This window comes from Helianthus annuus, chromosome 16 (assembly GCF_002127325.2).
Source record: "Helianthus annuus cultivar XRQ/B chromosome 16, HanXRQr2.0-SUNRISE, whole genome shotgun sequence".
NCBI lineage: Eukaryota > Viridiplantae > Streptophyta > Magnoliopsida > Asterales > Asteraceae > Helianthus > Helianthus annuus.
In genome coordinates, this window is record NC_035448.2 from 180,253,399 (window position 1) to 180,397,577 (window position 144,179).

Consider the following 144,179-nt stretch of genomic DNA (forward strand, 5'->3'; position numbering starts at 1 on the left):
AAGCTACTTTGTGAATTATTATTATCTCGAACAGCACTCTTTGACCTGACACGTTGATCTCGGATATCACCTCACACGTGATTGTTTCAATATGAAACTCATCAATGTTGTCATGGTCCGCACCGCTTACCGACATGCCAACTCACTTTTCCAAAATTTGTTAAATCTTTTCTGATAAAACTTAATTTTGGTAAACGGCATTAAGGTCAAGCATGAGTTAAACCAACATCGGAAAATCATTCTTGTAAATACCTTTGTGTTTTTAATTTATCTTAGTTTATTGATTTTAGGGGGAGCAAATCCAAAATCTGAAAATTCAAAAACATCGAAAAATTTCAAAAACACAAAAACAATAGAAAAACAAAAATGAGTTTCTTGGCGAGCAAAAGAGAAAATGATAGTACATCAGTGGTTTATCCAAACCTCTTTAAACCTTAAATGAAAAACGATAAGCAGCTCTATATAAGATGTATCGGTAGGCTCACAATCATTTTAAAGTGTGCAGGGTGATATAAATCTTAATCGACTGAAGACCAGGTGGGAACCATTCATTGGCATATGGTCTTAGTACCGAAATTTCGTTTGATAGATTGCCGAGGTTCTGAGATATTCGGTCTTTATGCTGCTTATCATCTGGGTATCATGGTTGTATCTTTTACCGAAAAATAACGGGGACGCAAGTCTAGATCTTCCATGATACTATACATACGTGTACATATTGCACACTGCATTCAACCTCAATAAGTGATAAACAATCACATGTCCAAATCAAATAAGTGATAAAATATCACATTTATCCGGGTGTCAAGTTCGTCTCTCTGCTGTACGAAAGTACTGACCTGTTCACGGACTTGCACCTGTGCCCTCATGCATACGAAAATCAAGTTCCTCATCAATAAGTGAGTATATCACATAGGGCTTGTTTTCAAATCAAAATAAGTGAGTATCTCACAATTTATACGGTCAAACAGATGATAATCGGTATACTCACCGGTAAGATGAACTCTCGTGCATACCTTGATACGGGAATGTGTCGTGATGTGGATGAACACCGGTCGGTAAGTATAAATCATACCTTAACGTATCCCCTCGCCATGATTACATCTGATAAGTTGAGCTTAAGTGGACAACAATACCGATAATTGTTATAGGATGCTTATTTTAATGTTAACTAACTGAACAACAAGAGTGTTTTGGCATGACCGTACACTGATATGATTCTCTTACCCTCGACACTCGCAAAAAGAATGTCTGTATATATTTATTTACTGCTTAACTTTTATTGTTTTTCTTTTAAACAGTTTCGTCGTTTGGTGCATATCAGCACGACATTAGCGGTGATGTCGTTTGATAACACTCAAAGGATTTTAAATTGTTGTCTTTCTTAATATTAAAACACACCTAAAATCTGTTTTAATATAAACTTTATAAAAGCCAAAAAGATTTTATTTCTGCTTTATTTTCGATCGTACGATGTTGGAGCTCAAGTCTTCGTTACCTGAAACCTGACTGAAAACCGAAATGACTAAATCTTCATAAACGGTCAAAATTTGCAGATTTTGAAAGTTAGAACTTAAAATTGATAAATTTATTAAACTTTCAAACTGTCGGACGGTGTTTGATTTTGACATGGTCACTCGTGTGTCATTTGTTTATACTATTCCAAGCAGTTGTTCTCATTACGCGTTTAGATTTCTTGCATGTGCAGATTCTAAAGGCTAGGAGAACATGGTCGATGACAAGCATTGGAATGAAGACACGACGAGAAGGCGCTCAAAAGATGAAGATGATCGAGTTGCCGCTGGCCATCATCAACACCACAAGGATCTCACTTCATAAAGTTAAAGTAATTCACGAGCATAACTCAAGGGGAAGCTTATGCCAAGGGGGAGTTTGTCAACACACTTCCTACATGATACGGGTAGTTTGTTGATACACTCTCTGCTTTCAATACGTGAAGACTTTGAAGATCCTCCGACATTGAAGACTTGAAAGGACATCAGAGTTTTGGGAACTCGAAGACCAAAGACCGTCGAAGTTCGAGACGAGTCTACAACTATAGAAGATAAAGACAAAGCTACAGCCAAGGGGGAGTTTGTTGGTGCACTTGTGTCTGTACTTTGTCTGTATTCGGTCTGTATATAAACGATGTTCTAAGTCTGTAAGTTGACCAAGTCAACCATCCTCCGGATTGACTTGGTCAAACAGTTAGAAAGTAGTTGTCTGTCTCGAAGGATAGCTCCTCGAAGGATACTGTTGATCCTTCGAGGTACTCGAAAGATATGCTTCGATTGTTAGACCTCGAAGGATCATCCTTCGAGGTCATTGCTGATCATTCGAACATCATGTCATCGATAGATGATCCTTCGGACCATCTATCGGATCCTTCGGACCGGACCTACTGTGTATGGGTATAAATACCCATGCATTGTGTTGAGTTCATTAGACTTGTTAGAGACACACAGACAGAAAGATACCGAGAGATAGAGAGTTTCTTGAGAGCATTCTGTCCGGAACTCACACACACTTTGAGAGTTTACATGTTAGATTTGTAAACATTGTGCTTGTAACCGAAACCTTCATTTGCATTAATACAAGTTGTGTTAATCGGTGAACCCGTGTGTGTTTGTTCTTTTTACTTGCTTAATTCCGGTTTGCTCGCTAGCTTGGATTCCGCACTCGCTAGTGGGTTAGTATAACAAGGTTTGAGGTTCGTCATCCTCCGACAAAAGGGACCTACAGTATTTAATAAATTCGTCGGTAAAATACCTTCGCTACCTAGCGACGATATTCCGAACGAAAATCTTGAACGCGAGTTCAAGTATCCAGCGAAATTAATAAATTCGCCGGTTTAGTTGGTTACTTAATAACCGTTCCGGGACAGCGTTAAAAAAAAGAAAAAGAAAGAAAAAAATGGAGATCAATCACGTAAAAAACAATTCATGGATATTCGATTCTGGTGCCACCGACACCATGACGTTTGAACCACTGGACATATGTTCGATGACTCAACCTAGAAAAACTCAGATCCACACAGCAAACAACGGGATGATGCAAGTGAAAGGAGGAGGAGTAATTGAAATTTCACCAACTATGAAATTACCGAATTGTCTCTATGTTCCGTCATTATCACACAAATTACTCTCAATTAGTCATATTACCAAAGAATTGAATTGCACGGTACTAATGCACCCTACTTTCTGCATCCTACAGGATATCAGGACGGGTGTGATTATTGGACGTGGTACTGAGCGCCAAGGATTGTACTACGTGGATGAAGTGGCTCAACAGGGTACTGTGATGTTGGCACATGGAACTGAAAATCGGGAAGCCTGGCTATGGCATAGACGTTTGGGGCACCCATCCGCTGGTTATTCACATCTTTTGTTTCCAAAACTCTTTCCCTCAAATGGTAAAATAGATTGTGAAACCTGTTTTCGTGCCAAAAGCCACCGACAATCATTTAAACCGAGCAACACGAAAGTTGCTTCACCGTTCTCCTTAATCCATTCTGATGTGTGGGGTCCTGCTCCTGTTATGGGGGGGCAGGGTCTTCGGTACTTTCTATTATTCGTGGATGATTGCACTCGCATGACATGGGTATATTTTTTAAAACACAAAGCCGAAGTTTACGAGAAATTCATCGCGTTTTATGATATGATTCAAACTCAATTCCAAACTCAAATCCAAATCCTTCGATCTGACAATGGGGGGGAATTTGTCAATACATCCATGAAACAATTCTTTAAGACAAAAGGATTAATTCATCAAACTTCTTGTGCTCATACCCCCGAACAAAACGATGTTTCCGAACGGAAAAACCACATTATTCTTGAAATGACACGAGCTCTCTTAATTGAATCTCAGGTACCTAAATTTTTCTGGCCGGAGGCAGTTGCAACCTCTGTGTATCTCCTAAATCGGCTCCCTACAAAAGCTCTCAAATTTAAGACTCCCTTAGATTGTCTATCTAAGTCTGCCAGTATTGCCCATCCTCTTACTCTTGAACCTCGGATCTTCGGGTGTACAGCTTTTGTTCACATACCCAAAACCAACCGAAACAAGCTCGGCCCATGTGCTGAGAAATATGTATTTGTCGGCTATGGGATCGATCAAATAGGTTACCGGTGTCATAATCCAAAAACTCGTCAAATGTTCACCACAATGAATGTTGACTTTCTTGAAACAAAATACTTTTATAACACCCAACTTAGTGGTCAGGGGGAGAATGAGTGTATAGACACTCTGAGTTGGCTAACCCGATTTCCCTCATCTGAAGAAGTAACAATGGAAAGTCATCATAGTACTGCGAGTCCCTCAAACATAGTCACACAATCTGCGGAGCACAGTACCACTGAAGAAAGTCCATCCAACGTGATACCTGAGGTAAGAAATACCGAGGATCCTGAGTTTTATAATCATGGGACAACAAGGGAGCATATAGAACCGACAACAACGGAACCTACTCCACGTGTTGAACCAGATGTGGAACAGGTTAAACCAGATTTGGAAGAAGTCGAACCAGCCGTTGAACGTGTGGAACCCGTTGTGGTGGAGACAACCGGAAAATACCCTCTCCCTCCTAGAGCCAATAGAGGGGTCCCTCCAAAACGGTACTCGCCAGAGAGGGAAACCAGAAATTCAAGGTATCATGTAGCTAATATGGTCAACGGGAACTTATCTAACAGTGCGAAAGCGTTTGTTACATCTCTATACTCTGAACAAATACCTAATTCCGTAAAGGAAGCTCAAGGTAAGAAGGACTGGGAAGAAGCAATGGAAGTGGAGATGCGTGCTCATATGAAATACAATACATGGGAGAAGTGCATTCTTCCTGAAGGAAAGAAAACAGTTGGATGTCGGTGGGTGTATTCAATCAAATATAAACCAGATGGTTCCATTGGGCGATACAAAGCTCGTCTTGTAGCCAAGGGGTACATTCAGACGTATGGGATCGATTGCTCTGAGACGTTTTCTCCAGTTGCAAAAATGGATACCATTAGAGTTCTTTTCTCCGTAGCAGCCAATAAGGAGTGGCCTCTTCACCAGTTTGATGTTACAAACGCCTTTCGCCATGGAGACCTAACAGAAGAAGTCTACATGGAAGCACCTCCAGGTTTTTCAGGGGGTTTTAAAGAAGGGGAAGTTTGTCGATTGAAAAAGTCCCTTTATGAGCTAAAACAGTCTCCTCGGGCATGGTTTGGAAAGTTCATTTTGGCCATGAAAGAGTATGGGTATCACCAAAGTAACGCTGATCATACTCTGTTCCTCAAGAGAAGAAACGGCCTGGTAACTTGCTTAATCATATATGTAGACGACATGATTATTACCGGAGATGATACAGAAGAAATAGCACGGCTGAGAAGAAATCTATTTTCAAAGTTTGAAATGAAAGACCTTGGGAATCTCAAGTATTTCCTCGGAATAGAAGTTCTCAGGTCTAAACGGGGAATTTTCATCTGCCAAAAGAAGTACGTCCTTGATCTCCTTGCAGAAACTGGATTGATTGATTGTAAACCAGCAGATACTCCAATGGTGGTGAATCACAATCTTCACATGGAACTCAATGGAGATCTTGCAGACAAAGAAAGGTATCAACGGCTGGTGGGCAAGTTAATTTATCTCTCTCACACTCGCCTAGATATAGCTTATGCTATTGGAGTGGTGAGTCAGTTCATGCATCAACCTCAAGTTGCCCACATGGAAGCTGCTCAGAGAATTTTAAGATATCTCAAGGGAACTGCAGGCCATGGAGTGTTGTTCAAAACAAATGGACATTTAAATGTTGAGCTCTACACTGACGCAGACTAGGCAGGGGATAAGGGAAACCGAAGATCAACATCAGGATATTTTTCCTTGGTTGGCGGAAACCTCGTTACCTGGAGGAGTAAAAAACAGAAAGTAGTCGCTCTGTCGAGTGCAGAAGCGTAATTTAGAGGTATAGCTCGAGGGTTAAGCGAAGTCCTTTGGATCAGGAAGCTGCTAGAAGACATTGGTTTTTCCCAAAAGGCTCCCAGTAAAGTTATGTGTGACAATACAGCTGCAATACAAATCTCAGAAAATCCAGTTCAACATGATCGAACAAAACACGTGGAGGTAGATCGACATTTTATAAAAGAAAAGTTGGAAGAAAGAATCATAGAACTCCCGTATGTTTCGTCAAAGGATCAACTCGCAGATATCCTCACAAAAGCCGTCAACGGGAACGTCTTTAGTAGCTGTTTGCGCAAGTTAAGTATTGGTGATCCCACTACTCGATCAACTTGAGGGGAGGTGTCAGAAAGTTAACAAGGAGTCGTAGTGTAGGGGCTAAATGTATAAAATGGTGTCCTATATAAACACGGTTCTTGTATCCCTAATTCTTTTGAAAAATACAATTCAATATAAGTCCAAACCCAAATCGGTTCATTCTCTATACCAAACAACAGGGACCGGACGGTAGCCTGCACGGTGTAACCACAGTCAAGCAAGAGCTTAACAAGCGATGACGCAATGTAGCCCGAAGCCCCTGTAACGCAGACCACCTTCCCTTCTCCACTCATCTGTTTAAAACTTGGGAGCTAGCTAGTAGATAAGTTGATCGAAATATATAATGTTTCACCATTAGGCTATAATTTTATACATAACTTTTAAAGGATAAATTAATACACGCTAAGCATGCAGACAACCATGTGATGTTATATACATAGAGACAGAAATTAGATAAAATATAATAAGATTTTTAGATGCAATTGAAGCGATGACGTCACTATTTCAATATTTAAGACTGGAGTTGTTGCAAGATTTTAAAAAAAAAAAAGATATATCCAAACTTTGTATAAATTATAGTTTAATATTCCGCGTTCTTTATGGCTAACACATTATTTTTAAAAATTCCATTCAACATACAATCAACATGCCATATTATTTCAAACCTCCACTTTTTCCTTAAATAATAAATCACTCCAAACCTCCTTTGTATCCCACTTATCACTTTTACTTTTCATTTTATTTGAATTATACCTAATTTATATAATCTATTTTTATTATTTTTAACTAACACTAGTTGATTTTTCGTCCGCGTGTTGCGGCGGGGACCCAATGACTGCAAAACGCGTGTCAGCAACGGCAAGGAGATACCGAATATCAAAACATAAATAAAAATGACGTGGTAAGGATAGTCACTCCGTCCTAAAAAACGATTTTAAATAACATAATATATAATAATAGGACCCACACGTCCTACATGTTGGAAATTCGGTTGTTTTCAGTTCAGTTATTACGGTGTTAACACGTTAAAATATGGATGAGCTCGGTAATAGTAACGGCACTGAAAGTACCGATCCGGAAAATTTCGAAATTAGGTACCGGCCCGAAAATACTCGGTACAATACGGTATGGTATTTGAAGGTAAAAATCAATAAATACAGGTATGGTGCTAGACCACTCTCGAACCGAAAGTGACGATTCTGAAAACGCCAAAAAGTGGGTACCAAATTGGTACCGAAAATGATTTGGTATAGTAAATTTGGTACCGATACGATACCGGTTTGATTACAGGATTTGATACGATTTGCGCATCAATAATCTAAATATCCAAGTAAATTTTGCATGCTACAATTCATTAATTACAGAAAAAGACAAAAAAGAAAGCAAAATAAGTTGTTGTGTATATAAAAACTCATTCAAACGAAATACATTTTACTTACTGTGTGTATGAAAAGTAATCTAAACGGTGCAATTATTTGCATTGCTACGTTGCTACATGATTTGGTGAGCTCGGTACCAACCGGTACCGAAAATACCATTACCGAAATCCCCAAAAGTGGGTACAGATACCGAATATACCAGTTACGGTACGGTTCGGTACCGGTCGGTACTGGTACGACACCGGTATTTGAGGGTAAACCGGCGAATACCGGTAACGAAAATACACTCAGTTTGATAAATTTGATACCGGTACCAGTACCCGATACTATTTACTCATCACTTAGTGATGTTACTATTAATTCATTTCTATTTTTAATATACAAGTGGTTACTGTTCATTTCTTTCTATTTTTAATATATAGGGTAATGTATAAATATTTTATTACTGAATAAATTAATATAAAAAAACTCATTATTTAATAAAAATTCAAATTAAAATAGTTGAAAAGAATATTTAATTTTTAATTATCTGGTGTGTGTAGATTTAATTATCTCATCGTTTAGGTTTAATTATCCTGTCTTGTTTAGGTTTATTATCTAGTGTGTTTAGGTTTAATTATGTGGTTTGTCTAATATTTTTAATTTAAATAAATTTGTTTTTTTAGTTTGTATTAATTTTATTTTTTATAGTATTTCTTTGTAAACATAAAATTCTTTTTTTAAACATAAGGAGTTTTTTTAATTTAATCAAAACCCCACTCAAAGAGGCCCGTCTTTCTCCTCCGGACCAGTCCGCTTGAGCGGACATCATCTCCTCCAAACCGTTCCATCTCATCATCTCCAACGGTGTCTCAAGTCCGTAAAGAGGTTTGCTGTGCCAAACCACTCTAACAAACCATTGTTAGAGGTGCTCTAACTAACTTCCGTCAAATTTTCTGTGAAGTTTTTGTAAAGAGTGAATTACTTATTAGACTACGTTTTATTAATCTATTGAAGTTGTTGGCTTTTATTAGACTTACTCTTTATTAGTTAATAGGTAAAAACATTGTTTAGCATATAGGGTCAAGATATAGTGAGTTTAAACAGGAACTAATATGGTTGAAATCAAAAACCATTTTTTACTACATCTTTTTAGAGCTTTTACCATTGGTAATGGATTAACACCCCTGCCACTATGGCATGGTTTTATAACAATCCTCCTAGAACCTTTGAACGTAACCACTAAACATTCCTTATATACCCCGTATACGAAAAACAGACCCAGAATACACTTATATTTATAAAAATCAAATAAAAACATGTATACAAGGGTCTCGTGGGCTGCGACCCCGACCCTTGTGGCTTTCGCGGGGCGCGAGCCAGTTGACTTGCTCGACACTGCATAGCGCTACGTGGCTGGTGACTCGGCAAGGCTAGGCCAATGACTGGCCAAAGCTATAGTCAACACGCGTCTCCTCGCGGGCCGCAAAGGCCGAAGCCTACCCTTACGCGGGCCGCGACTCGCTGCCGGATCAGCCCTATAAATAGGGGCTTCAGGCCTCATTTCAAATCGTTCAAATTCTGAAATCTCTCTCAAATTTTCTAATAGTAAAAATTATACTTGGGCATTATACCCCTATAAAGCGAAGCTCTGCCTCGTTGTAAGCATTATAACCATGTTGTTACCCTACACGATCGATCTAGGGCTCTGTAACGCATGTCAAGACTTTGCCTGACTCAGTCGTTGGAGTTATGTCTCGTGTTACACCCGATTGATCTAGGACTCCGTAATGCATGTCAAGGCTCTGCCTGACTCGGTCATTGGGGTTCTGTCTCGAGTTGTATGGTTAATGTAATTTGGGTTATTTTACTAACACGTGTGCATTATTTAATTTTACTAGATAATAACCAAGGGAATCACTAGGAAGCTATAGTAATATCACCTAAGTCAACAATGTGAGTACATTTTCTTTTATAAACACTTTTTGTAAGTCAACTTGTTTTACCAAAACCTCAAATGTTTTCAAAGACAATTACGGTGATTAAGTCTTTGTAATTCTACAATTACTGCCGGTATGTTGGGGTTTTGTATACAAAATGTGAAAGACGTTACCATTGGACAAACAGTTAGCCAATGAGTAATATGACCCATAAGTCAGGTGTTGATAGTAATGAATGAGTAATTGTGTAGATATAAACATTGTAATCGTCCTTCATACTGTAATGTGTAACAATTGATGCTTTACAAAAGTGGAATGTACTTGCCAGTATTTCTTGCTGATAAAAAATCTTTTTAAAACGCGTTTCAGGTAACAAAATGTGAAAGCCAATAGAAGCCAGCTAGAGAACACTGAAGGCTTGGAAAAGTAGCTATAAAAGTTACCTAAATAAAAAAGAGTTTTTGTTTTCAATAATTAGGGTTTATCCCTACAAATGTATTGTCAAATTAACTTGGGTTTTATCCCAACGATTTATTATTATAAAAAGTTTAGTGTTTAACTCTAATAAAAATATTTCCTAATTTCGGTCCTGATGTATTCCTCTGCCAAATTAATAAACACCGATACCACTAGCTCTAAGCGCTCTCGTGGCACCCGCCTCCCGGGGCAAGGGGTCAGGAGCTGCGACAGTTTTAGGCTTGACCGGGCTTTATAGTGGCGTGAAGGGTTCTCTGTGAGTGTGGCCATGAGCGTGAAGGGGGTGATGTGTGGATATGTGCATGGAGTTTTTTTCGGCCAATGAAAACCCTCCATTTGGATGTAAAACGTTGAACCACACACAGACGTTGCACCATTGTGTCATGTTAATGTGCAAAAAATAGACTGAGACGGAAAACATATAAAAGAATAACTAAATCGATCTAGAACCCCTACGTTGCAACGGGGCCGTTAAATGGGAAAAAATAGACGTAAAAACGTAAATAACACACATACGTTGTACTGTGTAAACTCGCAAAATTTAAACGGAAATGTAAAACGAAAACTTTGTAAAAGATGAACAATATAAGGTACCAAAGTTTAAAGTGAAAATAAGGGTCAAAAGTAAAAAAATAAAGAAAATTGGTACAACAAATGAAACCAAAGATACAACCCTCATTGCATAAATGGACTCAAATAACTAAATTTAACAAAAGAAGTATTTGTAATTTTAGCCGAAATAAAGATAGATTTATAATTGATAAATAAATTGATTAAAATAGGCATATTGAGCAAAGATGAATTAATATATAAACTGAAATAGCTAAATTTAGGATGACAAACGAACTCAGATCTAAACCCAACGGTTAAACACAAAACAGAAACATTTGACACATATTTTGATATGAGATTAGTTTTAAATTTTCTATAGATATGCAACGGGCAGGGGCGGACCTTATGTTGTCCGAGTCGTAGCACGGGCTACGGCTCAACTTTTTATCGGTAGTATAAAAAAAATTATGAAACATACAAACTCGATTACCCGAACCTCACCCATACCCATAAACATCTTTTTCTTCTTCTTCTTCTTATTTTTTTGTCCTTGGTAATAGAATAATCTACTAATTCACAATTTTTAGGTTTTTTATATATAATTTGCTAATATACTTATAGGAAAAATATAACAGTAAGAAATATATATTTGGGAATCCCACCGGAAATTTTTAACAAACTGGTATTCCCATTGCAGCTCTATACCAAATTTGGGAAAAACAGCATCTCTTAACAGAAATAAAGAGGGGACTTTTCAAGATTGTTAAAAGAATAAGTATAAAATTCATTCAAATATTTCATATATGTTACGTTTTATTGTACTAACATGTTCTAATCTTTTTTGTTAAGTTGTTATTCTGTTATAACAGGTTGCAACTAATAGAGGGGTCTGATTGTAACTTTGGCTCGTTTTCATGTTTACGAAGATAGTATGAGGGGCTTAGTGTAACATGGAGATATTTTTGGTATATAAGAGAAGCTCATCTTCTAGGGTTCTAGTTCTCCTCTTCGCAGACTTCACCCACACATCTGTTCTCTCTGGTCTTATATCAATTTGAACAGTCTCTTCATCTGGCTCTCGTGTATTCTCCCTGGAAGTCTGTTAGTGTGCTGCTGATTTGTTGATCTGCTGAAGATTTTGAGAAGATCTTTAACAAATATCGTCTTGTTCTCTTTTGTATTTTTGTTTAGATCAGCGATTTGTCTAGTTTTGTTTGAATCATTCGGACTAATCAACTAATTATCATCAGGTGATTACATCTTCGTTGTATTGTTCTATAGATCTTACAGTTTGTAAGATCAAGGGTGGTTCGGGTGTTTTTCGGTTTGGGTAAATAATAAAATTTTATGTCACGTTTTGTCGCTCCTTTTGTGTTTGGTGTTGTTATTTGTGGTCTGTATAGAACTGTCATACTGTTTTTTGACATGGTATCAGAGCTGCGGCTCTCGATTCTTCATCTTCCGCTTACTTAAGTTTGGGTATTCTTGTTCTGTGTTGTTCTTGTGGTTATGCCTGGTTTTTGGTTACCGTTTAGTGTCTGTTTTGTTTTTATCTTTTGTTTGAAGAGTGTGCAGGTCTGATCTGGTGAGTTCTGTTTGATTCTGGTGTGGCACAAACCCTAAGAAGGGCTTGTTGACAGTTGGAAGGAGAGTGCATGTCCTCTTTTTTTTTTTTTTTTTTTTGAAGACCTGTGTTAGTCTCTGAAACCCTAGAAGATTCAGGGCAAACTAACCAGGTGTGTTTGATTGTGTCTTGATCAGATTGTGTGGTTTTTGAAAACTACAAATTTGATCTCTCTTGGAGTTAAATGCACCCTCTGTAAGGTCTTTCCATTTTTGTCTTGTTTTATTTTTTTGTTGTTGATTGAGTTAGTTGAAGTCGGGGTAGTGAGGACCGACACCTACTTGTATATCTGTGTTCTTTTTGCTTTTAGTGTCTACTGTTGTTTTTTGTCATTTATTAAGTTGTGGCTCCTGAGTAAAGGCATGTCCAGGCACCTTAGAGTGATGAACCTGGAATCTTGTCCCTGACTCAGCTTCGCCTTAGAGTTGGTTGCTTCTGTGAGTAGTTTTTTTTTGTTTGATTTCATGTGGTTTTCTTGCTTGTTTTCTGTTTGTATTGTGTTTGTTTATCTGCTTCTCTTGTCGGATTGTTCCATGTAATTTCTGTCTGTTCAGGTACTTTCTTGAGTATGATTGTGTGTTTGTAGGCTAGTATATTAAACATCTTATTATACTTAATCATGAAGGTTTCTGAAATGTAAAAATCTGTCATTACTTGCAAATTGAGCATATTCTCTTGTATCGTTTGTTAGGTTGTTCTAACAAGTTTTTTTAAAGGAATTTTTTAACTTCAAGAGTATTGTATAGTTAAACTTGAAGTATTTCTTTAGTGATTGTTGCAAAACTGAATGTTAGATCTTTCTTATTCTTAACAGTAGTAAGTTGCAAGGTTCAAGTGGTTTTGTTGTATGTTTAGTCTGTAACATAGCTTGTAGTGTGAGTGAAAAATAATCGTTGGAACTATTTTTTCAGGTTTTTGGGAGATTTTTTTTACTACTGTTTTATAATGAACGACTATTATAATTAGCAAAATTACATATGAGGAGGAATGTGCTATGTTCAGAATTATATCATACAATCTCTACTTCAAGTCGCTAAAAAATATAAAAAAAAATCAACTAAACAGAAATTGGGTTATAAGACCGTGTCTACTTTGGTTTGTATGTTTGGTAACTTGTTTCTTATGTTAGAGGAAGCTTATCTTCAGTTTGTTGAACCAAGTGGTTCAGAGTATTGATTCTAGATTGGTTCTTGGATGGTTTTAAAACCGTGTGTGTAAGATATTAAATCATGTGATTTTGTATTCCATTATTTGTTTAGGCTGTAGTTGCTGTTTGGTATAGAAGTGTGTACTTCTTGTTATTTTAGATATTGTTTCTCTCTACAACTTGTCTGCTTTACATGTACTCATCATAAATTTAGAATTCTTAGTTAGAATTCTGTTAAATATGAGTAGTGTTGTATTATGTGAGAGATTCGTAAGATTTTTTTTCTTTGTAACTCTCGGACTGTTTGTTCCCAAAGTATCTACAGTTTCTTACATTTGCTTGTTTCTTGTAGTTTTTGTATAGGTTGTCGTGTGGTTATCTGTAAAGTTGTCTTATGGGAGTTTCATGTTGTATTGAGTATCGTTTCTTGCTTCTTCAAGTTTAAAGTTTGTTATTGTTGTTTGATGCTCGTGTTTACAAATCTTGTCTTGCCTTAAAAGTCGTGTGACTTTATGTTTATCGGATGCGTGTCTGATAGTGTTATGTATTTGTATGCTTTTGTGATAATAAATATTTGGTCATTGAATCTTGTGATTCTGTATTCTGGTTGAGTTGTTCAGAAAAAATGTATCTTTGTATATGTATTGTCTTGTTATCAAGGTTTTAAATTTAAAAATATTGTCTTTGTTTGTATGAGAAATGCTATATGTCAAGAGTAGTTCGAGCTTCAAATTTTTGAAATGTTCAATAAATTTGTACATGTTTTCTTGGGTTGTTGAATCTCATATCTCTATGTCTTGATAATAGTATCTTATATTTTGTTGATGCTGGATTTTTTTTTTTTTTTGTATTTCAAATATAACCAGGTGTATTTGTGTATTCAAGGTTGTTCTTGATGTTGTGTCAGCCTATATTTGGAGTCTATATGTTGAGGATATTTGTCTTTTGTTTGCAGTCTTTATGTCTGCTTGTCTATGATCCTGTTTGTATGGTTAGTTGAGCTGTGTGGTTCATGTTTAACCGATAGTATTGTCAGGATTATTTGTATATGTGACAGCCTTGTATGTTTTCTCGTGTGGAGAAATATTGTTCTGGTTACAAATTGTGTAATTTTGTGTTTAATCAAGATTTGTTTGGCTGTGTCTTATTGTCTTGGTTCTTGAATGTATGTGATGTTAGTGTTGTATGTTCTCTTGTGTAAGAGATGTGTTTCTGGTTGTGTATTTGGCCAGAACCGTGTAGGCTATCATCGTTGTCTGGTGTTCTTAGTCATAACAGTTTATCTGTTTTATTGACTATCTGTAGTTGAGAGTTCTTTGATTTGTTGTTGGTATTTGTGTTTTCTTCAAAGAATCTCATGTCTTGTCTCATCATGTAACTTGTCTGAATTCTTGTAGCTTGTCCGAGTTAGGATTTTGCTATATATCGCTCTATTTACAAGTGGATAGGGTTGTAATTTGCATTGTGTTTCTTTTGATACATACTTGATGATAAATGCAGCTTGTTGTTAAAGCTAGTAAAAATATCATATCTGTTTCTTTGTGTCTTGTGTTTCATGGGAGTCTTAATATGTTTGACGTTCCTGTTAAAACTGTTACAATTTGTAAAATTGCTGGAGGTTGGGTTGTGAGGCGTTTATTGTCATGTAAATTGTTTTGGACTTAATTGTAACCTTCTATGATACAGAATATATTAGGGCTCTCTGTTAGATTGCAATATGATCTCATGTGTGGTAAATTGAGTATTATTATTAATGTGTATAGTATATGATTCATATACTACACTTTTGATATATTGGGCTGGTTGTTAACTATTGCATGTATTGTTTAAGTTGCTAACGAGGCTGTTAACTGGTTTTCATATTTGAATGAAGGGGGATTGTTAAAAGATTAAGTATAAAATTCATTCAAATATTTCATATATGTTACATTTTATTGTACTAACTTGTTCTAATCTTTTTTGTTAAGTTGTTATTCTGTTATAACAGGTTGCAACTAATAGAGGGGTCTGATTGTAACTTTGGCTCATTTTCATGTTTACGAAGATAGTATGAGGGGCTTAGTGTAACATGGAGATATTTTTGGTATATAAGAGAAGCTCATCTTCTAGGGTTCTAGTTCTCCTCTTCGCAGACTTCACCCACACATCTGTTCTCTCTGGTCTTATATCAATCTGAACAGTCTCTTCATCTGGCTCTCGTGTATTCTCCCAGGAAGTCTGTTAGTGTGCTGCTGATTTGTTGATCTGCTAAAGATTTTGAGAAGATCTTTAACAGATATCGTCTTGTTCTCTTTTGTATTTTTTTTAGATCAGTGATTTGTCTAGTTTTGTTTGAATAATTCGGACTAATCAACTTATTACCATCAGTTGATTACATCTTCGTTGTATTGTTCTATAGATCTTACAGTTTGTAAGATCAAGGGTGGTTCGGGTGTTTTTCGGTTTGGGTAAATAATAAAATTTTATGTCACGTTTTGTTATTATATCAATCTGAACAGTCTCTTCATCTGGCTCTCGTGTATTCTCCCTGGAAGTCTATTAGTGTGCTGCTGATTTGTTGATCTGCTGAAGATTTTGAGAAGATCTTTAACATATATCGTCTTGTTCTCTTTTGTATTTTTGTTTAGATCAGCGATTTGTCTAGTTTTGTTTGAATCATTCGGACTAATCAACTGATTATCATCAGTTGATTACGTCTTCGTTGTATTGTTTTATAGATCTTACAGTTTGTAAGATCAAGGGTGGTTCGGGTGTTTTTCGGTTCGGGTAAATAATAAAATTTTATGTCACGTTTTGTCGCTCCTTTTGTGTTTGGTGTTGTTATTTGTGGTCTGTATAGAACTTTCATACCGTTTTTTTTTTTTTTGACAAAGATAACAAATCCGGTATGAATGCATGGATTTTTTTCATACATTCCCACCAAAAAGCATAAATAGAAACAAACTTTAAAAAGAACCCCAAAAGCACTGATCTAAAGGTAATTTCACACAGGTGTTCATGAGTAAGTGACTGATGAAAAACTGAAGACCAACAAATGAGTAAACCCAACATGGTCTTGAACCAAATGCATACATGCACATCATCTGGTGTTCTAGAAGCTTAACAAGTTCTTCTTCTTGAAGCTTTCAACAGTATCCTTGATGCTTACCTCCATTGGTGTAAAATTAACACCTAGACTTTCCGCTTTTGCTCTTGATACACTGTAAGGTGTAGGTTCAACACACTCGCCATCTTTACACCTACAACATTTAAAGTAATCCAGATTTTGAGCCATCCGGAACAACGGAATCTAGCTTCCAAAGAAGCCGAAATGGATTAAGTGAAACTTAGGTTGTTTATGTTGGGTATAATCTTGATGTTACGGGTCGGTTCGGGTCAAGTACGGGTCATAGTCGGGTCAACTTAAGTAGCAAACGAGCCATGGGTCAGCATCACTAAAGGGTCACATGTATCTCTCTCTTGTACTCTTATTTTTATTTAAGGAAGAATTAAAGTAGTAAACTTTGTTTGTTTGATCTTGGGCTGATAACCAACAGTTTATGTGATACCTTTCAGAATGGCCGAGACTCGGGTATAGTTTGTTTACAGTCTTCATGATCTCTAAAGACCGAACCACTTTGCCAACTATGCAACATCTACCATTGGCATCCGGGTTCTCAAAAGCTAAAACATGTGCAGTAGCAACATCTCTCACATCAACAAGTCTATAAATTCCGTCTGGAATTACATCTTTTCCTGTATGTATAAAAAATCAATAGCTTACCCAACATTAAATTTAATTCATGAATCATGGATATGCGTATGAACATTAGTAGTTATTCAACAAGTACCATTCTTGATCAGGCTCATAATGGCCTCAGAAGTATGGTTGAGAGTTGGCTGTAAGATGGGACCAATCACAAATCCAGGATTAATAGCCACCAAATCCAAACCATTATCTTTTGCAAACTTAACAGCAGCATCCTCAGCCAGGGTCTTTGAAAGTTGGTACCACAACTGAAATTTACAAAATCTTTGATTAGTTATAACATTTTGTATCTGATTTGAGATGAATTTATCATCTATACCTTCTTCTGCTGACAAAATAAAGGATCTGAAAACCAAGTTTCATCCACCACGTCACCAGACTCCGCGAGTCTTGGGCCAAACGTTACTGTAGACATGGAAGAAGTCAAGACCACTCTCTTAAGAGATTGAACTTTTGCAGCTGATTTGAGAACATTAAGTGTCCCCTTAACTGCAGGATCCAGCAGTTGTGCCTGATGAAAAATGAAAATGAATGTAAAATTTATCTTTCTGCAAATAATTCAAGATGTTATACCAATTTTGGAAAACTAAGAGAAAAAGAATGAAAAGTTGACCTGTGGGTTATCAACTGAAAATAGAACAGGAGATGCTGTGTGAAAGACACAAATGCAGCCATTAACCGCAGAATCAAAAGATCCTTCTGCAGTCAAGTTAGCTTCAAACAAGGACAGTCTTTCCTTAGCTCCATCGAGAGCAAGTAGATGCTCTGTCTTGTTTGGATCATCTGCAACATATTTTAAACGACATATTTAGAAGAAGTAAATCAAAAAGAAAAAGGAAGTGCATGAGTTAAATTGATCATATAGCTTACAATTTAGGCCTCTAACAACACACTGTAATTAAGGCTCATTCATCAATCAGAGCTGATTTGGGTCAAAGAACTTGTGTAGACTGTAGTGGCTTGGCGCCAATAGCCACATCACCCAAGGGGACGTCAAACGCAGTGCCTAAGGGGCGCCAAGGGCTTGGACTTTGAATGATATAACGGGCGTGAAGGGGAGAAGCATGGGGTGTGTGTGGATTTCTTTTGCAGTCAATGAAAACCAACATGAGGCCCCAAACACACACGACAACAATCGGTTTTGTGGAAACACCCTTCCTCTACTCATTTATATTTATCAATGAATGTACACAAATTACAATAACACTAGGGGCGGACCTAGAGTGATAGAAAGGGTAATCTCCGTGCTCCGATGACGCTCCGAAGGCAGTGTAAATTTTAGAAAAAGTTGACGTTTTTTCGATTTCGTTTCCCCTTTTTATTGAAACGTTACCCCTATGCGGATCTTCTGGATCCGCCACTGAATAACACTAACCATCTATTTATACTAAACTAAATCCAAATCTACATTGACTCAAACAAAAATTATATAACAATTAAAACCAACAAGATAGATCTATCTAATAAAACCCGATAATCACAACTAAATAGATCATCCATCTTTCTCTCGAACCCATTTGGAATCATCTTGAACCTGTTTGAATTTTGAACGCTGTTTTTTTTTTTTTTTTTTTTAATTTCAGAATTATTGACTTACATTAATGTCAACTTGAGTCCAATAAAATCGATACATTCTAACAACCCCATTTTGATCAGAACCGGTTTGACCCATAATCCAACCAGACTTTGAATTCAAAGTCGTCTCTTTTCAAGTCAACGCCGTTCTTGAACATTTCAAAAATATTAGCATCATAATCCTTCATGCATAACATTTCTTAATCTACCGTAATCATAAACTTTATAACAAACCCATATCAATCACATGTTAGGAATCAGTAGATATGACCTAAAACTAGAAATCTAAACAGATTGAAATAAAAAATAAGAAAGAGGAAGAGAGTGACCAATGGATCGGACGGTAGCATGAACGGTGTAGCCACGATCAAGCAAGAGTTTAACGAGCCATGAAGCAATGCAGCCAGAAGCACCTGTAACGCAAACCACCTTCCCTTCGGCACTCATTTGTCTGAAACTTGAGGGTTCGTTGTTGTAGTGGCGATAGCAGAAGTTTATTGGGTGGGGTCAAATTTAAATGGGGTTATATAATATTTGGCCATTTAGGTAAAGGTTAGACATAGGAATATTCTTAAACAATAATTGTTGCATACAAAAAGTTAACTTATCATTAAAGAACTGTTAAATTTAATTAAAATTAGAGTTAATTGCCAAAATCGTTCCTGAGGTTTGGGCACGTTTGCCATTTTCGTCCAAAATGACACTTTTGTACCAAATTGCCCCCAACGTTTCTAACTTTTTGCCATTTTCATCCAAACCACTAACTTAGTTTATTTTTTGAGTTAATAGCCAAAATGGTCCCTGAGGTTTGCTCACTTTTGCCACTTTAGTCCAAAATCCAAAATTTTTAAATCTGGGTCCCTAAGGTTTGCATTTTGTTGCCATTTTAGTCCAAATTTCAAAAACCCCTTTTTTTAAGTGTTGAAACCAGCCTATTTTGTCCTTTTGTGCAGGGGCATTTTGGTCATTTTTATGAGTTATTATACAAATCCAGATCAAGAACCCAACACAAATCATAAACAACTAAATCATCATCATCTTCACAATAATATTATACAAACCCAGATCAAGAACCCAACACAATCCATAAACAACTGAATCATCATCATCTTCACAATAATTTGAAAACCCCATATCTAAAAACCCTTAACCTCAAACAAAAAACTGAATCAACGCAAATCACCACCATCACCACCGTTCAACCCAGATCACCACCATCATCATCTTCACGGTTCACCATCACCATCACCACCATCCTCCACCGTTCACCATCACTACCCAAATCTGAAAACTCTAAATCCAAAAACCCTTAACCTCAAACAAAAAACCCAAAACAAGTTAACCCAGATCAACACTCTCTCTCGACATCTCCGCCCTGAACTACCTTCATCCCTTCTCAACCCTTCTTTCCCCTTCAACCCAAACATCGACCCACTCTGCAAAACCCACCACCGCCCTCAGCCCTCTTCCACACGACACAACCAACCTCCATCTCCTGCGCCACCATCGCCGATCACCGCCTTGCTCAGTCTCCATCGCCGGTCATCCAACCTGAACCACCACCGCCCTCAGCCTTCTTCACCATCTCCGACGACAAACGCCATCGTCTGGTATGTATTTGTCTCGTCATTCTTTTGTGCAGGGATATTTCGGTTATAGGTGAGAATATGTGTCGGTGCTGAGTGGAAAACACTGTGAAGGCTTTGGATAGGTGGAAACCTCCGATTTTGGTGGCTCTTGGTGGTGTTGTACAGGAGAGAGAGGGGGATGCCGGCGGGTTGGTGTGGTGTTCTTGAGAGAGAGGGAGAGAGGGGTCTAGTGGGCTGGTGGGTCGATTTAGGGTTTGAAGAAGAGGTATGAACCGCCATCAGATCAGAACGCAGAGAGGGGTCTGGTGGGCTGGTGGGTCGATTTAGGGTTTGAGAGAGATGATGGCAGTGGGATGGTGGTGTTGGCGGCAGTAGGATGGTGGTGGTGGGGATGATGCGGTGGTGGGGTTGGTGGTGGGGATGATGCGGTGGTGGGGATGGCTGTGTTTTAGTGAGAGAGAGAGAGAGAGAGAGAGAACTGAGAGAGAGAGAGACTTGAACAGGTGGTTTGTTGAAGAAGAAGGATTTTTATTCAAGAGAGAGGGGTAAAATGACTAAAATACCCCTGAGCATAAAGACAAAATAGCAGGGTTTTTTTTTGCAAATCTGACCTGATTTGATTTTTGGACCAAAATGGCAACAAAATGCAAACCTCAAGGACCCAGATTTAAAAATTTTGGCTTTTGCACTAAAGTGGCAAAAGTGAGCAAACCTCAGGGACCATTTTGGCTATTAACTCTTATTTTTCTGTTAAGTTTAGGATATTTGGATGAAACTGGCAAATATAAAACCACAGGGACGATTTTGACAATTTACTCAAACCCTTTTTAATTTCTTTTATTTAATTATTTTTGTTACATATATAATAAAAATGAATATACATGGAGTTTTTAGAAAAAAAAATTAATAGTTTTGTAACATAATTTTTATAAATTTTCATCCAAATCACTAACTAAGTTTATTTTTTCTGTTAAGGTGAATGATGTTTTAAATTTTATAAATTAAAACAGAAATTAATTTACAGCTTCTTTATATAAATCATTTTTATAAAGAGAAAACGTCATTACTGTGCAACACATAACAATCGATTACAACTTTAGTATTTATCTGTTGTAGAGATAGAAAAAAATTATAAAACGTTACATATTTTTTAAATGTGTTGAGCACCTAGGAAATATGTTGGTAGAAATAAAGTATTTATTTAATTAAGATTATGAGGGTAACTAACTAATACTTATTCTGAGTGGCTTGAGTAAAGAAACTTTTGGTTCATAGCACTATAATTACAATTTGGTGGGTAATTTTAAGGTTTGATAACGATACGTTGTTTGATTGGGGGGGGGGGGGGGCACTGGCTTCTCTTTTTCCTTATGAGCGAATTTAAAAGAGTAGAAGATGAATTAAAACGTGGTACATATGATAAGATTTTTTTATTTGACCTTTTTCAATAAGGTCACCCGCATTTTAGTTTTATAAAATTTAGTAAGTATATTTTATTTTTATAAAACTGATCTATACAAAAAAATTAGAAATTAATTTATGTCTTAGTTTATAAACATCATTCGTCTTAATAGAAAAATCAACTTAGTTAGTGGTTGGATGAAAATTTATAAAAATTACGTGACAAAGCTATTATTTTTTTCATATCAAAAATTGCAAGTATATTCTTTTTTTATTATATAAGTAACAAAATTAATTAAATAAAAGAAATTTAAAAGAGTTTGAGTAAATTGCAAAATCATCCCTGTGGTTTTATATTTGTCAGTTTCATCCAAATATCCTCAACTTAACATAAAAAATAAACTAAGTTAATGGTTTGGATGAAAATGGCAAAAAGTTACAAACGTTGGGGGCAATTTAGTACAAAAGTGTCATTTTGGACGAAAATGCAAACCTGCCCAAACCTCAGGGACGATTTTGGCAATTAACTCTTAAAATTATGTTTTAGTTTAATTTTTATAGCAAGAGAAATGTCCGAATAGTCCCTGTGATTTGTCTATTTTTCAACTTTAGTCCCTAACTTTCTAAAATTATAGCTATAGTCCCCAACTTTTACAATTTCGTTCCCGGATAGTCCCTAGCGTGAATGAGAGTTAGTTTTTGTTGTTAAGTAGGTGTGAAATTACTAAAATACCATTCAGTGTAAAACAAAATATATTAAATAATTATTAGTTAGGCCCCCACCCAATCAGCCTCCTCCAACCTTTACATATTATTAAAAAATAAAAGTGATAGGACCAGTCATCTCTTTAACTTCATCTTCATCCCTAAAAATCTACCACCACACCACTTGTTACCCACGAAGAGGAAATAGGATCAGAAAGAAATTAAGGCATAATGAATGCATCGACTAAAAGACCACTATGAAGAATGAAGAGAATAAATGATGCCATAGAGAGCCTGAGTTATGAAAAATGTATTAGTGAATTTGGTTTTCTTTTCCGAGTTCCCACCTCATACTCTGCTTTTCTTTTTCCCATCCAGATCTGAGTTTTCTTGCTTTCAATAAAGTTTTCGTTCCTAACTTGAATGTAATAAATTTGCATCATGAAACTAGTTTATAACAGCACCCTACCGATTAAATTTTGCATTTTTTCACCATAACCCCACTTCGGTGAAACTCCTTTGTTCGATTTTTGTACATGCTTTTGTTTAATTTTGAATAATTTATGAATAAATTGAAAAGGAGTTGTTAATGGCGTCGATTCCCGCAGGTGGTCACCAGAGTGGTGTGTAGACTGTGATGTCGGTCGGAGCTGTAAGTGAAATTGGGCCCCTTTTTCTTGTTGCTAAGCATCTACACAATTTAATTATAACACCATAAAAGTATGTGTATGTGAAACAATGGTTTCTTTATATGTATACGTTCTGTGAAGAAGATGAGGAGCAGGTTAGGGTTTTCAAGAACATGAAGTGGAATAAATGGGTTGGTGGTCGGAAGCGGTGGTGGCCGGAGGGTCACACAAAGAAGGTTGGAGGAGGCTTATTGGGTAGGACCCAAGTGAAAACTTGATTTATTAATATATTTGCTTTTTTACCGAATGGTATTTTAGTAATTTCACACCTACTTAACACCAAAAACTAACTCCTATTTACGTCAGAAACTATCTGGGAATGAAATTGCAAAAATTGGGGACTATACCCGTAATTTTAAAAAGTTAAGGACTAAAGGTAAAAAATTGACAAACCATAGAATCTATCCTGACACTTTTCTCTTATAGTAATTGAACCTAACTTTTTACCATTTTAAAAAGTTTAAATATAAACAAAAAAGTTAAACATAAACAAATAAGTTAAACATAAACAAATAAGTTGAGATAATAACTTACTCCTTTTAAAGATAATTTATATATACTCTAATTTTCAACAATTCTATGCAATGATGATTGTACATTCTGCTTATAGGTGTGTACTGTACTTTTTAGGTTTGGTATTCTTGTTGGATAGTTTGGGTATGCAACGTATCATCACTGAAAAGTGAAAACCTAATGTCATCACTGTTTTCATTTTACTCCCCACACACAAGGAGACTGATCGGTTGAAAGAGAATTAGGAGAGAGAGGAATCCGAACACACTTCGGCGGCCTCCCTTAGCGGCGATGGGTGGTGAACGGGAAGAAAGTGAGAAAGAGAAAGCTAATGGGGGTTGCGGCGACGCCATGGCGGCCCTACGGCGGTGTCACGCGTCTTCACCACACCATGATCTGGGTCGAGTTCAATTTTGAGGCACGCAAAATGTACATCAAAGTCATTTGATGGCGGTACGCGTGCACTTGAGAGGAGTAAACTTATTTCAAATGGAACCAATGCAACCCGATTTCCGACGGTTCGGATCCGGTCATTCTAGCGACGGACGTGAATCATTTCGGATATTTTCAGAGAGTCACCGTCCGTCAGTTCATTGTGTTCGTCGGTAGAACCGTCGCTAAACAAACGCCACCTGATCAACGCCACACCGTCCAACCCGAAGGTACGTCGTTTTCAAAACCGGATCCGGTTTGATTAAGCCTATATTGTTTCTTATCTGTTAATTGCATAATGTATTTTCATTTTTTGTGATATTGAAATAGTAAACCCTGATGAAAAAGCGAGTGGCTCCTCGGGAACCGAAACTGAAGATACCGTGCTTGGACTGTTGTATGATTTGCTTCAAAAAGAAGTGATTGCTTTGAGGAAAGCTGGTCACGAAAAGGATCAAAGCATTAAAGACAAAGATGACGCCATCGAGGTTAATTATTATCTTTATTATTTTGGGTTCTCATCAAAACCTGTTATTAAATTTGTAATATTGATTTCAGATGTTAGCAAAGAAAGGAGACACTTTAACCAAGGCTATGGAAGTTGAAGCTAAAAAGATGAGACGTGAGGTAGCTGCAATGGAGAAGGAGGTAGCTGCTAGCGTATCGACAAAGAACAGGATAATCGGGCTAAACGGTTTGCGAACGTCAAGAACACCTCTCAGCTTCCAGCCAGGTACGCAAAATAAATGTATCATATATATATTTAGGGGTGTTAAATGGACCGTGCTTGTGGGTTGGCGGGTTGAACCCGAAACAACACGAGCTTTTGTTGGTTGACTCCATTTAACTTGAATACTTTATAGTTATAGTTACTACTTAACTATGAACTATGATCCGGAGGTTAATTATAACTGGAATTTGTTGATCGACTACACGTTAACGTGTAGTCAATTTCGTTGCCCACGGCACAACGCGCGCGTGGCACTTTTCTAGTTCTAATCTAACTAGTTTTTTTACGTCACGCGTTGTGGCGAAACCAAACAAATTATAATGTAAAACAAACGTGATTTGAAAATAAAATATGTTGTTTAGAAAGTCAAACCATTAGAACGGTTTAGTTTATTATGGTTCAACTTCATTTTTAACAAAACTTATAACGGAAAGTCAAGGAAAAATCAAGCACAACTACGTACTTAAGTTTTTAGAAAAAGTTATAAATATAAATTATTAAAGAAGTATCAAATTAATTGATAAATTAATATATGTTCTCAAAAATATATTAAAAAGATGGTAAACGAAATATATGGCTTTAGAAAAAGAAAAAAAATTAAGAATATGTTATTAAAAGTAAATATAATAATAAACTTTTATATTATATTAAATAAAATAATAATAAGAGTTAATTTCCCGGATGCTCCCTGTGGTTTCACGTTATTTCATGTTTAGTCCCCATCTTTTGGAAATAGCATATATGTATGCTCCCCGTGTTTTGCTCGGTTGTTACTCAGATAGTCCCCTGACTAGATGGTGGTTAATTTTTCCAGTTAAGTTGATGATAAATGACTATATTACCCTCCCTCCCCACCCACTCTATTTTCCATCCATTTTCTTCTCCACCTCTGTTTGAGCATGTTTCAGACTTGTGTGCACCAACATCCTCCTTTTCAGTCAAAACCGAATCAGGTTCTTAAACAATGTTTTCTTGTGTGTGTATTTCCAATTCGGGTGCACCAAGATCCTCCTTTTCAGTCGAAACTAAATCAGGTTTTTTGACGACATGTTCGTTTGATTGTTTTTCCAAGTGGGGTCCACCAAGATCCTCCTTTTCAATCAAAACCATGTCGGGTTCCTTCACAGCTTCTTGAATATGTTCTTTTGAGCCTCCTTCCAATTTAGGTGTATAAATATCCTTTTCAGTCAAAACAGAACCGGTCTTTTCTACAAACTCATTGGTGTGCTTGTGTTCGATTGATTGTTTTCCAACTGGGGTCCACCAAGATCCTCTTTTTCAATCAAAACCGCAACGGGTTCGCTCACTTGTTCTTGAATCTGTTCACTTAAGATTTTTTATAATTCGGGTTCTTCAAGATCCTTTTTCACAGTTGGTACCGCAACAGGTTCGTTAATAACTTCTAGAATCTGTTCATTTGGTGCACCAAGATTGGGGGTACGAGCTTTGGATTTTTGAACGGGGGTGGATAAGAAAATGGATGGAGAAGAGAGTGGGTGGGTGGGGAGGGTAATATAGTCATTTCTCATCAACTTAACTCGATAAATTAACCACCATCTAGTTAGGGGACTATCCAAGTAACAACCAAGCAAACCACAAGGAGCATACATGCTATTTTCAAAAGATGGGGACTAAATGTAGAAAAAACATGAAACCACAGGGACCATCCGGGCAATTAACTCTAATAATAATAATAACTAGTATTAAACACACCCCGCGTTGCGGCGGGAGCGAACACTAATGCCACACTACTGTCAGCAACCACCGATACTGAAGTTGCGGTGTTAATGCGAAGAAATTAAACCGAAACGTAAAACATAGAATAAAATAACTAAGTAGATCTAGACTCGCGCGTTACGATGAACCCGCGTCTATTTTTTCCCGTTTGACAGATTCATCGTAATCTATGTATAATATATATCATTACCACTATACAAACCATAATGCATACGTTACAACAACCATTGCATCAATATGTTGCAAATTATATTAACACAAAATTTTGGATAAATTAATTAGATTATTATAAATAATAATAATTTACAAATAAAGCAACACAACTTTGAATGGATCAATCCGATTGAATATGGTAAGATAATGAAACCATTATTTGATTAGGGTACAACCACTTAAGCATAATTTACAACCATACATGCATACAAAACATATTGAATTTAGTAAGGTAATGAAACCATTATTATTTGATTAAGGTACAACCACTTAAGCACAACTTACAACCTATATTTGATTAAGGTACAAGTATTTAAACACAACTTACAACCAAAGATGCATACAAATGTTTCAAATTAATAGTATATAAATATTAATATTAATAGTATATAATATAATGTAACAATGGAAAATAATAGTACTAAACTTTAAGCAATTAGTACAACTACTAATGCAACAATATGTTGCAAAATAATAGTATATAAATAAGCGATATATTGTTAATATATTTTAATGGTGATGTAACTCGGTTTTATTATGTCCTTAAAAAGGTGTATATGATCAATAAAAAGGTATATGATCGTGTTCTCCATTAGTACGAATTTAATGGGCCAAAAATGATGGTAAACCGTCTAGTAACGAAAGAGAAAAGCTCGGGTCAGGTCTCATGGAACTCGGTTTCGCATTTCAGCTTCTTGTGGTTTGGGGAAGATGTGTTCCAGGGTTAGTTTAAGAATAAAACGAAACAAGAATCATCACAAAATATTTTTTTTTCAATTTTTAAATATGTGCTACTAACTACTTAATATTTCACTTATTCAATCTATGTGATACACAAATTCTAAAAATATTAAGTAGGCTTTTTAAGTCAATCAAACTACTACTTTTAAAATTTAATTATAATTTTTAAATGTATAACCCTTTTAATAACTGTATTCATAATTTTTTTATGAAATATTTTTTATTTGTAATAGTTTTGAACCATGAAACAATAACAAACAAAAGATTTTTTTACCTTTAATCATGTAACAGAAAGGGTAGTGGAGACTCATAGTATAGACATATAGGTATTTAATAGTTCGTGTTTGTTTTTCATCAGGGTGGAAGGGGTGCTCCTAGATGGAGCGTAGTAAATTCTTCACCTAATCAATTAACTCATCTTATATCAACTCTCATCTTCACTTTCCATTTTACACTCAAACATTAGAGGGTTCCTCATGTGAGGAGTCCATATTTTTTGTATTTCCATAAAATATACATTAATAAATAAAACATTTTTTAAACAAAATAAAATTACATTTAAATAAAAAAAGACATTACATTAAATTAAAATAAGTAAAATTACATTATAATGAAAATAAGACAACACGTTAAAATAAAATAAATAAAATAACAATAAAATAAAAAAACAAACTAAAACCAATTTAACTATTCGTCGGAATCCGCCAAAAGGTATTGTAAATCTTGTTCTCCAAGATGCTCCACGAGATCATATTTTATTCTCCAATGCGTATCTTCATCAATGAGCTCATTCAAAACAGGTTAGACAATCTGTATTTTGTATGTTGATGTTTTGATGTTTAATCCATCATTTTCTGCATGTATGATGTTTTGATGTTTAATCCCAGAAGTTTGACTAAGGTAAAAGGTCAAAATGACCATTTACAGAAGCTTAGACATTTGAAGCATGCCATTTTACATTGGAACAACGATTTGCAGCATGTTTAATGTTTTGATGTTTAATCCCATAAGTAGTGTTGTCCATAGGTTGGTGAATGTGCAATTAGGATTAGGTTTGGTTGTGCAGTTATGTTGTCCATAGGTTGTTGAATCTGTTGCAATTAGGATTAGGATTACAGTTATGTGCAGTTATAGGTTGTTGAATCTGTGCTGTTGAATGTGCAGTTAGGCTTAGGATTTGGATGTGCAGTAATAGGTTGTTGAATGAATCATGTGCAGTTAGGATTAGGATTTGGATGTGCAGTTATGTTGTCCATAGGTTGTTGAATGTGCAGTTAGATTCGGATTACAGTTCATGTGCTTGTGTAAGTTAATACTGGTTGAATTAGGATTCTTGTTGTTTTGGATTCTTGATTGTTTGAAGAATCACATGGTTTTGGAATTAGGATTAGGAAGTACGAACAGAAAGTGCAGGCTTAGGATTATGAAATAGGATTAGGATTAGGATTAGGATTAGGATTAGGATTAGGATTAGGATTAGAATCAACATTTGAAATCAATATGTGCAGGCTTTGACTTTACCTGGTCAAACAATTTAGGCGGGAAGGGAAACGTTTTCTGCAGGGGGTAAGGTTCATTATAGTTAAGAACGGGGGTAGTTAGAAAGGGTAGTATTGTCATTCCGCATGCCAACTAACAGAATGTTAAAGTCATTTGACAACAGGGGGTAAGATTGTAGCGTTTCGCATTCATTGGGGGGGTTAGACAACAACAATTTCGTGGTAGGGGTAAGGGTGCCAATGGGCTATATCTCCAGGGGGTAAAACTGCAGTTTATTCTTAGTTTTATCAGAAATCCTAAAAGTATATTGCATACTAGAAATTATAAAACATTTATATAATATTTTAGCAACTTATTCATTCAAAATTTATTTGTACATTTCTTTATGTAATATGAGAATTTAATGATAATTTACCGGCAAGGAGACTAAGCCAGATCCAGTAAAATAGGTACACATATACATACATAGTTTTTTTCACACAACCATTATTATTTTTCACGCATGTAATTTTTTTTCACACTAACATATGAACTTATAGCTTCATAAATTTCTTCTCTTTAAGGCTTTCAATGGTATCTCTGAGGCTTACCTCCAATGGAGTAAAATCAACACCTAGACTTTCCGCCTTCACCTTTGATATACTATATAGTTGCGCCTCGACACACTTGTCTTTATACCTATCCAAAGTTGAACAAAAGCGAAAGTAATTAACCCCATGTTCATCTTGGATAGTAATCACTAGTTACCATGAACAAGAAGAAAAGTATATAAAGTAGGTCAATTGTACTAATAAGTAATTACCGTTGAGAAAAGCCAAGATCAGGGTAGAGTTTGTCTAAGATCATCTTGATTTCAGATGATCGAACCACATCCCCGACTATGCAATATCTACCATTAGCTTCTGCTTTCTCAAATGCTAATATGTGCGCGATAGCGATATCTCTCACATCAACAAGCATGTATATTCCATCTGCAAAGACTTCCTTTCCTGCATATATGAATTCAAGAACTTCAATGCAGGATCTTATTGGTTGAAATGGACTTTAGCTATAATTGACAATTACCAGTTTCTATAAAGCTCATAAATGCCTCAGAAGTGAAGTTGAGAGTAGGTTGTAAGATAGGACCAATTACAAAGCCAGGATTTATGACCACCAAATCCAGACCATTCTCTTTTGAAAAATTCACAGCGGCAGTCTCAGCCAGAGTCTTTGAAAGATGATACCACAACTAAAAACAACACAAAATCATTCATTAGTTAGACCATGTGTAATGGGGAAGTGAAGTGGTGTGAAGAGCCCACATTCACACCCCATAATATGCCCAAACATCACCTCCCCCGACGTGACATGAAAAAAAAGAATGGCGTGAGCATAAAACGCCGGTGATCTTTGAATGTTCCAATAGGGTTCCCCCACTTCTTCCTCATCCATACCAAATAAATAATTGGGTAACCATTGCAATGGCATTATACCACTACCTCACTTTTGAACTTCAAGCCCCATAATGCCTCTTGCTGACTAGAACGTCACGTGTTGTATAACGCCCAAGGGAGGAGCTTGAAGTTCAAACCCCACTACACATGGTCTTACAGGAAAATCACCAAATCTATCATTTGGCCAATGCATTTTATTAAACTAGCAGTGACTTCTAAATTTATTAAAATATTACGCCAACTTAACAAGGAGACGTGTGCGGTTTAGGCTAAATGAACACAAGAATATGGATATCTTGTGCCACGTCAGCACAAGAATATGCCCATCTTGCATCAAAAAGTAAACTTTTTTTAATAATACTAGAAACCAAAAGTAGGCTCTTGGTCGGTGCCCAAGTAAATACAGATAATAGAAGGGCCCAAGTAAATACCGTTAATATTATTTAAAGTTAACGGGTTATATTTTCACTTTTAAGAATTTTTTTTAAAAGGGGGTGCATATTCACACATCTTAATCCCTATTTCCATACCTGTAACACCTCGAAAAATTACGTCCAATGATGCATTGACACGTGTCATAGACTTTGAATATGTGAAAACATACTTTAGAAGGACTAAAGTTGACAAAAAGTGAAAACTATGGAATATAAGGGTCCGAAGTGTCAACAATGGATAAATAGACTCTATAATAACCCTACATGGTGTTTATAACTCTAAATGGATAGATCATGGATCATACGAAGCGGAAAATGCACGAAAGTGAGGAATTACAAACTATAGGGACTAAAAGTGTCAACATGTTGAATTTATACCTCTGAGTGATCTTTTGGCAGCCCCGAAGCTTTGTAATGATAAAATATACTCACTAGAATATGTGGTAAAAATTTCATGAAGTTTCGTTATCGTATGAGAAAGTTATGGCCAAAACCGTACTTGAAGGGCTAAAAGCGTCAACGTCGAAGTTCATGACTTTTCGGGTGAGCGCAAAATTAACCAAGGACATTACCATGTTGGTAAATGTCCCAAGGTTCTTAAAAATCAGATTTGAGGGTCTAAGGGTCAAAATAAATGGCCAAAACCTCGTTTACGAAGACCAGGGACCAAAACTGCAACATTTAAACAACTTTTGGGCCTGCAGACCCCAGGCGGCCCGCCTGGGCAACCTTAAGCGGGCCGCGACCCTTGCCCAGTTGCAGAATTCGTGAACAGTGGCTGTTTAAGTCCGATTTTTGAGTTGAGGACAGCTTTCAGCACCTCCCAAATGCTCCAATCATATTACATGCAACATAGGACACCTGTAGCACTCTCCAAACATCTGAAACACCATTTAAATCAGATCAAAGCTTCACTTTTGAGGGTCTTGAGTAGTAACCAAGAACACATACAACTTTCAAAAATTCACAAGGCAACTTCTGGAGCTTCCTGGACGACAAGGCACCTTCATAGTGATAACTAAGCTTCATTAGGACTCTTGTAAGCATTCATAATCTTCTCTATTTCGTTCTAGCTTAGATTATTAGCCGAAAGTCAATCCGTCGCAACTATAGTTTGACTTCTCGATTAAACGAAAATGGCTCAGTCATTTCTCAAATTGAAAGTACCTACAAGTTGGTATTTATGTGGGAAACAAACCCTCAAAAGGGTATTCTCTGATTCCCACTCTAAGCATGATTATTGTCGAGTCAAAGTTGTTCTTAAAAAGTCAACAGAACTTGTTTTTGTAAAATCTAGCATAAATGGTAATGTAGATGACATGCAATCAGTTTGATCATCAAAAATAACTTGGTAATGAATGTAAGAATATGTTTTATTATGATCAACTCGACAATCTTTAGTATAAGCCCGGATTGGAACCGAAAGTCTTACAAAACGACTTTTTCCTTGACTCTCGATTCGGATTCGTGCATGCATGTTTGAGATCTGCATTAGAGCTTAATTTGAACCATTTTTATTTAAGTTTAACTCTCTGGAATTTTTACAACTTGATTCCATGATTAACCGATTCATATGCATGTTTCCGATTTAGGCTTAAAGTTGACTATTTTGCCCTTTTTGCTATAAAACGTGATTTTTGGAAAAGTGAAAGAGCAGAAACCTTTATTACTAATTTATAAACTTGCACCGAAAATTTGATATCAGTTGGAGGTCCAGATTTAGAGTTATGCTCGATATCGTAAAACTAAAGCTTTATGTTAAATAAACGGCGTAATTAGCGTATAACCTATTTAAGCCCACTTTTTGATATAAAACTTTTTACCCACTGATGTTATATAATATTTTGGGATTTTTGAAGATTTTTATTTAATTTTTGGCTGATCGTATCATAGGTCTCTAAATTTGATTCGGTTAATACCGGTTTTGACCTTTTAAGTCATAAAATGAGTTTTATAAATCCTTTTGACCCCAAACCTTTTTCTACTGATTTTGTTTGTTAAATAAATTATTTTGAGCATTCTGGAAATATAAAAATCTCAGCTTTCTTTTAAAAACCCGGAAACGGCTCTAAAATCGCCTTTCTAAGCGTTTTTAACGCATAGTATGTACTATAACCATATTAAGCATACAAGGACTATACCTACTGATGTATTTAGCATATTTTTATATAATAACAGTAAGTATAAGTTTTTGAACTCAGATTTCCAGTTTTGACATTTTTAGCCCTTGTGAAATTACCAAAATACCCCTAAGGTGCATAGTTTGGTTTTAAATGATAAGTTTTGTATATGGGTCATACCCTACTGTTATAATATATCAAATTAAGTATATTTACTGTATAAACCAGACCTGTAACTCAGATTTCCAATTTAACTCTTTTATAATCTTTTAAATGACCAAAATGCCCTTATAAGGCATGAATTGAGTTTAAATTCATTCGGGGCATAATAGAACATAACTTGCTGATATTATAACATAATTAAAGCATATTATCTCAGGAAACTTGCATATGACTCTTGTGGTTACCCGTAACGCTCTTTTTAGCGTTCGGTTCGGTTTTTGTAACTAGTTTGCATAAATTGACCGAAACGGGTTAAACGTTATCATTTTCGTCTCAAAATCCAGAATGTATTTAGCATACCCATATTATACAAGTATTCAAACTTGTCGGGTCTAAATCACATTTTATCCGGTCTTCGCTTAATCGTGCGCTTGAACCGTATCGTCCTTAAAACTAACCGGTCTAAGCTTAGGCTTAAATAAAGGCCCGTTAGGAATCTAATAGGTTATTATAAACTGTAACAACTATTATTAAAATCCATAATTAGAATGATAATTAGTCAATAAGAAAACCCTAATTGAGATACCCAAGTAATTCTGCACTAACCCTAAAATTTTCATAACAATCGGAATCAGGATCAGGGCCCCTAAAACTCAGGGGGGTTAAACCCTAGTGGATGATTATCATCTAAATTTGCTGTAGAATTGAAATTAATTCGTTCAAAATTACTCAGCAAAGCTACTGGACACGAAACAACCTAGGCTAGAAACTAGACCCGTCGCGCCACGCGACGGGTGCACCTATTTCTTTCGCGTGGCGCGAGGGAGAGCAAAATCCAGGTATAAATAGGGGGCAGTGGCACTTGAATTCTGCTGAAGATTCGACGTTAAAATTCGAATTATACACTGAGTTATAATAGAAATCGTTCACACACACACTAATATCGAATCGCTGCCGCAGAACAGGGTAATTACTCGATCGCTATTACGATTCAGTTTCCGGGATCAATATACCCAAAGAATGTCTAAGTGCCGCCCACATTGGGCTATGCTTTGTCGTTTGTCGGTAATCCGATAAATGAGTTGAAGCATTGTACTTTGTCGTTGTCGATAATTTGATAATGAGTTGAAGTACTATACTTTGTCGTTTGTCATTTTGATAAATGAGTTGAAGTATTGCACTTGGTCATTCATTGCGAGTATTTGATCTCGGGAAATTATCGTAACTGCTGTATTGATCACTAACTCTGTTTTGTGTGCATTATTGTGAAATTAGGTTAACAGGGATAAAATCATATTCTGTCAGTACTAAATCTGCAATGTGAGTCATTCTCTTTTTATTAACTGTTTTACAATACTCCAAATCATTTTTCAAAGTTATAATTACAGTGATTAAGTTTATGTAATCACCAAATTACAGCCGGTATGTGGGGTATTGTGCACAGTATTATTATTGTTTTAATCACATTAGGTGGGCGAGCCTAAAAGTAAGTGATATACGTCACTCATTGGGCCAGCCAATGGTGATATGACCACAGTCACAGAGCTGGTCTGTGACAAATACCTATTCTTGAAATGTTGGTTGATAATGAACATATGTAAAAACTCTTAATACTGTGAATTATAACAAATGTGTCATTTTCAGTAAAATGAATGATTCACTCAGTATTTCCCCGCTGACAAAATCTTTTTCAAACATGTTTCAGGTGATCTGCTGTAAATCAGGAAAAGTGCTGAGGAGCATTTCAAGCTTAAAATAGTGGCTCAATATAAAATGAATAAAGATGTTTTAAAATAAGAATTTATCACTAAACTTATGTATTGTAAATTATCGGGGTGTTATCCCGAATTGTGAAATAAAAATAATCGGGAAAAAATTTAGCTTTACAACGATCCTGATGTTCAAAATTTTCCGCTGCAAAACTCAATTAAACAAATATCACGGGGTTTCTGTCCCGCGGCTCCGGAAACGGGTCAAACCGGGTCAGGGGCCGTGACAGAAACAAGGTGGTATCAGAGCCACTGAGTTAAGCTAATTAAGTATTTAACCGATACTTAATTTTCCTGATTACTATTATGTGATTATGTGATTATGTGCTCTTAACTGATTATTTGTTAGTTACAGTATGGGTAAACAAAAGTTGCAAGATATCTATCTTAAATTAGATAGATCAATTTACGAGAAAGGAAGTTCGTCTAAAACTAAAATTTCAAGGCTCCCTACGATTCCTGAGGAAGGAATATTTGTGCAAAAAGCGAATTATGAAAATCCGCTTTCTCCTAGAAAAAGGAATATGATTATTAAGAAAAGTAAGGAGCAAATCAGAGAAAAGAAAATTAAAAAGGAAACCTTGGAGTTACTTAAGAAATCCCCTTGGGAAGATAAACTCGATGAAAAAATGGGCAAATTTATATATGTTAGCCACTGTGGCAGAACATGCAAATCTTTAAAGATGCCCTAAAATTTGCAAGCAGTACTTCCCAATAAGTAAATAAATAAAAGTGAAATAAATTTGAGTGTGTTTTCCTGTATTTTGTACAAATAGTGTGCAATAAAACTTCCATGTTATTTGTTAAACTTTGTTCCAAAGTTTTAACTTGATATTTTATGCATTTTGCATATATGCTACACAGCATGAACGAGATATCTGAAGCTTTTCAGAACCTCAATCTGTACCCAGTGAACATAGAAGTTTCTCATGAATTCACAGGATATCTTGCTGATGTGGACCAACCTGTAAAACTCCCTACTCCACCAGTGACCAAACCAAAAAGGAGACCAAAGAAAAATTATGTATGGGGAAGCCGTATACGTAAGAGAAAGTCAGTTACAAAAACCCCTAAAACTAGTAAACCTTTAGACAAAGGAAAAGCGATTGTAATCCAGGAAAACCCTAATCCGCAAGAACAAGAAACTGAAGCTAATAATGAGGTTAGGCAAATGGAGGAGCAGTTCGATCAGTATTCTCAGGAAATAGAAATAGAAATAGGGCAAGGTTCTAACCCAACCCAGGTAGAAGTTGGAGAAAGTTCTAATCAAACCAAAAGAGTTACTTTTCAGGATCAGATAGATATTTTACTAGAAAATGTGAGACTATGCAACCTGCCAGTCCGGGTATTTTTACTTATCCTATCGAAAACCCAATTCCTATGAATTTTGCACCAACCATCACTGAACCAATAGTCCATAACCAACCTGTAGAAATGGAAGAATGGTGGACCAACGATTGGCAATTTCAAAATATTGTCAATAACGCTTACTCATTTCTTCCACAGTTCGACCCAGAACCCCTACCCAATCCACCAATGAGCAATGAGAATTTGGCTGAACTTCGCCATTTCGGTGAAGAGTTGATGGATGCAGGGAATAGAATTAGGGAAATAGGGGGACAGATTGCCTGGAAATATGACGAGAGGGAATTACGTTTCTAGAATAACAACTAGGAGGATGGGAAAGTTATCTTTGTATAATAGTAAAAGTAAATAGTGAAACCAGTTGTAACATAACGAATAAAACGTTGTAAAATATCGGTGTGTATTGATGCATACTATACTGATATGAAATGCAATCGAGAAATCGATAATTTTGGATTTATGTGTTATAACTTGTTTAACGATTTGTATAAATTGTTAATTGCTTATTATTCATAATAACTTATCATCAGATGGCAAATAACGATAACGAACCAGTAAATGAAGTTAATCAATCGGAGCAACACCCAGAAGATCAATATATGACCAAACAAGATATTGAAAATATGGTTGCCCAAGAAACGAAAGGCTGCAACACCTGGTTGCACTTTCAAAGAATTTCTTGCTTGTAAACCCGCTGAATTTGCAGGCAACGAAGGAGCAACTGCAACACTGCGATGGTTAGAGAAAACCGAAGCAGTAATTGCAATAAGTAAATGTGCTGACGAAGATCAAGTCATGTATGCCTCAAATCTGTTTAAGGAAGGAGCACTAGAATGGTGGAACACAGTGCTACAAGCAAAAGGAAGACGAAAGGCTTATGCTATGACTTGGGAAGAATTTAAGAATCTTGTCGAAAGAAAATTCTGTCCTGAATATGAAAAGGAACAAATGGCAAATAAATTCCTAAATCATCGAATGACCGGAGTAGATTGTCGTGGTTATACTTCGACATTCTTCGAATATGCGAGAGTGGTACCTAACCTGGCTTCGCCAGAACCAGTACTCATTTCTCGATATATTTGGGGATTAATTAGTGAAATTCGCAATATCGTTAAAGCTGCGAGACCTCGCACTATTGACGATGCAGTGGAATTAGCTAATACCTTAACCGATGAACTAATCCGTACAAGAGATGAAGATAGGAAGAAAGAATTGGCTCAGAAAATTACCCAAGGATTTAGGGTAGGTAATAGTAGTAATTTCAAGAAAAGAGGAACAGGGCAATCTTCAAATGTGCCATTATGCAAATTTTGCAAAAAGAGACATTTTGGAAAATGTAATAGAATTTGCAATTTTTGCAAAACAACCGGACATCGGGAAGAAAACTGCAGAAAGAAAACCATAATTTGTTATAATTGTGGAGAAGCTGGACATATCAAACCAGAGTGTCCTAAGTTAATCAACCCAGCAAACAACAAACCCAAGGCAGCTGAAGGAACTACTAAGAAGAATGTTAGAGCATTTCAGCTGACTACTCAAGAAGCAGAACACATTCCGGATGTGATCGCCGGTACGTTTTTAGTCCACAACGTCTATGCAAAAGTATTATTCGACTCTGGTGCGAACCAAAGTTTTATAAATACTTCATTTTGTCAAGCTCTTAAGTTACCATTAACTACAGTTAGGCAGATCTTTACAGTCGAAACTGCAGATGGGAATTCCATAGAAATTAATCAGGTTTTGCAAAAAGTAGAAATAGAACTTTCAGGTCATAAGTTTGTTGCAAACCTATTGCCTATGAAATTAGCTGAGTTTGATGTTGTGTTAGGAATGGATTGGTTAATAGCCAACCATGCTCAAATCATATGTGATAGAAATTCTATAGAAATTCAAGCACCTACTGGAGAGGTAATTAAGATTTCAGGAGATAAACCTCGGAAACCATTGAAGTTCATATCAGTAATGAAAATTGCTAATTATGAACGGAACCAAGGAATAGTATATATGATTTCAGTAATCATTTGTACTAAAGGCAAAGAACTCAAGGAAATTCCTGTAGTCTCAGAATACCCAGATGTATTTCCAGAAGATTTACCTGGGTTACCACCAGACAGAGAAGTAGAATTTAGGATTCATCTAATCCCAGGAACTACACCAATAGCCAAGACACCATATCGATTAGCTCCTACCGAAATGCTAGAATTGAAAAAGCAATTAGATGAATTACTAAGTAAAGGATTTATACAACCTAGTTCATCCCCTTGGGGTGCACCAGTGTTGTTTGTGAAGAAGAAAGATGGATCAATGAGAATGTGTATTGATTATAGAGAGTTGAATAAGGTCACAATTAAGAATCGGTACCCATTACCTAGGATTGATGATCTTTTCGATCAATTACAAGGAGCTAGGTATTTCTCTAAGATAGATTTAAGATCCGGATATCATCAGTTGAAAGTTCAAGAAGAAGACATACCTAAAACTGCTTTCAGAACTAGGTATGGTCATTATGAGTTTACAGTCATGCCCTTCGGATTAACCAATGCCCCAGCTGCATTCATGGACATGATGAACAGAATCTGTAAACCATATTTGGATAAATTTGTGATCGTGTTTATTGACGATATACTTATTTATTCCAAAAGTCAAGCCGAGCATTGTCAGCATTTACATGCACTCTTAACTTTGTTAAGAAAAGAAAAGCTGTACGCTAAATTCTCAAAATGTGAATTTTGGTTACAAGAAGTACAATTCTTAGGCCACATGGTGAATCACGAAGGTATTCACGTAGATCCTGCTAAGATCGAAGCAATTACCAACTGGAAGGTTCCACAAACTGCAATGGAAATTAGAAGTTTTATAGGATTAGCTGGTTATTATAGACGGTTTATTAAGGATTTCTCCAAGATAGCTGTACCATTAACTAAGCTAACCTGTAAAGCCACTAAGTTTGAATGGGGGCCAAAGCAAGAAGAAGCCTTTAGAATCTTAAAGCAGAAATTAACCAATGCGCCAATCTTAGCCTTACCAGAAGGAACGGAAGATTTTGAAGTATACTGTGATGCTTCAAAATTAGGATACGGATGTGTGTTGATGCAACGCAAGAAGGTAACTGCGTATGCCTCTAGACAATTGAAAAAGCACGAAGAAAACTATACGACTCATGATTTAGAATTAGGAGCCATAGTTTTTGCCCTTAAGATTTGGAGACATTATCTGTATGGAAGTAAGTTTACTGTTTATACAGACCACAAGAGTTTAAGGTATATATTCGGACAAAAAGAGTTAAACATGAGGCAAAGAAGATGGATGGAAGTCCTGAGTGATTACGACTGTGATATTCAATATCACGAAGGAAAAGCCAACGTAGTAGCAGATGCCTTAAGTCGTAAGTATCATGAAAAACAAAGGCGAGTTCGTGCTCTTAGAATAAATCTACAAGTAGATTTACGGGAACAAGTGAAAGAAATCCAGAAAACGGCAATCAAGGACGATGCCGAAGGAATGAAAGGTTACCTAAAAGAATTAGAACAAGGAAATGATGGAATTTGGAAATTTCACCAAAGCAGAATTTGGGTACCTAAACAAGGAAATTTAAGATCGAAAATCTTAGAAGAAGCTCATAAATCTAGGTATACTGTACACCCAGGAAACAATAAGATGTATCAAGATTTAAGAAAGAACTTCTGGTGGATAGGAATGAAAAAGGATATAGCTGAATACGTATCTAAGTGTTTAACCTGTTCACAAGTTAAAGCCGAACACCAGAAACCCTCAGGTTTACTACAACAGTTAGAAATGCCTGTATGGAAATGGGAACTTATAACAATGGACTTTGTTACTAAGTTGCCCAAAACCAGAAAAGGTAATGATGCTATTTGGGTAATCGTGGACCGATTAACCAAATCCGCTCATTTTCTACCAATAAAAGAAACCTTTAGCATGGAAAGATTAGCCAAGCTGTATGTGGATGAGATAGTATCCTTACATGGAGTCCCGCTCTCCATTGTATCGGATAGAGATAGTCGTTTTACCTCCCGATTTTGGACAAGTTTCCAAGAATCAATGGGAACCCGACTTAATCTAAGTACCGCATATCATCCACAGACTGACGGACAAAGTGAAAGGACAATCCAAACTCTGGAAGACATGCTCCGAGCATGTGTAATTGACTTTGGAGGTAATTGGGATAACCATTTACCATTAATTGAATTCTCCTATAACAATAGTTATCATTCAAGTATCGAAGCTGCACCATTCGAAGCACTGTACGGACGTAAGTGCAGAACTCCAGTATGTTGGGCAGAAATCGGAGAAAGTCAATTATCAGGACCTGAGATTGTACAAGAAACTACTGACAAGATAACTCAGATCAAGGAAAGACTGAAAACAGCGAGAGATCGCCAGAAGAGTTATGCAGACAATCGTCGCAAACCGCTTGAATTCCAAATAGGAGACAAGGTACTTTTAAAAGTATCTCCTTGGAAAGGTGTTGTAAGATTCGGTAAGAAAGGGAAACTGAGTCCCCGATATGTTGGACCATTTCCAGTGATTCAACGAATCGGACCAGTTGCTTATCGCTTACAACTACCAGAAGAACTAGCTGGAGTACATGATGTATTTCATGTATCCAACCTTAAGAAATGTTTATCAGATTAATCTCTGGTAGTACCTCTTCAAGACATAGAGGTAAATGAAAAACTGAATTCATAGAAAAACCTTTACAAATAGAAGACCGGAAAGTCAAATTCCTCAAACACAAGCGACTGGTGTTGGTAAAAGTCAAATGGAATTCCAAGAGAGGACCGGAATACACTTGGGAATTAGAGTCAGAAATGAAGCGCAAGTATCCTCATCTATTCCAGTGAATCTCGAGGACGAGATTTTTCCTAAGGTGGGGAGGATGTAACAACTATTATTAAAATCCATAATTAGAATGATAATTAGTCAATAAGAAAACCCTAATTGAGATACCCAAGTAATTCTGCACTAACCCTAAAATTTTCATAACAATCGGAATCAGGATCAGGGCCCCTAAAACTCAGGGGGGTTAAACCCTAGTGGATGATTATCATCTAAATTTGCTGTAGAATTGAAATTAATTCGTTCAAAATTACTCAGCAAAGCTACTGGACACGAAACAACCTAGGCTAGAAACTAGACCCGTCGCGCCACGCGACGGGTGCACCTATTTCTTTCGCGTGGCGCGAGGGAGAGCAAAATCCAGGTATAAATAGGGGGCAGTAGCACTTGAATTCTGCTGAAGATTCGACGTTAAAATTCGAATTATACACTGAGTTATAATAGAAATCGTTCACACACACACTAATATCGAATCGCTGCCGCAGAACAGGGTAATTACTCGATCGCTATTACGATTCAGTTTCCGGGATCAATATACCCAAAGAATGTCTAAGTGCCGCCCACATTGGGCTATGCTTTGTCGTTTGTCGGTAATCCGATAAATGAGTTGAAGCATTGTACTTTGTCGTTGTCGATAATTCGATAATGAGTTGAAGTACTATACTTTGTCGTTTGTCATTTTGATAAATGAGTTGAAGTATTGCACTTGGTCATTCATTGCGAGTATTTGATCTCGGGAAATTATCGTAACTGCTGTATTGATCACTAACTCTGTTTTGTGTGCATTATTGTGAAATTAGGTTAACAGGGATAAAATCATATTCTGTCAGTACTAAATCTGCAATGTGAGTCATTCTCTTTTTATTAACTGTTTTACAATACTCCAAATCATTTTTCAAAGTTATAATTACAGTGATTAAGTTTATGTAATCACCAAATTACAGCCGGTATGTGGGGTATTGTGCACAGTATTATTATTGTTTTAATCACATTAGGTGGGCGAGCCTAAAAGTAAGTGATATACGTCACTCATTGGGCCAGCCAATGGTGATATGACCACAGTCACAGAGCTGGTCTGTGACAAATACCTATTCTTGAAATGTTGGTTGATAATGAACATATGTAAAAACTCTTAATACTGTGAATTATAACAAATGTGTCATTTTCAGTAAAATGAATGATTCACTCAGTATTTCCCCGCTGACAAAATCTTTTTCAAACATGTTTCAGGTGATCTGCTGTAAATCAGGAAAAGTGCTGAGGAGCATTTCAAGCTTAAAATAGTGGCTCAATATAAAATGAATAAAGATGTTTTAAAATAAGAATTTATCACTAAACTTATGTATTGTAAATTATCGGGGTGTTATCCCGAATTGTGAAATAAAAATAATCGGGAAAAAATTTAGCTTTACAACGATCCTGATGTTCAAAATTTTCCGCTGCAAAACTCAATTAAACAAATATCACGGGGTTTCTGTCCCGCGGCTCCGGAAACGGGTCAAACCGGGTCGGGGGCCGTGACATAAACCTTTGTTCCAGAATAGGAGGCCCAGTAAAAGCTACCCTCACTTGCCAATTGTGATTCATACTTACTAAGGTAAATACTTTTAACTTATTTTCCCTATACGGGCTTGGGTTACGGTATATAGAATACCGCTTGATCGAGCGTACAAATCTTGCACCCTTGGGTGTTCAATTGAATAATTTGATCGGCTCGTTTAAACAGTCTTGTTTTACTTTAAGCCTTTGGGGGGTTAATGACCATGTCCCGGATATCTTTGGCATCATCTTACGGGATGGCCACGACCAGAGCACGAGGTGTAGGCGTACACCTGTCAGTGTATAACTCTTTAATGTGGTGTGTCTATTGATCTTTAACCCGGACAAGATCCGGGCTACTGAACGCACAAGTAACATGTAATTCGTTCACAAGATTATATTGCATAATTATCCCAAGTTATAAAAATATTTTATGCCATGTGCATTTAAATCAATTTTCAATCATTTTCAAAATGAGTCAGTTAATTTGTATTTACCAGTGTAAACTGACGTATTTTCCCAAAAGGTTAAGTGCAGGTACTACACGTACTAGGCTGGCTGTCTTCTAGAGCGTCCACAATAAGTCTCGCAAGCTTGGACGACAATAAAACTGTTGAACAGTATCATATTTTATTTTGATCCGCCTGTGGATCCGTTTCAACTACTAGTGATATTTAATATTACATTTATTAAAGTTGAAATGAATCTATCTTTGCTTCCGCTGTGCATTATTATATTGTGTTGTTTGTCTATGATGATGCCAGCTACGTCACCATACCCCCACCGGGCCCACCGGTGACACGTGGAAATTGGGGGTGTGACAGGTTGGGATCAGAGCCAACTCTGAGTGAATTAAACACTAGCCTTTGTGTTTAATCTCAGTTACACAATTGCACATTCCTCGATTCTCGAGTCTAGACAAAGAACTTAGGAAATATGCAAAATTTATTTTATTTTCTAACTTTGTCTTATATATATATTTTGTTGTGCCACTTGTGTGATTTTTGACAGGTTCAAGATGCCGCCATGTGTAAGAGGAAGAGGAAGAGGTCAAGGAGCATTCGCAACCTCTCATGACCATGAAGCTGGGCCTTCGCATAGGCGAACCCCTTCAGGACCCCAAAACACTGATGCCCGAAACCTTTGGAGATCGTTCGCTGAACCCGCCAGGCACTCAGCATCACTGAGTACCTCACCTTCCATTCCCCACTCTGTTGGGCCTCATTCAGAAAATGAGCCCCACAACTCCCATCAATCCTACATTCCTCTCCACCAATCACCTTTTGATTACCCAGCACCTGTCTATCAGGGCCTGTACAACCCTGATGATTACTTGGGAGAACCAGTGGGTCATAACCCACTTGGACCTGAAGACCACTTTCCGGGTGGCAACGAGATGGATGTCGATGAGGATACCGATCCTTCCATGCCACCGTCCGGAACACCGAACCACCCCATCGAGATTTTAGATGGGTCACCGTTTGTGGGATCACCTTAACATGGTCTCGACAGTTATGAGGAGAGATTCAAGCAGCATGACTGGGTGTTTACCCCCAGTTACCACAACTCTCCCTTACACCAGTCGCATCACAGCTCTCCACTGCACTCCCAGCAGCAGCTTCAGCAGCAGCAGGACCCTTCTGAGGGTTTCTGGCGCGACGTGGTCACTCCGCCGCCGCCACCACCTCCGGTTTTGCCTCCTCCGCCTCAGAGGCGAAGGGGAAGGAACGCCCGGATGTCCACACGAGGAGGGATACGCATCGGCACCCCTCCACATTCAGGTAGCAGCCGATACTCGCCCCTTCATGAGGAGCCAGAGTTGGGAGAATCTTCGCATCCCGTCTCAGAAGTTACTTCTTCGCCTATCGCGCCACTGCCACCGCAGAACTTTGGAGAGCCAATCCCGGCTTATGCTAGCGCAGCACCGTTCAATCCTTTCGAGCAGATTTACCCTCCAGGTTATGATTACACGGGAGATCCCTACTAGATAGCGTCGAACTACAGCTCTCTCCCACCTGAAGGTCCTTTTGAAGGTACCTGGGCTACGGGGCAATCGACATTTGGATACCCCTCGCATGGATACCAGCAGCCGCAGCCTCCACAGCCACCGCAGTATCATCCACCACCGCAGGCACCAATGATGTCGCCACCGCAAGTTCAAGAAATCCTTCAGGGGATAAACGATGTGCGACGTGAATTACGACATGAATTGCGGGAGGATCGCTGACATAACCGCGGAATGTTTAAGAAGATGGTTGATTTGATCAAGGGGAAAGGCAAGAAGGATTATTAAATCCTTTGTTTGTTAGCTTATTTACTCATGTCCCTGCGAGGACATTTATTCTGTACTCTACCTCTGCGTGGGCATATTTCCTTTCCTGTTCTACCCCTGCGTGGGTATGTTTGTTTCTGTTTAACCCCTGCGTGGGTTTGTTGTTTGTTTGTTGGTTTAGCCCCTGCGTGGGCATGTTATTTGAGTAAAAGTCCCGTTTAGGGCAAAGTTGTACTAGTCTATTTATTTAAAATGGTTAATTTAAGTTTTTTCATTTTTATCTATATGCATGAATATAATATACAAATAAATGAAAAATATCAATTATTATTTTAATTTACCATTTTAATAAGAATCTTAAAAAGGTAAAACCTAGCTTGAATGTCTTATTAAAAGACCTGGCCAATATGGTAAAACCTGTTTAAAAAGATTCAACTCTCTGTTGACATCTGTAAACATGTTAACATTCTTGACTAGCGTGATTCGAAAAATCACACATGTCACCCTTTTAATAAATTGTCCAAAATTATATTGTATACATGTCTGATTATGACTTGATGCCTACGGGTTATGACTAATGTCATATAAAACAAAAAGGCAGCCGTGGTTTATAAACTCCCTGCCAAGTAAAGGATTTATTTGTTTTAATTATACAAATTCAATCCTATAAAAATCTAAATTCAAATTTAGAAGTTGTCCAAAGTGACTAGGCCTATTGTGCAAATATATATATTTCATTCTATGATAAAGTTGCTAATAAAAGTGCTGAATGAAATTAAATAAATTAACTAATATGGCTATTATTACCATGGTTAATAAATCGTCAAAAACGATACTACTGTTAGGTTTCTAAATAGACCTTGTCCTTACTTTTATGTAGCTCTTAAAGCTACATGGCTAAATCGGAAGAAACAAACAGTCATACTGAGGAACACCCTGGTAACACTAAGATTCATGTAACTGGTGCGGAACTGCAAGCACTAGTGGAAAATGCTGTAACCAAAGCCATTGAAAGGCAATTCAGGGAATCGAGCGGGACTCGAAGTAGGACCCGAACTGTACCTCATTCCAAATCCAAGAATCATTCCGAGGCTCATAGCAAGCCGCCCTCTAAGAAAGACGTGTCTAAGAAAGAGGAGCTAAAGAAGGATGATGAGAATAATCACTCCTCTAACCACAGCAGTATTCCGAAAAAGGAAATCAAGCAGAAGCATGAAACGCACAGTAAGTCCTGTACGTATAAATATTTCGTCTCATGCAAACCCAGAGATTTTACTGGGGAGAAAGGAGCGGTCGACTGTATGACCTGGTTAGATGAGATGGATACGGTTGTTGATATCAGCGGGTGTGCTGATCGGGATGTAGTGAAGTACGTATCCCAATCATTCAAAGGGGATGCACTGGCGTGGTGGAAATCTCTCTTGCAAGCTGCCGGAAAGGCCACACTTTACAATATGTCATGGGATCAGTTTGTAGCCCTGATTAAAGAAAATTTCTGCCCACAACATGAGGTTGAAAGGATCGAATCAGATTTCGTATCCCTAGTGATGAAGAACCTAGACTGCCAGGCATACCTTACCACTTTCAATACCCTATCTCGATTGGTTCCATATTTGGTAACCCAGAGCCAAGAAGGATTGCTCGTTTTATTGGGGGTTTGGCGCCTGAGATTAAGGCAAGCGTTAAGGCATCGAGGCCTACAACGTTCAGATCAGTAGCTGATCTATCTCTCTCTCTCACCCAGGATGTAGTCAGGTTGAGAGCTCTTAAGAACTCGGAGGAGAATAAGAGGAAACGTGAGGACGACACCTCACGAAGATCGGAGAAAAGACACCGAGGGAATAACGACCACAGGAAAGGGTCGGGATTTAAGAGAGATGGGCAACAATCAGGAGAGAAGCCCAGATGCGAAACTTGCAGGAAGAACCACTTTGGGAAGTGTCGATTTGAGTCGAAATCCCAGTCTCACGCAAAACAATGTGAAATCTGCAAATCCACAGACCATAAAACCTTGGAATGCAAGAAGCTAAAGGATGCAACTTGTTATGGTTGCAATGAGAAAGGGCACATCCGGCCTAATTGCCCAAAGAACGCTAAGAAAACCGATGATGGAAAGAAGACCAATGCAAGAGTCTTCAAGATGGACGCTAAGGAAGCAGTTCAAGATGACAACGTCATTACAGGTACTTTTCTTGTAAATGATGTTTTTGCTAGAGTACTATTTGATTCAGGAGCAGATAAGTCATTTGTAGATGATAAGTTCTGTAAGTTGTTAAACCTACCTGTTAAAGCCTTAAGTGTGAAGTATGAGGTGGAATTGGCTGATGGAACCATAGAAACCGCCTCGACTGTTCTAGATGGATGTGTTATATCCATTAGGAATCATTCTTTCCCATTATCCTTGCTTCCCTTTAAGCTAGCCGGATTCGATATAGTGATAGGCATGGATTGGTTATCGCATAACCAAGCCCAGATTCTGTGCAACAGAAAGCAAGTGGTAGTTAGAACTCCGTCTGGTGAGTCACTTACTATCCAAGGAGATACCCAGCATGGATTGCCGGAGCAAGTGTCCATGCTCAAGGCATCCAGATGTCTGCAGAAGGGTTGTGTCATTTATATGGCACAAGTTACTATTGATGAGCCAAAGCCTAAGATTGAAGATATCCCTGTCATTTCGGATTACCCTGAAGTATTCCCTGAAGAGCTACCCGGTTTACCACCGGATAGGCAGGTGGAGTTTCGAATTGACATCATTCCGGGTGCGGCGCCTGTAGCAAGAGCACCATATAGGTTGGCACCAACGGAGATGAAGGAGTTAAGGACGCAGTTAGATGATCTGTTAGCTAAAGGTTTTATTAGGCCTAGCTCGTCTCCTTGGGGAGCGCCAATCTTGTTTGTCAAAAAGAAGGATGGATCGATGCGTCTGTGCATCGATTACCGTGAGCTTAATAAAGTCACTATCAAGAATAGGTATCCTTTACCCAGGATCGACGATCTGTTCGATCAATTGCAAGGAGCAAGCTACTTTTCAAAGATCGACCTGAGGTCAGGCTATCATCAGTTGAAGGTCAAGGATGAAGATGTGCACAAGACAGCGTTTAGGACTCGTTATGGACATTACGAGTTCCTAGTGATGCCTTTTGGGCTCACTAACGCACCAGCCGCATTCATGGATCTCATGAATCGCGTCTGCAAGCCTTATCTAAATAAATTCGTTATCGTCTTTATTGACGACATCCTTATCTACTCGAAGAACCAAGCTGACCATGAGAAACACCTTCGTTGTATTCTCAAACTTCTACATCATGAGAAACTCTATGCCAAATTCTCAAAGTGTGAATTTTGGCTTCGAGAGGTCCAATTCCTTGGACATGTGGTAAGCGAGCGTGGTATCCAAGTGGATCCCGCTAAGGTAGAAGCAGTTATGAATTGGCAGGAGCCAAAGACTCCTACCGAGATTCGCAGTTTCCTAGGATTAGCAGGATACTATAGGCGATTCATCGAGAACTTTTCGAGGATTGCTGCGCCCCTAACTTCGTTAACTCGTAAGAAGATTAAGTTCGATTGGGGCCCTAAGCAGCAGGAATCCTTCGACATTTTGAAGAAGAAGTTGAGCAATGCACCAGTGTTAACATTGCCCGATGGCATAGAAGAATTCGTGGTGTATTGCGATGCATCACACACTGGTATGGGCTGTGTACTCATGCAGAGAGGCAAGGTCATTGCCTACGCTTCTCGACAGCTAAAGGTGCACGAGAAGAACTACACCACCCACGATTTGGAATTGGGTGCCGTCGTATTTGCATTGAAACTGTGGAGACACTACTTGTATGGAACCAAGTGTGTAATCTATTCGGATCACAAGAGTCTTCAACATTTGTTCAATCAGAAGGAATTGAACATGCGACAAAGACGATGGATGGAAACTTTAAATGATTACGACTGTGAGATAAGATACCATCCAGGCAAGGCCAATGTAGTTGCCGACGCCTTAAGCAGGAAAGAAAGAGTGAAACCGATCAGGATCAATGCCAAGCGTATTGAAATAAGGAGTAATTTGAACGAAAGGGTGTTAGCTGCACAGAAGGAAGCTGTGTTGGAAGCTAACTATCCTGAAGAGAAGTTAGGAGTAACTGAGGAGCAGTTATCCTATGACAAGGATGGAATGCTAAGACTGAATGGACGAATATGGGTTCCAGTTTATGGAGGACTACGAGACGTTATCCTCCAGGAAGCCCACAGCTCCAAATATTCCGTTCATCCTGGAGCTGATAAGATGTACCAGGATCTAAAGGCAAACTACTGGTGGATTGGTTTGAAAAAGTCCGTAGCAGAGCATGTAGCTAAATGTTTGGCTTGTGCGCAAGTCAAAGCTGAGCACCAGAAGCCATCAGGTTTGCTTCAACAACCTGAAATTCCCACGTGGAAATGGGAAATGGTGACAATGGATTTCATCACCAAGTTACCAAAGACGAGAAAAGGAAATGATACTATATGGGTCATAGTAGATAGACTGACGAAGTCAGCTCATTTTCTACCCATCAAGGAGACGTATAGCTCCGATATGTTAGCTCAATTATACGTTGATAAGATTGTAGCGTTGCATGGTATACCTGTATCTATTATCTCTGATAGAGATACTAGATATACGTCGCATTTTTGGAAGAGTTTCCAACAATCTTTGGGCACTCGTTTGAATTTTAGTACGGCCTATCATCCTCAGACTGATGGTCAGAGCGAGCGTACTATTCAAACTTTGGAAGACATGCTTCGTGCATGTGCGATCGATTTGGGTGGTAGTTGGGATAAGAACCTACCACTAATTGAATTCTCTTACAACAATAGCTACCACACCAGCATAAAAGCTGCGCCTTTTGAGGCCTTATATGGTAGAAAGTGTAGATCGCCCATCTGTTGGGCAGAAGTTGGAGATGTCCAACTATCAGGGCCAGAAATCGTTTTTGAGACGACGGACAAGATCGTTCAGATTCGCGATCGTCTGAAAGCTGCCAGGGATAGGCAGAAGAGTTATGCGGATCCTAAGCGCAAGGATTTTCACTTCGATGTAGGTGATAAAGTGTTGCTTAAAGTATCGCCCTGGAAGGGGGTGATGCGATTTGGTAAGAAAGGCAAGCTAAGCCCGAGATACATAGGACCTTTCGAGATTGTCGAACGTGTCGGGTCAGTCGCTTATAAGTTAAACTTGCTTGAAGAACTTAGCGCTATTCATAATGTGTTCCACATCTGTAATCTGAAGAAGTGTTTCGCTGACGAATCACTGGTCATACCGCATACAGATATACACATAGATGAGAGTTTGAAGTTCGTGGAAAAACCATTGTCGATTGAGGATCGACAGGTGAAGAAGCTTCGAAGGAAGCATGTACCTATTGTTAAGGTCAAGTGGGATGCCCGCAGAGGTCCCGAATACACGTGGGAAGTGGAATCCACGATGAAAGAAAAATATCCTCAATTGTTCCAGTAAATCTCGAGGTCGAGATTTCTTTAAGGGGGTGAGGATGTAACACCTCGAAAAATTACGTCCAATGATGCATTGACACGTGCCATAGACTTTGAATATGTGAAAACATACTTTAGAAGGACTAAAGTTGACAAAAAGTGAAAACTATGGAATATAAGGGTCCGAAGTGTTAACAATGGATAAATAGACTCTATAATAACCCTATATGGTGTTTATAACTCTAAACGAATAGATCATGGATCATACGAAGCAGAAAATGCACGAAAGTGAGGAATTACAAACTATAGGGACTTAAAGTGTCAACATGTTGAATTTATACCTCTGAGTGATCTTTTGGCAGCCCCGAAGCTTTGTAATGATAAAATATACTCACTAGAATATGTGGTAAAAATTTCATGAAGTTTCGTTATCGTATGAGAAAGTTATGGCCAAAACCGTACTTGAAGGGCTAAAAGCGTCAACGTCGAAGTTCATGACTTTTCGGGTGAGCGCAAAATTAACCGAGGACATTACCATGTTGGTAAATGTCCCAAGGTTTTTAAAAATCAGATTTGAGGGTCTAAGGGTCAAAATAAATGGTCAAAACCTCGTTTACGAAGACCAGGGACCAAAACTGCAACATTTAAACAACTTTTGGGCCTGCAGACCCCAGGCGGCCCGCCTGGGCAACCTTAAGCGGGCCGCGACCCGTGCCCAGTTGCAGAATTCGCGAACAGTGGCTGTTTAAGTCCGATTTTTGAGTTGAGGACAGCTTTCAGCACCTCCCAAATCCTCCAATCATATTACATGCAACATAGGACACCTGTAGCACTCTCCAAACATCTGAAACACCATTTAAATCAGATCAAAGCTTCACTTTTGAGGGTCTTGTGTAGTAACCAAGAACACATACAACTTTCAAAAATTCACAAGGCAACTTCTGGAGCTTCCTGGACGACAAGGCACCTTCATAGTGATAACTAAGCTTCATTAGGACTCTTGTAAGCATTCATAATCTTCTCTATTTCGTTCTAGCTTAGATTATTAGCCGAAAGTCAATCCGTCGCAACTATAGTTTGACTTCTCGATTAAACGAAAATGGCTCAGTCATTTCTCAAATTGAAAGTACCTACAAGTTGGTATTTATGTGGGAAACAAACCCTCAAAAGGGTATTCTCTGATTCCCACTCTAAGCATGATTATTGTCGAGTCAAAGTTGTTCTTAAAAAGTCAACAGAACTTGTTTTTGTAAAATCTAGCATAAATGGTAATGTAGATGACATGCAATCAGTTTGATCATCAAAAATAACTTGGTAATGAATGTAAGAATATGTTTTATTATGATCAACTCGACAATCTTTAGTATAAGCCCGGATTGGAACCGAAAGTCTTACAAAACGACTTTTTCCTTGACTCTCGATTCGGATTCGTGCATGCATGTTTGAGATCTGCATTAGAGCTTAATTTGAACCATTTTTATTTAAGTTTAACTCTCTGGAATTTTTACAACTTGATTCCATGATTAACCGATTCATATGCATGTTTCCGATTTAGGCTTAAAGTTGACTATTTTGCCCTTTTTGCTATAAAACGTGATTTTTGGAAAAGTGAAAGAGTAGAAACCTTTATTACTAATTTATAAACTTGCACCGAAAATTTGATATCAGTTGGAGGTCCAGATTTAGAGTTATGCTCGATATCGTAAAACTAAAGTTTTATGTTAAATAAACGGCGTAATTAGCGTATAACCTATTTAAGCCCACTTTTTGATATAAAACTTTTTACCCACTGATGTTATATAATATTTTGGGATTTTTGAAGATTTTTATTTAATTTTTGGCTGATCGTATCATAGGTCTCTAAGTTTGATTCGGTTAATACCGATTTTGACCTTTTAAGTCATAAAATGAGTTTTATAAATCCTTTTGACACCAAACCTTTTTCTACTGATTTTGTTTGTTAAATAAATTATTTTGAGCATTCTGGAAATATAAAAATCTCAGCTTTCTTTTAAAAACCCGGAAACGGCTCTAAAATCGCCTTTCTAAGCGTTTTTAACGCATAGTATGTACTATAACCATATTAAGCATATAAGGACTATACCTACTGATGTATTTAGCATATTTTTATATAATAACAGTAAGTATAAGTTTTTGAACTCAGATTTCCAGTTTTGACATTTTTAGCCCTTGTGAAATTACCAAAATACCCCTAAGGTGCATAGTTTGGTTTTAAATGATAAGTTTTGTATATGGGTCATACCCTACTATTATAATATTTCAAATTAAGTATATTTACTGTATAAACCAGACCTGTAACTCAGATTTCCAATTTAACTCTTTTATAATCTTTTAAATGACCAAAATGCCCTTATAAGGCATGAATTGAGTTTAAATTCATTCGGGGCATAATAGAACATAACTTGCTGATATTATAACATAATTAAAGCATATTATCTCAGGAAACTTGCATATGACTCTTGTGGTTACCCGTAACGCTCTTTTTAGCGTTCGGTTCGGTTTATGTAACTAGTTTGCATAAATTGACCGAAACGGGTTAAACGTTATCATTTTCGTCTCAAAATCCAGAATGTATTTAGCATACCCATATTATACAAGTATTCAAACTTGTCGGGTCTAAATCACATTCTATCCGGTCTTCGCTTAATCGTGCGCTTGAACCGTATCGTCCTTAAAACTAACCGGTCTAAGCTTAGGCTTAAATAAAGGCCCGTTAGGAATCTAATAGGTTATTATAAACCTTTGTTCCAGAATAGGAGGCCCAGTAAAAGCTACCCTCACTTGCCAATTGTGATTCATACTTACTAAGGTAAATACTTTTAACTTATTTTCCCTATACGGGCTTGGGTTACGGTATATAGAATACCGCTTGATCGGGTGTTCAATTGAATAATTTGATCGGCTCGTTTAAACAGTCTTGTTTTACTTTAAGCCTTTGGGGGGTTAATGACCATGTCCCGGATATCCTTGGCATCATCTTACGGGATGGCCACGACCAGAGCACGAGGTGTAGGCGTACACCTGTCAGTGTATAACTCTTTAATGTGGTGTGTCTATTGATCTTTAACCCGGAAAAGATCCGGGCTACTGAACGCACAAGTAACATGTAATTCGTTCACAAGATTATATTGCATAATTATCCCAAGTTATAAAAAATATTTTATGCCATGTGCATTTAAATCAATTTTCAATCATTTTCAAAATGAGTCAGTTAATTTGTATTTACCAGTGTAAACTGACGTATTTTCCCAAAAGGTTAAGTGCAGGTACTACACGTACTAGGCTGGCTGTCTTCTAGAGCGTCCACAATAAGTCTCGCAAGCTTGGACGACGATAAAACTGTTGAACAGTATCATATTTTATTTTGATCTGCCTGTGGATCCGTTTCAACTACTAGTGATATTTAATATTACATTTATTAAAGTTGAAATGAATCTATCTTTGCTTCCGCTGTGCATTATTATATTGTGTTGTTTGTCTATGATGATGCCAACTACGTCACCATACCCCCACCGGGCCCACCGGTGACACGTGGAAATTGGGGGTGTGACAATACCTTTTATGACGCCTCGTCTAGGCCTAGACGGTGAGTCTAGGGTTTTTATCTCCGACCAGATACTGAACCTCGTAACAGGTCAAATCAATCACATCAGACGAGGCTTCTAGGTCTAGACGAGGGAGCAATACGATAGAGGAAGACGCCTCATCTAGGCGTAGACGGGGCGTCTTGACACTGATTTGACTATCTTTCTAGCATGTGACTTAAAGTAATAAGGGGCGTCTAGGGCTATACGAGGCATACATATTGGACTTTAATAGGGACATGTAGAACATTCTTCAACCATCCATCGCTCTGCTTCTTTGCGTTTGTTTCTTCTCTGCTTCTTCTTTACCATCTATTTGATATCATTCAAAGGTGCTGAAATGTCATCATACTGGGACGACAACTATTTCTTTGGGCCGTATTCTAGCAAGTCATGGGTGCCCAAAACAATTGCGGTAACGGTTAATAACTTAAATTACTGGTTGTTTTAATTATTTACTAATGATGATACCTTTTTTTGGAGGAGACTGGCGTTCCCGATTCTAAAGAGCAAGAGGTTGTGTCTAGTGTACAAGGAAATCAAAACAGACCGTTTCTAGATTTGAACACGCATCCCCCTGTTGATGAAACATCCTCTGCAGATGACTCATACCATGCAGATGAACCATGTTATCCAGCGCAACAAGGGTATCCAGATTATGGATACGGGTGTGAATATTCTTACGTGCAACAACACTATCCTGATGGATACGGAGGAAATGGTGGTCATCAACAATTCATTTTCCTGAGCAATCCTTACGAAAGTTACAATGCGTCACAGTCTTTGTAGATTCAACAAAATTATCCGGACGTTGGAGGATATGGTGGTGAGGCACCCCTCATCCCGGGCAATCCGTACTTCACAAAGCAGGTATCAAATTTACTTAGTTACGTTAGACAGATTAATAAATATAAAATCTAACCTAACTGTCATGACCCCCAACCCGTACCCCGGTTCGGGCGCCGCGAGGCAGACAGTAGTGGTACCGGTGTTTATAAACTTCGCAGCGGCAAAATCATCAAGACCGGTTATCAGGAAAAATTATCAGTGTTTCCAAAACGTCAAATTTTCATTTTATAATATGTGGGGCAAAATCTGTATTTACATAAAGGAATTTCACTGGGAAATCCTTGATTACAGGAAACACGTTTATTTCAGGTTTACATAGCCACTTATTTAAGCTGAAGTACTTCACGAAACTTTTTCCTTTCTTCACGTGCGTCGCGGAAGGTCCTGAGGATTCCCCCGCGTGTCGCCTGGAAGGTCAACTAGACCTAGAGTAGCCTCGTCGCACGTATAGGCTTGCTACACGTCGCGCTTGAGTCACACGTGTCCTAGTACTCCCCCGCGTGTCGCGGAAGATTTAGGGGTACCCCCGCGTGTCTCCTGGGATTCCTGTTATTGATTTCTTTGTTTGTTGTACCGGGTCGCGCCGTACAAGTTCGGGGTTTCGATCAGGGGTCCTTATAATGTATTTTGGGAGTTGTTACATCCTCTCTACCTTGTTTTAAATCTCGTCCTCGAGATTTACTGGAACAAGAAAGGATATTTTCGTTTCATCTCTGATTCTAGTTCCCATGTGTATTCTGGTCCTCTTTTTGAATCTCATTTCACTTTGACCAGAACTAACCTCTTGTGTTTAAGATTCTTAATCTTTCTAACTTCTATTCGAAGAGGTCTTTCAACAAACTTCAACATTTCATTTACCTCTATGTCTTGCAGAGGTACTATTAATGATTCATTAGCTAAACATTTCTTAAGGTTACATACATGAAATACATCATGTACACCTGCCATTTCCTCCGGTAATTATAGCTGATAAGCGACTGGTCCTATTCGTTGGATGACTTTAAACGGTATGACATATCTTGGGCTTAACTTTCCTTTCTTACGGAATCGGACTACTCCTTTCCAAGGAGAAACTTTAATACTACGTTGTCTCCAACTTGAAATTCTAGTGGCTTTCGCCGGTGATCATCATAGCTCTTTTGTCGATCTCAGGCTGTTTTCAATCTCTCCTCGACCTGAATCACTTTGTCAGTGGTTTCTTGTACAATTTCGGGACCTAATAATTGAGTTTCTCCTATTTCCGCCCAACATACTGGAGTTTGACACTTTCGTCCATAAAGTGCTTCAAATGGGGCAGCATTAATGCTTGCGTGATAACTATTGTTATCGGAGAATTCTATTAATGGTAAATGATCATCCCAACTTCCTCCAAAATCTATAACACATGCCCTTAGCATGTCTTCTAAGGTTTGGATCGTCCTTTCACTTTGTCCGTCTGTTTGAGGGTGATAAGTTGTGCTTAAGTTTAATAGTGTTCCCATAGCTTTTTGAAAACTTTTCCAAACATGAGAAGTGAAACGACTATCCCTGTCAGATACAATGGATAGTGGAATTCCATGTAATGACACTATCTCATCCACATATAACTTAGCTAGTCTCTCCATACTAAAGGTTTCCTTCATTGGTAAGAAATGAGCTGATTTGGTTAATCGATCCACAATCACCCAGATTGTGTCGTTACCTTTCCTGTTCTGGGTAACATAATAACAAAATCCATTGTTATCAATTCCCATTTCCATACTAGCATTTCTAACTGTTGAAGTAAACCTGAAAGTTTCTGATGTTCAGCCTTAACTTGTGAACAAGTCAGACATTTAGAAACGTAACTGGCTATATCCTTTTTCATTCCTATCCACCAGAAATTATTCCTTAAATCTTGATACATCTTGTTACTACCAGGATGCATCGTATACCTAGATTTATGGGCTTCCTCTAAATTTCTATCTCGTAGATTTCCTCGTATAAGTACCCTAATTCTTTTCTTATGGAATCTCCAAATTCCATCAGTTCCTTATTCTAATTCTTTCATCATTCCTTCAGCATCATCCTTGATTGTTGTTTCTTGGGTATTTCTTCAATTGTTCCACTAAATCTATTTGCATATTTAATCTGAGAGCACGTACTCGTTTTGGCTTCTCATGATACTTACAACTTAAGGCATCGGCTACTACATTAGCTTTACCTTCGTGATATTGGATATCACAGTCGTAGTCACTTAGAATTTCCATCCATCTCCTTTGTCTCATGTGTAATTCTTTTTGCCCAAAAATCTACCTTAAGCTCTTATGAACTGTAAAGATGGTAAACTTACTACCATACAGATAATGTCTCCCAATTTTAAAGGCCAAAATTATTGCTCCTAACTCTAAATCATGAGTTGTATAATTCTCCTCGTGCTTCTTCAGTTACCTAAATGCATAAGCAATTACCTTTTCGCATTGCATCAAAACGCATCCTAGTCCTAATTGCGAAGCATCACAGAAGACTACAAAATCTTCAGTTTCCTCTAGCAATGCAAGTATTGGTGCATTAGTTAACCTTTGCTTCAAGGTTGTAAAGGCTTCTTCTTGCTTAGTTCCCCATTCAAACTTAACTGATTTACATGTTAACTTGGTTAACAGTATAACATTTAAACAATATAATATATTTTAATGCTAGGGTAATATTTAAAAAAGTAAAATGTTAAAATCAATGTAGTATTTAAACCATCGAATACATTTAAAGGTCCGATCTTGAAAACGGTAAAATATTTTTATACAAAAAAAAAATAAAACTTCTTTTTAAAAACACATTTTTTTCACTCAAAAAAATATCACCCTCCAAAATCAAATTACCCCACCAAAACACCCATTTTTCAACTAAAAAAACCACCTTCTAGACGCCTCGTCTAGGCCTAGACGGGGCGTTTAGACCCCTTAAACTTTGTGCCTGACATCCCACTCAGATCCAATTGATTTCAGTGTCTAGACGCCCCGTATAGCCCTAGACAAGGCGTCTAAGGCACCAAAGGTGTCCAAATAGCTTGACCGGGTGTGAATAGATTGAGACAATTTAAAAATAGGGGGCATGAGCCCCTTCTAGCCCCAATAAACCTCCAACAAGGCCCTAGCCTGTCGGTGAAGATCCGTTGGGATACCGGGTGCGGGTAAATACTTCACCTACTGGTCACCTGGGCAGTTACTACCAAAGGATCACATACACATTCATCACTAACTGATGTGCCACTAGCGGATCAGCAACACCAAATTCAATGGTAGATCGCCGACAAATCACCTACGGTTTTCTTTTCTAGTATCTTTTACTTGCAGATTATAGAAAAATTTCTAGTAATGTAAACCTTTGTCTGCTCACAAAAGACTGGATCTGAAAACCAGGTTTCATCCACTACACCACTTGGAGGTTTGTAACCATATATAACTGCAGCCAGTGAAGACGTGAAGACCACTCTCTTCAGCGATTGAACTTTCGCAGCTGATTTAAGCACATTCAGTGTTCCCTTCACTGCTGGATCTAGCAATTCCATCTAACACACACACACACACAAAAAAAAAAAAAAAATCTTGAATGCATGCACAACATGGTTTAGAACTTATACCAATCTTGAAAACTTGAGAACAAATGAACAAAAAACCACCTGTGGGTCATCAAGTGAAGCAAAAGTTACAGGAGATGCTGTGTGAAAGACACAAACGCAGCCATTAAATGCAGAGTCAAAAGAGCCTTCTACACTTAAGTTAGCCTCAAACAAAGATAGTCTTTCCTTAGCTCCATCAAGAGCAAGTAAATGTTCTGTCTTTTTTGGATCATCTGCAACATACTTTACTAGAATTAGTAGGATTGATCCAAAAAGAAACCGAAACAAATTGAAATAAAAAGTAAGAAAGAGGGAGAGAGTGACCTAGAGATCGGACGGTAGCATGAACGGTGTAACCGTGGTCAAGCAAGAGTTTAACGAGCCATGAAGCTATGTACCCAGAAGCACCTGTAACGCAAACCACCTTCCCTTCTCCAGCCATTTGTCTGAAACTTAAAGAGTTAGTAGATGAGGTGTTGGTGATGGATACCATTTGATCGAAGATATATAACATTTCACTGTACCCGTTTGGATATGATTTTTAAGGGATTAATTAAGGCTTCCAGTATGCTCACACTCCTAAATCTTATTTTCACATTCATTTTCACTTTATCTATCTAGATACATATATAGGTAACGACATGAACTTCCTTAACTAATATATACTAATGCATGCAGTCAACTGGCCATGTGATGATTATATGGAGAGAGAAATATTATCAAATAAAAGAACTGATTTTTTATGTTGAATAATCTCAATAGCTTATTCCGAATGATCCAGTTTTTTAATTTAATATATTGCCGTGGCATAATATCTCGTGTGGTTCGTCCAATCACAATTTAAGATACTGCCGTCACCAAGAAATAACAAACCAAGAGATTTGTTGTTTTGTCTCATCCAATCACAATCGAGTAAAGTGGATCAATAAATCAACAAGAATCCATCTTTGTGTTGTTTTGTTCGATCAATGAAAAGGAACAAGAACCAGCTGTGACCAGGTTTGTTTATAAGTTGTGTTTACAATTTCAGGGGTTGAATTGGTCAAAAATAATATTTTTCATTATTTGAGTTGTCATTATGTTGCGTATTGTTTTGTTTGATAGGCCGTCGTATCTCAATTAGAAGATGTACTCTCGTGACCCATAAGTTCTTAACTATATTACGTCTAGCCAAGTTAGTACACTGCGCCTAAATGGTTCAATATCAATGGTGCGTCTAAGGGGACTGGGGGTGGTACAAATTCCATCACTCACAATATCCAATCAAGTTCCGTCATGTCATCAACTATTATTTAATCACTCACAACTTTTTTTAGTGGCGGTGGTCATCACTCACAACACCCAACAATAAACCCCCACACCCCCTCACATTAATTATCACGGAATGGACATCAACGCGTGGAAAACTCCACGAGTGATAAAGTTCACGAGTGATGGGAGGTGGTGGCGACGGTGTGCTAAAGTTTTCCACGAGTGATGGGAGTTCCATCACGCACCACCCCCAAGTCCCTAAGTTGGTTAAGTTCACATGAACGAATTATGTGACTATAGTGATGAGTTCAAACAACTACATTAGGGTAGAGGGTATAGAGTGCGAGGAGTGGATCGGTGACTCACACTCACCCCTCACCGGTTGGTTACCATACCTCGTGTTTGAAGATGTGCGGTGACCAAGAGAGAGAGTATGGAAATCGGTGAACTTTCACCGAATTGGATTGAGTGTGATTGATGGATTTTTTGACCGTTCCCATTTAATTTTTTGACCGTTTCTTTTTTTGAACGTTATATTTTATAACCGTTGAGATTTTTTATATAAACTCATATTTTCAATCCATTTAAAACACACAATTCTTTCAAAAATCTCTCTTTCTAGACCCACAAACACCATGGATAAATAAAACAAAGGTGAACCCAAGAAAAAAGGTTTCGGTAGCCGAGGATCGGATTCAAGAAAAAAGGTTTCGCAAACGAGACAAGGTGATTTTAGAGGTCCAAGTGCACCGGTTCAAATCTCCTACGGATATTCACCAACCACTCAACCTCAATTTTTTTAGCCTCAAACTTCACAACCATCTTTTTTCACCCAACCTACTGTTCCACCACAAATATTTTCACACCCAAGCTTCACAAACGAGTTCGATCCATTTGGATTTAGGACCCGCCAATTCAATCACCAAGAGAGAATATCGAGCGCTCACTTCCTATCTACGATGATTTAGAGGTTGTCCCCGAAACACAACATTTGGATGTAGATAGTGGCGAGGACGAATAAGAATATGAGGATGAAGACGATAATATTTGTGAAGCAAGTGACCCGAAACAAAAGGGAGTCAAGGCGGAGCGTCAAACTTGGGCGAAAACACATGAAGAGGCCTTAGCGAAGGCATGGGTTTATTGTTATTTAAACAAGAAACAAGGAAATGCACAAAAGAGGACAGTTTTTGGAAAAAAGTTCTCGCCCATTACAACGAAACGGTCGGCGGAAGTACTCGAACAGTTCATCAAGTACGTTCAAAATGGATCCCTATGTTGACTAAGATAAACCACTTTAACTGGTCTTTGGCAACAAGCGGTAATATTTTATTTGTAATGTGTTTAATTTTCCATAACATTTAAAAAATATTTTCCATAACATTATTTATGTTTAATTTTTTTTTACTTTATATTTGTTATCTATGTAGGATCGTATTCGTGGTAGTGGGGTTAGCGACCTCGACGTCATGAATAGGGCTTTAAGTGATTTCAAAAAAAAAATATCCGAGTGGTTTTCAACATATTGAGGCATGGGAGGTCGTTCGTAAACATGACAAATGGGCAACGGTACCATCGTTGGGTGAAGATAGTGGAAGTTCGGGACAAAAAAGAAAGTCGCCCGATTCGGGTACACCGGGAACTGAGTCACCGATCAATATACGGACATAAACGTAGACCTGTCACCAACAAGACAAAAAAGGAAAGACAAGAGGCCCGCAACATCATCAAACGATAGCCAAGAGGCCCTCACCGAGAAGCTCGCGTAATACACTCTTATGAAAGAAGAAGAAAAAGCACGGGCGATAGAGTTGACGAATATACGAAAGAAACGTGAGGAAGACACCATAGCGTTAGTGGCGGAATAACGCGAGGCGGTGAAACAACTTATGTATGATCGGGATTTGAAGGCATTTACTGAGCCACACGACCATGCTCCACCCGAGATGTTGTCATTTATTCTCGCGAGGAAACGAGATATCGCAAAAAATAAAATTGGATGCAATTTCTAAATATTAGTTTAAAATATTAGGTTTATTTTATGGTTTAATTTTTTAACTTTAAATGTAATGTCTTTTTTTTAGTTTTAAATTTTAAATGTAATGTGTTTTTTTTATTTAGTTTAAAATATGTTTTATTTATTTATGCATAGTTTATAATTTTTAGAAAATAAAAAATATATAACTCAAACACCCTAGGGTGATTGACCATACCCCCTGATTGAGTGCAAAATGGAGAGTGGAATGGGGAGTTGACATGGCATAATAGTATTGGGTAGGTGATTTCACTCAAACACCCTATGATGATTGACTCTACCCTCCATCCTTAGACCATGTGTAGTGGAAGGGGAAGATAATGCCCCCACCCTAGCGTATTTTACGCCATGTGGCTGTCCAGTCAGCAAAGGGGCATTATTGGACGTTTTCTAAAATGGATGTAGTGGGGATGGGGCATTATTGGGGAATTATATAAAATAAAGAAAAAACAACTAAAAATCTTATTGGCTAACAAAAAGGAAAATGAAAGATGATTGGATAAGGAGAAGGGGGCAAGGCGTGCTTTAAAAAACGCCAAGAGGGCTTTTTTTGAATTTAAAAAAACACGCCCTATGTAATGGTTTGGGGGCGTTTTTAGGCATTTTTTTTAATTTAAAAAAAAAGCCCCACTACGGGGGTCTTAGCGAGTTAAAATCAACATTTTTATTTAATAGATGCATGTACCATCGCTTTAAACTATACGTTTAGTGTAGTACACTCCGTATGAGAAAACACTTGACTAGTACAAGAACCCACTTACCTGTGTTGGGATTATGAAGCCTTCCAATGATAATTATATTTTGAATGTAAACTATTCTACTAATCGAGTAATGGACTATTTTGCTAATCATGTACAGCATGAACAAGCACAAATATATTTCTTATATTACAACTTGGTGTGTTGGCATGTTGTTCGTTTTGAAGTCGAGGGTCTCTCTGGAAGCAACATCTCTATCCCTAGGGATAGAGGCAAGGTCTGTCTACATCCCACCCTCCCCAAACCTATAAGTAGCTTTGCTATTTGTGAGATTTACTAGGCATGGTTGTTGTTGTTGTTATTGTATATTACAACTTAGGGGTGTGAAAATGGTGGTACGTTCGGTTTTTACCGTTAACCATAATCATAATCGCCAACTTCGGTTATGGGTTTTTCTTAACCATAACCATAACCATAACCATAACCAAAGTTCAGTTTGGTAAATCGGTTACAAGGCTCGGTTATGATTCAGTTTTGGTTAATTAACAACTAGACGAGGCACCCAACCTATTTTCTAGAATTGATCTCCCCGAAGCAGCCGCTTTCACAAATTAATGGAAGTGCAAGGATAAAAAGAACAAACAAATTAATTTATAGGATGCTAAACACCATTTTTTTGCTCAAAAATATGAAAATTGACAAAAGAGAACATTGGCATCAAAGACTCTTATAATTTAGAACAAACAAATTAATTTATAGTATGCTAAACACCAAATTTTTGCTCAAAAATGTGAAAATTGACAAAAGAGAACATTGGCATCAAAGACACTTATAATTTAGTTTGAAAGAATGAATCTGAATTTTCTTAAGAAACCCACTTAAAGATTAGATATATTGTAACACCCCAACCCGAAACGGGCCGACGTGTTACTTTTACAGAGTCAGATCAAAAACATAATTCCGTTAATACTTAAAAGTACTGCAAAGCTTAATAATTTAATTGAAAATATTTTATAAAGTCAGATCAAAACCATAATTCCATTAATATTTAAACGTATTACCAAGCTTAATAATATAATTGTAAATAAGATATCTAATCCAGTACATTTATTCCTAGGGTCTTTTCCATACACTCGAACACTCTTCCATATCCCAACCCAGTTGTCTTGATAACCTGATGTAAAGAAGGAAAGACGTAAAAACGTACATCTGAGCAAAATTTGAAAGTTTTGCCCAGTGAGATGATAGAGGGAAATAAAATATCATGTTTTGTTTGAGAATAAGTCTTTCTTTCAAAAATCCTTTTAATTAAATGGGAAGTTAACATAATTTAAACATATAAAATAATAGATATTTATTATTAGAACATAGCATGCAGATTTACCCGAAGTCCATGCGGTTCAATTAATTAGCATGAGTGATGTAGGGTGGCTAGCCCATACGTCCATGTGGAAAAGGGGCCAAATCACGCAACCTAATTCTCTTGTAACATGTTTATTTACTTTTTCCTAATACATAAAGTACCATGAGCTTATAAATTTGAGACGCCATGAACTCAACTCCCTGTCACAGATGGTGTCACATTATTTTATACCACAATGATGAGTCTGTGGTCATGTTTAATTTGTAACTTGTAAACATGAGAGTTTATAGACATGTAAATCAAAATATCATTTTATGATACTTAGTTTTTGAACTTAGTAAGTATTTATACTTCTATTATTTTTCTCCATCAAATAGGGTTACACCACTAATTTAGAACCACTTAACACTATTTTTGAAATTTATTAACTAATGCATTTCTTAAAACAGTTTGTAAATTAGAGTCACTAACCAAAAATGGATAATATATATATCAAGTGACTGCATAATCTAAAACCATTTTAGTCAACAGGGTTCCACTTTGGTTAAACTCATAATTTTCATATATCGCCAGAATATTTCATTGGTTATGTTAATATGCAAGATAGACATAATAACTAAAAGGGTACGTGGCTACGTGTTTTACCTTAGGTTCGGATAAATAGCAGACTGGTAGAACGAAGTGATGTCGGAAAATCCAGATTTCGCCACAAAAACGATCTAGTCACCAGAAAAGCGAACCAGAATACTAAATCGAGACAGTTAAGTATAGAGAGATACATGTGTTTTGGGTATTTGCGAGCTAGATCAGTTATACCTCAAGAGATTTGTGAATAAATAAAAATGTATATTCATTTTTGATGAAGCCACGATGGTACCCTACGTGTAAGAAAGAAGCAACAAGCATGATGACTAACGTAGTGGTGTGATATGCTGTCCTATTTGGATGTTTATCATCTTTCGGTCTGTTATATATAATATACATACTAGGATTTTGACCCGTCACGCGTTGCAGCGGCGTCGAAAGGTAAAGTAACTCGTATTTATACTGTACATTTGATCTGACTCTTTACTTAAAAAAATTACATCGCCATCGAATGAAAACGTAGTATATTTGACCCGACTTGCTTTCAATACAGTTTACGAACGCACACAAAATAAGTAGAACATAGATAAAAAAAGTATAATAATTTGTACACATTGCGGTGTAAAGTCGTAAAAGTCATTTGAACCAAAGGAAGTGTCAAGTTATTAAGTAGGAAAGGTTAAGAAGGTCAAAGTTGTCAATTACTGAAAGTTAGAAGTGAATGTGCAACTTACTTAAAGATAAGAGTTAATAGTGTTTCATGTCAAAAAATTAAGGGCGTAAATTGGAAAAAGTTAAAAGTGTAAGAGCTTTACCCATGTCGCGCGTTGTGGCGGCGATGTCATGCTTGCGACGTTGTTACACGTGTTATGTGTTATGATGATGACATTAACGTGCGATACTTGTGCGTGACATGACTTGTTTTTGACTTTGTCACACACGTTACATTTATGACATTAACGTAGTTAGACATAGATAAATAAGAATATAACGTCTCACACGTTGCACTGTAAAGTCGTAAAAGTAATTTAAACAAAAGAATTGAAATGTTAGAGAAGAAAAGATGTGAAGTTATGAAGTAAAAAAGGATGTACCATTAACTTATGTTTAATTAAGAAATTGTGGTCATGATAATATATCTTTTAAGGAAAAAGAATAATTTACTCTACAATAAAATCATACTTTATTTTTTTCATCATAAAAAAAGTAGTAAAAACAATAAAATCATAATTTATTTTTTCATTATTTGTCAAGTATTTTAGTCTATGTTTGCAAGTAATTAAGTGTTTATTCCCATTGAGTTGACATGTGTGAAGTAGTAAAAAAGCTGAGGGTATTAACAGAAAAATTAATAAATAAACACTTGTTGTCTTGTTCCACCACACTACTCTCTCATCTTGTGTCTTTTATTTCACAAAAACAATTTTGAAACGGACAGGTGGTGGTAGGCTTTGGGGTCACGTGAAAAAGGCATGGCCGGAACCACCGACCATGCCTTTTAAGATATAGAGTAATTATTAGGGGAAGGATACACTAAAAAGTGGATTTTGCTTAAGTAGTCTAAAAAGAATTGTAATGATAACATGTGGCACTCCTAATAAGTAGGAATAAAGGACATTTTGGTCCTTATAAATAGGAGTGAAAATGATATGTAACACCCTTTTTGTTTTTTAAAAATACAACAAAAAAAATCTAGTACAAAAAAATATAGCACAAAAAATCTAGTAAAAAATATAGCATAAAAAATCTAGTACAAATAAACATAGCACAAAAAAATATAGTACAAAAATATATAGCACAAAAAAATTTAGTACAAAAAATATAGCACGAAAAAATTCAGCAAAAAAATGTAGTAAAAAAGTCCAGCACAGAAAATTGAGAAAAAAAATTAAGAAAAAAAAAATTAGCACAAAAAATTTAGTACAAATATATAGTACAAAAATCCAGCCAAAAAATGTTATACAACATATAAATACAACACATTTTAGTGGGTTTTTAGTTTTTATATTTTATATAGCAATATGATACTCAAATTAAAGATAAAAAGACGCCCGATTTTACGGTGAAATTTTTATGAAAAAATAATGTCGTATAAAAAAGTTATGAACGTTTAAAAAATGAGGGTGGAATATGTATGTGCAGAGAGAAAGCCCATAAATAGGATTTTTCCAAGATACCTTTGCACTCCTCCATTCTCCTACATTTTCACCTTAACCATTGATTTGAAAAATTAATGGTTAAGATTTCTTCTCATCCTAATTAGGCAAAATAAAATTTTTATTTGATCTTACCCCTATATTACTAGGTTATAAGGTTATAGACTCACGTATTAAATAGGTTAAAGAGTAAACTGCAATTTTACTCCCTGCCAATTGGCACTCTGACCCTCTCAAACGAAATAATTGTAATTTTACCCCCCCCCCCCCAACGTTGATGTTTTGTCGCAATTTTACCCCCTGCCGTCAGTCAACAGTTATTTGAGTTTTATAAGTAGGGGTATTTTAGTAATCTTATCCTATATTTATTATTATTATTATTATTATTATTATTATTATTATTATTATTATTATTATTATTATTATTATTATTATTATAAAACCCACCCTTAACCCCACCCCCTTTATTATCTGTCTTTCCCCCAAATTCTCCATCATCAACAAGCCCTAAATCCATCAATAACTTCATCCAACAACAATTTAACCCATCGGGGGAGATTGGATATAACATTCCTATTTTTATACAAGAATAATAAGTTTGGTTAAATTTATTAACCACTAGTAACTAGTAACTAGTTTATTTCTAATATAAATATTCACCCCAAATAGTTTTAAACACTATTTTATATAGTTTATTGAAATATTATACCAATTAATTGGCCTATGTATGGGTGACCTGTCTAATAAAAATAAAAGTATATAAAAAACTGATATTATTAGACAGGTATATTACGGATAAGTCGACTGGTAGAAATATAAAGTACCTAGTCGAACCCAGGAACCATTTAAATAATTAAGCTATAAAAAATACATTATATTTGAATCTACTCCGTTTTTAATAAAACTTGGTTCAAAATGTAGACATAAATATTCTCGTTCTAAAGACATATTTATTATTGTCTAGAACGTCATAATTTAGAAGTTATACGCGCCAAATAAGTGAAGCAGTTAAATTAATCATAATATATATATATATATATATATATAGGGTAAGGATAGTGTAAAAAGGGCCTAAAGTGTGAGAAGTGTAAGAAGTGTATTATAACACTATATATAATACTATATAACACCATATAAACACCTTATAACAATATGTAACACCATATAATACCATATAACACTATGTAACACTATATATCATTATATAACAAATATAACACTATAGGTTGTCTGATAACATGTCTATGATAGATGTATAGTGTTATATTTGTTATATAATGATATATAGTGTTACATAGTGTTATATAGTATTATATGTTGTTACATATTGTTATACGGTGTTTATATGGTGTTATATAGTATTATATATAGTGTTATAATACACTTCTTACACTTCTCACACTTTGAGCACTTTTTACAGGATCCTCTACCTATATATATATATATATATATATATATATATATATACATAATAAAATACTAGCCATTTACCCGCGCGATGCGGCGGGAGTGGCGATTTACGATATGATACTCGTTTACCGTTAGTTTATTAGTCGTCTCGTGATATATTGTATAGCAGGGTACCCGTGCGATGCGGTGGCAGTGACAATTTACAACGTGGTACTCGTTTCCTAGTCAGTTTATTAATTCTCTAATACTCTTGATGTATTAACGCATTGTATAGTACTTTTTTAGTTTTTCATTTGTATATTATTTTACAAATGTTTATTGTTTATTCGTTGGGTTGGTTCGGTCATTAACCATTTCGGTTATTGATGCGGGTAGAGGTCATCATCCAAACCACATGTCCCTAATGGGGTGTAAACGTGTAGTCAAATGGGTCAAAAGGTTTAAAGTCAGCCAAAGTATATTTTTAGTTAATAAAACCACATTAATCATTCTATATAATCATATAGATTATTCCAAGGATACAGGTTTGTTAATCCCAATGGCCATCAAATAAAAAAACTAATCGAGGAATAAAATGTTTTCTAAAAATAGCTATAATAAGACGATGAACGAAAGCGAGAATGTACCTGATTGAGGCACTTCACATGCCACACATTGCCTTTCAAAACTACAATATGATGGTCATAGAGGTGCAAACTACGAAGTTCTTCTCTAACAGACTCTATGTATGCACTATGTTTAGTCAAAAATTGGATTGCAATAACCTCACCGGTAGCCTTAACGGCTAGCCCCAAAACAACACGTGAATCACCAGCATTTGCAATGTAAAGTCTTCCGTTTGAAATCACACCAAACAGACATCAATATTCAATAGCAGCTACCTGCGATTTCACCACCATTGTCAAGAAACAATCGATACAAACCCTTCTTCTGACGCAACTGCATGATAAAATGCCTCTATTGTTTATCTTGCATCTCCATATGTTTCTAAAACTGAGCAAATAAGATACGACATCATTAGTCGTCAAAAATTAACCAAATCTAGGCTAAAGTAAAGTGAAGGTTGATTATGCTTTGCCTTGCATGGGTCAAATGTGGAAACTTAATAAAAGTAGGGAAAATGAATACAGATCCAATGGGTCAAAAGTCACGCAAAGTAGATTCACAATGCATAAAACCTCTTAAGTGCATTTTATTTTAAGTATTAGATTATCATTAAAGGACTATAGATTTTCAATCATATTTGAAGATAAGGTAAAATACAAAAATTGTTTGCGGTATTTACACGACACGTTTTGACTTAAATTCAAATTATCTATTTTTACCCCCACCTGTAACCCACCCATTTGCCACCTCTAACGTAGAGTAAAGTTCGGTAAGTATTCTAATTGGTAGATATAACTTGTATCTTTTATCTGTACCTTTAATCGGTGCTTAACCTGAGCTGGAGGGGCCATCACATACATCAGAAACACTTAAGATTACATGTGTAGCAGCAGATAGCTTACTTTGTGAATGCTCTCTAGATGCAAAACTCATCTGAGTCTGATTAGTCGAGGCCATAAGGTTTTCCAAGTTAGCATCTAAAGACGCTTGAAGTGTCTGAAACAGCCGTGGATCATTAGTTTAAGTTTTTACCCATAAAGTTAAAATCTATAATAAACTATAACAATATTTCTTTCTTTCTACAATACACACTCTGACCAGGTTTCTTTAAATATGTCATGCACTCATGCTGAATTTTATCTCATGACCTTTTCTCTATAACTAAAGCATAGTTAACAAAGATCTTTTGATTCCAGATTAAGTCTAGTGTAGTGTAATTGTAACCACACCAAGAAAAAGAAATTCAAAAGCATCAAACTTTTTATTTTACACATATCAAAACCGAGTTTCCCCCCACCCCACAACAACATTGATAGACAATGTCACATTGACACAAAAGAAAACATACAAATTCTTAACTATGATCATTTTTTCCTACCTTAACCTCACATAATGATTGCCCTGCTTATCTCATTTCCATTAGCAAACTGATCTCCAAATAACATCATATATAACCAGATTATATTATTAAAAAAAAGCTCAACCAAATAAGATTTTGATCAAAATACTCAAATTAGTACCATGTAAACCCAATATTTGTCTGATTTTGACTTGAAAAAAGTCTTAGTCCACATTCCACCATCACAAAGAGCGCGACCTGCCATTTGGGCTCTATTATGTTTTTGAAACAATGGAGGTCTGCTCCTGCAGCCAACCTACAACATAAACACAAATCCGAATTTCTAGTAGTCCTCGGAGAAGTTCCAAATTAGGGGAATCGAGAAACCTACCATTCGATTTACCCTCATTATTGCTATGAAACCTAGCCTCTCTGCGAAAGAGAAAGCAAAAGCAAAAGAAAAAACACTATTAAAATTATAACCAGACCTCAATTACTGGACTATCAAATTTTTTGATTAAAAAATAAACACTTTTGCTGATTTAAACACCGTATAGAAATATCAAATCCGATTTAGTTAAGACTCATAATCACAACATTAATCAAGAAACCATTATGAATTCAAGAAATCATGGTAAATAAGATATTTACCCACCTGGGTTGATGAACTGTAGCCCCAATTTGAAATCGTAATGACTTTGTGATGCTCCAAAATTGACAACTATAATTAGGTGAATCCAAGAAAGCTGCTATTGTATTGTAGAATCAAAAGATCCTTCTGCAATCAAGTTAGCTTCAAACAAGGACAGTCTTTCCTTAGCTCCATCAAGAGCAAGTAGATGTTCTACAAACAACTAAGAAAACACCAGTTTCTGTACTTTCATCCGAACAATAAAGGTACCTGCAAGAAAACACCATCTGTACTTTCATCCAACCTAATTATGGTGTTAATGGCATCATTAGCTCTATCCCATAGGATTTCAAGATCCATATACTCTGCCTACAATTAACATTTAACAAAAGTAGAAAAAAATACAAAAGTTAAATCAGATTCTCTTCACTGTCTATTTCAAACCAAAAGTGCCCTAAAATCCCAAATCCCTTTTCTATTTTCCACATAAGAAATCAAATCACCTCAGAATTTGCTTTAGAATACATGATTTCTTCAGCTTTTAAAACAACATTTGGCAGCTTATCTTTCCATTCTTTGTTCTTCCTTGTTGCTGAGCTATTGATCTCATTCACAACCCTAAACACACAAACAAACAAAACCCATTACAAAAGAAAAAAAAAACCCCGTTTGGGACAAAGTTAGAGAGAGAAAGAGTGAATAAGAGAACCCCTCATGGGTTGAACATCACAATGAACAAAATGCTAAATCAAACCTGGTAATAAAGATGAATAGAATCAAAATCCTCACAAGTAAACCCATTATCGTACGCTTTACCACACAATGACACCCTGGACATCAGTTGAAGTGATACACAACCAAAATAAACCACAAACCCTAATACGGTCAAACTTTTAGACCACAATCAACAACAAATCTTACCTTTAGTGTTTGGGGGCCGCAGATTTAAAATTCTCAGGTGCAGGTCTTCTAAAGATCAACCGGCTGACTACCTCCAACACCTGATCCGCCAATAAAAGCCGGAAATCAGAACCAGGAGGTCAGAATGTTCATCGATCTGTTGAAACTTCATAGATCTGGTGAAATGTGTTCCTGAATCGCTAGAGAGATAGAGAGAGATAGAGAGGAGCAGGGAAACGACGATTTTGAAAGTTTCGAAATGACTCTCAAAACCCTAATCTGATAGACAGGATGTCAGGATGTATCGGAAGTGAGAATGAGCGGGGATTCAAATTTTGAACTAAAAATGGCCGCTCAAAATTTAGATGGCTATACAGCATGTGTTGAAAAGAAGGTTTCAACACCTTCATGCTTTAAAGGTTGTACAATGGGCTTTAAATGGTTGTAAAATGGTAAATGACCATTTCTATCCTTCCTATATGCTTATATAGATAGTATAGATTAATTAAATAAACTTACATATTTTAGATGTAAAGTGTACACGTACACTTTTGACAACAATCAAAATCAAATTAAATATTAATTAAAAGATTTGGTGTATGTTGCATGTTAGTGTACATGTAAAAAATTTAGAACAAAAAGGAATACGTGTAGGTTGCCAGAATACGTGTAAACAAAAGGACTTTCCAAGAAACTCGGAAAGTTTCTATAAATAGGGAATTTCTTTCAGAACATTTGATTACCATTCCTTTCTCAGCCTTCTCTCTAGATCTCGCTAGCTTTCCTTTTCTCTCTCTCTAAAAATCTATATTTTTATTTTATTCCATAAATAATAATAATAATAATAATAATAATAATAATAATAATAATAATAATAATAATAGCCATGTCTCGTTTTAAGTATTGTAACTCCCGATCACCGCTACCCTTTCCGATTGATCTGGAACCCATAACTCATGTCAGGGCTCTGCCCGACTAAGTTCGTCGGGATTCGGTCTCGGGACTTCGGGACAAGGTGGAATTAGGGGTACTATATTTACCACGAGTACAATATATATTTTTAATAGCCCAAAAGTTATACCCAAAATTTATACCAGGAGATTTTCTAGTTGAATCCTAAAGTTACAAAGTAGGGTCCATTCTCTTTTCTCACCATTTTATTTCCTTTTTGTGACTCACCCAAAACTATTATTTATTATTCTATTTTGTAAAAAACTCTCATCAAAAGTCATACTTATTATTTTATTTACCCAATAGGAAACCCTAATTGAGACACCCAAGTAATCCTGCACTACTCCTAAAATTTTCATAATACACAGAATCAGTATCAGGGCCCCTAAAACTCGGGGGGGGGGGGTATTCCCTACTCGACGATTATCCACATATCTTGCTGTCAAATTCGAAAATATCAATTCTGTCGACTCAGCTGAACTCCAAACACACGTGGCAACCATATGAAATAAGGTGACCCCTCGCGCCACGCGACGCCCAAGGGGGTACCCCTCGCGTCACGCGAGGGGGGTCGATTTTCATGTATAAATAGAGGGTGTTGGGACTTGATTTCTGGAGTTGGAACGACGGAAAATCTCGTCTTCCACTTCGAGTTATAGCCGGTTTACTATAAAAACACCCACAATCACGAATTCTGCTACGATACAGGGTATTAACTCGATCGCTGCTACGATTCAATGTCCGATCGATCTAAACTATCCGATGAATGTTTAAGTGCTGCTCAAATTGAGTTATCCTTTGTCATTAGTCGTGATTCCGACAGGATGTTTGAGTACCACCCGAACTCGGGAATACTCTGTCATTCGTTGTGAATCCGATGGATGTTTTAGTGATTGCACTTTGTCATTTCGTCGTGAGGGTTTTAATCTCGTGAGTTTATCGTAAATGCTGTATTAGTTATTTACCTAGTTTTAGTATGCATTATAGTTTAAATTAGGTTATCAAGCTTATCAGTAGACTAAACTCTACCCATACACTTACAATCAAAGTAGATGCTAATTCTCAGAAGAGCTTGAATCAGGATACTTGTTAAATCAATACTGCATGTTTATAATGTGAGTCATTCTCTTTATTTATCAACTGTTTTACAAAACTCCAAACTATTTTCAAAGTTATAATTACAGGGATTAAGTCCTTGTAGTCGTCATTACAGCCGGTATGTGGGGTTTTGTATACATTACTTGTTAATCGATCACCATTGGACAACGAGATAGCCAAGGGCTGATATGACCATAGTCACAGACACTATTGGACAACGAGATAGCCAATAGGTGGTCGAGTGACAAATACCGTGGGTATATGGTTGACATGTAGAAACATTGTAACCGCTCTTAATACTGTAAATTATAACAAATATGTTTTTGTGCAAACTGAATGAACTCACTCAGTATTTCCCGCTAACAAAACCTTTTTAAAACGCGTTTCAGGTAATTACAATAGATTGGAGTTAGAATTGGATCCGGGACGGAAGGACTTCAAGAAGTGGCTTATTTTATTTAATCAAATTAAGAAATCTTGTTTTATAAAATCAAATTTATTTATATTAAAGCTACCATTGTAAAACATGGGTTTTATCCCATCTATTTTATAAATAAAATCCGGTGTATTTAAACTCTGATATTTTTCCTAACTCACGGTCCTGATGAAATTTCCGCTGCAATGTTTTTCAAAATAATCACCGGTACCACTGGACTGCTCACGGCACCATATTCCGTCCAGGGTGGGTCGGGGGTCGTGACATTGGATACCTTGCAAGAATTCTCAATCATCAACAAACACTTTATTATCTGTCTTTTCCCCCAAATTCTCCATCATCAACAATTCTCCCGCCCGGAATTCATCATCTTCATCTAGCTCCGCCCTCCTGTTCACCGGCAATCGCACACCCACAACATCTCCTGCTCCCCCTTACACCACTCCCTCCCGGTTTCGTCTCCGGTGAGACTCTCAATGGCAGCAGAGAACAACAACAGCAACAATGCCGCCACCACGGCGACGATGGCGGCGACCAGATGGAGAAACGACACAGAGAGAAAGAAAGAGTGAGCTGGTGATGACAACCGACGGCGACAAACCAGAGCCATAGCGGCGGCGGGTCGCGGCGGAGCACGGCGGCGACGATATTGATGGGGTTCTGATGACGTCATCAGAGAATATCTTCTCCGTCTATTTGTTACGGAGATAGTTGAGATCTCTGTGATTTTCCTTCAGTTTTTCTCAATGGTTCTTCTATCAACCCTAGAAGATGAAGAACTTTGGTTGGACTCCACCTCTTCTGTCACACTACAAATGAAGAGATCTTTATCTGTTTTTATAGCGCTTCAATTCTATTTATGTTTATAGCAAAAAATTAACTAAGATTGGATGAAAAAAATTATAAAAGCAAAGCCTGCACATCCTATATACACGACCTTTCTTGAGATTCCTTGTTATAACTATGGGGTTGTGAATCGGTGGGATTGGTGGTGGTTGTGGTGGTGAATGGTGGTGGCAGTGGTGGTACCCGGTGGTGATTATTGTGGTGGATGAGAGAGAGACAGGAGTGAGATGGTTGTTTGAGTTCTTGATGAACTAGGGGGTAATATTACAGAGTAGAACAAACATATGGGGTAATATGAAAGGGCATTATAGTCATTTCACATTCCAGTTAACAGGTTTGTTAAATTATTTGACGGCAGGGGGTAATATTGGGACGTAACAACAACGTTGGGGGGTAAAAATGCAATTATTTCGTTAGAGGGGGTCAGAGTGCCAATTGGCCTAAACCCCAGGGAGTAAAATTGCAGTTCACTCGAGGTTAAATAAAATAGATATCTTACGTAAGTTAAATATGATAAACTTCATACAAAATTTCTTAAATTAAATCACTCATAATCAAGAAATGTCAAAGTTTTTTCTTTAAGATTTTAAAAAATATATATATAATAATTTTGAAATAAATTTAATTATATAACAAATAATTATTACTAATTATCATTAAATAAATAAGTTAAACTTTACAATTTAAACAACTTAAATTATAAATAATTTGATTTAGAACATTAACATGAGTGCTATGCATGTACTACTAAATGCTAAACAACAGCTTGAGCATAGATTTCAGTAACGGGTTTCACTTAAATATAATGTTTTTTTTGTGTGTTTTTTGAGAAGAATATTGAAGTTTAAACTTTTTTTTAAATGACCACAAATTTTTTATACTTTGATGTTTAACGACTTTATTTCTTTATTTTTTCTTTCCGTTGTTATATAGAGTGTCATTACCGTAGTTATTACTTCAAATTATATATTTGTTATTGTTAATAACTATAGTAAATCAAATATGCCTTAAAAATGCCATATAAATATTCTCTACAATAATTAGAACTAACTAAACTATTATTGATCATCAATTAGAATATAAGTTAAGGATTACATCAAATTTAATTTAAATACTCATTTAATTATTTATCGATTTAATTTAAATACTCATTTAATTATTTATCAGTTTATAATTTAAATATTTTAATGAAAAAAATAAAGACAAAATCCACGTATTTTTAAAAAATAAAATTTAAATATTAACGCAGTGATAAATTGGATAATGTATAACAATTATTTATATTTATGTATTATAAGATATATCAATAATTAATAATATTAGAGATTAATCTATTATTTTAGTATAGTATTAATTTCATATTGTCACACCCCGATATTTCCACGTATTACCGGTGGGCCCGATGGGGAGTATCGAGACGTAGTTGATATCATCATAGTCAAACAACACAATTTAAATGCACAGCGGAAGTAAAAGATAATTATATTACAACCGAATGAGAATATCAAAGTATTACAAACGGAAAGTAAAGGATCCACAGGTGGATCAAAAATAAAATGAAAACTGTTCAACAAACTTTAGGCATCTAGAACTTGCAAGATTCCCTATTAACGCCCTGAGCTCCCAGCCAATTACGTACAGTACCTGTCACTTTACCTTTTTGGAAAATACGTCAGTTTACACTGGTAAATACAATTTAACTGACTCATTTTGAAAACGTTTAGAAAATTGTTTTGAATGCACAAGGCACAAAACTTTTTATAACTTGGGAGAATTTTATTAATAAAAATCTTGTATCCGATTTACATGTTTGTCCAACGTTTTAGGGCCGGTGATAATACAAGCCGGTCAAAATTAATAGACACACCACAAATATAATCTCACAAGAAGACACCCTTATGAGTGAGTATATGCTTTACATAAGCAACAGGAGGTGTTATGCCTACACCTTGTGCTTACGTTGTGGCCATTCACTTTTTAAATGAGCCAAGGATATCTAGGACACGGTCATTAACCCCCAATGTTATTTATTATCAAGCAATACAGATTAAAACGGGATAATGCAATTTAATCATCTCCGATTAAAAGGTTTCTACACCCGACCAAGCGGTATTTTTATAATACCGTATCCCAAGCCCGTATAAGGGAAAATAAGTTAAAAGTATTTACCTGAGCTAGCAATGTAATTTATACTCAGTCGTATATCCTGATCAGCAAGCACAAGTACCTTTACTGGGGCTCTTAATCTGGAATGAGGGTTTTTAATAACCTATTAAATTCCTAACGGGTCTTAATTAAACCTATGCTTAGACCGGTTAGTTTTAAAGGAGGATACGGTTCAAAACGCATGATTAAGTGCATACCGGATTAGAATGTGATTTAGACCCGACAAGTACAAAGACTTGTATAATATGGGTAAACTAAACACATTCCGGATTTTGAAGTGAAAATGATAAGGTTTGACCCGTTTCAGTTATTTTATGCAAACTAGTTACATAAACCGATCCAAACGCGAAATATGCGTAACGGGTAGCCATAAGAGTCATATACATGTTTCCTAAGTTAATATGCCTTAAATATGTTGTGATATCAGTAAGATACCTTCCGTCATGCCCAAAACGGATTTAAAACCAATTTATGCCACGCAGGGGTATTTTGGTCATTTAAAAGGTTATAAAAGAGGTTTAATATAAATCTGAGTTTCAGGTCTGATTTAATCAGTAAAAATACTTAATTTAATAAGTTATATAAGTAGGGTATTACACATATGTGAATTTTATCATTTATAACCAAACTATGCACCGAAGGGGCGTTTTGGTAATTTCACATAAGGCTTAAAGGTCAAATTTAAGAAATCTGAGTTTAAAACTTTTGCTTACTATTAAAGTATAAAATTTTACTTAAAATATCAGTAGGTATCAAGTCATATATATTTAAAATAGTTTTAATACGTACTATGCGCTTAAAATGCGTAAAAAGGCGGTTTTAAGCGATTTTCGGGTTTTTAAAGAAAAACTTATATTTTATTATTCCAGAAAGCTTAAAATATTTTATTTATCTTATAAAATCAGTAGCAAAAGGTTTAGGGTCAAAATGTTTTGTAAAACTCATTTTATAGGCCAAAAGTGTCACACCCCCAAAATCCACATGCAGAGTATCACCGCTTGGGAGCGTGACTGACAAGGATCAAGCCACCAATCATATAGAACAACGTATATAGTAAAAGTAAATGTAAATTAACCAAACCAATCCATATGAAAGGTGTTTAAAACATAAGTGTAATAACAATGTTTAGCGGAAGCGTATGAATAAAAGCCCAATCATAAGTAATGTATAAAATGTCATAATGTTCAATCAAAGCGTTCACGATCCTTGTTCCACAACGACCGTGCCTCCCCGTGCAAGCTCCATGTACCTAACGACCTGCAAGGCATGTAACAGAGGATCAACAACTAGTTGAGCGAGTTCACAGTAAGTAAGTTCGTAATAGTAAGCTGGCTCTACTGGGCCGATAGTGTGATCTATTGGTGGGGGCTTCCCATAATTGTATATACACTAGACTATTTGTAACCATATGTGTTCATCTTACCGAGAACAGTAGTACGTACAAAGTTTACGTAGGTTTTACGTAAGTGTCCTTCACAACCGAGGACAGGGTACGTGGGGGTTTACGTAGGTTTTATGTAAGTGCCTGACACAACCGAGGCAGTAGTGAGTATAAGTTCACGTAGGCTTTACGTGAGTGTCCTTCGCAACCTGAGGACAGTGATGAGTACAAGTATACGTAGGTTTTACGTATGTGTCCTGCGCATCCGAGGACGATGGTAGATAGTCTAGTAACAGTGTAAGTACAGGTATCTATTCAACCTCATTCATTCAATCCCATTCCCAAACCCTGGGAATCCCATGCCTTAGTGAAAGTGTGAACTCACCTTGGTTTGCTCGGTATGCTAACTATGTGCTCGTAACAAATCAATCAATCAATCAAGGCCTAAGGTAATGCATTTACTCACAGTCAGTTCATGTTTGTAATGATTCGCATGCAAGTAACATCAGAGTATAAAACAGAGTGTGCTTAGCACTTAGCATCTTATATTCATGTAAACCGTAAATCAAATTCATGCAACTTCTTGTTTCACATAAGAGTTTTCTCAGTTAATTCCAACATAGTTATCCATTGACATACCCAACCGAGTTAACAGGTTTATTAGAGTAGCATAACTTAGCAGAATTAATACAGTTAACAGAGTTAATAAACTTGACTCAGTTAACAGACTAAGCATAGTTGGTAGTTAACAGTATCAACAAACTAGCAGATTTAACTAATCAATAGAGTTAACACTTGGGCCGAATCATACATAAAGTTCGGACAAGAATCAACCACCAAAATTCGGATAAACACATCAACAAAACTCGGACCCATGTGTCTTGTGAAAAGTTCGGACCTATCCCTCAATCAAAGGTCGGACAGGGGCTATCCCCCCACAAAACTCAGACTGGGGGGGGGGGGGGGGCTCCCTTACAAAACTCGGACAAGGGGGGGGGGGGTTTCCCCTTCACAAATTCGGACAAGGGGGGCTTCCCCTTCACAAATTCGGACCCCCTTGTGCCCTTCAAAAAGGTCGGACCCCCATCTAGTTTATAAAGGTCGGACCTACTTCCTTTTGCTAAAACTCGGACTAAAGTCCTTATGTTAAAACTCGGACACATGTAAAAGCTCATAAAATTCGGACTCCAAGTCCCTTATAAATTCGGATCATCATGTATATGTTTGAAAGCTCGGACCTCAAGTGTTACATACAAAAATTCGGACAACATGTTAAGCAAAAACTCAGATCATGTTACATTAATAAAGTTCGGACTAGATCATGCTCATAATAAAACTCAGACAAACATATAAATCAAAACTCAGACTTTTGTGACTTCACAAAACCCTGACTGTTAACTCCGTGTTTCAACATACGTGATTTCCAAAGCCAATTCACAGAATCAATGGAACAGTTACATTCTTACGTTCATACGATCAGGAAACCCTAATTCATTCATATGCATAGCAGTAATCCAACTATCAATCAGTAATTCTAACATATCTTGTATCTTAACATCAGGCAATGATTACACAATAATCAACATCCTTTCACAATAATCAGAATTCAATAAACACAGAATCATTACATGTAGAACTAGGGTTTTAGCATGAATCAATCAATCAACGATTAACAACAAACAATCATTAAACAATTACCTTGGATTGATTCTAGACAAAGAGAGGAAATCAAGAGTGATGAAGAGCTTGTACCAATGATGAAGAGGATGGTTGCAGAGAGGATTGTAGAGAAAATCTTAGGTACGTCTGATGATTGTGTGGTGATTAGTGAAGGGATTAGGGTTAAGAATGATTAGAATTTCGCTAATTACTCTATTCATCCCTAAACATCATCTTTTACATAAAACACCCATCACAATATAATTTTACAGTTTCATCACCAAGTTCATGTATTTGTCACACTTAACACATAACCATGCACAATCACAATACACTTTATTGAATCAAAACATATACAGTTACAAAGTAAACCAATTGTGCAAGTAAACAACTAAACAAACAGTGAACGTGCAATAAATGCGAAAGTGAAATCTTGGAAACTCGAGTTGTCACATTATCCCCAACTTAAAAGAAATTTCATCCCGAAATTTAGCATGCGGTTACTGAGGAAGCTAGGTAAGTTGTATCGTTTACTGGTTTTCCTGGGGTGTCACATCATCCCCCCGTTGATTTGGAATTTCGTCCCGAAATTCTGTAGTAGCTTCAGCCTCAGTAGTGGTTGCACGGTTTCCGAATAACTGGGGATACTTGAGTTTCATTTGGTCTTCTCGTTCCCAGGTGAACTCTGGGCCACGACGGGAGTTCCAACGAACTCGTACAAGAGGTATTCTAGTGTTCTTGAGGACTTTAACATCCCGGTCCGTGATTTCAACTGGTTCCTCAACGAACTGCAACCGCTCGTCGATAGTGAGTTCCTTAAAAGGAACTATGAGGGTCTCATCTGACAGACACTTCTTCAGATTCGACACATGGAATACGTTGTGAACTGCACCGAGTTCAGCTGGTAGGTTTAGTCTGTAGGCTACCTTGCCTATTCTTTCAGTGATTTCAAACGGTCCAACATACCGCGGATTGAGCTTGCCTCATTTACCAAAACGAACCACACCCTTCCAGGGTGAGACTTTGAGTAGCACTCGATCCCCAACTTGGAACTCGAGGGGTTTCCTGCGCTTATCAGCGTAACTTTTCTGACGGTCACGAGCTGCCGCCATGCGTTGTCGTATCTGAGCAATCCGTTCAGTAGCATCAACTACCATTTCTGGACCTGTGATTTGACTATCCCCCACCTCTGCCCAACAGAGAGGTGACCGGCATTTACGTCCGTACAATGCCTCGAATGGAGCAGCTTGTATGCTGGTGTGGTAACTGTTATTGTACGAAAACTCCACTAAAGGGAGATGTTTTTCCCAGCTGTTGCCGAAATCGATAACATATGCCCGAAGCATGTCTTCTAGGGTTTGAATCGTGCGCTCAGACTGCCCATCCGTCTGAGGGTGGTAAGCTGTGCTCATATCTAACCGAGAGCCAAAAGACTTGTGCATCGCTTGCCACAATTCCGAAGTGAATCGTGCATCCCGATACGAAATAATAGAGGTTGGCACTCCGTGCCTCGAAACAACTTCTTTCAAGTAGATGTCTGCTAATGTAGAGAACTTATCCGTTTCTTTGATAGCCAAGAAATGAGCAGACTTTGTAAGTCGATCTACGATCACCCAAATAGTATCATTCCCATGCTGGGACCTAGGCAGGCCAGTAACAAAATCCATGGAAATTTCTTCCCATTTCCACTGTGGTATCCTGGGTTGCTGAAGTAGGCCTGAGGGTTTCTGGTATTCCGTCTTGACCCTCGCACAGGTCAAACACTTGCCGACGTAAGTTGCTATCTAGGCCTTCATGCTAGGCCACCAATATGTAGTTCTAAGATCGTGGTACATTTTATCCGAACCTGGATGTACTGAGTAGCGAGACTTATGAGCTTCATCCATCACAAGTTCTCGTAAACCGCCATATAGTAAAACTTCAGCCTTTACGTTTTCCGGTTTCAATGCTTCTACCTGAGCATCTCGTATCTGTGCAGGAAGACTGGACTGAATAGTGAGCTACAAGGCTCGTACACGCCTAGGTAAAGTGTCTTTTCGACTGAGAGCGTCAGCCACAACATTGGCTTTGCCTGGATGGTACTTGATGGCGCATTCGTAATCGTTAAGCAGCTCGACCCATCGTCGTTGACGCATGTTCAATTCATTCTACTTGAAGATATGCTCGAGACTCCTGTGATCGGTGTAGATCGTGCACTTGGTACCGTACAGGTAGTGTCGCCATATCTTAAGCGCGAAAACAACAGCTCCCAGCTCTAAATCCTGTGTAGTATAGTTTCGTTCATGAACTTTGAGTTGCCGCGAAGTGTAGGCAATGACTTTATCCCTTTGCATCAATACGCAACCAAGACCCTGAATCGATGCGTCGCAATAGACCACAAAATCGTCTGTGCCCTCTGGCAATGAGAGAATAGGTGCGCTGCAGAGCCTATCCTTTAGGTACTGAAAAGCCGTTTCTTGTGTATTATCCCAACGATAGGTAACACCTTTCTGCGTTAATAATGTAAGCGGCTGTGCGATCTTGGAGAAGTCTTTAATGAATCGTCTGTAGTAACCCGCCAAACCCAAGAATTGGCGTATTTCCGTTGGTGTACGCGGTGCAGGCCAGTTCCTGATCGAATCCACCTTGGATGGATCAACATGAATCCCATCCTTGTTAACCACATGGCCCAAAAAGTGAACTTCACGAAGCCAGAAGTCGCATTTTGAAAACTTGGCGTACAGTTGTTCCTTTCGAAGAAGTTCCAAGATAAGTCGTAAGTGCTGCTCGTGTTCCTCCTGACTCTTGGAGTAGATCAGGATGTCATCGATGAAAACAATCACGAACTTGTCTAAATAAGGCTTGCACACCCTGTTCATAAGATCCATGAAGACTGCCGGTGCGTTCGTTAACCCGAATGGCATGACTAGAAACTCGTAATGGCCGTAGCGAGTTCTGAATGCTGTTTTGGAGACGTTTCTCATCCCGGACTCTCAGCTGATGATACCCTGACCTCAGATCAATCTTGGAGTAATAGCTCGACCCTTGCAACTGGTCGAATAAGTCGTCAATACGAGGAAGAGGATAGCGGTTCTTCACTGTGACCTTGTTCAGTTCGCGATAATCAATGCACATCCTGAAAGTGCCATCCTTTTTTTTCACAAATAATACTGGAGCTCCCCAAGGCGAAGAGCTAGGACGAATGAAACCCTTATCCAAGAGCTCTTGTAGTTGCTTTGACAGTTCTTCCAGTTCAGTTGGAGCCAAACGATACGGTGCGCGAGCTATAGGTGCTGCTCCTGGAGCTAGCTCGACTTGAAACTCGACCTGGCGATGAGGCGGTAGACCAGGTAGATCTTCAGGAAATACTTGAGGAAAATCGCGCACAACTGGAATATCCTCTATTCTTTTCTCTTTCGTTGACGCTTCAGTAACTAGTGCCAACATGGCAGTGTGACCCTTTCGCAAACACTTTTGGGCCTTCAGGAAGGAGATGATGCCAACCACGGCACCACTCTTGTCGCCTTGAACTTCGAGAGGTTCTTGACCAGAACGAGGAATACGAATGATCTTCTCCTTACATAGAATCTCTGCTTGCTGCTTAGATAACCAATCCATACCAACGACGATGTCGAAACTACCCAGAACTATAGGAATGAGGTCGATAGAGAAAGTCTGACCAGCGAGGATAAGATTACAACCCTGAACTATGTGTGTGGCCTCTAGACTTTTACCGTTAGCTAACTCTACGACATGTTTGGTGTTTAGGGGAGTCGGTGCACGTTTTAACATTTGGCTAACCTTCAAAGACACATAACTAGTATCCGCACCCGAATCGAACAATACAGTAACATAAAAATCGTCAAGAAGAAACTTACCCATGACTACGTTGGGATCATTCCTCGCTTCACCCTGCCCCAGCACAAATACACGACCCCTTGCTTCGTTGCCATTGTTGTTCCCACCATTGTTGTTGTTGCCATTGCCCTGATTATTGTTATTGTTGTTGTTCTGGTTTCGGTTTAGCTGAGGGCAATGTCTTATGAAGTGACCTTCAGCGCCACAATTAAAACATCCCTTGTTGCCCTGTTGCTGATTCTGCGGTGGTTGGCGCTGCTGCTGATTCTGATTCGCAGGCCGCGGGCTTCTACAATCCTTGGCCTCATGACCCATCTTGAGGCACCTCTGACAGCGACCCTTGTTGCACTGGCCACTGTGGTGTCTGTTACAGTTGTTACACTTTGGGAGGTTCCCTCGATAACCACCCTGCCTGTGATTGCCCGAAGATTGCTGACCAGGGCTCTGATAATTGTCAGTCTTTCGCTGCTGAACTTGGGACTGAACTGAAGCTGAACCTTTGCTGGAATCCCCCTCCCATTTTCTCTTGTTGTCACTGGGGGTAGCAGGAGTAGCAGAAGTGGTAGTGGTGGCAGTAGCGCTGATACGTTTAGGCAGCTTGTCTTGTTCCACTGCCTGATCTGTGAGGCGATGAGCAAGGCGCTGAATATCCTAGATATTGTCAAGATTAGCCGATGTCACATGGCTCTGAATTTCTGGTGCCAACCCTTTGAGATACAACTCAATACGTCTAATAGGAGGGTCCACCATAGTTGGACACAGAACGGCCAGCTCGTTTGACCTTTTAGTATAAGCCTCGATCTCCGACCCTGTCATTTTCAAATTGAAGAACTCCACCTCTAACTTGTGGATGTCGTCTCGTGAGCAATACTCCCGCTTAATCAGCTCTTTGAAATCATTCCAGGGAGTGGCGTTAGCAGCTCCCAATCCCAAAAGTTGAACTTGCGCATTCCACCAAGTTAGCGCAATCCCTTCTAAAGTACCAGTGGCGTATTTCACCCTGCAAGCCTCAGGGCACTCACACATCTCAAATACCGACTCGAGCTTTTCGAACCAATGGAGGAGTCCTACCGCTCCTTCAGTGCCACTAAACGTGCTTGGACGACAGTCCATGAAATTCTTGAAGGTACAAACAGGTTGCTGAGCGGGTTGACCTAATGTAAGAATAGGACAAGGTTAAACACAAAAGTTGGTTTAGGAATGTAGGATCTAAAGATCCTAGTATGAGTTACGACTGCAGGGTATACCTCCTGCATTTGCAGCTGCAAGTGCCGCAGCAACTTGTTCGTTGATAAGAGCCGTCAACTGGGCTTGAGTCATGTTAATACGTCCGGCCATTGATCTTCACATCAAAGGCAACATAAGTGAGAAGGGTTCGCGAATAGTGCGATGACAGAAAAGTGTAAGCACACATGTGTCCTCAAGCAATAACAAATAGTGAGCAATGTAATCTAAGCATACCACGAGCAAAGTTCTATGTAATTCTAGCATGTAGGCAATAAACATAAACCTTATTACCTAGGATGTTGAGTCTTGCACGTGGAGCGAGGCGTCGTTGTGGATCGTTGAGCACTGTACTGGTTATAGTCTGGTTTTAATAAAAACGTTTTCCCCATATTAAAACCAAGTTCTCTATAACCAATGGCTCTGATACCAATCTGTCACACCCCCAAAATCCACATGCGGAGTATCACCGCTTGGGAGCGTGACTGACCAGGATCAAGCCACCAATCATATAGAACAACGTATATAGTAAAAGTAAATGTAAATTAACCAAACCAATCCATATGAAAGGTGTTCAAAACATAAGTGTAATAACAATGTTTAGCGGAAGCGTATGAATAAAAGCCCAATCATAAGTAATGTATAAAATGTCATAATGTTCAATCAAAGCGTTCACGATCCTTGTTCCACAAGGACCGTGCCTCCCCGTGCAAGCTCCATGTACCTAACGACCTGCAAGGCATGTAACAGAGGATCAACAACTAGTTGAGCGAGTTCACAGTAAGTAAGTTCGTAATAGTAAGCTGGCTCTACTGGGCCGATAGTGTGATCTATTGGTGGGGGCTTCCCATAATTGTATATACACTAGACTATTTGTAACCATATGTGTTCATCTTACCGAGAACAGTAGTACGTACAAAGTTTACGTAGGTTTTACGTAAGTGTCCTTCACAACCGAGGACAGGGTACGCGGGGGTTTACGTAGGTTTTACGTAAGTGCCTGACACAACCGAGGCAATAGTGAGTATAAGTTCACGTAGGCTTTACGTGAGTGTCCTTCGCAACCTGAGGACAGTGATGAGTACAAGTATACGTAGGTTTTACGTATGTGTCCTGCGCATCAGAGGACGATGGTAGATAGTCTAGTAACAGTGTAAGTACAGGTATCTATTCAACCTCATTCATTCAATCCCATTCCCAAACCCTGGGAATCCCATGCCTTAGTGAAAGTGTGAACTCACCTTGGTTTGCTCGGTATGCTAACTATGTGCTCGTAACAAATCAATCAATCAATCAAGGCCTAAGGTAATGCATTTACTCACAGTCAGTTCATGTTCGTAATGATTCGCATGCAAGTAACATCACAGTATAACACAGAGTGTGCTTAGCAGTTAGCATCTTATTCATGTAAACCGTAAATCAAATTCATGCAACTTCTTGTTTCACATAAGAGTTTTCTCAGTTAATTCCAACATAGTTATCCATTGACATACCCAACCGAGTTAACAGGTTTATTAGAGTAGCATAACTTAACAGAATTAATACAGTTAACAGAGTTAATAAACTTGACTCAGTTAACAGACTAAGCATAGTTGGTAGTTAACAGTATCAACAAACTAGCAGATTTAACTAATCAATAGAGTTAACACTTGGGCCGAATCATACATAAAGTTCGGACAAGAATCAACCACCAAAATTCGGATAAACACATCAACAAAACTCGGACCCATGTGTCTTGTGAAAAGTTCGGACCTATCCCTCAATCAAAGGTCGACAGGGGCTATCCCCCCACAAAACTCAGACTGGGGGGGGGGGGCTCCCTTACAAAACTCGGACAATGGGGGGGGGGGGGTTTCCCCTTCATAAATTCGGACAAGGGGGGCTTCCCCTTCACAAATTCGGACCCCCTTGTGCCCTTCAAAAAGGTCGGACCCCCATCTAGTTTATAAAGGTCGGACCTACTTCCTTATGCTAAAACTCGGACTAAAGTCCTTATGATAAAACTCGGACACATGTAAAAGCTCACAAAATTCGGACTCCAAGTCCCTTATAAATTCGGATCATCATGTATATGTTTGAAAGCTCGGACCTCAAGTGTTACATACAAAAATTCGGACAACATGTTAAGCAAAAACTCAGATCATGTTACATTAATAAAGTTCGGACTAGATCATGCTCATAATAAAACTCAGACAAACATATAAATCAAAACTCAGACTTTTGTGACTTCACAAAACCCTGACTGTTAACTCCGTGTTTCAACATACGTGATTTCCAAAGCCAATTCACAGAATCAATGGAACAGTTACATTCTTACGTTCATACGATCAGGAAACCCTAATTCATTCATATGCATTGCAGTAATCCAACTATCACTCAGTAATTCTAACATATCTTGTATCTTAACATCAGGCAATGATTACACAATAATCAACATCCTTTCACAATAATCAGAATTCAATAAACACAGAATCATTACATGTAGAACTAGGGTTTTAGCATGAATCAATCAATCAACGATTAACAACAAACAATCATTAAACAATTACCTTGGATTGATTCTAGACAAAGAGAGGAAATCAAGAGTGATGAAGAGCTTGTGCCAATGATGAAGAGGATGGTTGCAGAGAGGATTGTAGAGAAAATCTTAGGTACGTCTGATGATTGTTTGGTGATTAGTGAAGGGATTAGGGTTAAGAATGATTAGAATTTCACTAATTACTCTATTCAGCCCTAAACATCATCTTTTACATAAAACACCCATCACAATATAATTTTACAGTATCATCACCAAGTTCATGTATTTGTCACACTTAACACATAACCATGTACAATCACAATACACTTTATTGAATCAAAACATATACAATTACAAAGTAAACCAATTGTGCAAGTAAACAACTAAACAAACAGTGAACGTGCAATAAATGCGAAAGTGAAATCTTGGAAACTCGAGTTGTCACATTATCCCCAACTTAAAAGAAATTTCGTCCCGAAATTTAGTATGCGGTTACTGAGGAAGCTAGGTAAGTTGTATCGTTTACTGGTTTTCCTGGGGTGTCACAAAAAGGGCAAAACCGGTAATTACCGAATCAAGCTTAGAACCCTATGTTATGCTCAGCCTAAAAATAAATAAAAATCTTCAAAAATCCCAAAATATTATTTTATATCAGTAGGTAAAAAGTTTGGTATCAAAAGTTGGGTTTAGATGGGCTATATGCTATTTACGCCGTTTAATTAATAAAAAACTTTTCATTTACGCTAATGAGCATAACTCCTAATCTAGACCTCAAACTGATGTCAAATTTTAGGGACAAGTTTATAAATCAGTAATAAAGATTATTGCCCTCTCACATTTTCAAAATTCTCGTTTTAGGGTCAAAAGGCATAACGGTCAACATTTAGGCATTTAACGGAAACATGCATGAACTAGGATTTCTATGGAACCAAATTGTATAACCTTGGAGGGTTATACTAACTTATAATATGGTCCTATTGGAATCCTAAGGCATATCTAAGCTAAGCTAAATTGGGTCAGAACTGAAAGTCAAATAAAAAGTCAACTTTTGCGACTTTCGGTTCCGAACCGAGCCTATACTTAGAATTGTGGGGTTGAATCATGCTTAGGCATGTTCAATTAATATTTACCAAGTTATTAAAGTGACAAAACTGATTTTATAGCTTCTATATTATTAGTTATGAATTTTATTTAAACCAACCCGTTTGACTTTTATTTGACCCGACAATTAAACTAAGTAAACGTGGTAATTAGGAGGTGCCCTTTCGAGGGTTAATCACCTACCTAATTACGGTCACGTAGCCATGTTCGTTACGAACAATGGCTCAACCGTTTAAAATGTAACACCCTGTGTTTTCGAATGTCAAAGTCAAAGTTAAAGTTTGACTTTTATCTGTAATTAATCTATTTTAAATTTTTGTATTATGTGGAGTAAGTGTTGTCTAATCTAAATGATCGAATGTTAATCGAATGATAATCGAATGTGAATCGTTAATCGACCTTGAATAGTAGGAAGTATCAATACGATAAAGTTAATCAATCAGTAATCAAGCTAATCAAATCAATCATCAAACTCGAACCTCGAATTATGCGAACTCTGGTGTTATTATACGTGTGCGTGTGCCTTACGTGTTACTTGTGCGTGTTTACTTTATGTTGTTATGGGTGGTGATCAATCAAGTCGAATCGAAACTCGAAAAGCAATCGAACTCAATCGAAATCGAAGCCGAAACGTGAAGCTAGGATGCTTACGGTAGATATAGTAGTTGGGACTGAAAGTAATTTGATTAGGAAACTCTATCGTATTCGTATCATCGTCTATCAAAATCGAAATATCAAAAATCGTCACGAAACACTCAAGGAGGGTTGCTGATCGAACAGGACATCCTGATCGAACAGGCCAGCCGATCGAACATGTTGTTCGATCTAGCAGCCCATTCGACCAGAAATCCTGTCCGATCGGTTACCACTTACCCCTTTTGGAAGCCTATAAATAGGGCTGTCATTGTCTTCATTTCCACTTTTGGAAAGCTCTGACCGAACCAGTCCTTGTTCTTCACCTTTTCTCAAGTTTCTCTCAACTCCGGTAAGTTTTCACTCTAAATCTTGTACGTTCTTAATCATTACACAATTCTACACCTTTCTATCTTTCAAATCTTGATTTCTAACCTTGAAATCACCAAGATCTAGGTGTTCTTGGATGATGTCATCATGGTGTTCTTGAAGAACATCATGTTTTGGCCTCATTTAACCATGAATAGCTTAGATCTAACCGATTTCCACATAAACAAACTAAAATCTATCAAAGATCTAGACATTTCACAGTGTGAAAGATTGAAAGACGGATTTTCCGATTTTCTTTCAACTCTTTTACACTCAACACCTTAAGACCGGTAGAAACGGAGCTTGAACCAGCTCACTAATCATTCTAACAATCACGTGGTGCAAGGTTCGGATTCTAACTACGAGGTTCACCGATTTCGGGTTAAACGTTAAACTGCCGTTCCGAACAGTTCACTGACCGGACTTGGGTGATTCCTGCCCGAACCAGTGAAACAAGTAAGAACCCATGCTCTATGGTTCAACTCGTTGTCAAAATACCTCAAGATCATATCAAACTAATCAAAACATCCAAGTGTTAGACGAAAGGCCGACCAGGCCAGAATTGCTGGCCGAACGGCTAGGCTGTTCGAACGAACAGTCCAGCCGATCGGACTTGCCAGCCGATCGACCGGGCCAGCCGATCGGCTAGCATATGGCCCCACACTTTTCCAATTTCATGAAATATAATATTGATGAAGTGATGTTCGATCGAATATGCTACTCGATTGGTAAACATTACTCTTCGGATCATGAGATATTATGCTTCAACACTTAATCACTTTTCAAATCGTTCGACGCATTGGAGTGCCACCCGATCGAACATGTTGTCCGATAGAATGACACCCTGCTAAGGACCATATCATGAAGTACCTACCGACCGGTTGGGCCAACCGATCGAACTACCCGTTCGATCGACCGACCTGAAAGGTAAGGATACTTCAATGTTCCCAAATAATGCTGCAAAAACTTCAAAAGTTCAAACCATCATACACAAACACATCATTCTCAAAGGAAGAAACAATCCACTTGAACTGTCCAAGCCGATCGAGCCTTCCGGCCGATCGAGCAGACCAACCGAACGGTTGGGCTGTTCGATCGAACCTGCTGTTCGATCGACCAGACTGTTCGACCCTATTCCACTTGTTTGCATTTCCGCGTTACTCATCGTTATGCTATCGAACTATTCAGGCTAACCTACTCTCAGCGCTCCCTTCAATCCATAATGAATCATGTGAGTATACTCGATCCCTTTTTGCTTTCAGCACTTTTGGGTGTTACATACTTACTTATCAAATCACAATCAAACACAAACTATTTGGACGCTAACCGATTGCATGTATTACGTGACTAAATGAATGCCTGTTGTTATGTTTACACATGGAATGCTGTCTACCTGCCTTAGCAACATAGTACTATAGTTTGGACTCAGCACCCGTTCACACGGGGGTTGTTAAGGACAATTACTTGCATGGATTACCGTGGTATTCATGTATTGCGAACTGTCTCGGACAGCCAACCCGCAGTCGTTGGTACCGATGGTCCCATGTCGATAATTAACATGCTTCGTTTTCCTCTGTGTACGTGCTGGTTATGCGTAAACTATTCAAACTCTATATGCTATTATCAAACTTGTATGCTCACCTTTACATTATATGTATTGACTTTATTTTAACGTATGTGACAGGTGTTTAAGGTGTAAGCTTGCTAGGAAAGCGAGGCTAGAATAAGTCTCTAGAGGCCCCCAACAAATAGTTGTCTGCCAAGAACAAGCTTTTAGTGTATAATTGTTTGTAGATCTTGTCAGTCTGGGTCTTTAGGGGCACTTAAGACAATATTCGGTTTTGTAATAATTAAATCTGAGTTGTCGGAATAGGATTTATTTGTTTGGATGTTATCTGTAATAACTTATTTATTTATTCGGGATACGGTATGGGACGTATCATTTAAACTGAATTTGTATTAATAGTTGTTGTGGAAACTTCTGGACAATCTGTTTCGTTCAGTGCCATGCCCCGATGATTCCGCCATCGGTTAGGGTGTGACAGATTGGTATCAGAGCCATAACAATAGGGAATTAGGTTAGACACGACCTAGTCCGGGTCGCTGTCTTAGAGACCTAGACTATAGTTAGGAACCATCAGACCAAGTTTATGTGCTCTATTCCGCAATTCTTCTCTATCACTGCACTCGAACTTTCGATTAAAGTCAAGCGGTTTAGTCAGGATTAGGTGTGAAAACCGCAAACTCCCGACTAAATTGCCTGACTTATGCTGATTTTTATCCATTTATTCATGCTTATCCTGATATTTTCGCTAACAAACGAGGAGAATTATACCAAATCAGGAGTGAAATCCCTATTTTGACAAGAGTTCTCCTCAAATTTTCTTAAAAACAAGGAAGAAATTGCTAAGCCAGGGGTGAAACCCTAACCTTGGCAATTTGTTCCGAGTTTTATTTCATCTCACCAAAGCTTCGACGGACTCCAACGACCTGAACTCACAAGTATGACCTAGGGAACGCGTGTGGAATGCCCAAGAATCGAGGCAGAAACACGACCTCTAGAGTCGAAAGTGACGACAAGCCTACTGTGAATAGTCGAGCTGCTTTGGGTAGTCGATGTCTAGTAGCCGCAGACAATCTATCTCCCGATTTTATGTGTTTCGATTCTGAGAACCGTAACCGTGTACTCTGATGACTCGTTGATTTTATGTGCTTATGTGTGCTTTATCTGTTTACGTGTTTATATTTTTGGGAAGATATCCGATTTTTGCTATCACTTCGGTCAACACACGCGACTCACATTGCTGTTCTATCTCAATTCGATCTCCAATTGCTGCAATCTAGACGATATTATATTATGCTGTGCTATGCGACTAAGTTAGGCTATACTATATGAGGCTACTCGATATGCTATATGTGATCGCTATACGAACGACACGCGAACTTGGAGGAATAGGTTTCTGTTTTCTGACTGCTTATGTGCTTAAATGAGCACGTGTTTGTGTTCCTCTGTGCTTCTGTGAATCTGTGCCCTAAATGCTTGTGTGCTTCTGTGGTTATGTGGGTTTTGTGCCCTTGGTGTCTATGTGTTTATATGTGATCGTGCCTTATTCGTGTTCCTGAGCTTTAGTAGTCTAGACGCGTGAGGTGAGATTCGAATACGTTGTGTTGAGTCCTATGACGATGTCTATTACAGACCATGTCGTCGTCTGGATCCCGACACCATCTGACCCGCCAGGAAAAGAGAGACAAGCGTCTCGCCGCTATCATCGCCAAAAGCGTGGCAAAAGCTGTGAGCAATGTTTACGAAAACGTCAGCAAGTCGACTGATGAATCACGAACAGACGCTCCCAAAGATGCCAGCAAGACTGCTTTTAGCTTCAAGCAGTTCAAAGCATGCGGACCCAAAGAGTTCACTGGAGAAGATGGCCCTACCGCCATGTTTCACTGGTTTGACTCGGTCGAAGTCACTCTGCGCCAAAGCGGATGTCCTGCAAATCTCCGCACTCTCAATGCTACATGCGTCTTCCAGTCCCGTGCTCTAGACTGGTGGACGGCCGAACGAAACAAGCGTGGAAATGATATAGCCTATGAGCTAACATGGGAGGAGTTGAAGGCAATTATGATCGATTAATTCTGCCCTCCTCGTGAACGCCAAAAGCTGGAGGACGAGTTTTGGACCATCAAGCAGAAGAATGGAGACAACGCTGCTCTCACTGCTCGCTTCAAGCAGCTTAGCATCATATGTCCCGATCAGGTCAAGACCCCATATCAAACCATCAAGAAGTACATTCGAGCTCTGCCAGACTGTGTAGCCGACTTTGTTCATGCTGCCAAGCCAGCAACGATTGAAGAGACTTACTTACTTGCCGCTGAGATTAACGACAAGCGGGTTAAGTTTGGTTTTTGGGATAAGCAAACCAAGTCTCTGCACCAAGCCACAACAGCATCCACCGACACCGCCGCTGCTCAATCCTCCAAGTCTTCAAGAAAGAAGAAAAAGAACAACAACAGCTCCAGCAACAAGAGCTGTGCTACCGCAACAACTGCTGCTCCTCTCCAAGCTGTACCAGCTCAGCAGCAATCACACCACCGCTCAGCTCCGGTGATCAATGCACCGCCAGCAAAGCGTGCATACACATGCCCTCACCCACTCTGCCCGACATGCTCTTATCATTATCCAGTGGGTCTGGCCTGCCATTTTTGCGCTCACTGCAACCTATACGGTCATTTCACTGCGAACTGCCGCTATGGTCCCCGTCAAGCCCCAGTTCAAGCTACGGTCAACCAAGCTCTACTCCCCGCCCCTCAGGGCCAACAAGCAGCTCAAGCACCTGGAGTCAATGCTCGAGTCTGCTTTGCATGTGGTGATCCCAACCACTTTGCAAACAGGTGCCCGAACAGGGTGGTTAAGCAAGAGCCCCAGCAGCCCCAGCAGCAACAACAGCAGCCTCAGCAACAGCAGCAAGCAGCTCATGCCCGTCAGGCTCAGGCGGACAACAATGTGGTCAATGGTACGTTCGTTGTGAATGGTATTTATGCATCATGTTTGTTTGATACCGGAGCCGATAACTGCTTTGTGTCGTTTGAATTCGAGAAGCTCCTTAGTCGTAAGCGCTCTTATCTTTCCTCGTCATTCGAAGTCGAAGTCGCTACTGGAAGAACTGTCGCCGTTAATTCTGTGCTCCGTGATTGTACTCTCGAGCTCAACAACCACATCTTCCCGATTGACCTTATTCCGATGCAACTCGGAAGTTTCGACGTCATAGTAGGCATGGACTTTCTTCGCGAAAACCATGCTGAAGTTGTGTGTTTTGATAAGATGATTCGATTCTCGCTCGCAAATGGTGATCTTCTATGTGTATACGGTGAAACAGCGTCGAAAGGTCTCAAGCTCATGTCGTGTATTCAAGCCAGCAAGTATCTCCGCAAGGAATACCGAGCCTTCTTGGCCAACATTGTAGTAGCGGAGAAGGAAAAGAAAAGGAAAGCCGAAGTCAAAGACGTCCCAGTGGTCCGTGAGTTTCCTCAGGTGTTCCCTGATGATCTCCCTGGACTACCACCAAGTCGTGATATCGACTTTCGTATTGACCTCATTCCTGGAGCTAACCCCGTTGCCCAAGCTCCTTATCGACTCGCTCCATCCGAAATGCGGGAACTCTCAAACCAACTCCAGGAATTGCTTGAAAAAGGCTTTATTCGCCCGAGCACTTCTCCTTGGGGCGCACCAGTCCTTTTCGTCAAAAAGAAGGATGGGTCGTTCCGGATGTGCATCGATTACCGGGAGTTGAATAAGCTAACCATCAAGAACCGATACCCTTTGCCCCAAATCGACGACTTGTTTGATCAGCTGCAAGGTGCCCAATGTTTCTCGAAGATCGATCTGCGTTCTGGTTATCATCAATTGCGGATTCAAGAGGAAGACATCCCCAAAACCGCTTTTCGAACCCGATATGGCCACTATGAGTTCGTTGTTATGCCTTTTGGTTTAACTAACGCACCCGCGGTTTTTATGGATCTAATGAATCGCGTGTGTAAGCCCTTCTTAGACCGTTTCGTCATCGTGTTCATTGACGATGTCTTGATCTATTCCAAGTCGAAAGCCGAACACGCGCAACACCTACGTTTGGTTCTCGAGTTACTTCAGGGGAACCAACTCTATGCCAAGTTCTCCAAGTGTGAATTCTGGTTGGAGGAGGTTCAGTTTCTGGGTCACATCGTGAATAGTCAGGGTATACACGTCGATCCCGCGAAGATTGAAGCAGTCAAAAGTTGGATTACGCCTAAGAACCCGTCTGAAGTTCGTTCTTTTCTCGGACTAGCGGGCTATTATCGATGATTTATTGAAGGATTCTCCAAAATCGCTGTGCCGCTTACTTCTCTTACTCATAAAGACAAGCCTTTTGTGTGGGGAACTGCACAAGAGACTGCCTTCCAAACCCTCAAACACATGCTGTGCAACGCTCCGATTCTTGCTCTGCCCGACGGAAGCAACGACTTCATTGTCTACTGTGATGCCTCCAACCTTGGTCTTGGTTGCGTTCTTATGCAATGGGACAAGGTTATAGCTTACGCATCTCGTCAGCTCAAGATCCACGAGAAGAACTATACAACCCATGACCTCGAGCTAGGCGCAGTTGTCTTTGCATTAAAGATTTGGCGACGCTACCTGTATGGTACCAAGTGTACGATCTTCACCGATCACAGGAGTTTACAACATATCTTCAATCAGAGGGAACTTAATATGCGTCAACGCCGATGGGTAGAACTCCTCAACGATTACGACTGTGAGATTCGTTATCACCCAGGCAAGGCGAACGTTGTTGCTGACGCACTCAGCAGAAAGAGTTATGTGCTCAGTATCCGAAATGTTCAAGCCCAGCATAACCTCGAATCCCTCATCCGCGAAGCTCAACATGCTTGCTTTAACGAGCGTACATTGAAGAAAGAGAGGATCTATCACGATGGAGCCCAGCTTGTAAGCAAATCCGATGGGATCTTCTATTTTCTCGATCGAATCTGGATCCCTAAGCGGACCGATTTGCGAAAGATTATCATGAATGAAGCCCACAAATCCCGATACTCCATTCATCCCGGTGCTGACAAGATGTACCAGGACCTTCGATATAGGTACTGGTGGCCAGGCATGAAACGGGATATCGCTCTCCACGTTGGAAGTTGCCTGACTTGCACAAGGGTCAAGGTTGAACATCAAAGACCTTCTGGCTTACTCGAACAACCGCCAATACCTATATGGAAGTGGGAGAGCATAGCTATGGATTTCATAACTAAGCTTCCGACCACGCCATCAGGTCACGACAGTATTTGGGTTATAGTTGATCGTCTAACCAAATCAGCCCACTTCTTGCCTATACGAGAAGACTACAAGGTGGAACGAGTAGCCCAGATCTACACCGACGAGATCATTTGTAATCATGGTACGCCTCGCGACATCATTTCTGACTGTAATGCTCGGTTTACTTCAAGATTGTGGGAAACGTTTCAAGCTGCCCTTGGTACGTCGCTTAATCTAAGTACTGCATTCCATCCACAGACCGACGGACAGACTGAAAGAACGATCCGTACTCTTGAAGACATGTAACAACTCTCACCAAAACTATTATTTCTTATTATATTTTGTCCAATAGGAAACCCTAATTGAGACCCCCAAGTGATACTACATGACCCCTAAAATTTTCAGAACAATCAAAATCAGGATCAGGGCCCCTAAAACTCAGGGGGGGTATTTCCTAGTTAGTATTATCCAAACTGTTTTCGATAGAAATTGAATTTTAACGAACCGTCGACTCACCCAAGCTACTGAGACGCGTGGCTACCTCATATTAAAAGTGACCTCTCGCGCCACGCGCCAGGACCAGGTTTCCCTGTCGTGACACGCGAGGGAGGACATTTTTCAGCTATAAATAGAGGAGTTTGGCACTTGATTTCCTGCGTTGGTTCGACGGTAAAATTCAATTCGTACACCCAGATATCGTCGAAATACTAGAAAAACCCACATAATCTCGAAATTCTGCCGCAATAACAGGGTAATAACTCGATCGCTATTACGATTCATTTTCCGAGCAATCAATATATCCAAAGAATGTCTAAGTGCCGCCCACATTGGGTTATGCTTTGTCGTTTGTCGATAATTCGATAAATGAGTTGAAGCATTATACTTTGTCGTTTGTCGATAATTCGATAAATGAGTTGAAGTATTATACTTTGTCGTTTGTCGTTAATACGATAAATGAGTTGAAGTATTGCACTTTGTCATTTATTGGGAGAATTTGATCTCGTGAGTTATCGTAAAAGCTGTATTGATCATTAACCCGGTTTTTGTGAAATTCGTTAAGGTTCGAATCTCATGACTACCGTTAAGGTTTGATTTGGATTTTACACCAATACGTATTCTATTCTGTTAAACCACCAAAAACACTCCCAACTACACCCTTACAATCAAACAAACTATTAAATCATCAGAAGATCCAGAATAATAAAGTACATGCTTAATTATCGGGAAAAGTAGAATCAAGAAGTTTGTTAACTCAATCCTGCATGATGATTAGTGAGTTATTCTTCTTTTATAAACTCTTTTCTCACAGTTTGTGAGTCATTATCTTTTTATTAACTGTTTTACAATACTCCAAATTATTTTTCAGAGTTATAATTACAGTGATTAAGTTTATGTAATCACCAAATTACAGCCGGTATGTGGGGTATTGTGCACAGTATTGTTATTATTGTTTCCTTCACATTAGGTGGGCGAGCCTAATTGTGACATACGTCACTCATTGGGACAGCCAATGGTGATATGACCACAGTCACAGAGCTGGTCTGTGACAAATACCTATTCTTGAATGTTGGTTGATAATAAACATATGTAAAAACTCTTAATACTGTGAATTATAACAAATGTGTCGTTTTCAGTAAAATGAATAATTCACTCAGTATTTCCCGCTGACAAAATCTTTTTAAAACGCGTTTCAGGTAATTACAATAGATTGGAGTAAGGATTGGATCCGACACTGAAAGGACTTCAAGAAGTGGCTTATTTTCAAATTAAGAAATATTGTTTTTATTAAAAGCTACCTTTGTAAAACATGGAATTTATTCCATCTTTTAAAATAAAATCCGGTGTTTCTAAACTCTGATATTTTTCCTAACTCACGGTCCTGATGAAATTTCCGCTGCAATGTTTTTTAAAAATAATCACCGGTACCACTGGACTGCTCGCGGCTTCCGATTCCGGCCAGGATGGGATCGGGGGTCGTGACAGAAGGTGGTATCAGAGCTAAGCCACTACTTTAAGCCTATAAAGTGTTGTGATAACAATACTTAAGCTTAAATAAAAGAGTTAGGAGATTGTTATTAACTGGTAGCACATCTGATAGAATTTAGACTTAAACATAAGAAAAGATGCCTTAGTATAAACTAAGCCACTTGTTTAAAGCAAGTAGGTGTTATAATAATAATACCTAAGCTTAAACGGAAAGTTAAAAACTCAATATTATCTGATAACATTCTGAATGATATTTAGACTTGAACTTAAGAATTTTGCCTTAAAATAAACTTTAAGGTAAATTACTTATATAATGTAATGAATACTGGTATGTCATAAGAATGACGGTTAGCAGGCAATAGCACTTAATTGCTATTTATTCTTGCTTATTGATATTATTTGGTCTAGAATAAGATATGTTATGGGAATACAAATTTCTTTGATTCTGGATAAAAGTCCTAATAAAAGAGGCACTTTTAAAATCTTGAAAAGATACTATTTATGGGAAATAGAAAATTTTCTCCGGCAAAACTGGGTATAGAGTAGCAAACTCTCCAGCTTGTCCGGATATACTCAGGTTACCTCTCCGGCGCGAACCGGGTAAGATGGGGTATATATAAAATGTCAAACAAGTGACAAGATTTCCCTAAATAAGTATCATGGCCTGATATCAGACTTGTTTTTGGAAATAAGAATCTGTTAAATACATTAACCTTATAAAAGGTATGTATATTACAGCATGTGAAATATATGATTATATAGATATGTATATCTATAAGAAATTTCAAAAGCCATAACAATTGATAATTAGGGATAAAGCACAAGTATATGTGTCAATAATAAATTTAGATTCCTTTATCAAGAATCTCTTACCTATATCGATATCAAACATTATTTTGTTTGATCATCTACCTCGTAACTCGAGCAACAATAATAAATGGAAACCCATTAAGTTGGGACCCCATCAAAAATATAAGAATTACCAATACGTTGCCATAAATTATTAACGCCATAAATTATGAACGCCAGTAAGAAGCATGCTAATGCACAAGAAAACACATGAAACTTAAAATTTTACGTCCACAGATGTCAAAGTTTATCGCACACAACTTCCAAGGCAAGACCTTTGAAAAATATAAATTAGGCACGATGACACCAATATTAATTCCGTCGGTAAAAGTACTACTAATCAAAAAGCGGTATTTTGCCACATGATCTTACAAAACAATCAAAATCTCGCTGAGGTACGTTGGAACAATATTTCACAAACATCGGTGCATAGTCTAACCTGAGACATAATTATTAGCACTACAAAAGAAGTCATATAGTTTTGCAAATTCCCTATTTCATTTCACTTTATTCGACATTCTCTGATAATGTCATTAAACAAATAAGTTATCACACGAAATTCCAGATAAAGCTCTTATATTTCTTTCGTTGCAATTCTGACTTCTGCCTATAAAGAATTGACTTTCGTGTTTTCCACTTCTTTTAATGGTAATCATACCATGAGGATTTCTTTCATAGCAGCAAATATTGATCCATTTCATTTCTTGATAAATCCACACGTTACACATGCACTGTTTGTTGCGCATATGGTTCATTTGAGTTATGAAAACCATAGGAGGGCAACATTCCAATTTGTTGTTTTATCAAAAGTTCAAATATCATTTCACTATACTTGATCTTTGCATTGTAAACCGCGTTTTTACAAAGCAATGACTCTCTAATATCGAAGCAATGAGTTTCTCGAAAAAAACTCGATTTTCTTTTGAAAGGTATACATGGTTTTGTTGTAATCATGTCGAACTTTCTTATTCAAACTCGGTTTATTCAAAATCAGTTAACTTGCTCGCAATACATATTCCATTCAAAGTCCCATATGATGAATTGCAACCATCATATTCAAAATAATCCCAACAAGCACTTCAATTTTCTTGAACTATAACATGCTTGTTGGTCTTCAACTTCATTGAATCATTTTCTTTAAATCACGATCACCTTGTGGTGACATTTTCACAAAATCTGAAGCTTGCACTAATCTCGGATTAATTATTTAGTTATTTACTTATTTTGAATCCGCTTTGTTGATTTATTCTATACAAACAATCTTAACACAATTATGTGCTAAGATAAGAATACCCCATTTCATGTCCTATTTCCGTGTATCTCTTAATAGTTCTTACAGCATCAATCGAGCCTTTCGTGATATTTATTATCATCATTGATCAAAAAACATTATATAAATTTAAAATATAAATTTTATTTAATTTATATGGAAACTTACATAAGTAATTACCTAATTTATAATATAGTATTACTATATTTAAAATTCTTGTTAAAACCATTGAGGTGCAGAATTTATATTTTACATATAAAATTATGTTTGAGGTATACTCTCATTTTAGTTTTATTTAGTTATTTATTATTGGTAATTCATATTAATTTTATTATTAGTAATAATATTAATAGTGATAGTGTTAGTATTATTTTAAAATACTAGGGTTATTGTCAAAAACGGGTATTGGATAGCCTAGCCTTAGTTAGGCATGGACTGATCACCTATGCTTAAACAAGGCAGCACTAACCAATATCCAACCATGATAATAACTATTTACTATATATAAATTAAGTCATCATACTTAGTTAGTAAATTTCAATTACATGTAAAAATATTTTTATATTATATATAGAAATATATATATACTTCGTACTGTAAAGAGAAAATATATTTTCATAAAAATAATTAAAGGGACGAACAAAATTATCTAAATAATTGTCTAAGCATTCATGAACAAAACATATTATAAATAAATGATCATCTTAATTAATATTTCACAACTATTAAATACTTATAGAAATATTCTTTTATAATATATACATATTAAAATATCAAATGTCATTTACGCAACCCAATATTTAAGTATGCTTGATATTAGAATAAACATTTATTATTTTACTTTTATGATTTAAAATACCCTATTATAAAATCTTATAGTTAAACATACTTGATTTAAAAAAAAAAATGATAATCCTGAATTCTAGAATATTGGGTAAACCTATTTATAAAACATATATCATAATTTTATCAAAACTATTACGGGTTTTTGATATTTTAAACCTATCTATATTTATGTATTATTCTACTTTATGATAACATAAAAGGAAAAGGTATTTAGTAAATCAAAATATCACCTATGTTTAAATCAAATATTTTGATTAAAATCATCTGAATACAATTGTGTTTAAGACAAAAATACTCTAACTTCATTGTCTTTTCATGTATTCTTACAAATCACCCATCTCAGCACATTGATTTTCTCATATCATAATTCAATATTTGACGAATCATTTTCATGTTTTCATTTCATTTTGAACCAGTCAATCTTAAGTCTTCCTTAGGTACCAATCAAGGTAAGTTTTCTTCTGACAAAGAATTTTACTAATTCCAAAAAGTTCTTCACATTCATTTTAAGAATCTATAGATCATATATCTTTTGGCTTAAACCCAATCACCTTGGAAAAACTATACCATTTCATCTCATTCGTTTGAACATTTCATCTTTTGAAATATCTGGATTCGCTTCCTTGAAACTCACAATTTCGAAAACGGTGAATTTATTCGGTCATCATTATTGAATTCTTTCAATCATTACAAACACTTTGTAGCATCCGAATAGAGCTGTAACCTGTGTTAAACCTTATTCATGAGTCATTCGTTTGATTTGTCATATTCTTGGTACAATTATGTACTCAGATTACAATACACTAAATCCTGTTGTCCAGTACCATTTAAGTAAACGATATTGATTTTCGGATAATCATTAACAAATCATTTTCCATACTCCCATTCACAAATAGATATTTATCGAATCGGAATCTCCCTCAATTGATTAAAGTAAGTTCATTTTGAATATTAAATCCAATTGTTTCTATAAATCATTTTTATTTTTAAAAAAATACTTATACCCCTCAAAATATCATTTGATTCCATTCCACGCTACATTATTCCTCTTAATTAAAAGAAGAAACATAACCCCAAGAAAATATCATAGTTCAAATCTCGAGGACGAGATTTTTATTAAGGTGGAGAGGATGTAACAACTCTCACCAAAACTATTATTTCTTATTATATTTTGTCCAATAGGAAACCCTAATTGAGACCCCCAAGTGATACTGCATGACCCCTAAAATTTTCAGAACAATCGAAATCAGGATCAGGGCCCCTAAAACTCAGGGGGGGTATTTCCTAGTTAGTATTATCCAAACTGTTTTTGATAGAAATTGAATTTTAATGAACCGTCGACTCCCCCAAGCTACTGAGACGCGTGGCTACCTCATATTAAAAGTGACCTCTCGCGCCACGCGCCAGGACCAGGTTTCCCTGTCGTGACACGCGAGGGAGGACATTTTTCAGCTATAAATAGAGGAGTTTGGCACTTGATTTCCTGCGTTGGTTCGACGGTAAAATTCAATTCGTACACCCAGATATCGTCGAAATACTATAAAAACCCACATAATCTCGAAATTCTGCCGCAATAACAGGGTAATAACTCGATCGCTATTACGATTCATTTTCCGAGCAATCAATATATCAAAAGAATGTCTAAGTGCCGCCCACATTGGGTTATGCTTTGTCGTTTGTCGATAATTCGATAAATGAGTTGAAGCATTATACTTTGTCGTTTGTCGATAATTCGATAAATGAGTTGAAGTATTATACTTTGTCGTTTGTCGTTAATACGATAAATGAGTTGAAGTATTGCACTTTGTCATTTATTGGGAGAATTTGATCTCGTGAGTTATCGTAAAAGTTGTATTGATCATTAACCCGGTTTTTGTGAAATTCGTTAAGGTTCGAATCTCATGACTACCGTTAAGGTTTGATTTGGATTTTACACCAATACGTATTCTATTCTGTTAAACCACCAAAAACACTCCCAACTACACCCTTACAATCAAACAAACTATTAAATCATCAGAAGATCCAGAATAATAAAGTACATGCTTAATTATCGGGAAAAGTAGAATCAAGAAGTTTGTTAACTCAATCCTGCATGATGATTAGTGAGTTATTCTTCTTTTATAAACTCTTTTCTCACAGTTTGTGAGTCATTATCTTTTTATTAACTGTTTTACAATACTCCAAATTATTTTTCAGAGTTATAATTACAGTGATTAAGTTTATGTAATCACCAAATTACAGCCGGTATGTGGGGTATTGTGCACAGTATTGTTATTATTGTTTCCTTCACATTAGGTGGGCGAGCCTAATTGTGACATACGTCACTCATTGGGACAGCCAATGGTGATATGACCACAGTCACAGAGCTGGTCTGTGACAAATACCTATTCTTGAATGTTGGTTGATAATAAACATATGTAAAAACTCTTAATACTGTGAATTATAACAAATGTGTCGTTTTCAGTAAAATGAATAATTCACTCAGTATTTCCCGCTGACAAAATCTTTTTAAAACGCGTTTCAGGTAATTACAATAGATTGGAGTAAGGATTGGATCCGACACTGAAAGGACTTCAAGAAGTGGCTTATTTTCAAATTAAGAAATATTGTTTTTATTAAAAGCTACCTTTGTAAAACATGGAATTTATTCCATCTTTTAAAATAAAATCCGGTGTTTCTAAACTCTGATATTTTTCCTAACTCACGGTCCTGATGAAATTTCCGCTGCAATGTTTTTTAAAAATAATCACCGGTACCACTGGACTGCTCGCGGCTTCCGATTCCGGCCAGGATGGGATCGGGGGTCGTGACAAGACATGCTCCATGTGTGTGTCATAGATTTCGGTGGTAGTTGGAAAAAACACCTGCCATTAGTCGAATTTTCGTACAATAATAGCTATCATGACAGCATCCAAATGGCACCATTCGAGGCCTTATATGGTAGGAGATGTCGTTCGCCTATTGTGTGGCACGAGATCGGTCATTCTCAATTAACCGGTCCCGAGATTCTACAAGAAACGACTGACAAAATCCACCAGATTCGAGACAACTTGGTCAAAGCTCGGAATAGACAGAAAAGTTATGCCGATAAAAGACGCAAGCCCCTTGAATTTGAAGTTGGCGACTACGTACTCCTGAAGGTATCACCTTGGAAGGGTGTAGTCCGATTCGGCAAGAAAGGGAAACTCGTGCCTCGATATGTGGGACCTTTTAGGATTTTGGAAAGGATCGGAAAAGTCGCCTACAGACTCGAACTACTGGAGGAACTTAGTATAGTCCACCCGACTTTCCATGTGTCAAACCTCCGAAAGTGTCTAGCTGATCATGATCTAATCATACCGCTCGACGATCTTCAGGCCAACAAAACGTTAAACTTCGTGGAAAAGCCTGTCGAAATCATGGATCGCCAAACCAAGCAACTCAGGCGTTCTCGCATCCCTATCGTGAAGGTCCGATGGGAAGGCAAACGAGGCGCGGAGTTCACTTGGGAACTCGAAAGCGACATGAAGGCCAAGTACCCGCAGTTGTTTAAATAAAGATCTAAAGCACCAAATTGGTAAATCACGGTGTTGTGTAGCTTTCAGCCTAATTTCGGGACGAAATTCCCTAAACAAGGGGAGGCTGTAACACCCCGTGTTTTCGAATGTCAAAGTCAAAGTCAAAGTTTGACTTTTATCTGTAATTAATCTATTTTAAATTTTTGTATTATGTGGAGTAAGTGTTGTCTAATCTAAATGATCGAATGTTAATCGAATGTGAATCGTTAGTCGACCTTGAATAGTAGGAAGTATCAATACGATAAAGTTAATCAATCAGTAATCAAGCTAATCAAATCAATCATCGAACTCGAACCTCGAATTATGCGAACTCTGGTGTTATTATACGTGTGTGTGTGCCTTACGTGTTACTTGTGCGTGTTTACTTTATGTTGTTATGGGTGGTGATCAATCAAGTCGAATCGAAACTCGAAAAGCAATCGAACTCAATCGAAATCGAAGCCGAAATGTGAAACTAGGATGCTTACGGTAGATATAGTAGTTTAGACTGAAAGTAATTTGATTAGGAGACTCTATCGTATTCGTATCATCGTCTACCGAAATCGAAATATCAAAAATCATCACGAAACACTCAAGGAGGGTTGCTGATCGAACGGGACATCCTGATCGAACAGGCCAGCCGATCGAACATGTTGTTCGATCGAGCAGCCCATTCGACCAGAAATCCTGTCCGATCGGTTACCACTTACCCCTTTTGGAAGCCTATAAATAGGGCTGTCATTGTCTTCATTTCCACTTTGGAAAACTCTGACCGAACCAGTCCTTGTTCTTCACCTTTTCTCAGGTTTCTCTCAACTCCGGTATGTACGTTCTTAATCATTACACGATTCTACACCTTTCTATCTTTCAAATCTTGATTTCTAACTGTGAAATCACCAAGATCTAGGTGTTCTTGGATGATGTCATCATGGTGTTCTTGAAGAACATCATGTTTTGGCCTCATTCAACCATCAATAGCTTAGATCTAACCGATTTCCACATAAACAAACTAAAATCTATCAAAGATCTAGACATTTCACGGTGTGAAAGATTGAAAGACGGATTTTCCAATTTTCTTTCAACTCTTTTACACTCAACACCTTAAGACCGGTAGAAACGGAGCTTGAACCAGCTCACTAATCATTCTAACAATCATGTGGTACAAGGTTCGGATTCTAACTACGAGGTTCACCGATTTCGGGTTAAACGTTAAACTGCCGTTCCGAACAGTTCACTGACCGGACTTGGGTGATTCCTGCCCGAACCAGTGAAACAAGTAAGAACCCATGCTCTATGGTTCAACTCGTTGTCAAAATACCTCAAGATCATATCAAACTAATCAAAACAGCCAAGTGTTAGACGAAAGGCTGACCAGGTTAGAATTGTTGGCCGAACGGTTAGGCTGTTCGAACGAACAGTCCAGCCGATCGGACTTGCTAGCCGATCGACCGAGCGAGCCGATCGGCTAGCATATGGCCCCACACTTTTCCAATTTCATGAAATATAATATTGACGAAGTGATGTTCGATCGAATATGCTACTCGATTGGTAAACATTACTCTTCGGATCATGAGATGTTATGCTTCAACACTTAATCACTTTTCAAATCGTTCGACGCATTGGAGTGCCACCCGATCGAACATGTTGTCCGATCGAATGACACCCTGCTAAGGACCATATCATGAAGTACCTACCGACCGGTTAGGCCAACCGATCGAACTACCCGTTCGATCGACCGACCTGAAAGGTAAGGATACTTCAATGTTCCAAAATAATGCTGCAAAAACTGCAAAAGTTCAAACCATCATACACAAACACATCATTCTCAAAGGAAGAAACAGTCCACTTGAACTGTCCAAGCCGATCGAGCAGACCAACCGAACGGTTGGGTTGTTCGATCGAACCTGCTGTTCGATCGACCAGACTGTTCGACCCTATTCCACTTGTTTGCATTTCCGCGTTACTCATCGTTATGCTATCGAACTATTCAGGCTAACCTACTCTCAGCGCTCCCTTCAATCCATAATCAATCATGTGAGTATACTCGATCCCTTTTTGCTTTCAGCACTTTTGGGTGTTACATACGTTACTTATCAAATCACAATCAAACACAAACTATTTGGACGCTAACCGATTGCATGTATTACGTGACTAAATGAATGCCTGTTGTTATGTTTACACATGGAATGTTGTCTACCTGCCTTAGCAACATAGTACTATAGTTTGGACTCAGCACCTGTTCACACGGGGGTTGTTAAGGACAATTACTTGCATGGATTACGGTGGTATTCATGTATTGCGAACTGTCTCGGACAGTCAACCCGCAGTCGTTGGTACCGATGGTCCCATGTCGATAATTAACATGCTTCGTTTTCCTCTGTGTACGTGCTGGTTATGCGTAAACTATTCGAACTCTATATGCTATTATCAAACTTGTATGCTCACCTTTACATTATATGTATTGACTTTATTTTAACGTATGTGACAAGTGTTTAAGGTGTAAGCTTGCTAGGAAAGCGAGGCTAGAATAAGTCTCTAGAGGCCCCCAACAAATAGTTGTCTGCCAAGAACAAGCTTTTAGTGTATAATTGTTTGTAGATCTTGTCAGTCTGGGTCTTTAGGGGCATTTAAGACAATATTCGGTTTTGGAATAATTAAATCTGAGTTGTTGGAACAGGATTTATTTGTTTGGATGTTATCTGTAATAACTTGTTTATCTATTCGGGATACGGTATGGGATGTATCATTTAAACTGAATTTGTATTAATAGTTGTTGTGGAAACTTCTGGACAATCTGTTTCGCTCAGTGCCATGCCCCGATGATTCCGCCATCGGTTGGGGTGTGACATAAAAGTCAAAGCGTTTATCGAAAACGCTTGACCTTTGGTTAGAACCGCTAAAAATTAAACTAAGCATGAAAGGACACTTACAAAAGGTCCAAGCAAGAAGGGAATTGATCTTGGATGTTCAGGTATGAAGCACAAGGGCTCCAACTTAGATCAATGAGATCAAGGTGTGAAATGGGAACAAGATCAAGGTGGGTATTTATAGGATTTTGAGAACCGTTAGGATCATTTCTCGTAAACCGTGATCAAATCTGAGCCATACACCTATTACCCATGGTTTACAAAACAATGGGCAGCCCCTAGATTAAAGAAATGTGAGACAAGAGCAAAACCAAAGCTGGTTTTAAAATTCTGGTTGCTGGCACTAGTATACGGACCGTATGGTCCAGTATACGGTCCGTAAGGGACCTGCACAGCACAGCAAGTTTCACTTGTTTATATATTAGGCCCCTACACTTGTTAATTACCATTTCTGACACATCTAAGGCCCGTTAAACCATTTTAAGGCTCTACAATGAAGCCTAAGCATAGGGAACATGAAACATGCTCAAAAATATGCCGGATGTCGGTTCGTTTGGTCGTACGATCCCGTTGTTCGGCTAATTACGACGAAACACGGACGGACGCTAAAAACGATCCAAATTACGCGACGAATGGAATTTTATCAAGCCAAACACTAAAATAAAATATTTTAGTGCTTACATAAATTTTTGGATGCCCGGGGATATTCAGATTGCGAGATATGCGCGAAAATGCAAACTTGTGCACTTTTTGACACTTTTAGTCCCTGCATGACTTAAAAGTTTATTTTTGCGCACCAAACACCTCTAAGCCTATATCTAAGCTATATAAAGGATAATTAGGGTATAATTAACTCATGTTCATATTCTGGAAAGTCCGTTACCATACGAATCGATAGACTTTTGCAGTTTGACGCAAATAGTCCCTCTAATGCGCAAACTTGCGCATTTCATCGTTTAATAGTATCGAAGCTTTGTTTAACCCATATTTAGCATTCTTGGGAGTATTATTAAACATTACGATGCTTTGGGTTTGCTAAAAGGTCATTCAGAGCTATAATTAAACATATTGACACTTTTAGTCCCTCTAACTTGCAAAGTTGCGCGTAACGTCACTTAAAGGCATAAAGGCCTTGGATGGCCAACGATTGGCATTCCCGAGAGTATAATAAAATATCATGAATCTCTCGGTTTGTTAAAAGGTCACTCAGAGTTAAGAATTAACATGTTGACGCTTTTAACCCTTTATTGCGCAAACTTTCAATTACTTCCACAAACGGCTATACTTGATCAACAAGTTGCTCATTTGTGAATATAAAACCGTAAAAGGTTATTTAGAAACTTATTTTAGGTATGTTAATACTTCCAGTTCTTTTATAGTTAATGTTTTTCGATTTTTCGAAAAAATTAGTCCCTTAAATTCAAGGTTTGACTTTATTAGGGTTTATTACACGTGTCAATACTTCATTGGACGTGGTTTTACGAGGTGTTACACATATATAAATAAATTAATTAAATGAGAATGCCACTTCACATTATATAAATAAATTAAATTAGAGAATGCCACATGAAATTAGATGTACATTAATTCAGAAGTGTGAGAAATGTGTTATAACACTATATATAACACTATATAACACCATATAAACACCATCTAACACTATGTAACACCATATAACACCATATAACACTATGTAACACTATATGACATTATATAACAATATATAACACTCTACATCTATCATAGACATGCTATCGGACAAACTATAGTGTTATATTTGTTATATAGTGTTATATAGTGTTACATAGTGTTATATGGTGTTACATATTGTTTACGGTGTTTATATGGTGTTATATAGTGTTATATATAGTGTTATAATACACTTCTCACACTTCTGGATTAATGTACAGGATCCTCTACCTAGACATATATATCTAACTACATTTTATAATCTATATGATTATATATATATATATATATATATATATATATATATATATATATATATATATATATATATATATTAACTAGTACTAAGCTCTTGCATGGATTACGGTGGTATTCATGTATTGCGAACTGTCTCGGACAGTCAACCCGCAGTCGTTGGTACCGATGGTCCCATGTCGATAATTAACATGCTTCGTTTTCCTCTGTGTACGTGCTGGTTATGCGTAAACTATTCGAACTCTATATGCTATTATCAAACTTGTATGCTCACCTTTACATTATATGTATTGACTTTATTTTAACGTATGTGACAAGTGTTTAAGGTGTAAGCTTGCTAGGAAAGCGAGGCTAGAATAAGTCTCTAGAGGCCCCCAACAAATAGTTGTCTGCCAAGAACAAGCTTTTAGTGTATAATTGTTTGTAGATCTTGTCAGTCTGGGTCTTTAGGGGCATTTAAGACAATATTCGGTTTTGGAATAATTAAATCTGAGTTGTTGGAACAGGATTTATTTGTTTGGATGTTATCTGTAATAACTTGTTTATCTATTCGGGATACGGTATGGGATGTATCATTTAAACTGAATTTGTATTAATAGTTGTTGTGGAAACTTCTGGACAATCTGTTTCGCTCAGTGCCATGCCCCGATGATTCCGCCATCGGTTGGGGTGTGACATAAAAGTCAAAGCGTTTATCGAAAACGCTTGACCTTTGGTTAGAACCGCTAAAAATTAAACTAAGCATGAAAGGACACTTACAAAAGGTCCAAGCAAGAAGGGAATTGATCTTGGATGTTCAGGTATGAAGCACAAGGGCTCCAACTTAGATCAATGAGATCAAGGTGTGAAATGGGAACAAGATCAAGGTGGGTATTTATAGGATTTTGAGAACCGTTAGGATCATTTCTCGTAAACCGTGATCAAATCTGAGCCATACACCTATTACCCATGGTTTACAAAACAATGGGCAGCCCCTAGATTAAAGAAATGTGAGACAAGAGCAAAACCAAAGCTGGTTTTAAAATTCTGGTTGCTGGCACTAGTATACGGACCGTATGGTCCAGTATACGGTCCGTAAGGGACCTGCACAGCACAGCAAGTTTCACTTGTTTACATATTAGGCCCCTACACTTGTTAATTACCATTTCTGACACATCTAAGGCCCGTTAAACCATTTTAAGGCTCTACAATGAAGCCTAAGCATAGGGAACATGAAACATGCTCAAAAATATGCCGGATGTCGGTTCGTTTGGTCGTACGATCCCGTTGTTCGGCTAATTACGACGAAACACGGACGGACGCTAAAAACGATCCAAATTACGCGACGAATGGAATTTTATCAAGCCAAACACTAAAATAAAATATTTTAGTGCTTACATAAATTTTTGGATGCCCGGGGATATTCAGATTGCGAGATATGCGCGAAAATGCAAACTTGTGCACTTTTTGACACTTTTAGTCCCTGCATGACTTAAAAGTTTATTTTTGCGCACCAAACACCTCTAAGCCTATATCTAAGCTATATAAAGGATAATTAGGGTATAATTAACTCATGTTCATATTCTGGAAAGTCCGTTACCATACGAATCGATAGACTTTTGCAGTTTGACGCAAATAGTCCCTCTAATGCGCAAACTTGCGCATTTCATCGTTTAATAGTATCGAAGCTTTGTTTAACCCATATTTAGCATTCTTGGGAGTATTATTAAACATTACGATGCTTTGGGTTTGCTAAAAGGTCATTCAGAGCTATAATTAAACATATTGACACTTTTAGTCCCTCTAACTTGCAAAGTTGCGCGTAACGTCACTTAAAGGCATAAAGGCCTTGGATGGCCAACGATTGGCATTCCCGAGAGTATAATAAAATATCATGAATCTCTCGGTTTGTTAAAAGGTCACTCAGAGTTAAGAATTAACATGTTGACGCTTTTAACCCTTTATTGCGCAAACTTTCAATTACTTCCACAAACGGCTATACTTGATCAACAAGTTGCTCATTTGTGAATATAAAACCGTAAAAGGTTATTTAGAAACTTATTTTAGGTATGTTAATACTTCCAGTTCTTTTATAGTTAATGTTTTTCGATTTTTCGAAAAAATTAGTCCCTTAAATTCAAGGTTTGACTTTATTAGGGTTTATTACACGTGTCAATACTTCATTGGACGTGGTTTTACGAGGTGTTACACATATATAAATAAATTAATTAAATGAGAATGCCACTTCACATTATATAAATAAATTAAATTAGAGAATGCCACATGAAATTAGATGTACATTAATTCAGAAGTGTGAGAAATGTGTTATAACACTATATATAACACTATATAACACCATATAAACACCATCTAACACTATGTAACACCATATAACACCATATAACACTATGTAACACTATATGACATTATATAACAATATATAACACTCTACATCTATCATAGACATGCTATCGGACAAACTATAGTGTTATATTTGTTATATAGTGTTATATAGTGTTACATAGTGTTATATGGTGTTACATATTGTTTACGGTGTTTATATGGTGTTATATAGTGTTATATATAGTGTTATAATACACTTCTCACACTTCTGGATTAATGTACAGGATCCTCTACCTAGACATATATATCTAACTACGTTTTATAATCTATATGATTATATATATATATATATATATATATATATATATTAACTAGTACTAAGCTCTTGCGTTGCAGCGTTTGTCGTAAAACTGTGTCAAGTAGTACCAATGCTATACCACTATTAGCGACCACCAACACCGAAAAAGCTCGTAAAAACAAAATAAATAAAAAACGGAAAAAATAACGCCGGACGGATACTAGACATAAATCTTTGAATCACGCACGCTCGTTGCAGTGAAATTAAATTGAAGCGTAAAACATAGAAAAAAAATAGCTAAGTCAATCCAGGACCCATGCATTGCGACGAACTTGTCAGACGAAGAAAAATAGATGTGTTGTGATGGGCCAGTCAAACGGGAAAAAATATACGAAAAAATGTTGAACACCACACTCACGTTAGGCTGCGTTAACTCACAAAATTTAGAACGAAACGAAAAATTTGAGAAACATGAAAAATATGGTAGACCAAAACTGAAGATAAAAAAGAGTTGTGGTTAAACTGAAAAGATAAAAAGTTTTGGGTTAAAAGTAAAAAAAACAAAGGGTTTGAATTACAAAAGAAAAAAGTTTTGGGTTAGAAATGAAAAAAAAAACTCTATACATGAGGTACAACACCATAAATTACATAAAAAGTTAAAAATTTTATTTTTGTAAAATTGAGTAAACTCTTATATATTATATATTATATGTTATATATTAACAGAGTAAACTCTTGTTAATGGTTAAATACTTATTTATTATCTCCATAATACACTATATGGTTTTCACTTTATTTTTTATTCTTTGATTAGTTTAATATTTGTAAATTAATTCTTTTCATATTAATTAAAGAGATATTAACAATTTATTAGATATTAGATTTAGAAATTAATAATATTATTAAAAGATTAAAAGAGAAAATGTCATGTGACACACTACCCAATTTAGGGTACCCGAATAGCTAGGGCGGTGTGCCCGATTTGGGTACCTAACCAAACCCCATGTCCGAAGGTGCCTCTACCCTCATCAGCATGAAGAGCCAGCTACGTTACAGACCAATAAAACATGAGAATTAAACTGACAATTTTTTAGAAGTGTAGGACCATCTGTGTAATTATTTCCTTGTCTAAACTATATAGATGAAAGTTTAAAAAAATCCAAGTTAGTCATGCAAGTATTATTCCATGCCGAAATGGCTCATATTATCATTTTTTTATATGCCGAAATGCCTCTTATTAGCATTTTTTATACAAAATATTCATTTTGTTAATATTGTTTTTATATTACAAATCTTAGAATAAGATTTTTATTCAAGTTTTTAAAGCGCATTTAAAACAATTTATATATAGCTTTGTTGGATCAAAGCAATATGCAAGATAAATGAGAACATGCGTAGTGGTAATGCCCATACCTTTGGGCGTTTTGCGCCATTTGGTATATCAGTCAGCAATGGGGCATTATGGGGCATTTTCTAAAATAGGTGTAGTGAGAATGTGAGTATTGTGGAGCATTATGTTAAAGGGTGTGTAAAGAATTAATATAAATAAAAAAACCATAAAAAAAGTGATTGGCCAAAGAAAAGAAGGTTGGCTGTGATTGGTCAACAATATCAATATCTCCGTCAGGCGTTTTATTTTGCACGCCCGAACCAAATTTTTGAAGAAAAACGCCTCGAGGGGGTGGGGGGATGTCAGGCGTGCTTTATATAAAAAGTACCCATTTTTTCATCCACTACTCATGCCCTCATGGTCTGAAAGAACTCAAAGAAGTTTACTGTTTCGGATACTTTATTCAACTAGCAGCAAATGCCTTTAAATAGGCTAAAGTACAACCCAACAAACAAGACTAATTAAAGAGAATCTGAAAAGAAACAAACTGAAAAGTCCTATTCAATGGAAAGAGCATTAGACTGGGGACTTTTTTATTTGACTCAATACCCACGTGCATAATGACTTCAAACGGCTACATGCAACTTCCTATGGCTACTTGGTGGAGTTAGAATCATTCTTAACAGTTATCTTTCATCACAAACACTAACAACATAAAATATTGAAACAAACATAAAATAACCAAGAACTTATAAGTTCATAAATTTCTTCTCTTTCAGGCTTTCAATAGTATCCTTGAGGCTCACCTCTAAAGGAGTAAACTCAAGACCTAGACTTTCTGCCTTTGCTTTCGACACATTATATGGTAGCGCCTCGACACACTTGTCTTTATTATACCTATCAAGATTTAAACAAAAAAAAAAAAAAACAAGTGATCCCAATCAATCACTAACTACTAAGATTCTAAGAACACGAAACAACGTAAAAAGTAGGTCAGTTGAACCAACTAAGGGTGAAGGGGGTGCACACCTAATAGGTGAGTGCACTCTCTTACGCCAAACCAATCCCCGTGTGCCACGTCAACTCCCCTCTTAAACTCCCCTAACACCCCCATTTGATGGCGCCACTCCCCTCTTAACTCCCCTTATTTTTTTATTCAAAAAAAAAAAAAAAAAAAACAAGAAAAGCTTTGATTGGATGGATCCAAGGCTGGCCCCACACATTTCCCTCTCCTCCATCGGTGAACCCACGCCCAAGTTCAACCCCGAATCGGGACCCCGCTTTGATGGCGGCGGTGTTCCCGATCGGGGAAACCCCTCACCGAAGCCACCCACCGAAGACGCCCCGGACACCCTAATAATTACCTTAGAGAATAGCCACGATCAGGGTAGAGATTGTCTAAGATCATCATGATCTTAGATGCCCGAACCACATCCCCGACCACGCAATATCTACCATTAGCTTCTGGTTTCTCAAATGCTAATATATGCGCGGTAGCAGTATCCCTCACATCAACAAGTATGTTGATATCATCTGGAAATACATCCTTTCCTGCATATATAAATTCAACAACTTCAATGCAGGATCATATTGTTTGAAATGAACTTTAGCTATAATGAACAATTACCCGTTTCTATAAAGCTCATAAATCCCTCAGAGGTGAAGTTTAGAGTAGGTTGTAAGAGAGGACCAATCACATAGCCTGGATTTATAACCACCAAATCTAGACCATTCTCTTTTGAAAATCTTACAGCAGCATCCTCAGCAGTAATCTTTGAAACATTATACCACCACTAAAAGAATACAAATTTAATCAATAATTATACATAAAAAAATCACCAAATCAATCACCTGACCAATTTGTTTACGAAAAATAACCATATTATAAAAAAGCTTCGCCCACTAAAGCAATCGCACTTGTCCTGTTTGTTTGGGCCACATTATGGCGATAATATGGACATCTTAACTACACAGTATGGGGCGTGCAGAGGGGAGGGTAAGCCCCTCCACGTCACCCACACCATCACGCGATAAACGCCATGAGGGCGTTGCCCCTGCAAAATTTTCACGGGCGTTGGGCTCTTGGAAATTTGGCCCACTTTTATTTTTTGTCCCCTTGCCATTCACCACCTCTCTCCCTTTTGGTGATATGGCGGCTACTTGGCATACTCATGTCCCTTTACCCTTGCCCACCACACCATGTAGTCTCACGGGCAAAAAATAAAAAAAAATAATAAAATAGGTAGAAACTAAAAACCCAAAAATATTTGGAAACTTAAATTTTTATATTATTAATACTTTTAAAAGATATTTTTTTATAAATATTTAAAAACTTATTTATTAAATTATTTCAAACCCTAAAAGCTTAAAAATGTTAAAGCTTATTTTTTAACATTTAAAAAATAACTAAAATGGGTCTTAACTTTTCAAACTTTAAAAACTTAATTTAGAAAAATATTTAAAAACTCAAAAATAGTAAAGCTTAGTTTTTAAGGGTTTTTTTAATTAGGGAAAAACAACAATCAACAGGTAGGGCGAATGCATTTTAAAAACTTTATCTTTAAAATATGAAAAATTTAAAATATTAAGAGTTAAAAGTTCTTGTAAACATTTTAGTCAGATGAGTTAATTTGGTGAATGCCCTTAATTATTACATAATTTGGTGAGTTGTCATTTGGGTACCGATTGCAACACCATCTCGGGTGTTGTGGTACCACATATTTTTGGGAAGGGAGTTAGGTGACTTACCGATTTGGGAGGATAAATACATATATACATATTTTCTTCGTTTTTCCCTTCCCCATCTATCCTTAAAAAATATCAGAAATATGGTTTTTTTTTTTTATATATTTTCATCTCTTTTCTTTCTCACTGTTAAATAAGACTCGGGAAGAGAGTGTAAAGGATCAACGACACAATCTTCACCGATAGATCACTAACGACATTTTGTTCTTGTTCGTTTCACCAATTCTAAATACCTCTATCTCCTCACAAACGACTCGATCTGAAAACCAGGTTTCATCCACCACGCCACCAGACTCTGGAAGTTTGACTCCATACATAACTGTAGCTATTGAAGACGTCAACACAACTCTCTTCAAAGATTTAACTTTTGCAGCTGATTTAAGAACATTCAATGTCCCCTTCAGTGCAGGATCTAGCAATTTCGTCTGGTGCGAAAAAAAAATATATATTAATCTTGAAAGCACACCAACATGGTTTAGCACTTATACCAATTTGAAAAACTGAGAGCAAGAGAACCAAATGTTACCTTTGGATCATCAACTGAAAACATAACAGGCGATGCCGTATGAAAGACACAGACGCAGCCATCAATTGCAGAGTCAAAAGATCCTTCAGCAGTCAAGTTAGCTTCAAACAAAGATAATCTTTCCTTAGCCCCATCAAGAGCAAGCAGATGTTCTATCTTTTTTGGATCATCTGCAACAAATTTTACTAAAATTAGTAGGACTGATCTAAACTGATACCGAAACAGACTGAAATCCAAAATAAGAAAGAGGGAAAGAGTGACCAAGAGATCGGACGGTAGCATGAACGGTGTAGCCACGGGCAAGCAAGAGCTTAACGAGCCATGAAGCAATGTAGCCCGAAGCACCGGTAACGCAAACCACCTTGCCTTCTCCACTCATCTGTCTCAAACTTGAGAGCACGTTAGTAGAGGAGTTGTTGGTGATGGATACTAATGCATGAAGACAGACAGCCGGCCATGTGATGATTATATCTATAGAGACATAAATATTATCAAATAAAAAGATGTTTTTTCTATGTATGGTAATCTCAACGTACGGTTGATGTGACTAATCCAATCTTTACACTATGTTCCCGACTCACATTTAACAAACAGGGGAGTGGAAGGAAAATTTTCTCTCTTAATCTCTCCAATTTGGAAGGATAAATATATGGTCATATTTTCTTTCATTTTCCTTCTTTTTCCCTCCTCTTCCCTGTTAAATGAAACTCGGAAATATGGTTTTTCATATTTTCATCTCTTTTCCCTCCTCTCCCCCTGTTAAATGAGACTCGGGGTGGTTGCAAGATTTTAGAATAAGAAGTTAGTTATTAACGGGACAAGAAAAAATGTTGATCTTATAACGTTGCGTCTAAACTATTTAGAAAACTGGCCTGCGTTCAAGTTGTGTTTCTAAAGTAATAACGGCACCCCTAAACCAATATTACTAGGGCTGCAAAAGAACCAAACGTTCGGCGAACAGTTCGTGAACTGTTCGGTGGGAAGTTCGTTTGTGTTCGTTCGTTTATTAAACAAACGAATACGAATAAGAAATTTCGTTCGTTCAGCTAAATGAACAAACATGAATAGAGGTCGTGTTCATTCGTTTATGTTCGTGAATGTTCGGTAATGTGTTCGTTTGTGTTCGATACTCATTAGTGTTTTTGGTTTTTATATTTATTTAAATACTTTAAAATTCCGACAAATTAAATGTCTAATAAGTGTCGGTGTATTATATATTATGTTCATGAACGATTTTGTTTGTGTTCGTTTGTTTCCCTTTGTGTTCAAAAACATTAGTTTGTGCTCATTCGTGTTCGTCAACGTTCATTTCCTAAAACTAATTTAACAAACAAACACAAATGAACACGAACAAGTTCATTTCCTTAACAAACGAACACGAACATAAAATCCCGGTCGATAAGTGTTCGTGAACGTTTCGCGAACACATATATTTCTTAACAAATAAACACGAACAAGGTCATGTTCGTGTTTGTTCAGTTCGTTTGCAGCCCTAAATATTACAACAGTGAGTCTAACTTTATACGCTTGGTATATAAAAATCACTTAGTGCAAGAAATGACCTATTTATGATAGTGTATGAATTTTTGTATGACGATGTACCAAAATTACAAGTTTTGAAACAATTTTATCTATTGGCAGAGGTATATAGAAGTTGTCGGGGTCACCTGACACTATTCTTTTTCACATTTTATATAGAAGGTATAATATGAGATTTTGGAACACCCCAATGTCTTACACAATTAACCCCATTAATTTTAAGAAAAAAATAAATTGAGGACATTTCTCACTAGTTTTATAAAAAAATAAATAAATATATTTTTACTAAATAAAAAGCTATATAGACCTTTTACCAAATAAAAAAACTATAGTTTAGTACTTAATCCTTATGAATTTTTTTATTTTAAATTTAAATAGCCCATGTTAACCAATTAAGAACCCAATTTGTTCATTACCCAATTCCCCAAATTCTAAACCTAAATTAAAAAAAGGCCAATGTTTTGAATTGAACGAGGGCACGAGGTGGTCAAATTGTTAAGGACACGACTGTGAACATGCAAGTATACTATTAAACCCAACTCGGTGACGACCGATTCTCCCTCCAAATCCATTTGAATTTGAGTGTTGTATCTGCTTTGTATCTAGTCAAATACTTAGCTAACTTAGTTCCTAATTTCTAGCACTTACTTTCCTAGTCTTTAGCTCATTCAATGTATATATTTTTTTTGAACGGCCAACAAACTCAATCCTGAGCACTCTCGGGGCACCCACTGGACAACCGGAGTACTCCGAGAGTAACCCGAGTCCACCACCAATTCCGGGGAAAACCCGGTAACCCACATGCATATCAGTGAAATCAATAACAGTTGATACTTTCATATGGTATCAGCCAGGTTTCACCAACCTTAATTCATCCCCTCCCTCCTTCGATTTTCCCTTCCTTCTTTCTCATCATGTCCGACTCCACCAATGCGGTTGCCACCCTAGTCTCTACCACACCCGCCACACCTCAAACCATCACTATGGTTAACTTTCCATCCTCCCTCAAACTAACCTCCACCAACTATCTAAGTTGGAAAACCCAACTAGAAGCCATTCTTCAAGGTTTAGATCTCTATAAATTCATTGACGGAACTCACCTTGCTCCACCCCCAACCAAAAATACTGATGGTTCCACCACTCCACACGCCGACTACAACACCTGGTACCGTCAAGATCGACTCTTATTTGGGGCCATAATGTCGGTAGCCTTTCGGCCAAAATCGTTCCTCTCATAACCAATGCTAAAACCTCTCTTGAAGCTTGCAAAATATTGGTATCCACATACGCCTCTCCCTCTCGAGGCCACATCAAACAACTCAATCATCGCCTAAAGAAATCTACCAAATCCAACGATCAATCCATCACCACTTTTATGCAAACCATCAAAATCTTAGTCGATGAACTTGCCATTCTCGGCAAACCCATGGATCCCGAAGATGTCACTGACATTGTCCTCAACGGATTGGATCAAAAAGCCTACAAACCTGTGATAGAATCGGTTCATGCTCGTGACAATCGGATCTCCTTCCATGAATTACATGAAAAACATATCAATTATGAACTTTCCTTATCCCAAACCACCCCTGACCACGCCTCCATTCATCAACCGGTGACTGCTTTTGCTGCCCATAGTCGCCAATCTTTCAAACCATGGTCTTCCCGCTCACCAAACAATAGCCCCGATATCCTACCCACTCCTACATCTACTCCAAACCAACGCCCTTTTCTAGGCAAATGTCAATGGTCCTTCCTTAAGGGCCATTCATTAACCTCTTGCCCAAACTTTAAGAAAACTCACCCTACTATATCTCCTCCTACATATACTCGCTCCAACACCCAAAACAAACCACAGGCGCACATGATAGCAATGCACAGTAATATGGATTCGTATCTATCATGGTTGATGGACAGTGGTGCTTCTCACCACATCACAAACGACCTCAATGCGCTCTCCATACATACTCCTTATGATGGTACCGAGGATCTCATCATCGGTGATGGTTCGTCTCTTAAAATTACCCATGTTGGCACTATTACTCTTTATTTCTCTAATATTCCTATCGTTCTCAAAAATGTCCTTTGTGTTCCTTCCATCTCTCGTAACATAATTTCAATATCTCGTTTATTTCTTGATAATAACATACTAATCTTATTTTTCTCCTCTTATTTTATTATCAAGGATTTCCACACTCGCCGAACCATCCTTCGGGGAATCGCTAATCATGGTCTCTATGAGTTATCCACTACCAAGTCTCCAGATGCTTTTCATTTGCAAACAAATAAGGCGTCTTCTTGGCATCATCGCCTAGGACATCCACATTTGAAAGTTTTAAAGCATCTCGCTTCTTTTGTTCCGTTTATTTCCAGTAAACATGAATCATGTAATTCTTGTTGCATTAATAAAAGTCACAAACTTCCATTCCATGTCATCTATGACTTCTAATGCTCCTTTACAATTATTATTTTCCGATGTTTGGTCATCCCCGATTACTTCGTTTAATGGCTACAAATACTACATTATTTGACCATTTCTCAAAATATATTTGGATTTACCCACTAAAACGTAAATCGGATTCTCTTCATATCTTCACTCGTTTTCAAAATCTCGTTGAAAAATTTTTCAAAACAAAAATGAAACAATTATTCTCGGATAATGGTGGCGAATACATCAAATTATCCTTTCACCTTGCATCTTGTGGCATTTCCCATCTCACCTCTCCTCCTCACACACCCGAACACAATGGCTTTGCCAAACGTCGACATCGCCACATAGTCGAAACCGGGTTAGCATTACTCTCTCATGCCAAAATACCTCTTACATTTTGGCCATTTGCCTTCACAACCGCAACCTATCTCATCAATCGATTACCCACCGCCACTTTAAATAATGACTCCCCTTTCTTCCGTCTATTCCATATCAATCCAAACTATGAAAAACTCCATAGCTTCGGTTGTCTTTCTTATCCATGGTTGCGACCTTACTCGAAACACAAACTCGAGTCTCGTTCTAAACCATGCATCTTCATCGGTTACTCCTCCTCTCAAAGCGCCTTTCATCTTCTTGACCCACTCATAAAACGTATTTATACATCTCGTCATGTTCATTTTGTCGATCATATCTTCCCATATGAATCTCTAGTTCAAACATCGACCCCTCCTACACCTCCACCGGATGATTGGCTACCTCTTACTACCCAACTACTACCCACTTCACAACCCGCTGATCCTTCTCCTCAGCCTCCTACACCCATGCCTTCTCCTACCTCACCTGAACCACCAACAACCACCACTCAGAATATTATTACGCCACCATCCACAATCGTCTCCCAAACTCTTCCTACCTCATCACATCCCACTACCACATCTCCTACTTCCTCTCCCATATCGTCTGACTCTTCCCCCTCCCACTCAAACTCTCATCCCAATCCCAATCCCTATCACACTCGCCCAACCAAGAAACCAAATCCAAAATATCATAACTCCGATTATGTCCTTTACCACTCTACCCTTCATTCTCTTCCCGAACCTTCCACCATTACTCAAGCTCTTAAACAACCTTTATGGCGCAATGCTATGCAAGCCGAGTTTGATGCTCTTAAAAGAAACCAAACTTAGACCCTTGTTCCTCCTGATCATGCTTTAAATCTTGTCGGTTGCAAATGGGTGTATCGTACCAAATTTAAACCCGATAGTTCTGTTGATCGATTGAAAGCTAGACTTGTCGCTAAAGGCTTTCACCAACGCCCCAGTTTAGAATATGTCGAAACTTTCAGCCCCATAGTCAAACCCACAACTCATCGCCTCATTCTTGCCATTGCCACCTCGACATCAATAATGCTTTTCTCCAAGGTAACCTTACCGAGTCCGTTTACATGACTCAAACACCCGGGTTCGTTGATCCTTCCTTTCCTAACCACATTTGCAAACTCAAAAAAGCTATCTATGGTCTCCGCCAAGCCTCACGGGCTTGGTATGACGAACTCAAAAGATATCTTCTTTCTGTTCACTTCACACCCACTATTTCGGATCCCTCACTATTTTTCAACAACACTTCTTCTTTCCCTATATTCATTTTGGTCTACGTCGATGATATTATTATCACCGGTGCTAACTCTTCTCTAATACACTCTTTTATTCAATCCCTTGCAAAAAGGTTCTCTCTAAAAGACCTTGGCGATCTTTCTTACTTCCTTGGCATCAAGGTCATTCCTCATTCCAATGGTCTCTTTTTATCTCAATCTAAATATATCCTCGATATCTTTACCAAGGCCAACATGAGTAATTGCAAGCCATCAACCACACCTATGTCGAGTTCCTCTACTATCACTGTATTGGATGGCAACCCTCTACCCTCTCCTACCGATTACCGTGCACTTGTCGGTGCTCTCCAATATTTGGCCTTAACCCGTCTAGATATTGCCTTCTCAGTTAACAAGCTTTCACAATTTATGCATAAACCAACAACCACTCATTGGGAAGCTTTGAAGAGATTACTTCGGTACCTGCATGGTACTTTACATCATGGGATTTTCTTCAAATGCAACTCTCCATTACAGCTTCATGCCTTTACTGATGCTGACTGGGCTGGTGACCGTCCGTCTTACTGAAGTACCACTGGTTACATTGTTTACCTTGGCTCAAATCCGATTTCATGGAGCTCTAAACGTCAACCTACACTCGCCCGCTCATCCACAGAAGCCGAGTTTCGAGCAGTTGCCTCCACAACAACTGAAATGCAACGGCTCATATCTCTCATGTTCGAACTTGGTTACAAATCTACAGTCACTCCAGCAATCTATTGTGATAATCTAAGCGCCACCCACTACTCGGCAAATCCGGTATTTCACTCACGAATGAAGCACTTGCCTTAGATTTTCACTTTGTTCGTGAGAAGGTTCGTGACGGTACTATACGGGTTACTCACATTGCCGGTGATGATCAACTTGCGGATGCTCTCACAAAGCCATTACTACGCCAACGATTTCAGCTTCTCACATCCAAGATTGGTCTTCTCTCGTCTTCGTCCATCTTGCGGGGGCATATTAAACCCAACTCGGTGACAACCGAGTCTCCCTCCAAAACCATTTGAATTTGAATGTTGAAACTGCTTTGTATCTAGTCAAATACTTAGCTAACTTAGTTCCTAATTTCTAGCACTTACTTTCCTAGTCTTTAGCTCATTCAATGTATATATATTAACCATGCATATCAATGAAATCGATAATAGTTGATACTTTCATACATACAACATCGATTGAAATTGAATGTAACAAGACCAGGAACCAAGCGATTGCTGTTGAATGAGGTCAGGAATCAACCGATAAAAGTTTGAAAGACGAGTAAAGGTTAGTTTATTACTTTGTTTTGTGTTTTCTATTATTGTTCTTCAAACTTGAAATTTGAAATTAGATGTTTTTATGCGATTGTAGACTTTGATTAAAGTTGAATTTAGATGTCTTTATTAGATTGTAGATTTGTAGACCTATTTCAACTTACTGATTTTTCTTATTAGTTGAAGCTTTAGATCTTTAGAGTTTGGTTATTGAAATTAATGAAAGTTTAGCTTTGATTCTTAAAGCTTTAGATCTTTAGAGTTTGGTTATTGATATTATTGAAATTTAGCTTTGATTCTTCGGAGGTTTTGCAACACTTTCTGAAAAGAAAGTCAACAACCTTTGCTTCCTCATCTTTTAGTGGCGTGTTAAATAAACTTGGCTTTATTATAATGTGATTTCCTTGATGACAACGTACTTTTATTATATTGGCTGACTCAAATATATTGACGTTAATTTGTTTCTCTTTTAACGGCCTACAAAAGAATTGTATTCATTATAGCAAGAAGCTATCACCAATATTACATGCCACCAAAATAAAACAAGTACATAACCTCCAGCTAGAACAACAAAAGAAAAATAGACAGTTACAACCAAAAGACATGACTCCGCCAAAAACGTCGAAAGATCTCCAATTCTGCGGATTAACAGAGACATCCTTCGACCTGCTTTTGACCCAAAGGTGTGACAACTGTGTTCTATAATCGTTGTACAATGTAAACAATGTTGGTTATCAATAAAACAATGTGCTTTTGGTGTTATTATATGTGTTTTTGTGTTATGATGTGTGTATTTATGTTTGGTGATTTTGCAATTTAGTTAGAATCCGATTTCAAGCTTTTAATCGCTTTCTGGAAGGTTATACACGATCTGACATGTAAATATAACCAGTTCAATGCAACGAACACTCCGGAATAGTGAAATAAGCTTAACATACCTTAAATAACCTCCGCATAACTTAGAAATAAGTTTTGGATGGTTTGGTGTGTTGAAATCAAATTTGTTCGATCGCAGGGACTATTTGTGTCAAACTGCGAAACTATACCGATTTGTATAGTAACGAACATTCCGGAACTTGATCATAAGTTAAACATACCCTACATAACCTTTACATAGCTTAGAAATAGGCTTTGAGGGGTTCGGTATGCTAAAATAAACTTAATTGATCAATAGGGACTAAAAGCGTCAAAAAGTGCACAAGTTTGCATTTTCGCGCATATTTTACATTCTAAATATATCCGGACATCCAAAAAATTTGTGTAAGCATTAAAATATTTTATTTTAGTGTTTCTCATGAAAAATTCCATTCGTCGCTTAATTTGGATCGTTTTTGTATTCGTTACGACTTCCGTCGTAATTAAGCGAATAACGCAACCGTACGACCAAACGAACCGACATCAGAGATATTTTTGAGCATGTTTTGAGTTCTCTTTACTTTAAATTTATTTTAGAGCCTTGAAATGGGGTTAACGGGGCTTAAAAGTGCAAAGAAATCAAGTTTTACAAATGCAAGGACCATTTTTGAAATTCTGACCAGATTCAATGAACCTAGTCCATTTTCAAGTGTTGATGGTTTTAACCCATGGTTTTGCAAAACCATGGGCTGGTATTCAATGAACCTAGTCCATTATGACTCATATTAGGGGCTCCCATGGTTTTAGAAAACCATGGGCACACATGTAAGGTCCAGATCAAAGCTCAGTTTTCGATGAACGATCTTAACAGTTCTTGAATTCCTATAAATACCCACCCTCACTTCCTCCCAAAGCACACTTGAATCTGATTTTGGCTCTCTAAGTTGAAGTTTATGCTTCATACCTGAGAGTAAATCGGATCAAGAGCTTGCGGGTACCTTCTGTAAGTATTCTTTCGTTCTTTTCATTCGTTTTTATCATTAAAGTCAAACTGCGTTTGACTTTCTGCTTTGACCAGTTTATGTTCAACACAAAGTTCGTTTGAACTTCATAACGTGAGCATAATCACGATGGTTATAGTCCCTAGTGACTATACCTACTGATTACCATGTTATCTAGGCTCAGTGACGAGTCGTAGTTTCGGCCAAAATACGTTTTCTCGCGTATTTTGTAACCAAACTACTCTAGGATATCAAAACCGTTTGTTTTGTTGGTGCAGTCATCTGTCGTCTTCGTCTTATGTCGAGTCTCGAGTTTGTTGCAGTGTTGATCAGGCATGAAATCAAGATACAAGAAAATGAATCCTGGCCGTTTGAAGCAAGCATAGCCGTTTGGAACAAGCTCTTCCATTTGAGGAGTGCTGACTGTTTGAAGGTCTTCCGTTTGAATGATAGTCAACCGTTTGAGCATGTTCAAACGGTCAGGAACTAGTATATATAGCCATTCAAACGAGTTCATTTGTAACGATTCGGAAAACTGATACCGAGGTGCTGCCGATATTTTCTTGTACAGTAATCACTGTCATATCAATAGAAAAGAGGTTTAAAGTGTATTCAAGCTGTTTTCTAGTGCGTTTCTTAGTATTCCGCCTCTGAAACGTACGAGAGCTCTTCCGAACGACTCATTCAGGTCGCGAAACCGATCCTACATGTTTTGATATCAAAACCTGTTTTCTAACTTAACTAAACATGTTCTAGCATGTTTAGCTCGTCACTTTTTGGATTAGTGCTTGTGTAGAGTCGTAAGTCAAGCGGACTAAACACCCGCTTAGACTTTCGAACACGACCCGTTTGGCCGATCAATAGGATCCGACCAAACATGTTTAGTGACCATAGTAGTGTAGGGAATAACCTTCCGAGGTTATACCTTATTGTCACTTAGGTTTGATTAGTCGCATGATAGGTAGTTTATACCTTATTGTCACTTAGTGACCAAAATGCCCTTTTCATACATAATTGGTAATTAAGCATATATAACCTAAACTTTTGTCACATAACTGATTATGTAAAATATTTAAACATGTCTTGGCATATAATACTTGTCATAGGACTAGTTAGACGTCTCGAACGCGCATTTGCGCGCACGACGCATTAAAGTAACGTAAACTACCTTAATGGGTCACAATTGGTCGAAAGCACTTAGGTTAGGTTTCAATTTAGGATGTAGGCTTAGTTAAACCATATCACATGAGTTCCAACACTCATTTGGTTTACAAGACCTCATTCTGTCCGATCGTCCGATTTAGGCGTCTATTGTTTGACTAGTGGTTCAATTACTAGGTGCTACTTGATTTCTCTGGTTTGCTTGAGTTCTATTGATTGAGGATACTTTGCAGTTCATGTGAGTACATAGTTCCCCTATTTTACTGTTTTCAATGGTTTTGGGGTGATTCATATGTACAAAATGATTTTCAAGGTTTAAACAATGGCTTTTCAAAAACAATTAAGATGGTTTATACAAAACTAATAATGATTTCAATAAAGTGAACAAAACTTATTGGTTGTAGTTACATAACAAATGGCATTATTAGCATTGATCAAGCCGACCAGTATTAGGTTATGGTGCCATAGGATCTGACAAATCCCGTTATTTTACTTCACCCATGGTTATGTGTGGGGGTTGTGGGTAACGACTGAATCTGATGTTTGTTAACTTACCCTTTGGTGGTTTGTTAACTCGAGAAGCGAGAAGCGAGGTGGTCTAGTCACAAAGGTTTGAATGTTGTTAGCGAGATGACCATATATAGTTTTCACAAATTAAAACAAGGATGATTTAAACGATTTTAAACGAGTTAACGATTTTTGAAACGATTTGAACAAGTTAAACAAATTGGATAGACGATTGGTTTTTGGTTAGTGATTAGATAACGGGACGGGTGTAATGTGATGAAAGCATGGTGGATACGCCGCTGGTACTTCCTATATATAAGTGTTTTCATCTTATTACATATCGTGGCATTATTTAGTTCACTTGGGTAAACGATTTTGAAACAATGTCACACAAAAATGTTTTTCTAAAAGATATAAACCATACGAGTTTTTAACAAGTTTTTACAAGATGTTTTACAAGTTGGTTTTCTAAAACAAATGTTTTTGGGTTAAGAAGCATGGCTACGGGATTTTACAAACTATAACCCACTTGATTTGAGTTGGTTAATTATGGTGCAATACACTTTTCAAAACAAGGTTTGTATTTTGACTCTTGTAGTCTAATAAAGTACTGCAACATATAAACGAGCCATGATTCCAATACTCTTATAAAACCTATGTACTCGCCAGCATTTCTTTGCTGACTTTGTTTTTACATATGTTTCAGGTGTTGTTGCTTGATGTGATTTCTAGGATGCATGCGTCACATAGGATCTGGACAAGGCCTTAGTGACTTAATAACAATGGTAGTCGATATTTAACTTGTTTGTTTTGTGTCAAGACAATGTAATGTTTAATTTTATCAATAAAACGAAACTATTTTTGTATCCATGGTTGTGAAACAATTATTCTGTTGCAACACTCCCCGACGTTTCCGTCACGGTTTGTTGTCCTACGTGGTCGGGGTGTGACAAAAGAGTTGGTATCAGAGCCAATGGTTATAGGCAATTAGGTTATTAGTAATGCTTTGACCTAGACTATAACTTTTAGGACCCTAACATGTAGGACCGGTTTTGACGCCGTTCGATTGCGTAACGAACGTTCGACGTGCGGAATCCGTGAACGTGCGTGACCGAACACACCATAACGTACTAGTAACGTGAATCTATTGCAAGATATGACAAGTTCGGTACAAGAATCACGTGTACAAAGACTTTCTCTCTCTAGACTTTCTCTCTCTAAATTTGGATCACCAAAACAACAAATGAGAGCTAAGTCTTCTAAAAGTCTTCCAAGCCTTACAACTTATGACATAACTCTCCTATTTATATGTCACTGGAATTAATGAGATTTCTCATTAATTACCAAAATGACACCTTGCTAATTTTATCTACTTGTGACATTATGAGCTTGATTTCTTCCGGCTTTTCACTACGACACGAATTGACGAAGGCGATAGACAATAAATGCATCAACAAACTCCCCCTTGGATATTGCCGCAGTCAATTCGTAGTTAAACTCGTAGTGGCTTGTCTTTCTTTAACTAAGACTCGAACGGGGATGTAGTCGACAGACAACTGCACCAACAGACTCCCCCTTGAATGTTGACGGAATCTTCAGTGAGAGTCTTCAAACATTAACAGCTATTCACTCTTAATCGGTCTTCTTTAGGAACTCTTCCTGGAATTATGTACCCGGATCTTTTTCTGGCTCTAACTTTCATCAGACTCCCCCTATCATCATGCTGGGATCGCCGTCTGGAAATCGTTATCACCATTGAAATCAACTCCTGGCTTTATCAGTTTAAACTTCTTCTCAGGTTCTGATGTATCTCCTGGCTTTCCGTAGCAACAGGATCAGAAACCTGCACAAATCAAACAATCTATCACAAACAAAACACAATTGTGATTCAACTTAATGAATCAACTAATCATTTAAGAATATTCAAGAATTTTTCACATTTAACAATTTATTAAACTTTCCAAAATCTGATTCACCATTTCAAATCACTTTAACCAAACCAACTATTCATCTTGTTTAGCCTTTGAGATTTTGAATTTCAGCTCTCCAACATCAGTTGTCGAAATCTTTTTGGATTTTTCAAACGTGAAACACAAATGCAGTAACAACAATTAAAATGCAGAAATGAAATATATACAAACATATTTTTGTGAGTTCATGCAAGAGGATCATATCAGCTGCTGACTAGACACTAGCTTATTTCATTTTAAGCTTTTAAACAGTTCACGTTGATTGTCGATATTTTGATCCACTTAAATTCTCACAAAAACTTTCAACCTGTTCGGGATACTGAATTAGTGTTTTAGAACTTAAACATCTGCATGTGTCCCACCTCAGTATATACTCCCGTATCCAGACCCCAGTATTCAGTCTTACAGGTGAGTATACCACAGCTGATATCTGTTAAAGGGTTATGTGCGAGGGCCGTGAGAGCTCAGGTCGATACTTCTGTATACGCAGAGAGATGACGGCTTCGACTTTAAGGTGTGTCCCCTTTAGAGGATCTTTTATGTACAACAACAGCGACTATCAATTTTATTGTTTCATCAGCATGCTGAGGGCGAGCTTATATTTCAAAGCTTTTTGCAGAAAGTATTATCCGGGGACTAGGTCAGTACTTCCATACAGCAGAAGTCCCGGGATAATACCCCAGATATCACTGAGCATAAAGACCTAGTATCTCAGAATACGGGACCCTTCAAACAGGATTTCAGGGGTTACCTATATATCCTGGAGGTGTTCCCCACGTAGACGCAAGTGAAATTTATGTTTATATCCCAAACTGATCTACTAATTCTGTGAAAACCTATCGACACATCTTTAGCGAGACGGCTTAATTGCATTTATACATTACAAATCTTTAGCGTACTGTGCCTATCATTTCCCCTATTCGCACCAAAACTCATTTTTAATTTTTCAATGTTTTTTACATTTTCAAATTTTCTAATTTTTTTTAAATTTTTACTCCCCCTAAAATCAAAATATGTTTCAGTTTTGATTTTCTGGGAAAATTTGAAACAGACTGTACAAATTTGACAACTTGATGAGAATCACTTCAATTCTCCATCCACCTGGCATAAACAATCAGAACTCCCCCTCTCAACAAACTATTTTCCCATTATGATTTCAAAACACTCAAGTTTATTTTAATCAGAATGGTTTTTCCGGAAAAATTAGTTTGTTTACCAAACATTTGTAGGTTCGGGGTTATCTCATCCTCTTGTTTCTTCAAACATTAGAAAGATTTATCATTTTCAGTTTTACCATAAACCATATGTAGAAAATCAAGTACAATTTAATGTCCCTGATTTACCACATTTAAGTTGAAAAATCACCAAAGTGAAATTTCTCAAGAAATGTGCCGATTCATGTTCCACTTTTACCAACCTGGGAACTCCGGCAAGTCAGGTTTTTCATTTAAACAGATTCACCCAAGCCTGACGGTCCTTGGGTGATTTTGAATTCTTGTTCAACAATGGTGGAAAATTTGCATCATCCATTGTTAAACCTGAATTCTCCTTTTTTACCTCAACCACTGGCTCCTCTGGTTTTGACGAACCAGAATCATTGCCTGAGTGTGGCTTGTCTGACTTAGATGAGCCAGATTCATTGCCGACACCTTTCATCTTCTTCTTTTCCTCTTTCGTCCTCAAATTTGTATCTGATGAATTCTCCTTGCTTGACTTGGCATTCGAAGGAGTCGATTCATCAGAACTCTTATTCTTCCCAACGGATGAACCCGAGGACAAAATCTTCTCTAGATACTCTCTAGCTTTCTTCCTCTTCTTCCTCAGTCGGTCTTTCTGCCCCTGCAAAAGCTTCACTTTCGTCTCTTGAACTTTCTGTTCTTGAACTTTTGGTTTTTGAACTTTTGGTTCTTGAACTTTCAGTTCTTTGGGTTTGACCTTGACTGGAATTCTTGCCACTTTCTGAGATACAGCCCTCGATCTTTCATTTGATCTCCTTGGGCAATCTCTGGCAATATGACCTTTGATGTTGCAGTTAAAGCATCTTCTGGTCTCATAATACCGACTCTAGCAGTTAACAGAAATGTGTCCTTGATAACCGCATCTGTAACACATCCTGTTATCGTACCAGTTATCACCTACGTACCAAACATTCAAGTCATAACACTGTTAGGCCTTGTGATAGTCGTTTCTCCTCTTCTTAGCTGGATTTGACTTTTGAGCACTGTGGTCCGATCTGCACCACTTATTACCAACAATTTTTGAGTTTTCATTTTTCAATTTTTGTGATTTTAGATTGCAATTGGATGATCGATCTGATGAGCTTTTATTCTCTTTTTGAACATTTTTCTCATTTTTAATTTTTTGTTTCTGTTCTACTTTCTTCTTCAAAGGTCTTTGCATAGAGCATTCACCTTTTTCAGTCGATTGCAGAACAGTTTTCTGAAATTTTTCTTTTACATTCAAAAACAATTTTGTTTTTCCAATTTTATCATTTACATCATCAGATTTTTCATCGCAATCTTCAACTTTGACTTTGTCAAAGTTTGTGACATTGTCACTTATTGGAACTGAATTGATGGGTTTTGGACAGGGAAAATTAATACTGTCTGATGCAGTCACAAAACCTATCAATTTCTTCTCAAGTTCATCAATCTTTTTTCTTGAATTCTCAGCTTCGTTTTCAAGTTGAGATATTCTAACAAGATGAGACTTGATTGAATTTTCATTCTCATTCTTCACGTTTTCAAGAACAGACTTTTCATTTTCCAAAGCTTTTATCTGTTCCTGAAATTTCGTTTCATTAGCTTTCAAATTCTTATTCTCAAGCTTTATCCAGAAATCCAAATCTTCTGAAGATTTCTGTTTGCTTTCAAGCTCTTTTTCCAACTCTTTGATTTTCTTTTTAGCACATTCACCTTCTTTTTCCAATTTTATAATTTTCTGAAGATGGGAATTTATCATTTTCTGTTTTTCAATGTTGTTTTTGCTAAACACATCTCTCCCATCTTCAAGAATTTTCATTTGATTTTGAAAATCTTTCTCAATTTTTGTTTTCTCAATTTCAAAACCTTTAACTTTCTCTTCAAAAACTTTTTCTTTTTCTTTCAACTTCTTGTTTTCAAATGTCAAACTGTTCAAGTTACTTAACAGTTTGTCATTTTCAGCTTTTAGTTTCTCACAATTTCCCTGCAAAACAAGAATCTGATTATCATCAGTTTGCTTCCTATTTTTCAGCTCTTTGACTTCCAAAGTCAAACTTTCCGCATCTTTCACAAGTTTGTCATTTTCTATCTTTAAGTTGTCACATGTAAAGCATACTGATGCAGAATTTGAAGTTTCATTCTTCACAGATTCTTCAACTTTTGAAGCTTTTTCTTCCTTTGCTCTTTGGACATCATTTTGACTTTTCTTCTTTTCAGCATTTATCATCATTTGTTCTTCAATCTTTTCAATGAATGGACAAATTGTTAGTTGAGAAAATTCTCTAGAAATCTTCAAGTTCAAGATATAATTTTCCCATTCTTCTTGAGGTAAAGCACTAACAAATTTTTCAACCCATTCTTCTGGTCCTTTGGTTATACCAATTTTGGACATTGAACGGACAAGATGTTTATATCTCTCAATGATACACTTTGTACTTTCTCCTGGATAACCTGAAAATGAATCAAATTCTTTCTTTAATACCTTTATTCTATCAAATGTTTCTTGAGTCATATTAAAGAAATTCGTATCCATGATTCGGTAATGAAAAGATTCACAAAAACGAATTTTCAATCAATACAAAAATTTCACACAATCAAATAACTATCAAAGATCGGATCGAGTGTGAATTCGCTCGTGCGAGTATCTGATGTTTGGCAAACCACGTTTCTCCTGCAAACAAACGTACAAATGATCTGTTCAAAATGAAACGAATACGTAAAAGTATACGTTTGATGAAGTCAATCTAAGACTCGTGTCAAAGATTCGCCGATAAATGTTGTTCGGATGAAATCTCTAAATGACTGGGCTTTATCAATATTCTCTGTTTAGTTCACACAAATGGCCTGTCAACAATGGAATTAATTGTGCCAATACTCTTGAACAATTAATGGGTCGGTGACTATGTATTAATGTGTATGGGCCGACAATAATCACTAATACTACTTGTTGATTGGGCCAATGAATCGGTAAATGCTTATAACAATGTCACATGGGCCTATCATTCTGTTGACTTTTAATACAAGTTGTTAGCTTCTGTTTTTCTTAATTTTTGGGCGGCAACTTTATGACACATGAACTCTCATTGGGCCTCTTGTTTAGTGGATCTGAACAACAAGTTGATAGGTTCGATCTTTGTATGGGGCAGTGCACATGGGCCAGCAATTAACCTGCCAACAATTATCAGCGATTGTGATTGGGCCCTTTGCTTCACTAAGCCGACAAACACTTTATGTTATATCACTTTGATTGGGCCTTATAGTATAGTGGGTCGGTGCATTCAAAGCCAACCAATTAACTATCCGACAACTTATAAACGATCTGAACCACCACGTGAAGATGATGACACAAAAGCGAACCCAATATTAATAAACCATATGAGCGAACCACACTATGACATTATGAGCGAACCATCACTTGGAGCGGACCACAACATTTACACTATTGAGCGAACCTGATTAATGATACATGAGCGAATCTAACAATACCAATAAGCTTACCTGTTTGATTTAAACCAAATAAGCGAACCTGTGTAGTTCCACACGAGCGGACCTGAAATGTGACGAAAATACGAACCGAAAAACTGCAATTTCTCCTAAATGGCTAGGAGATTTGATCTGAAACTTGGTAGGGTTGCAATTCAAGTATTTTCGCACAACATGTTAAAAATTCAGACGAATCGGACCGTGAAAACACGTTCAATTTGACGAATTTCAGTAAAAAACGTGAGAAATAGGTAGAAGATAAAGAAATTGATGAAATCGGATCTGAATCGGCTAAAATCTGGTACGAAAACGATGTGTTTGATCGTGCAATCGAGCTCCTAGCTCTGATACCACTTGTAGGACCGGTTTTGACGCCGTTCGATTGCGTAACGAAAGTTCGACGTGCGGAATCCGTGAGCGTGCGTGACCGAACACATAATAACGTACTAGTAACGTGAATCTATTGCAAGATATGACAAGTTCGGTACAAGAATCACGTGTACAAAGACTTTCTCTCTCTAGACTTTCTCTCTCTAAACTTGGATCACCAAAACACCAAATGAGAGCTAAGTCTTCTAAAAGTCTTCCAAGCCTTACAACTTATGACATAACTCTCCTATTTATATGTCATTGGAATTAATGAGATTTCTCATTAATTATCAAAATGACACCTGCTAATTTTATCTACTTGTGACATTATGAGCTTGATTTCTTCCGGCTTTTCACTACGACACGAATTGACGAAGGCGATAGACAATAAATGCATCAACAAACTCCCCCTTGGATATTGCCGCAGTCAATTCGTAGTTAAACTCGTAGTGGCTTGTCTTTCTTTAACTAAGACGCGAACGGGGATGTAGTCGACAGACAACTGCACCAACATAACACAAGTTTACTTGTGTTTAGATTTTTAAAACATAACCGTCACCTATCCTTAGGTGATAACCACAATAAGAACGCTAAGTTTGAATCCGCTTTGAAAACTAATCATCTTTTCTAGGATGATTGATTACTAGGTTTTGAACCCTCTGTTATAAAGTTTTGAACCCTTCCAGTTTGACTCTTGCTTGGCATGGTGCCTTCTGGGTTTTCAAAGTCTCGTCAAAGTTTGGGCCAAAATAATGTGAACACGTGCAAACTGGAAGAGTGAGTGCCTGTACCCTGAGTTTTCTGTCTAAGGCTAGAGTGTTCGTACAAATCCACATAATCGGACCAGTCACTCTTACCTGGGAACTCTTGGGGTGAGTGTTCACTTATAGGCGAGCATGTCTTCGCGATACATTAGTTTGACCCATTTACTTTGATTAGTCACCCCGTATTGTTTGTTTGTTCGAGGTAACGAACAAATGATCACCTTTCTGGTGTTTTGACGGTATTTTCAATACCTCTTTTGCTTTTCAACCTCACTCGTTTCTCTTGTTTCCTTATTAGACAATGCCTCCTCGACGTGAAGCACAATCTTTCACTATTGAAGAAATCGCAGCCATGGTTTCTCAGCAAGTGGTTGCTGTGCTTCCAGGCGTTGTGACCCAAGTCCATGAGATATACAACAACAATAATAACAACAATGCGCCGTGTAACTTCAAGAGCTTCAATTTTGCTAAGCCTCTAAAGTTTTCTGGGTCGCAAGGAGCAACTACGCTCCTGCAGTGGTTTGAGAGTATCGAGAGCACATTCAGACATGTGCAGTGTCCGAATGCGCGAAAGGTTGAATTTGCTTCAAGTGTGTTCGAGAAGGTAGCGCTTACCTGGTGGAATGGTGTTATGCGCGACAGGGGTGCCGAAGTGGCATTGGCACAAACATGGGAAGAGCTTCGGGCTCTCATGATGAAAGAGTTTTGCCCCCGTCACGAAATCCGAACTTTGGAACGAGAGTTTGATGATTTAAAGTAAGATGGGGCTGAACACCGTGCCTATACGGATCGTTTTGAGGAACTCAGTCTGTTGTGTCCCACTATAGTTACCCCTCTGGAAAAGGAAATTGAGAGATATATCGATGGTTTGCCCGACTCCATTCAGGATATTGTAACCGGCGTTAATCCTACTACCGTCCGTCACGCAATCGAGTTGTCTGCTACCCTGACTGAGTCGCTAGTCAGGAAGGGTAAACTTACCCGTAAGGGGGACAAGAAGAAGTCGACTGATTCTGAGAAGAACAAGGATAAGGGTAAGGGTAAGAAAGGTGAGACGTCAAAGAAGTCAAGGAAGCGGAAGGATGCTCAGAATTTTGCTGTTACAGCACAGACTGCTCAGAACCCGCAGAACCCACCAGCTCAGCCACCTGCGAAAAAGGTGTATGCTGGTACCGCACCTCATTGTGCACGCTACAACGGTCATCACGTTGCACAACAAGCTTGCATGCAATGCACAACGTGTGGAAAACTTGGGCATTTGGCCATTTGTTGTCTGGGACAAAATCAGGTTGCTCAGGTTCCAGCTCTGGCTCAGGGGAATGCTGCGAGATTCCCACCGGCTTCATGTTTCAACTGTGGAGAGTTTGGTCACTTCCGCAACAACTGTCCAAGACTGGTGAATGCAAACGCAAATGCTAATGCAAACCCGAATGCGAACATCAACGTCAATGTGAATTCATTACGTGGACGAGTGTATAACATCAATGAGGCAATCAATGATGCAGAAGTGAACGATTAGTATTTTGTAATTCCTTTGGTTGTTATCTTTAAACATTTAAACACAATGCGGTTGTTATATAAATAAAAAAAATTTGTGGTTTTTATTTTTTGAACCAATACTGTCACACCCCAACCGATGGCGGAAACATCGGGATGAGACGAAGTGTGTATAGATTGCTAGAGACTTCATAACACTATGTGACAATATTTAATTAAATTCGAATTTCATTTCAATACTAAATGTCATACAAGGTTCAAAAGAAAATAACAACATTGGTTCATAACATAACATAACATAACAATAAAAGATAGATTAATCTAGGTGTGTATCTAGTCCACCCTAAATCTTGTTTCGTCTTGAATATCATCTCAATAATTAACCTGCAACATGTATTAAAATAGAGTTCAATGCAAAAGCAAAGGCAAGTATACAAGTTTGGTTACGTAGCATAATAGAATAAAAACTCATATCCAACATGTTACTAAGTGAATAAATTTACTAGCAATGCAATTTTGGCGTACTATATGATCAAACCCAAGAATACAACGCATACAATAGCCTAATCCCAATAGTTTAGCGGGGTGGTAATGTTTAACTTAACAATACAATAGCGGGCGGGGCGTTAATCCTATAGCGCTATAATTGTTAAGGTGGGCTAGCAAAGTTAATAAGCATATAACGTTCCAAATCGTTCATAGAGCATACAAGCATAGCAAATATTCACAATAGTTCCATGTCACGTTCATAGATAGAGTATGTTTTGTTTAAGCATAAAAGTTGTTTTTGAATAGGTATACATGTTGCATCCCAAAGTATAAAGGGGAAAAAGGGATCGAGTATACTCACTTTGATTGCGTATGAGAATGTCACGGCCCCCGACCCGGTTTGACCCGTTTCCGGAGCCGCGGGACAGAAATCCCGTGATATTTATTTATGTGATTTTAGCAGCGGAATTTTTTTTCCATCAGGATCGTTTTAAAGCTAAAAACTTTTCCCGATTATTTTATTTCACAATTCGGGATAAAACCCCGATAATTTACAATAACAAGATTTTACTGAGAAATCTTTATTTTTACAAAACATATTTCTTTATTTTATAATGAGCCACTTTCTTAAGCTTGAAATGCTCCCCAACACTTTTCCTGAATTACAATAGATCACCTGAAACATGTTTGAAAAGGGTTTTGTCAGCGGGGAAATACTGAGTGAATCATTCAGTTTACTAAAATGACTCGTTTATTATAATTTACAGTATTAAGAGTTTTTACATATGTTTTTGATATCTACCAACTACCCACAGTATTTGTCACTCGACCGGATCTGTGACTGTGGTCATATCACCATTGGCTGCCCCAATGAATGACGTATATCACTTATTTTTAGGTTCGCCCACCTAATGTGATTAGAACAGTAGTAATGTGCACAATACCCCACATACCGGCTGTAATTTGGTGATTACATAAACTTAATCACTGTAACTATAATTCTGAAAATAATTTGGAGTATTGTAAAACAGTTGATAAAAAGAGAATGACTCACATTGCAGATTTAACACGGGCGGAATACGATTTAGCCTTGTTAACCTAATTTAATAATAATGCACACAAAACCGGGTTAGTGATCAATACAGCAGTTACGATAACTCACGAGATCAAATTCTCACAACGAACGACAAAGTGCAATACTTAAACATCCATCAATTTAACGACGAACGACAAAGTATAACCCTATGTGGGCGGCATTTAAACATCCATTGGATATATTGATCAGTCGGAAAAATGAATCGTAATAGCGATCGAGTGATTACCCTGTTTTGTGGCAGCAATTCGATATTAGTATACTATGGACTGTTTCTGCTTATAACTCGACGTCTACAAAGAATTCTTACGTCGTTTTCAACACAGAAAGCAATTGCCAATGTCTGCTATTTATAGTGATTTTTGGACAGGCTTACGGACCGTATGGCTTTTCCCCCTTACGGTCCGTAAGGGGTGCAGTCTAATTACATAGGCTAGCTGGGTACGGGAGTAGCTTGCATGACTCATTTTTAAAATCAATTTCAATCTGTACAACGCAAATTTGGTGATAATCATCACTAGGGTTTACCCCCTTGCATTTTAGGGGCCCTGATCCTAATTCCGATTGTTCTGGAAATTTTAGGGTTAGTGCAGAATTACTTGGGTGTCTCAATTAGGGTTTTCTTATTGACTAATTATCATTCTAATTATGAATTTTAATGAGAGTTATTACATCCTCCCCACCTTAAGAAAATCTCGTCCTCGAGATTCACTGAAATAGATGAGGGTATTTCCGCTTCATTTCTGTCTCCAGTTCCCAAGTATATTCTGGTCCCCTCTTTGAATTCCATTTGACTTTTACCAGTACTAGTCGCTTGTGTTTGAGAAACTTGACCTTTCGGTCTTCTATTTGTAAGGGTTTCTCTATGAATTTCAGCTTTTCATTTACCTCCACATCTTGAAGAGGTACTACCAGGGATTCGTCTGATAGACATTTCTTGAGATTGGATACATGAAATACATCATGTACTCCAGCTACTTCTTCTGGTAGTTGTAAGCGATAAGCTACTGGTCCTATTCGTTGGATCACTGGGAATGGTCCAACATATCTTGGACTCAGTTTTCCTTTCTTACCGAATCGTACTACTCCTTTCCAAGGAGATACTTTCAAAAGTACTTTGTATCCTATCTGGAATTCTAGTGGCTTGCGTCGATTGTCTGCATAGCTTTTCTGACGATCTCTGGCTGTTTTCAATCTTTCCTTGATTTGAGTTATCTTGTCTGTGGTTTCTTGCACGATTTCGGGACCTGATAATTGACTTTCTCCTATTTCTGCCCAACATACGGGAGTTCTGCACTTGCGTCCATACAGTGCTTCGAATGGAGCGGCCTCGATGCTTGAGTGATAACTATTGTTATAGGAGAATTCGATTAATGGTAAATGGTTATCCCAATTACCACCAAAGTCAATTACACATGCTCGGAGCATGTCTTCTAGAGTTTGAATCGTCCTTTCACTTTGTCCGTCTGTTTGTGGATGATATGCAGTGCTTAGATTGAGTCGGGTTCCCATTGCTTCTTGGAAGCTTGTCTAGAAACGGGAAGTGAAACGACTATCTCTATCCGATACAATGGAGAGTGGGACTCCATGTAAGGATACTACTTCATCCACATACAACTTGGCTAACCTTTCCATGCTAAAAGTTTCTTTCATAGGTAGAAATGAGCAGATTTGGTTAATCAATCCACAATTACCCAAATCGCATCGTTACCTTTTCTGGTTTTGGGTAACTTAGTAACAAAGTCCATTGTTATGAGTTCCCATTTCCATACAGGCATTTCTAACTGTTGTAGTAGTCCTGAAGGTTTCTGGTGTTCGGCTTTAACTTGTGAACAGGTTAGACACTTAGATACGTATTCGGCTATATCCTTTTTCATTCCTATCCACCAGAAATTCTTTCTTAAATCTTGGTACATCTTATTGTTTCCTGGATGTACAGTATACCTAGATTTATGAGCTTTCTCTAAAATCTTTGATCTTAAATTTCCCTGTTTAGGTACCCAAATTCTGTTTTTTGTGGAATTTCCAAATTCCATCATTTCCTTGTTCCAATTCTTTTAGGTAACCTTTCATTCCTTCGGCATCGTCTTTGATTGTCGTTTCCTGAATTTCTTTCAATTGTTCCATTAAATCTACTTGTAGATTTATTCTAAGAGCACGGACTCGCCTTTGCTTCTCATGATCCTTACGACTTAAGGCATCTGCGACTACGTTTGCCTTTCCTTCGTGATATTGAATATCACAGTCGTAATCACTCAGGATTTCCATCCATCTTCTTTGCCTCATATTTAACTCTTTTTGCCCAAATATATACCTTAAACTTTTATGATCTGTATAAACAGTAAACTTACTTCCATACAGATAATGTCTCCATATCTTAAGGGCAAAAACTATAGCTCCTAATTCTAAATCATGAGTCGTATAGTTTTCCTCGTGCTTCTTCAATTGTCTGGAAGCATACGCAATTACCTTCTTGCGTTGCATTAACACACATCCAAATCCTAATTTTGAAGCATCACAATATATTTCAAAATCTTCTGTTCCTTCTGGTAAGGCTAAGATTGGAGCATTGGTTAATTTCTGCTTTAAGATTCTAAAGGCTTCTTCTTGTTTAGGTCCCCATTCAAACTTAATGGCTTTACAAGTTAGCTTAGTTAATGGTACAACTATCTTGGAAAAATCCTTAATAAACCGTCTATAATACCCGGCTAAACCTATAAAACTTCTAATTTCCATTGCGGTTTGTGGAACCTTCCAATTGGTAATTGCTTCTATCTTAGCAGGATCTACGTGAATACCTTCATGATTCACCATGTGTCCTAAGAATTGCACTTCTTGTAGCCAAAATTCACACTTCGAAAATTTGGCATACAATTTTTCTTTTCTTAACAAAGTTAAGAGTGCATGCAAGTGCTGACAATGTTCGTCCTGACTTTTTGAATAAATAAGTATATCATCAATGAAAACAATTACAAATTCATCCAAATATGGTTTACATATTCTGTTCATCATGTCCATGAATGCTGCAGGTGCATTAGTTAACCCAAAGGGCATGACTGTAAACTCATAATGTCCATACCTAGTTCTAAAAGCAGTTTTAGGTATGTCTTCTTCTTGAACCTTTAATTGATGATATCCGGAGCGCAAATCTATCTTAGAAAAGTACCTAGCGCCTTGTAATTGATCGAAAAGATCATCAATCCTAGGTAATGGGTATCGATTCTTAATTGTAACCTTATTTAGCTCTCTATAATCGATACACATTCTCATTGATCCATCTTTCTTTTTCACAAACAACACTGGTGCACCCCAAGGGGATGAACTAGGTTGTATAAATCCTTTGCTTAGTAATTCATCTAATTGCTTCTTCAATTCTAGTATTTCGGTAGGAGCCAATCGATAAGGTGCCTTGGCTATCGGTGTAGTTCCTGGAATTAGATGAATCCTAAATTCTACCTCCCTATCTGGTGGTAATCCACGTAAATCTTCCGGAAATATATCTGGGTATTCTGAGACTACAGGAATTTCCTTAAGTTCCTTACCTTTAGTACTAATGATTACTGAAATCATATATACTATTCCTTGTTTTCGTTCATAATTAGCAACTTTCATTACTGATATGAACTTCAGTGGCTTTCGAGGTTTATCTCCTGTAATCATGATTACTTCTCCAGTAGGTGATTGAATTTCTATAGAGTTTTTATCACAAATGATTTGAGCATGGTTGGCTATTAACCAATCCATTCCTAACACAACATCAAATTCAGCTAATTTCATAGGTAATAGGTTTGCATCAAATTTATGACCTGAAAGTTCTATTTCTACTTTTTGCAAAACCTGATTGATTTTTACTGAATTCCCATCTGCGGTTTCGACTGTAAAAATCTGCCTAATGGTAGTTAAGGGTAACTTAAGAGCTTGGCAGAATGAAGTATATATAAAACTTTGGTTTGCACCAGAGTCAAACAATACTTTTGCATAAACGTCGTGAACTAAAAACGTACCGGCTATCACATCCGGGATGAGCTCTGCTTCTTGAGTGGTTAGCTGGAATGCTCTGGCATTCTTCTTAGTAGCTCCTTCGGTCGCCTTGGTTTTGTTGTCCACTGGTTTGACTAACTTAGGACATTCTGTTTTGAAATGTCCGGCTTCTCCACAATTGTAACAAATTATGGATTTCTTTCTGCAGTTTTCTTCACGATGTCCTATCGTTTTGCAAAAATTGCAAATTTTATTACATTTTCCAAAATGTTTCTTTTTGCAAATTTTGCAGAATGGCAAAGTTGAAGATTGCCCTGCTCCTCTTTTCTTGAAACTACTATTACCCACCCTAAATCCTTGGGTAATTTTCTGAGCTAGTTCCTTCTTCCTGTCTTCATCTCTTGTACGTATCAATTCATCAGTTAGGGTGTTAGCTAATTCTACTGCATCGTCAATAGTGCGAGGTCTCGTAGCCTTAACGATATTGCGAATTTCGCTAATTAATCCCCAAATATAGCGAGAAATGAGTACCGGTTCTGGCGAAGCCAGTGTTGGTACCACTCTAGCATATTCAAAGAATGTCGAAGTATAACCACGACAATCCACACCTATCATCCGATGAGTTAGGAACTTATTTGCCATTTGTTCCTTTTCATACTCAGGACATAATTTTCTTTCTACAAGATTCTTAAATTCTTCCCAAGTCATAGCATAAGCCCTATTTCTTCCTTTAGCTTGTAACACAGTGTTCCACCATTCGAGTGATGCGTACATGACCTGATCATCTTTGGCACACTTACTTATTGCAATTACTGCTTCGGTTTTCTCTAACCAACGCAGTGATGCAGTTGCCCCTTCATTGCCTGCAAATTCAGTGGGTTTACAAGCAAGGAATTCTTTGAAAGTGCAACCAGGTGTTGCAGCTTTCAGTTTCTTAGGGAGCGGCGTGTGCTGGGATTCATTATCATGATTAACATGATTATTGCCTCCGTTTATACTATTACTGAAGTTATCTTCAGAAGTACGTTTACTAGGAATAATATGTTGCGGTTCAATTGGACTTTTTACAGCAACAACGAATGCTGGAATAGCATTGGCTATCCCTTGAGCAACAATATTTTCAATATCTTGTCTAGTCATATATTGATCCCCTGGATGTTGCTCCGACTGATTAACCTCATTTACCGGTTCATTACCAATATTTGCCATCTGATAATATATATATAATTTTTATTAGTATTTGATAAATAGCAATTATACACAAACAATCAGACAATTTACAATACACGTATAGTCAAAACTATCGATTTCTCGATTTCATTTTATATCGGTTATAGTATGCATCAATACACACCAATATTTTACAAAGTTTTATTCGTAGTTATGTTACAGACTGATTTCACTATTTCTTTTACTATTACACAACTATAGTTTTACCATCCTTCCTATCTCTCGCCACTTGTCGTCTTAAAAACGAAATTCCCTTTCATCATACTTCCAGGCAATTTGTCCCCCTATCTCCCTGATTCTATTTCCTGCATCCATCAATTCTTCACCATAGTGGCGAAGTTCAGCCATATTTTCGTTACTCATTGGTGGATTAGGTAGGGGTTCTGGATCGAATTGTGGAAAAAAGGAATAAGGGTCATTGACAATATTTTGAAATTTCCAATCATTCGTCCACCATTCGTCCATTTCTACAGGTTGAGAGTGGACTATTGGTTCTGGGATTGCTGGTTCAAAATTCATAGGGAGTGGATTTTCACTAGGATAGGTAAAAACATTCGTATTGACAGGTTGAATAGTTTCACAGCTTGCCAATAGGAAATCTATTTCCTCCAGAAAAGTTATTCCCTGGTTTTGGTTTGAGCTCTCTCCAATTTCTATCTGAGTTGGTCTAGAACCTTGTCCTATTTCCATTTCTATTTCCTTAGAATATTCCTCAAACTGTATTTCCATTTGCCTAGAATCTTTCTTGACTTCAGTTTCCATCTCTTGCTGTTTAGTACTTTCTTTGATTACAATTTCTTTTCCTTTTTCTAAAGGGTTGTTTATTTTAG

The 144,179-nt window shown here is 37.6% G+C and overlaps 4 protein-coding genes and 2 long non-coding RNA genes across 7 annotated transcripts; 2 read left to right on the top strand and 4 right to left on the bottom strand.

The window, feature by feature from the left end:
- The first annotated feature begins 11,492 nt into the window (after positions 1-11,492).
- LOC118487985 lies at positions 11,493-16,148 on the top strand. Its single transcript, XR_004883101.1, has 2 exons — positions 11,493-11,826; positions 15,315-16,148. It is a non-coding gene; the product is annotated as an uncharacterized LOC118487985 (long non-coding RNA).
- A 143-nt stretch (positions 16,149-16,291) lies between these two features.
- LOC110878133 (cinnamoyl-CoA reductase 1) lies at positions 16,292-19,177 on the bottom strand. The gene is made up of 6 exons (XM_035984932.1): positions 19,000-19,177; positions 17,709-17,878; positions 17,415-17,606; positions 17,178-17,343; positions 16,896-17,082; positions 16,292-16,586 (listed from the first exon to the last, which is right to left on the bottom strand). The coding sequence occupies exons 1-6, from the start codon at positions 19,115-19,117 to the stop codon at positions 16,439-16,441; spliced, it is 981 nt and encodes a 326-aa protein (XP_035840825.1). The 5' UTR covers positions 19,118-19,177; the 3' UTR covers positions 16,292-16,438.
- A 4,619-nt stretch (positions 19,178-23,796) lies between these two features.
- On the top strand, positions 23,797-24,725 carry LOC110876073. Its single transcript, XR_004883100.1, has 3 exons — positions 23,797-24,229; positions 24,330-24,487; positions 24,558-24,725. It is a non-coding gene; the product is annotated as an uncharacterized LOC110876073 (long non-coding RNA).
- Positions 24,726-29,386: 4,661 nt separating this feature from the next.
- LOC110878131 (cinnamoyl-CoA reductase 1) lies at positions 29,387-64,503 on the bottom strand. The gene is made up of 7 exons (XM_022126390.2): positions 64,358-64,503; positions 58,690-58,811; positions 58,426-58,598; positions 58,129-58,314; positions 29,986-30,151; positions 29,723-29,909; positions 29,387-29,598 (listed from the first exon to the last, which is right to left on the bottom strand). The coding sequence occupies exons 2-7, from the start codon at positions 58,805-58,807 to the stop codon at positions 29,454-29,456; spliced, it is 975 nt and encodes a 324-aa protein (XP_021982082.1). The 5' UTR covers positions 58,808-58,811; positions 64,358-64,503; the 3' UTR covers positions 29,387-29,453.
- Positions 64,504-70,005: 5,502 nt separating this feature from the next.
- LOC110874486 lies at positions 70,006-71,563 on the bottom strand. Of its 2 annotated transcripts, none has more exons than XM_035984934.1 (6): positions 71,194-71,563; positions 70,943-71,057; positions 70,710-70,808; positions 70,464-70,652; positions 70,200-70,240; positions 70,006-70,124 (listed from the first exon to the last, which is right to left on the bottom strand). In XM_035984934.1, exons 1-4 carry the CDS (start codon positions 71,238-71,240, stop codon positions 70,593-70,595), a joined length of 321 nt encoding a protein of 106 aa, XP_035840827.1. In that variant the 5' UTR covers positions 71,241-71,563; the 3' UTR covers positions 70,006-70,124; positions 70,200-70,240; positions 70,464-70,592. The 2 variants fall into 2 exon arrangements, with proteins under 2 accessions (XP_035840827.1, XP_035840826.1); XM_035984933.1 differs by having other exon boundaries at positions 70,464-70,662.
- Positions 71,564-114,178: 42,615 nt separating this feature from the next.
- LOC110918276 (cinnamoyl-CoA reductase 1) lies at positions 114,179-117,328 on the bottom strand. Its single transcript, XM_022162621.2, has 6 exons — positions 117,135-117,328; positions 116,874-117,043; positions 116,581-116,772; positions 115,230-115,395; positions 114,967-115,153; positions 114,179-114,499 (listed from the first exon to the last, which is right to left on the bottom strand). Exons 1-6 carry the CDS (start codon positions 117,250-117,252, stop codon positions 114,352-114,354), a joined length of 981 nt encoding a protein of 326 aa, XP_022018313.1. The 5' UTR covers positions 117,253-117,328; the 3' UTR covers positions 114,179-114,351.
- Between the last annotated feature and the right edge of the window lie 26,851 nt (positions 117,329-144,179).

Coding starts and splice junctions, on each gene's coding strand:
- LOC110878133 (XM_035984932.1), bottom strand. CDS start 19,117: ATGAGTGCCGAAGGGAAGGTGGTTTGCGTTACAGGTGCTTCTGGCTGC. Junction 17,607..17,708: donor TTTCAGTTGATAACCCACAG/GTCAACTTTTCA, acceptor ATTTTTCATCAG/GCACAACTGCTGGATCCTGC. Junction 17,083..17,177: donor TATGAGCCTGATCAAGAATG/GTACTTGTTGAA, acceptor TTATACATACAG/GAAAAGATGTAATTCCAGAC.
- LOC110878131 (XM_022126390.2), bottom strand. CDS start 58,807: ATGGCTGGAGAAGGGAAGGTGGTTTGCGTTACAGGTGCTTCTGGGTAC. Junction 58,599..58,689: donor TGCTACCGTCCGATCTCTAG/GTCACTCTCTCC, acceptor AGTATGTTGCAG/ATGATCCAAAAAAGACAGAA. Junction 29,599..29,722: donor GATCTTGGCTTTTCTCAACG/GTAATTACTTAT, acceptor AACTTTGGATAG/GTATAAAGACAAGTGTGTCG.
- LOC110874486 (XM_035984933.1), bottom strand. CDS start 71,240: ATGGGTTTACTTGTGAGGATTTTGATTCTATTCATCTTTATTACCAG. Junction 71,058..71,193: donor CTATTCATCTTTATTACCAG/GTTTGATTTAGC, acceptor TTGTGTGTTTAG/GGTTGTGAATGAGATCAATA. Junction 70,663..70,709: donor CAGATGGTGTTTTCTTGCAG/GTACCTTTATTG, acceptor GTGTTTTCTTAG/TTGTTTGTAGAACATCTACT.
- LOC110918276 (XM_022162621.2), bottom strand. CDS start 117,252: ATGAGTGGAGAAGGCAAGGTGGTTTGCGTTACCGGTGCTTCGGGCTAC. Junction 117,044..117,134: donor TGCTACCGTCCGATCTCTTG/GTCACTCTTTCC, acceptor AATTTGTTGCAG/ATGATCCAAAAAAGATAGAA. Junction 116,773..116,873: donor TTTCAGTTGATGATCCAAAG/GTAACATTTGGT, acceptor TTTTCGCACCAG/ACGAAATTGCTAGATCCTGC.